This window comes from Apteryx mantelli, chromosome 32 (assembly GCF_036417845.1).
Source record: "Apteryx mantelli isolate bAptMan1 chromosome 32, bAptMan1.hap1, whole genome shotgun sequence".
Classification (NCBI taxonomy): domain Eukaryota; kingdom Metazoa; phylum Chordata; class Aves; order Apterygiformes; family Apterygidae; genus Apteryx; species Apteryx mantelli.
Genome location: NC_090009.1, coordinates 91 through 121,986, shown reverse-complemented (window position 1 = coordinate 121,986; position 121,896 = coordinate 91). Strand labels below are relative to the sequence as shown.

The 121,896-nt window shown below is 67.6% G+C and overlaps 11 protein-coding genes and 2 long non-coding RNA genes across 13 annotated transcripts; 3 read left to right on the top strand and 10 right to left on the bottom strand.

Moving 5' to 3' along the window:
• The first annotated feature begins 1,170 nt into the window (after positions 1 to 1,170).
• On the top strand, positions 1,171 to 14,141 carry GABBR1 (gamma-aminobutyric acid type B receptor subunit 1). Its single transcript, XM_067313888.1, has 20 exons — positions 1,171 to 1,227; positions 1,492 to 1,680; positions 3,886 to 4,046; positions 6,246 to 6,380; positions 7,532 to 7,702; positions 8,066 to 8,167; positions 8,569 to 8,634; positions 9,120 to 9,311; positions 9,433 to 9,675; positions 10,030 to 10,093; positions 10,783 to 10,860; positions 11,033 to 11,183; positions 11,668 to 11,800; positions 12,047 to 12,163; positions 12,267 to 12,374; positions 12,498 to 12,591; positions 12,805 to 12,932; positions 13,026 to 13,154; positions 13,460 to 13,603; positions 13,893 to 14,141. The coding sequence occupies exons 1-20, from the start codon at positions 1,206 to 1,208 to the stop codon at positions 14,139 to 14,141; spliced, it is 2,676 nt and encodes an 891-aa protein (XP_067169989.1). The 5' UTR covers positions 1,171 to 1,205.
• A 1,764-nt stretch (positions 14,142 to 15,905) lies between these two features.
• Positions 15,906 to 17,490, bottom strand: RNF225 (ring finger protein 225). Its single transcript, XM_067313844.1, has 2 exons — positions 17,311 to 17,490; positions 15,906 to 16,807 (listed from the first exon to the last, which is right to left on the bottom strand). The coding sequence occupies exon 2, from the start codon at positions 16,783 to 16,785 to the stop codon at positions 16,039 to 16,041; it is 747 nt and encodes a 248-aa protein (XP_067169945.1). The 5' UTR covers positions 16,786 to 16,807; positions 17,311 to 17,490; the 3' UTR covers positions 15,906 to 16,038.
• A 637-nt stretch (positions 17,491 to 18,127) lies between these two features.
• Positions 18,128 to 20,869, bottom strand: RPS5 (ribosomal protein S5). The gene is made up of 6 exons (XM_067313866.1): positions 20,865 to 20,869; positions 19,223 to 19,328; positions 18,875 to 19,084; positions 18,573 to 18,701; positions 18,375 to 18,473; positions 18,128 to 18,238 (listed from the first exon to the last, which is right to left on the bottom strand). Exons 2-6 carry the CDS (start codon positions 19,325 to 19,327, stop codon positions 18,170 to 18,172), a joined length of 612 nt encoding a protein of 203 aa, XP_067169967.1. The 5' UTR covers position 19,328; positions 20,865 to 20,869; the 3' UTR covers positions 18,128 to 18,169.
• A 3,110-nt stretch (positions 20,870 to 23,979) lies between these two features.
• LOC136994689 (zinc finger protein 850-like) lies at positions 23,980 to 47,921 on the bottom strand. Its single transcript, XM_067313622.1, has 9 exons — positions 47,840 to 47,921; positions 46,506 to 46,629; positions 44,685 to 46,162; positions 35,267 to 35,338; positions 33,704 to 33,890; positions 32,721 to 32,795; positions 32,339 to 32,581; positions 30,176 to 32,042; positions 23,980 to 25,277 (listed from the first exon to the last, which is right to left on the bottom strand). The coding sequence occupies exons 2-9, from the start codon at positions 46,591 to 46,593 to the stop codon at positions 24,329 to 24,331; spliced, it is 4,959 nt and encodes a 1,652-aa protein (XP_067169723.1). The 5' UTR covers positions 46,594 to 46,629; positions 47,840 to 47,921; the 3' UTR covers positions 23,980 to 24,328.
• Positions 37,222 to 39,778, bottom strand: LOC136994712 (endonuclease domain-containing 1 protein-like). The gene is made up of 2 exons (XM_067313765.1): positions 39,052 to 39,778; positions 37,222 to 38,790 (listed from the first exon to the last, which is right to left on the bottom strand). The coding sequence occupies exons 1-2, from the start codon at positions 39,337 to 39,339 to the stop codon at positions 37,483 to 37,485; spliced, it is 1,596 nt and encodes a 531-aa protein (XP_067169866.1). The 5' UTR covers positions 39,340 to 39,778; the 3' UTR covers positions 37,222 to 37,482.
• Positions 47,922 to 48,094: 173 nt separating the features above from the next.
• On the top strand, positions 48,095 to 85,112 carry LOC106494648 (zinc finger protein 721-like). The gene is made up of 7 exons (XM_067313887.1): positions 48,095 to 48,210; positions 49,119 to 49,228; positions 50,366 to 50,440; positions 51,295 to 53,194; positions 66,483 to 67,406; positions 79,713 to 80,394; positions 84,641 to 85,112. Exons 2-7 carry the CDS (start codon positions 49,195 to 49,197, stop codon positions 84,965 to 84,967), a joined length of 3,942 nt encoding a protein of 1,313 aa, XP_067169988.1. The 5' UTR covers positions 48,095 to 48,210; positions 49,119 to 49,194; the 3' UTR covers positions 84,968 to 85,112.
• On the bottom strand, positions 58,886 to 64,271 carry SH3BP5L (SH3 binding domain protein 5 like). The gene is made up of 7 exons (XM_067313782.1): positions 64,190 to 64,271; positions 62,806 to 63,418; positions 62,297 to 62,359; positions 61,923 to 62,051; positions 61,594 to 61,755; positions 61,309 to 61,482; positions 58,886 to 60,300 (listed from the first exon to the last, which is right to left on the bottom strand). The coding sequence occupies exons 2-7, from the start codon at positions 63,016 to 63,018 to the stop codon at positions 59,860 to 59,862; spliced, it is 1,182 nt and encodes a 393-aa protein (XP_067169883.1). The 5' UTR covers positions 63,019 to 63,418; positions 64,190 to 64,271; the 3' UTR covers positions 58,886 to 59,859.
• LOC106497307 (zinc finger protein 436-like) lies at positions 69,427 to 71,752 on the bottom strand. Its single transcript, XM_067313801.1, has one exon. It carries the CDS (start codon positions 70,994 to 70,996, stop codon positions 69,995 to 69,997), a length of 1,002 nt encoding a protein of 333 aa, XP_067169902.1. The 5' UTR covers positions 70,997 to 71,752; the 3' UTR covers positions 69,427 to 69,994.
• A 1,173-nt stretch (positions 85,113 to 86,285) lies between the features above and the next one.
• On the bottom strand, positions 86,286 to 94,276 carry LOC106494650 (zinc finger protein 271-like). Its single transcript, XM_067313893.1, has 3 exons — positions 94,022 to 94,276; positions 92,321 to 93,319; positions 86,286 to 88,869 (listed from the first exon to the last, which is right to left on the bottom strand). The coding sequence occupies exons 2-3, from the start codon at positions 93,278 to 93,280 to the stop codon at positions 87,943 to 87,945; spliced, it is 1,887 nt and encodes a 628-aa protein (XP_067169994.1). The 5' UTR covers positions 93,281 to 93,319; positions 94,022 to 94,276; the 3' UTR covers positions 86,286 to 87,942.
• Positions 94,277 to 98,538: 4,262 nt separating this feature from the next.
• On the bottom strand, positions 98,539 to 110,741 carry AGPAT1 (1-acylglycerol-3-phosphate O-acyltransferase 1). The gene is made up of 7 exons (XM_067313815.1): positions 110,675 to 110,741; positions 107,179 to 107,368; positions 104,736 to 104,869; positions 102,651 to 102,826; positions 101,284 to 101,379; positions 101,098 to 101,170; positions 98,539 to 98,819 (listed from the first exon to the last, which is right to left on the bottom strand). Exons 2-7 carry the CDS (start codon positions 107,361 to 107,363, stop codon positions 98,656 to 98,658), a joined length of 828 nt encoding a protein of 275 aa, XP_067169916.1. The 5' UTR covers positions 107,364 to 107,368; positions 110,675 to 110,741; the 3' UTR covers positions 98,539 to 98,655.
• Positions 110,742 to 111,538: 797 nt separating this feature from the next.
• LOC136994769 (uncharacterized) lies at positions 111,539 to 113,210 on the top strand. Its single transcript, XR_010886676.1, has 4 exons — positions 111,539 to 111,689; positions 112,201 to 112,219; positions 112,361 to 112,464; positions 113,156 to 113,210. It is a non-coding gene; the product is annotated as an uncharacterized lncRNA (long non-coding RNA).
• Positions 113,211 to 115,049: 1,839 nt separating this feature from the next.
• Positions 115,050 to 117,842, bottom strand: LOC106486630 (proline-rich protein 2-like). The gene is made up of 4 exons (XM_067313621.1): positions 117,812 to 117,842; positions 117,612 to 117,720; positions 117,413 to 117,497; positions 115,050 to 116,368 (listed from the first exon to the last, which is right to left on the bottom strand). Exons 3-4 carry the CDS (start codon positions 117,444 to 117,446, stop codon positions 115,050 to 115,052), a joined length of 1,353 nt encoding a protein of 450 aa, XP_067169722.1. The 5' UTR covers positions 117,447 to 117,497; positions 117,612 to 117,720; positions 117,812 to 117,842.
• Positions 117,843 to 117,854: 12 nt separating this feature from the next.
• Positions 117,855 to 120,873, bottom strand: LOC136994706 (uncharacterized). The gene is made up of 4 exons (XR_010886651.1): positions 120,705 to 120,873; positions 119,585 to 119,680; positions 118,833 to 118,920; positions 117,855 to 117,878 (listed from the first exon to the last, which is right to left on the bottom strand). It is a non-coding gene; the product is annotated as an uncharacterized lncRNA (long non-coding RNA).
• Positions 120,874 to 121,896: the final 1,023 nt, after the last annotated feature.

The following is a 121,896-nucleotide window of genomic DNA, read 5'->3' as shown; positions in this document are numbered from 1 at the left end:
CTGTCCACCCACCCATCTGTCTGTCCATCCAGCTGTCTACCCACCCACCCATCTGTCCATCCAGCCAGCAACTCGTTTTTCTTCCTGTCTATCCATCCACTCGCCTGTCTGTCCGCCCATCCACCCAACCACCCACGTATCTACCCACCTGTCTGTCCATCCATCTGCCTACACACCCGCCCACCCTCCTGCCTGTCTATCCATCCACCCATCTGTCTGTCCATCCATCCACCCACTCGCCTGTCTATCCATCTGTCCATCTATCCACCAACCTATAGCTCTCTCCATTTTTTTATCTGTCCATCCATCTATCCATCTATCTATTCACCCGTCCATGCCCGCACTCACCCGTCCATCCATCTGCCCGTCTATCCATCTGTTTATCCCTCCATCCACCCACCCACGCGGCTGCCCTCCCACCTCTCCATCTGTTCACCCAACACCGTCCCTGTCCCTTTATCCACCCACCTGCCCTTGCCGCGCTACCTGCCCCCCCCGTGTGTCCCCTCTGCACCAAGATCACCCTCAGGAGACCCCGACTCGGCCCGACACCGGCTCTGCAGCCACCCCATCGCCACGTCGGACGGGCTCAGCCGGAGCGGGAGGGCCCGGACGCCGGGATTCCTCCCCGGCCCAAGGTGCCCCCCCATGAGCCCGGTGCCGTTGCTGTCCTTGCAGATGCTGCCGCCGCCGCTGCTACTGCTGCTGCTGGGGCTGGTGCTGAGCGCGGAGCCCGGCCGGGCGGCCGTGCACGTTAACCTCACCGAAGGTAGGTGGGACGTGCGTCCCCCCTGCCCGTGGGGGACACACGTGTGCACACGCACAAGCTGTGCACGCCTGCACAAACAAGCGTGGAAAGATACCGTGCGCATGTGCCCCGATGCACCCCTGCACACACCTGCCCGTGGCACCCGCGCGCTTGCATCCCTCGCGGCCTCTCTTGCTCGAACCCCGAAGCCCCCCAAGACCCGCACGCTGCCGACCGCCCGGCACCCACCGTGCCCCCGCTCCCACCCTCCGCAGGCTGCGAAATCATCCACCCGCCGCGAGACGGGGGCATCCGCTACCGCGGCCTCACCCCGGAGGAGGTGCAGAGCGTCCGCTTCCTGCCCTTCGACTACGAGATCGAATACGTCTGCCGGCCGGACCGCGAGATTGTGGGGCCCAAGGTGCGCAAGTGCCAACGCAACGGCACATGGACCGCCATGGGCCACCCCAGCCGTTGCCGTGAGTGTCCGGGCGCCGGGTGTTCCCCCCCCAACACCACCACCACCACCACCACCACCCCGCTTCGCCAAGCTGGGGGGGGGCTCCATCCAGCCGCGAACGGATGCTGGGGAGAGGGCGGCTGGGGTGAGGAAGGCGATGCTCTGCCCTGGGCGGGAAGCTGGGTGCAGCTCCGTGTCCTCGGAGAGGAGGGACGCGGGGTGCTGGGCCACCCCTCGTGGGGGGGGGCAAGAGGTGACCCCCCACTCCGCGCACCCCCGGCAGTGCGGACCTGCCCCAAGATGCACCTGAGCCTGGAGAACGGGCAGGCGGTGGCCCGGGCCATGGAGCGGGTGCCCGTGGAGGGCACGTGGATGGAGTACAGCTGCAACGCCGGCTTCCACCTCGTGGGCAGCGCCCGCAGCAACTGCACCAAGCTGGGCCGCTGGAGCACCCCCAAACCCGTCTGCGAGCGTAAGCCGGGTGTTCCCCCCCCCCCCAAAACCCGGGGCAGGACGGGGTGCAGAGGGGAGCGAGGCGGCGTGGGGGCTCCGGCGGGCTGGAGGTGGGATGTGGGAGGGTGTTTCTGGGATTAGGGGTGTCTGGGGTCCCCATGGGGCATCTCTGGGGTTAGGGGTGTCTGGGGTCCCCATGGGGCATCTCTGGGGTTAGGGGTGTCTGAGGTCCCCATGGGGCATCTCTGGGGTTAGAGGTGTCTGGGTGGAGCGGGGTTCTACTCACCATGGGGCATCTCTGAGGTTTGGGGTCCCCATGGGATGTCTCTGGGGTCAGGGGTGTCTAAGGTCCCCATGGGGCATCTCTGGGGTTAGAGGTGTCTGGGTTGAGGGGGTTCTACTCACCATGGGGCATCTCTGAGGTTTGGGGTCCCCATGGGATGTCTCTGGGGTCAGGAGTGTCTAAGGTCCCCATGGGGCATCTCTGGGGTTAGGGGTGTCTGGAGTCCCCATGGGGCATCTCTGGGGTTAGAGGTGTCTGGGTGGAGCGGGGTCTACTCACCACGGGGCATCTCTGAGGTTTGGGGTCCCCATGGGATGTCTCTGGGGTCAGGGGTGTCTAAGGTCCCCATGGGGCATCTCTGGGGTTAGGGGTGTCTGGGGTCCCTGTGGGGCATCTCTGGGGCTAGGGGTGCCTGGGTTGAGGAGCTCTGCTCCCCATGGGGCATCTCTGGGGTTAGGGGTGTCTGGGCAACAGGACAGGTCCCATTGGGGGTCCCCCTGTGTGACTCAGTTTCCCCCACCTCCCCCCCTTTTCTCCCCCACCTCGGCAGTGCGTCGCCCTCTCTCAGGTGAGTGCCCCCGCCGTGGGCTGCCATCTCCCCCCTGCCCCACCTGCACCGAGCTGTGCCTGTTCTCAGCACGCCCAGCTCCGGGCAGGGCAGCTGGGGCACCCCGGGTCCTGCCCGGGCCTGTCACTGCCCTGGGGGGGTGCACAACCCTCGGATCCCCCCACCCCAGTCCCACACGGCTTTACAGCACCGGGTGCCCCCACTGTACCCTGCCCGTGCCGCTCCTTCCTCCAGCTGCACTTCGTCCTCCTGAGCATGCACCCTCCACCCAGCCCCTGCGCTCCTCCATCCATCCCGCCCTTCCCGCGTCTCTCCATCCACCCATCCTGCCAGCCCTCCACCCCTACACCCTGTCTGTCTGTCCATCCTCCTCTGCCTGTCCAGCTGTCCATCCATCCGTTCCCAGCACCCCTCTCTCTCTGTCCCATCCCCTCCACCTCTCCATCTCTATGCCCATCCATCCCTTTATCCCTTGCATCCATCCCATGCTCCATCCCTTCCCTCCTTCTGTTCACCCCTCTGTGCCACGGACCTCTGTCCATCCGTCTGGCCCTCACCTCCGTCCCCATGCCCCTCCACGTGCCATCCATCCGTCCTCGACCTTGATGGGGGGTCCCCCTTGGAGGGAGAGGGGATCCCCCTGCTCCCTGGAGGGACCCCATCCTGCTATCTGCCTGCTCCCCTTCTCCCCTCCCTCCTCCTTCCTCTCCCTCCCTCCATCTCCCCCCCACTCATCCTCCTGCCATCTCTTCAGCATCCTCCCCCCCGTCCTCCATCTGATCCCCAGCCCCCATCCGTCCCCATCCCTCCATCCCTGTTGTGCCTTCTTCCCTCCATCCTGCTCGCCATCTGCCCTCCACCCCCCTCGCTTCCCTCCAGCTCTCCCCTCTCCCCAGCGTGCAGTTCCTCCCCTCCTTCTATCCCTCCCCTTTCTGCATCCCTCCCTCCCCTCCTCATCCCTCCCTTCTCTGTATCCCTCCAGCCCTCCAGCCCCCTCCTTCCCTCCCTCCCTCCCTCCCTCCACCTGGCTCTCCATCCCTCCCTCGCTTTGCTCTCCATCCCTCCCTCCACCTGCTTCTCCATCCCTCCCTCCGCCCGGCTCTCCATCCCTCCCTCGCTTTGCTCTCCATCCCTCCCCCGGCTCATTGCCATTCCGGGTGCACCACCGCCAGCCTCGCTGCTGGCTCGGCGGCGGTGACATCAGCCGCCCTGCGCCCGCAGTCCCGGGCGCACCATGGCGAGGCTCGGCCGTGCCGCCCGCTTGCCCTGACCCGGCATGGCGCGTCCCGCCGCGTCCCCCGGGCCTCCCCGCGGGCCCCGCTGGCTCCTGGTGCTCAGCGCCTTGCTGGTGTCGCGCCCGCCGGCGGGCACAGGCAAGAAGGCCGTGCACGTCGGGGCGCTCTTCCCCATGAGCGGGGGCTGGCCCGGGGGCCAGGCCTGCCTGCCCGCCGTCCGCATGGCCCTCGAGGACATCAACAGCCGGAGGGACATCCTGCCCGACTACGAGCTGCGCCTCATCCACCACGACAGCAAAGTGAGCGCGGGGGGCCGGCATGGGGCAGGGGGTTCGGGGTTCGGGGCCGCGGGCATGGGCAGGGGGTGGCAGGGATGGGGCAGGGGTTTCGGGGCCACGGGCATGGGCAGGGGGTGGCAGGGATGGGGCAGGGGGTTCAGGACCATGGGCATGGGCAGGGGGTGGCAGGGATGGGGCAGGGGATTTGGGACCATGGGCATGGGCAGGGGGTGGCAGGGATGGGGCAGGATGCCTGGGGGCCACGGGCATGGGCAGGGGGTGGCAGGGATGGGGCAGGATGCCAGGGGGCCGCAGGCATGGGCAGGGGGTGGCAGGGATGGGGCAGGGGGTTCGGGGCCACGGACATGGGCAGGGGGGTGGGAGGGACAGGGAGGGTATATAGGGCAGGGCAAGGAGTGGGGTGGCAGGGATGGCGCAGGTATATAGGGCAGTGGGAATGGCAGGGATGGGGCAGGTATATAGGGCAGGGGTGCAGGATGGGATGCATGGATGGGGCAGGTATATGGCAGGGGCACAGGACGGGATGCACGGATGGGGCAGGTATATAGGGCAGCGGGTCCAGGGGGGATGGCAGAAACGGGGCAGGTATATAGGGCAGCGGGCCCAGGGCGAGGACAGGAGGCACCGAGGGTATTTAGGGCACAGGCAGGGGGCAGGGGACACGCCAGGCCGGAAGGAGGGACGAGGACACGGCCGCCCTGGGATGAAGCCGTCCCGTACGGGGCCGGGGCGCGAGGGAGAGGGGGGCAGGAGCACAGGCCCACAGGGAGCCGGCGTGGGGGGGGATGTGGGGCAAGGAGGGGGCTGGCAGGGCCTGCCGGGGCCGCGGGAGCCGGGCTGGTGACGCAGGGCCTGGCGGGGGGCACAGGTGACACAGGGCACCCCGCGGGAACGGGGTACCCCACAGCGCGCGGGCAGAGGGACCGGGCAGCCAGGAGGAGCCGGGACATGGGAAAGGGGTCGGGGTGCAGGAAGGGGGTCTGGGCCCTGAGGAAGGGGGGGGGATATGGGGAGGTTTTGCAGGGCATTGGGGCAGGACCCACGGGGACTTGGGGGCACAGCAGTTGGGTTGTGGGGGCCGTCGGGCAGGGATGCTCTGGGGCAGGGTTTGGGTGTCCCGGGGCAGCGGTGGGATGCCGGAGGACCCCAGGGATGAGTTGTGGGGTGTGGGAAGCATGGAGGAGTCTTGGGGTGAGCGGAAATGGGGTTGTGGGGGGCAGCAGGCATAGGCAGAGGTGCCGGGGGGGGCAGATGGAGGGCAGGAGCCGGGGGGACAGCGGGACATGGGGGGGGAGATGGGGTGCAGCAGAGAAGGGGCCGAGGGAGATGGGGGCAACACGGAGGCAGAGACTCCCGGAGGCCGGTGGGGAGGGAACACGTCCTGCACCCCGTCTGTCCGTCCTGCTCCCTCTTGCTCCTGCACCCCGTGTCAAATCCCCCCAAACGCTTGCCCTGCACCCCCATGTCTGCCCCCTATCCTGCTGTCTGTCCGGTGATCCCCATTTCATACCTTCATCTGTGCCCCCCGGTCTGTCCGTCCCATCATCCATGTCTGTCCATCCTGTACCCCATCCTGCACCCCCCCCCAATGCTCACCCTGCACCCCCATCTGTGGGTCCCCTACCCCACCTCTGTCTGTCCTGCACCCCCATCCCATCCCCCCGACCCCTCTGTCCCCCTCCCCGCTGTCCGTCTGTCCATCCCGTACCCTCCACCGCCCGCCCGTGCTTGGCCCCGCCGCCCCCGGGTCCCCCCTCCATCCCTCCCGCACCCCGGGGCTGGTGCTGCCTGGTTGCCACGGCAGCGGATGCTGCTGGGCCTGCCGCTGGGTTGCCATGGCGACGGTGCCTGGCTCCTTTTTTTGGGCCTTCATGCCCTGAATTATTCATAGGAGCCCGGAAGGAGCAGGGCATCTGGGCAGGCACCCCCCCGGGGCCAGGACATCTGCGTCCCCTGGGCTGATGGGCCAAGCAAAGCCATAGGAGGAGCCCGGACACCTGGGCCCCCTTGGGGACGGTGGGGTCTGGGGGGTCTGAGCGGGGGCAGCCCGGATGCCTGGGTTCTCCAGGGGTTCCAGGGGTTAGACCAGGAGGAGTCGGGCTGGGAGCATGGAGGTCTACCGTGGCTCCGGACCAGGGGAAGGGGGTGGACGGGGGTCCCAGGCAGCCGCTTGACCCTCGTTGCCCCCTTCTCCTGCAGTGTGACCCAGGCCAGGCCACCAAGTATCTCTACGAGCTGCTCTACAACGACCCCATCAAGATCATCCTCATGCCTGGCTGCAGCAGCGTCTCCACGCTGGTGGCCGAGGCTGCCCGCATGTGGAACCTCATCGTGGTGAGGAGCAACCCCTGGCAGGGACACGTGGTGGGATGAGGGTGGACGACCCACCTTGGCTCCTGCCTTCTGCCCCATCTCGCTGGGATTTACCCCGGGGCACAGCAAGTCAGGTGGAGACCAAAGCAGGGTAGAAGTTGGCACAGCTGAGCTTGGAGACCTGTTCTCTGCCGGGGTGTACCTTGCCGGGCCAGGGGTTGGTGTGAGCATGGGGTGTTGGGGTTGGGTTGTGTCTCTGTGGGAGCAGGGAGTGCGCTTTGGTGACAGCGGTAAGTTGTCACGGGGTGATAGGAGCTTGTTTAGGGTCTGGCAGTCGGTGGCAGTGACGCAGCAGTGTGTGCGGGTCTATCGGGGTGTATGTGAGGGGTGGTTGTTTCAGAGTGTAGCTGTTAGCGTGTGTTTGCTTCACAGTGAGGAAGTGGTTGGGTGTGCGTGCACATGTGTGCCATCACACACATATTCACAGAGACGAGATTAGATGTTTGGGGGAAAAGTACGGCTATTGCTGTGTGCATGGTTGTAGCTATGATTGTTGCTGGGGCTGTTGCTATTACTGCCACTGTTGCCCCGTTATAGCTATGTGCAAATATTGCTGGGCAGGCAGCTGTTGCTGTGTGTACAACTGTTGCTACGTGTGCGACTGTTGCTTTGAGGTCGTTGCCGCCTGTGTGGCTGTTGCCAGATGAACAGTTGTTGACATGTCCAGCTGTTGCTGGGCATGTAGATGTTTTATGCGTGCTGTTCTCGCCACGTGTGCGGTTGTTGCCACATGCCCGGTTATTGCTGACTCTCGTGTGGGCTTGTTGCCAGCGTGTTCGCAGCGATGCCCACACCTGTGCTGTTGTTGTGCTGTGATTCCCAACTTGTTTTGCTGTTGCCAGCTCAGCAGCAGTTGTCAGCACATGTACAGTTGTCAGTGGCGTGCATTGATACGCTCCTGTTGCAGCTGCTGATGGTTGTCGTGTGTCTGGCTGTCTGTGAGCTCGGGGGTAGACAAGGACGTCCCCAAAGCGAGAGTTTTCTGTCCTTTTTTTGCCCTCTGGTGTGAGGTGGTTGCTGCCCCTGTGTCAGGGCAGGAAGGTGCGTGCGGCTGTAGGGGGTGCAGGCGGCTGTTCGGCGCTCACAGCCCCTCTCTACCGCCTGCCTTGCAGCTGTCGTACGGCTCAAGCTCCCCAGCCCTCTCCAACCGCCAGCGCTTCCCCACCTTCTTCCGCACCCACCCCTCGGCCACCCTGCACAACCCCACGCGCGTCCAGCTCTTCAAGAAGTGGGGCTGGACCAAGATCGCCACCATCCAGCAGACCACGGAGGTCTTCACCTCGGTACGCACGCGCGCACTCCGCTCCCGACCCCGCTCAACCCCCTGCCCCTCGCCTCCGACCCCTTGCGGTCCTACAACCTCCGCCTGCCTCCCTGTGCCTCCCACCCCCTGCCTTGCCCCCTGCCCACAACCTCTCGCTCCCACCCAGCAGCCCCCGACCTGGAGCCAGCGATGTTCGGCTCCAGATTTAGTCCCCTCCTGCAGTATCGCCAACCCCTGGCAAACAACCCACCCCAGAGCCCCTTGCTTGGTGCCTCCAGCCCCTCCGTCCTCCCCGGACTCACTCTGCCCTCTCTTTCCCTCCTGCCCCCTCCGTCTGCCTGCTCACCCTCTGCCTGCTCCCCCTCCACCCGCCTCGCGCCAGACCCTCGACGACCTGGACCAGCGGGTGAAGGAAGCCGGCCTGGAGATCACCTTCCGCCAGAGTTTCTTCTCTGATCCTGCCGCGCCTGTTCGTAACCTCAAGGTGAGCCCACCTGGACTCAGGGCACGTCCCCATCCTGCAGTCCTCCCCCGTGGCACCCCCCCCAGCCATCGGGGTGCAGCTGCAGCCATGCCCTGCACCCCAAAGGGAGCACGGGTGGCCAGGGTTGGGAGCAGAAACGTCCCAGGACACCCAGAATCCAGGTCAAAGGTGGGGTTTGAACATGCATCTCCTCCGGCCAGGAAATGGGCCCGTGGAAAGAGCAGTGCCCTTGACCTGGCCATGCACGTGCAGCCCCCGAGTTCAAATTCTCCTCTGCTTTGGACTGTATCATCAGCCCTGCCGTGCAAACATAGGCAAAATGGTGCACAAGACGCCAGGTGGGGGTTGGCGCTCTGTGCACCAGGAGGAGTCGTGCCTCGGGGTGACCTGTCTCCCCGCAGCGCCAGGATGCCCGTATCATCGTGGGACTCTTCTACGAGACGGAGGCGCGTAAAGTCTTCTGTGAGGTGAGAGCAGAGGTGTGCGTGGTAGAAAGGGTGGGGGGGGGGGGCTGCAGGGCGGGCAGGTGGGCTGGCGTGAAGGAGGACGGGAGCACGAATGGATTGCAGCGAGGAAGGACGGATGGACAGAGGGATGGAAGTGGGGCAGGTGCGTGGGTGGGGAGATGGATGGTGGGATGGGCTGGTGGGTGAGATGCTGAGATGTACAGGTAAGTGGACAGAATGGAGTAAGGGAGGATGGGTGGGTAAAAGTATGGATAGATATATGGTAGGACAGTTAGATGGTGGGCAGGTGGGACAGCGTGAGGCGAAATGGGTGACTGGAGGCATGGGGTGAAGAGTGAAGGATGGATGGATGTCTGGCTGGATGGACAGGATGGGGAGAAGGGCAATAGATGAGTGAGGAGTGAATGAGGTGAAGGACGGGGAGAAGGAGGGCTGAAGTCTCACTCCGAGCCACCGCCTCAGCGCTGCATCTCGCCCTGCCACAGGTCTACAAGGAGAAGCTGTACGGAAAGAAGTACGTCTGGTTCCTCATCGGCTGGTACGCCGACAACTGGTTTCGCATCAAGGACCCGGCCATCAACTGCACCGAGGCAGAGATGGCAGAGGCCGTGGAGGGGCACGTCACCACGGAGATCGTCATGCTCAACCCCGAGAACACCCGCAGCATCTCCAACATGGTACAGGAAGGGTGAACGGCCCCATGGGGAGGTCGACAGGGCAGGAAGGGTCCCGGGGCTCCACTCCATCCCACCCGCCACGTGACCAACCTTCTCACCCTCCCCCCCCTCCCCTCCCCAGACATCCCAGGAGTTCATCGAGAAGCTGCAGAAGAGGCTGGGCAAGAACCCCGAGGAGACGGGAGGTTTCCAGGAGGCACCGCTGGCCTACGATGCCATCTGGGCCCTGGCCCTGGCCCTCAACAAGACCTCAGCGGAGCTGGTCAAAAAGGGTCTGCGCCTGGAAGACTTCAACTACAACAACAAGAACATCACCGACGAGATCTACCGGGCACTCAACTCCTCCGCCTTCGAGGGCGTCTCGGTGCGTTGCCTGGTCAGAGGACGTCTGGCCCCAGCGCACGTCTTGTCCGAGCACATCTGGCCCCTTTACACATCTGGCCCCAGAGCTCATGTGACCCCCTCAACACACACCCGAGCCTCTGCGCATCCCCCAGCCCCTGCTTGCCCCTGGTCGCACCATAGTACCTCTCACCGACAAGGTTTCCCACGTCCCCAGCTCCTCCGCCTTTGAGGGCATCCCCATGAACTGCTCCCAAAAAACTCCCGGGGAGGTGAAAACTGCCAAAATTTTGCCCCCTGACACCCCTCTGGGCACACGGTCCTGCTGCAGGCAGCACCACGGGGCCCTGACACCCATCTCCATCCCACCGCGTAGGGCCACGTCGTCTTCGACGCCAGCGGCTCCCGCATGGCCTGGACCCTCATTGAGCAGCTGCAAGGTGAGCGAGCACGGGCAGCGGCCGCAACGGGGTGACAGCATCACCGTGTTGCACGCGGCAACCACCACCGAGCATCCGGCAACACCCCTTCACACACAACAACTGCAGCAACCACAGCATGTGCCAACACCCTACCGCTGGTGTGAGTGAACACAACGCTTGCGACACAGGGTCACAACCACAGGCTGCTGACAGGGCAATATCACAGCAATGACACCCGGCAATACAGCACCACAACACCGCCCCAGCACACGCAACAACATGATGGGCACCACCACCCTTCCGCACTGCCAGTAACAACGCAGCCACCTTAAAGACAGCAGGGTCAAAGCCTCTCCAACAACCCTTGCTGCACACAACAGTCGCTCGCACAAGAACAACGCTCACCATCACATAACTGCATGCAACAAGCCCCGTTGCCTATAGAACAAAAATGCACAACAGGAACAGTCATACCCACGTGAGCACCCACAACCTATTTGCGTAGTCGTACGTCCCCAAGTGGTGCACGTCCCAGACGGTGCACGTGTACAGCCAAACAGCCTGGCTGCTGCACAACCACTCGTCTGTGTGACAGAGGGAGGTTGTGCAGGTGGGGGGTGTGCAGAAACACTGTAGGTTGGCGGGGGTGTTGCACAGGGGCTGTGCCTCCTTCCCTCCCGCCTGACCCATCCCCGCTCCCCGCACAGGCGGTGTCTACAAGAAGATCGGCTACTACGACAGCACCAAGGACAACCTGTCCTGGTACAACAACGACAAGTGGATTGGTGAGAGGGGCCGCGTGGGGGGCTCGGTGGTGCCTGGAGAGAGATGCTGGGGGGTTCCCGGTGCTTGTGGGGTCCCCCCCCGGGGCTGTGGGGAGCTCCTGCCATAGGGAAGGGTGGGGAAGGGCCCAGAACCCCCCCCTCCGTACCCCTAATCGCACCGTGGGCTCTGCAGGAGGTGCCCCGCCGGCCGACTACACCAAGGTCATCACCACCTTCCGGTTCCTCTCCCAGAAGCTCTTCATCTCCGTCTCGGTGCTGGCCTCGCTGGGCATCCTGCTGGCCATCATCTGCCTGGCCTTCAACATCTACAACGGGCACGTCCGGTGAGCAAACCCCTCTGCCCCGCCGCACCATCGTCCCCGGGTGTAGGGCGAGTGTTACGGCTTGTCCTCTTCATACCTGCCTATAGGCCAAAAACGCGACCGCAGAAGCAGAGCGAAGCAGCATATGGTTATCGATACCCACAAGAGTGGAAGGGATTATTTATTCTCACGTGCTACCTACGGAAGCAAAAAAAAACCCAACAAAGGTTGCTATTAATGGTTATCCTCGTTTCCCAAGCAGGAGCAGCCCATTCCGTAGGAGTTTCTGGTGCTATTAAGGGTCTAGCCGTAGCACGTGGTTTCCACCCTCCCTTTGCCAGGGCTTGTTATCTGTCAGTCCCATTTCTTCCCGAAGACAAACAGCAACGCTTCATAGTTCCCTTTAAATCAGCGTTTGTGCATTTATGCATAGATGTTACTGTCTTCTTTTTACTTCTTTCTCATCCTTTGAAGGAAAGGTGTTAACACATCGCTCCCCCTCCAGGTACATCCAGAATTCCCAGCCGTACCTGAACAACATGACGGCTGTGGGCTGCACGCTGGCGCTCGCCGCCGTCTTCCCCCTGGGCTTGGACGGGTACCACATCGGGCCGGGGCTCTTCCCTTTCGTCTGCCAGGTAAGGCCAGGCAGGGTGTAGGGATACAGCCGGACGAGGTACAGCTGAAGGGGACACAGCCAAAGCATACAGCCAAGGGATGGGGATGGGTACAGCCAGAAAGGGTGCAACCAAGGGGTACGTCCAGGTGATGGGTACACCTGGAGGAGGTACAGCCGGAGGGGGTACAGGCGGAGCCGTCCAGCCGGAGGACAGTAGCCTGGGGGTGCAACCAGCATTCCTCCACCCACCACGTGCCCTTTGCAGGCCCGGCTCTGGCTGCTCGGACTGGGGTTTAGCCTGGCGTACGGCAGCATGTTCACCAAGATCTGGTGGGTCCACACCGTGTTCACCAAGAAGGAGGAGAAGAAAGAGAAGCGGAAGGTGAGGGATGACCCCGTGGGGTATTTTCGGGGGGGGGGGGTTGGTTTGGGGGTGGTATGGGGCAGTGCTGACTCGGTGTCTCCCTGACCCCCTGCCTGCCCAGACCCTGGAGCCCTGGAAGCTGTACGCCACTGTGGGGCTGCTGGTGGGGCTGGACGTGGTCACGCTGTTCATCTGGCAAATCGTGGACCCTCTGCACCGCACCATCGAGGTGAGGCAGTGCTGGGGGGGGAAGCTCACGGCATCAGGGCACTGCTGGGGGGGGAAGCTCACAGCAAAGGCTGCTGCCCCCCAACCAGACACTCACACCCCATCTCCCATCCTGTCACCCCAGGAGTTCACCAAAGAGGAGCCCAAGACGGACACCGACGTCTCCATCCTGCCCCAGCTGGAGCACTGCAGCTCCACCAAGATGAACACCTGGCTTGGTGGGCATGGGAATCCTGGGGAAGGCAGGGATGGAAAGGGATGGGGGGGGGCTCCAACAGGTCTAGGGGTGCAGGCAGGACTTGGGGGGTGCAGGCAAGGCTGGGGGCTACACCTAGGGTTGGGGGGGCACGTTGCAAGGGGCCCAGAGGAGCCCATGGAAGTCCAACGGGGTCCCCTATCCCCTCTTTGACCACCGGTCTTCTTCCTTCCAGGGATATTTTACGGCTTCAAGGGGTTGCTGCTGCTGCTGGGCATCTTCCTGGCCTATGAGACCAAGAGCGTGTCCACGGAGAAGATCAACGACCACCGGGCCGTGGGCATGGCCATCTACAACGTGGCGGTACGGTGGGGCGGCCGGCTGGGGAAGGGGTGGCCGTACCCCCCCCCGTCCCACGTCCCGTATGATGACCCCGTAACTTCCCCGTTCCCGCAGGTCCTCTGCCTCATCACCGCGCCCGTCACCATGATCCTCAGCAGCCAGCAGGACGCGGCCTTCGCCTTCGCCTCGCTCGCCGTCGTCTTCTCCTCCTACATCACCTTGGTGGTCCTCTTCGTGCCCAAGGTGCCACGTGACCCGGTGGGGAAGGGGCTGGTGGGGACCGGGTGTTTCTCCGCCTGACAACCAGGGAGGGAACAGCTATCTGGGCAGCTGCCAACAGGTCCGCTGGTCTCTGACAGTCGGCAGAGGAAGGCTGGGTGGTTGCATCCTCCAGGTGGGATGTCAGGCTGTAGAAGTGCATTCTCCAGGTGTAGGGTCAGGGTGTTGGCTCTGACAGGCGGCAGAGCAAAGCCAGGCATGTGTATCCTCCGGGTGTTGGGCTGGGCAGGGGGGGGGGTCTCCGTTCTGACAGCCGGGGACGGTTGCAGATGCGACGCCTCATCACCCGGGGCGAGTGGCAGTCGGAGCAGCAGGACACCATGAAGACGGGCTCGTCCACCAACAACAACGAAGAGGAGAAGTCCCGGCTGCTGGAGAAGGAGAACCGAGAACTGGAGAAGATCATCGCTGAGGTGGGTGCGGGAAAACCCTGGGGCTGTGGGGTGGTGCCTGTACAGCTGGAAGAGGGGGGTCGAGACAGGCGGTGGGGTTGAGGTGTTGATGTCTGGGCAAAGTGCAGGTGTGCAAAGAGGGGTTGTCACCTCTGGGGCCCTGTGCCCGCCTCAACACCCCAACTGGGGCGGTGCAGGGGGGGGTCCCAGCTTGGCACACGACACCCACGGGAGGAGGAGGAAGAGGGGGGGGAAGATGCTGCACGGACAGGCGGACACCGGGCTCACCGCCCGCCTCTGTGCCCGGCAGAAGGAAGAGCGGGTGTCGGAGCTCCGGCAGCAGCTCCAGGACCGGCAGCAGCTGCGGTCGCGCCGGCGGTCGTCCAACCCCTCCCGCGAGGCCGACAACCACTTCGCCCCGGGGCTGGGGGCCGCACCGGCCCCGGCCCCCTTCTACCAGCCCAGCCTGCCCCTCGTGCGCTGCCTCGTCTCCGAGCAGGCCGACAAGCTGGGCCGCGGCAACTGCGACGGCAGCCGCGTCCACCTCCTCTACAAGTGACCCTGCCGCTGCCGCGGGGAGGGGCGGGGCTAAGCGCCGGGGGCGGGGCTAAGAGATGGAGGCGGGGCTAAGCAGGGTGTGGCCGGTGGGGGCAGGGCTAAGCAGGGAGGGCGGAGCCTCTTTCCTTAATTTTTTTTTTTTTTTTTTTTTAATTCTCCCTGTCTTGCCCTGAGCCCATGTCTCCGTCCACGGCTGTGCCTGGGAAACCCGGGCTCGGTGTGTGTCCTCCGCCTGTCACCCGCCTCCGCCTGTTGTCAAGCAGCAAACTATGGGGTGGAGAAAGGCTGTTCCATAAGCCAGTTGGGTGGTCAGAACGAGTGAAGACTGGTGGGCTGAGTTAACCAGGAAAGCCCCCAAATTCCTCTCCAGTCACCCGCATCCCCCCCTGCTCCGGCTGTAGCACAGTCAGACAGCCCAGCAAACACATTTCCCCCCCCCCAACAAAAAAAACCACCTCCCTGCTACATGCACACAACTTCCCTGCATCGCCCCGCGCTGTTGCGCACAGCCGGAGCTAGACTCCGGGTACACGCGGCCCGGGTGTAGCAGGTGGCCATGCTCAGTTAATCCCCTGTACAGTATTATTGTAGCCTAGGAGCGGGTCCGCCTGTTGATGCAGTTGATGTGGGGCCGCAGGGCCAGGCCCGGGGGTGCAGCCGGCTGTGTCGCGAGCGGCTGGCCGTGATGCCTGTAAGTTACTGTCAGGCTGTAGCGTACCACTGAGCCTAGTTGCTCGTAAGTTTAGTCAGACTTTAGTGCACAACTTTCTCTGGTTACTTGTACGTACAATCAAATCGTATTGCACAATGGGATCGGGTTACTGTAATGTACTGTCAGGCTGTAGCTCATGACTGGCTGGGGCCAGCTGTTGGTACAGCCAGGTCTGGTTCTTATGTATTGTCCGACTGTAGCTCACACCCATCTCCAGTGAGGCATGAGCACAGTCGGATGGTCAGTGGCTGGGTCTGGTTACCTGTATGTTTGATCAAGGTGTATGTACCGCTCCATTGGTCAGGTTACTGTCCTGTACGCACAGACTGTTGTATACGACAGGGTCTGGTTTCTCATATGTACAGTCGCACTTTAGTGAACAACCAGACTCTGGTTATTCTCAGTTGTCTGTCATCTTGTTTAGCCTGAAAAAAAAAAAAAATCAAGCGAGCAACCCCCACACCAGCCCCCACTGGGGTTGCTGCCCTTGCTCAGACCCCCAGCTACCCCCAAAACGCTGGATGGTTGTAGCCAGGTCACAACCTCCCTCCCCGGCATGTAAAAACTCCTTGGGTTGTGCTCAGCCCTGGGGTTTGGGGTAACAGCGAGCCCAAGAAAACAGTCTGGTTGTTTCTGGAGCAACACCCATCCCCATTTCTACAGCACCCCCAAAACCATGGAGGGTTATTGCAGTGCCTGGTACAAGCCCCACACCCCCAAAGCACACACAAACACCATCACAGCCCCAGGCTGGGCTGGCTCCCGCTGGTATCGGGGCCGGTTGTGATAGGGGCTGGGGAAGGTGACAGTTGTGCCAGGCACCACCGCAGGGCAAGGGATGGGGGGGGGAAGGGGAGGAAGAACCAGCCCACGTGGGTACAAGTAGAAGGAGGAAAATTGGGCACCCTCCCACCCCTAGCACGGGACCCAGGCGTCCTGGCACCGGCTTGGGGTGGGTGTTTCCCCTCATTCACACCCCAAAAGCCCATGAGGCGCACGGAGAAGGGGATCGCACTCATCGCGCTTGCAAAAGATGCACCGGGACGCGGTTGGCACGCAGAAAAATCAACCTGTTTAATATGGGGAGGGGGGACATTGGGGTGGTCTCCCCCTTCCCCCCAAAATCCTGGGACACCTCCCCACACAGCCACACGCTCAGAGTCCGTAATTGCCCGGAGGACACACATCAGGGCTGGAGGGGCGCCGGCCCCCGCAGTGCCACCACGACGCCGGAGAACCACCCTCCGCCGGCCGCCTCCGCGGCACGGGCGTCCCCTTCGGCCGGGGGGGTGACGGTGGCGTCGGGCTCGTCGTACAAGGGACCCCAGGGCTGCCCCTGGCAGGTGCCGTTGGCGGCGGGGACGCCGGCTCCGCACGCCGCGGGCAGGAGGAAGAAGAGGAAGACGCTGCAGAGCGCCAAGCCCCCCACGACCACCAGCGAGCAAGCCAGCGCCGCGGCTTTGCAGAGCGGCCGCCGGCGCAAGGGCCAGGGCCAGCCGCGGCGCCGCGGCGGGGAGGGGGGCTGGGGCTGCCCCACCTCCAGGCTGAGGGTCACCGTGGGCACCTGGTCCGGCTTGAGCGACGGCGCGGCGACGTAGAGCAGCCCCCGGGGGCGGCTGAAGCGGACGGAGCCGGGGGCGGCGGGGACGTCGGCGGGCAGCAGGGCCAGCAGGTCGGAGCGGGTGGGCAAGGCGGGGAGGCCGCGGCGGCGCGGCAGAGCCGTGGGCCGGCGGCACACGGGGCAGAGCAGGGTGGTGGCAGCAGCGGCGGCGACGCTGAGCCGGGCCAGGCACTCGAGGCAGAAGGTGTGCCCGCACGCCAGCGCCTTGGGCACCTTGAAGACGCGGTCGTAGCGTGTGAAGCAGATGATGCAGTCCAGCGCGGAGCCCTCGGACTCGCCGGCGAGGCTGTTCCCGGCCGCTGAGCACGTCATGGTGGCAGCGGCAGCGACGTCCCTAACAGGCAGAAAGAGCGGAAGGTATTTACCCAGTAGAGATAAGGGCAGCCCGGCGCGGGAGCGGACGGACCCGGCGTTGCCCCAGCCCCGCTCGGACACCTTTGCCCGAGAGCTGGTAGCACCCCGGGGTCAGCAGCGCCCCAAAAGCACCCACCCCGGGTCTCCCTTGCCGGCACGGGGCATCAAACCCACGCTGTGCTCCTCATCCCAATCCCAAGAGCCGCCCGCGTTTGCCGTAGTCCAACATCCCCTCGGCCCCGGGGTGCCCCCATGGTGCCAAAGAACCTCCCGTGCCCCCCCCCCCCTTGGGGTCCCCCGGAGACACCAACGCTTCCGCAAAACCTCCCAAGTCCAACCTTCAAGCCGTGCCAGCGCCCGCGGTGCTGCTCGCCCAAGCACGTCCCAAGCTTGGGCACCCCCAGCCTTGCCAACACCCCTCAATCCCCCTCCCCAAAAAAGCTCCTTTGCCCCCCGGGCCCTCTCATCCCCATCCGTACTCACCCAGATGCACTGGGGTTCAAGGGGGGAAGACGCAGGAGCCCGCTGAGGTCCCGCTCAGCTCGCTCCGGGCACCGCCAGTCCCGCCTGGAACTCGCGCCCTGGGGAGGACGCTCGCCGCCGTCACGCCCCCGGCACCGCGCTACGCCAGACCCGCTCCCGGCACCCCCCCAGGGGTAAAACCCTGGGCACAGACGCCCCACGCCGTGGCGGGCACCGCGCGGGAAGCCGGCGCTTATCCGTCCCGCAGGCACCAGCCTCCGCCAGCGCCGGAGCCCCAGATCCAACCCCCGGCCTTGGCTCCGCTCCGACTGGCCGGGGCCACCCGGGCGGCTGGAGGAACTGGTTCCCAGGGCAAAGCCCTCTCCCCCAGTCACCCGCAGGGAGGTGCCTCTGTTATATTTAACCGGGGCCTTTCTTCCTCCTCCGGCCCCTCCCCGGAGCCACTGGCAGCCCGGCTCCTTCCTCTTCTGGTCCCAGATCCCCACCGGCTCCAGGGGCAAAGGGAAAGAGGGAGCGCAGCAGGCACAGAACGGATCAGCTCAAGTCCCAACTTCCCCGTTCCCAGGCACGGGGAAGTTCTCCGTCCAGCGCCGGGACTGGGAATGAGGGCTGAGCTGGGGAATCCCCGTGCCGGGGGACAAAGCAGCAGCCTCCGCCTTCCCCCCAGCTCTGCCAGGCCTCAGCTACGCACGCGCCCAGGCCAGGGCATCCCCTGGATCCCCTCTTCCCACCTGGAGGCAGCACCAGGCCGGGATACAGGAGGAAAAGGCCCGCTCCCACGCTTTGACCAGCCTGAGGGCAGAGAGGGCACCAGAGAGAATAGAAATGAACTTTATTCGCGAGGCCGCAGCAGCGTCTTTTAGCGGTTGGACTTGGCCACGCGCTCCAGCTCGTCCTTCTTCTTGATGGCGTAAGAGTTGGAGGAGCCCTGGGGGGGGGGGGGCAAGATCAGAGCGGTGAGGCCGCGAGCGCCGGCACCAAGAGCCACCCGTGGAGCTGAGGGACCCCCAAAAAGAGGGCGCCAGCCCCATCCCTCGTCCCCTCCTCCCTTCCCGCCACCTCACCTTGGCAGCGTTGATGAGCTCGTCCGCCAGGCACTCGGCGATGGTCTTGATGTTGCGGAAAGCGGCTTCGCGGGCCCCGGTGCACAGCAGCCAGATGGCCTGGGGGAAGCGGGAGGCGTCAGGGCCAGGGGGGGGGACCCGGTGGGGAAACCCTCAAGTGGGGGCGCGCGGAGGGAGAGGAAAAAGCAGGGGACTCGCCTGGTTGACGCGGCGCAGCGGGGACACGTCCACGGCCTGTCTCCTGACGGTGCCGGCGCGGCCAATGCGGGTCGAGTCCTCGCGGGGTCCGCTGTTGATGATGGCGTTAACCAGGACTTGCAGGGGGTTCTGCCGAGGCGCAGGAGGGGGGGAGAAGTGAGCTGCGGGCACCCTGCGGCGGCCCCGCGTCACCTCGCGCCTAATCCAGGCCCCGTCACCCACCCGAAAACCACCCCCGTCGCCACGTCTCGACGCCCCTGGCCGCCCCGGCGCCCCGATTTCCCCGCGGCGCCGCCCCCCACCTCTCCGGTGAGCAGGTGGATGATCTCGAAGGCGTGCTTGACGATGCGCACGGTCATGAGCTTCTTGCCGTTGTTGCGGCCGTGCATCATCATGGAGTTGGTGAGGCGCTCCACGATGGGGCACTGCGCCTTGCGGAAGCGCTTGGCCGCGTAGCGCCCGGCGCTGTGGGGCAGGTACTTGGCGTACTTCTCCTTGACGGCGATGTAGTCCTGGCGGGGCACAGACGGTCAGCGACCCCCCCGCGCCACGCCGCCGTGAGACTCGGGAGCGCGCGGAGGGTGCCGAGCGGGGAACAGAGAGCACCCAGAGCCCTCGTTTAAACCTTTCTCCCCCGCCCAAAAAAATACCTGGAGGGAGATGTCATTGATCTGCACGTCGTCCGTGCTCCACTTGCCAAACAGTTTGATGTCAGGGGTCTCCGTGACGGCAGGCGCCGTCTCCCAGTCGGTCATTCTGCGGACGGAGAGATGGGACGAGGGTCAGGGGAAGCAACACCGAGTCTCCCGTTCTCCCTCCGAGCCAGGCCTGCTCCCCGCCAGCTCTCCTTGTCCAGGTGACCCTCGATACGGATCAGCCCCGCTGATTAAGAGGAAAGCGTGAGCACTTTTGGGTGGTCCCAGAGCCCGGCAGGGACGGAACTCTGCCCAGGCACCCCTAGATGCGTCCTACTGGGAAAATGCCTTTCCCCATGGAAAGTGGGGGGTTCTCTAGGAGCATTTCTCCCTCCAGGGCCACCCTGAACAGGGCAGGACAGGAGAGAGGCCCTTGCATGGGGCGCTGGGTGCTCTAGCCAACCGTGCGCGTCAGGAGCACAGGGCTGCACACACAAGGGGTATCTGTACACACACAGAGGACACGTCCAAGCTCCACACGGGTGTCCCTGCACTTTGGGGCTGTTGCTGGGGACGCAAAGCACACGCACACTGGATTCAGGGTGTTCACAAGCACAACAGGGAATTTTCCCAGGGCGTGTGTTTGTGTTTTCGTGCTGGGAGGCTGCTCCATCCCCTAAGCACAGGTGGTGTATGTTGGGCTGTACTTTATAGGGGGTGTACTCAGCCCTGTGTGTCACTGTGCACATAAAGGCAGTGTCACCAAGCTGTGCAGACAGCACGCACGGAGGAGCATCCCAAGAACAGGGCACGTGTACTGCAGTACACACACACAGAAGCACGTCCCAGGGTCTGCTATCTACGGGTGTATGTGTTAGGGTGTACACGGAAAGAGGGGTCTGTGCCGAGGTGTACAACAGCCCTACAAGGGTGTCTTCAGGCCCTTGTGTGCACCAGGGATGTGCCTGGCTGCAGAAGGGCTCTGCACTGGCTGGGGGCTGCCCCCTTCCTCGTAGGGGGGCTGCCCTACTGGGGGGGGGGGGGGGGGCAGAGTGAAGCCTACCCCCCTCTTTAACCCAGAGCTCCCCATCACCTCCCACTCAGGACACCCCCAAAGCAGCCCCCCCCAATTCCCCCTACCCCAGGAGGCCTCCAGGCCCCCTTAGACCCACAGAAAACCCCCCAGACCCCCAAGGCAGGAAGCTCTCAGCACCTCACAAACCCAAAACAAGGCATAGACATCACCACCCCCCTCCCCAGGGCCCACTGCCAACCTGAGGCCTCCCCAAATTTACTCAGAAAGCCCCCAACACCCCCCACAGCCTGAGGCCTCCCTAAATTTTACCTCAGGGAGCCCCTAACAACCCCCTAGAACTGAGAACATCCCAAATTTTACCTCAGAGAGCCCCCAAAAATCCCCCCAATCTGACACCTCCCCAAATTTTACCTCAGGAAGCTCCAACGCCCCCGCCCAAGCCTGAGGCCTCCAACTCCCCTCCAGGCCTGAGCCCCCCCCCACAAGCCTGAGGGCCCCCCCGAGCCCAGGACACCCCCAGGAGCCCTCCAGGCCCCTCCGCATCCTCCCCTTCCCCAAAATCCCCTCCTCAGCACCCCCCCTAAGGCCGGAGCTGCCCCCTGCGTCCCTCCCCGCGCTCACATGGCGGCGGCGGCTCCGGCGTCCGGCAAGGGAGCGAAAAAAAGGGCCGTTACGGGGTCTCCCGGGCTCTTATGCAGGGGCCGGCGCGCACTTCCGGCTGCGCATGCGCAGAGGGCCAGCGCGGCCCCGCGGTTCCGCCCGGCCCTTCCCCTTTCCCCCGCCCGCCGCACCGCCCGAGGGGAGAGGGACGCATGCGCATCTCGGACGCCCCGCCTCCTGGCGCCGGCTGCCGCCGCGCAGGCGCAGTGGGCGTCGGTGAAGCGCGCCCGGCCATCTCTGTTGAGGGCGGCTGCCCGAAGTTCGCCACGTGGGGAGGGGGGGGCGCGGAATGGCCGCCCCCTTTTGGGGGACCCCTTGGGGAGGGGGGGGCACCTGGGGCAAAGACACCCGTGGGGACATCGGGAGGGTCAGGGAGCCCTAAGGGTGGCCCCCTGGGAGGCAGGGACCCCTACAGGGGGACATGGGAGGGCAGGGACCTGCGTGGGGGGGGCCCTGGGGACACAAGGAGCCCTATGGGGGGGGGACACGGACCCCCCCCACACCATGGGGGGGAGGGAACCGTCTGGGGGACACCACTGGGGCCTGGCCGAGCTCTGTGCACCGGGACGGGACTTGGTGCGGGAGCTCGGTGCACCTTGCCAGGATGTGGCGCAAGAACTTGGTGCACCGGGATGGGATGCGGTGCAGGAGCTCGGTGCACTGGGATGGGACGCAGCGTGGGAGCTTGGTGCACCAGGATGGGACATAGCACGGGAGCTCGGCGCACCCTGCAGGGACGCGGCATGGGAGCTCGGTGCACCAGGATGGAATGCAGCAAAGGAGCTCGGTGCACCAGGACTGGATGTGGCACGGGAGCTGGGTGCACCAGGATGGGACGCAGCACAGGAGCTCGGTGCACCCTGTGGGGACATGGCACAAGAGCTCGGTGCACCCTGCTGGGACACGGTGCAGGAGCTTGGTGCACCAGGATGGGATGCAGCACAGGAGCTCGGTGCACCGGGACTGGACGCGGCATGGGAGCTGGGTGCACCGGGATGGGACGAAGTGCAGGAGCTCGGTGCACCAGGACTGGACGCGGCACGGGAGCTGGGTGCACCAGGATGGGACATAGCACGGGAGCTCGGTGCACCCTGCAGGGATGCAGCACAGGAGCTTGGTGCACCGGGATGGGATGCAGCACAGGAGCTGGGTGCGCCGGGACCCTCCTGTGCAGCCGTGCCGGGAGGCGGCGGGCGGGCAGGCGACTCGGGCTCCTGCCCCGGCGGGCGCCGCAGGGCCAGGGCCTCGGCGGCGGTGGCACCCGCGCCCAGCGCCCGCACTGTCCCCCGCGCTTCTGGGGGGGGGCTGCGGGGAGGGCAGGGGGTCAGAGCCCCGCGCCGGCCCCCCGGGGGTGGAGCGGGACGTGGGGGGCTGGGGGTGTCCGTGGGGCAGGATGTGGGGGGACTAGGGGGGGTCTATGGGGCAGGGAAAGGGGGGAGTAGGGGGTGTCCGTGGGGCAGGGAATGGGGGACTGGGGGTGTCCATGGGGCAGGACATGGGGGGCTGGGGGTGTCCACGGGGCAGGGAATGGGGGACTAGGGGGGTCTTTGGGGCAGGGAACAGGGCCTGGGTGGGTCTGTGGGGCAGGGCTGAGGTGTCTGTGGGTCAGGGACATGGGGGACTGGGGGTATCCATGGCACAGGGCTGGGGGTCTCCATGGGGCAGAGCTGGGACATCCATGGGGCAGGACCAGGGTCTCCATGGGGCAGGGCCTGGGGGGGGGGGGCTGCAGCTCACCCCACTCCCTCCTTATGCTCCGCCTGTCTCCCCGCTGCCGGCTGGGAGCCCGGGATACCCTGGGCCGGGGTCACCATCGTGCGCCTGTCCCTCGCCCCGGACGCCGGGGCCCCTCCTCATCCGCCTGCCTCCATCCGTCTCCCTCCCCACTCCGCTCCCCGGCGACAGTTCCCGGGACACCCGCATCCCCCAGCACAGCATCCCGCATCCCCAGCGCAGCATCCCGCATCCCCCGGTGCAGCATCCCCTGGCGCAGCATCCCGCATCCCTGGCGCAGCATCCCGCATCCCCGGCGCAGCATCCCATCCCGGGGACCACGGCACACGGCCGGGGAGGGACGGCCACCCCAGCAAGCGCTCCGGCGTGGAGCAGGACCAACACAACCGCTCCAGCAGTCGCATCCCGATTTACGGGATGAGCAGCATCTCCGGCAGGAGAGCAGCAGAGGGGCTCGGAGACGACCCGGCATGCCGAGGCGCCCGGATGGGGACCGCCGAGCCCCGCGCTCCCGCCCCGGCTTTCCCTAAGAAACTCCAGATTTGGGGCTGTGTCGTGCCCACGGCGGCGGTGGGACATGCCTGGATCCGGCGGAGCTGCGGCCCTCCGGAAGCGCCCCGGCGCAGCGGCGGAGCCTCCCCGCCGCTCTCCAGCAAGGAATTTATTGGCCGTTTTAACCAACGCGGTAAATCCCCGCCGCGGCCGCCGCTGCCCTCGCAGCCCCCCGGCCTCCGCCCCCCCCCCCCAAAAGACTTTGCAAACCGTGGGGGGGAGTTTTTTTGGCAAGAAAAGGAAAATAAAAGCCGTCGCGCTCGGCGGGCAGGAGGGGGCCGGTGCCGCGGCGTCCAGCGATGGGTTTGCAGCAGAGGCGCCTTTTTTTTTCCCCCTCAAGATGCTGAATTTCCCCCCCGGTGCAGGACTGGCAGGGGGGGACGTCACGGGGGATGCGTGTCCCACCCATGGGTGAGCCGGGTCCGTCTCCCGGAAGGAGACCGGTGTGGGATGCATGGCAACAGGCAGGCTCCGGATGGTCCCATCCAAGGCGACGCTGGTGCACGGCCCCTGTAGGCTCCGGTGGGTCCAATCCAGGGTGATGTTGGTGCACGGTGCAGGCTCCAACAGGTCCCATCCAGGTGATGCTGGTGCACGGCACAGTCTCCAGCAGATCCCATTCGGGGTGAAGTTGGTGCACGGCACAAGCTCCAGATGGTCCCATCCAGGTGATGCTGGTGCACAGTGCAAGCTCCAGCAGGTCCCATCCGGGGAGATGCTGGTGCACGGCACAAGCTCCAGATGGTCCCATCCAAAGCAACACTGGTGCATGGCATCAGGCAGACTCCGGTGGGTCCGATCCAGGGCGATGTTGGTGCACGGCGCAGGCTCCAGCAGGTCCCATCCGGGGTGATGCTGGTGCACGGCAGAGTCTCCAGCAGATCCCATTCAGGGTGAAGCTGGTGCATGGCACAATCTCCAGATGGTCCCATCCAGGTGATGCTGGTGCACAGCACAATCTCCAGATGGTCCCATCCAGGTGATGCTGATGCATGGCACAAGCTCCAGATGGTCCCATTCAGGGTGATGCTGGTGCACGGCACAAGCTCCAGCAGGTCCTATCCGGAGCGACGCTGGTGCACGGCACTGGCAGGCTCCAGTGGGTCCCATCCGGAGCGATGCTGGTGCACGGCACCGGCTCAAGGCTGGCAGTCCGGGTGCAGGCGCTGGTGCTTGGCGAGGGCGGCGCCGGTGCCGAAAGCTTTGCCGCAGCCCGGGCAGGGGTGGGGGACATCGGCGGCACCGGCGGCAGTGTGGCGGACGTGCCGGCGGCGGGCGAGCTCGGCTCCGTCGGCGCCGAGCGGGCAGCGGTGGGGCCGCTGGCCCGCGTGCCGCCGGCGGTGCTTAGCCAGGTGGGCGGCCTGGGCGAAAGCCTCGCCGCAGTCGCCGCAGCGGAAGGGCCGCTCGCCCGTGTGCGTGCGCCGGTGGCGCTCCAGGTGGGAGCTCCAGGCGAAGACCTTGCCGCAGGCGCCGCAGGCGAAGCGCCGGCGCTCGGGGCCCTGCCGGCACTCGGGGCAGCGGGCGGCCGGCGGCGGCGGCGGCGGCGGCGGAGGCGGCGGTGGCGGGCGCTGCCGGGGCCGGGCGGCGGCGGCGGCGTGGGTGCGCCGGTGGCGCGCGAGGTCGGAGCTGTCGCCGAAGGCGCGGGCGCAGAGCGGGCAGCGGAAGGGCCGCTCGCCGGTGTGCGTGCGCCGGTGCTTGGCGAGGTGGGCGCTCTGGGCGAAGGCCTCGCCGCAGTCGCCGCAGCGGAAGGGCCGCTCGCCGGTGTGCGTGCGCCGGTGGCGCTCCAGGTGGGAGCTCCAGGCGAAGCCCTTGCCGCAGGCGCCGCAGCGGTACGGCTTGGCGGCCAGGTGGCCGCGGCGGTGGGCGGCCAGGGCGGCGGGTTCGGCGAAGCGCTTGCCGCACTCGCCGCACTTGTGGGGCCGCTCGCCGCCGTGGGCCAGCTGGTGCTGGCGCAGGTGGGAGCTCTGGGTGAAGCGCTCGCCGCACTCGCCGCAGCCGAAGGGCCGCTCGCCCGTGTGCGTCCGCCGGTGCCGCTCCAGGTGGGAGCTCCAGGCGAAGCCCTTGCCGCAGTCCTGGCACTCGTAGGGTCTCCGCGCCGCCGCCGCCGCCGCCGCCGTCCCGCGCCGCCCCCGCCGCTTCGCCCCGGCCGGCGAGGAAGGCTCGTCCCGCTGCTCGGCTTCGAGCCGCTCGCCCGCTGCGGAGAGAACGGGCCATGCGTGCACCGAGCGCGACAGTGCTCAGCCTCCACGCGCCATCCAGCTCCAGGAAAACACCGGTGCCGGTTCAAGCTGGGGTGGGGGGGGGGGGGGGAAGAAGGGAAGCCCCCTCCCCGCCGGCGCACATCCTTACCGTCGCGAGCCGCATCCCGCTCAGCGTCGCTCCAGGGTGCCGGGGCGCTCGGCTGCTTCCCGCGCTCCGGCCGGGAGGTCGCGTCCGGCTTCAGCAGGGGGAATTCTGCAGCGAGGTGGGGGGAAAGGGCCGAGCGATACCCCCGGGCCGGGCGCCGGATCCGTGTCCCCCGCGTCCCCATTCCCGCATCCCGAAACGCGGCCCGGGAGGTTGGGGGGGACCTTACCCAGGGCCATGAGGGTGTCGTAGCTCTCCTGCATGACGTCCCGGTACAGGGCTTTCTGCTGCGGGTCCAGCAGGACGCAGGGCTCCATGGCGAGGGCCGGGGCCGGACGCTCCGGACGCTCCGGATGCCGGCAGGCAGCCTCCAGCCAAGGCGAGAAAGTGTTATTTCACCCCCCTCCCGGGAAAAGCCTCCCCTCTTGGAAAAGCCTGGCTGGAAGCGTTGCCCAGCGTCTTCCCCGTCACGAGTTGGCCGAGCCTCAGCCGGCCCCGGAGCAGGGATGCGGGGCTGGGACCTGCCAAGGGGGATCCAAAGGATGCCAGGATGCTCCGCTCAGCGGGCGAGCGATGGCTACGGGAGCTTCCCGGAGGTGTTCCCGACCCCGGAGCCGGCAGCCGGGGAAGGGGGGCACCCGCACGGCTCCCCCCCCGCCGCGGCTCGCTGCGGCCCCCCGTTCCCCCCGGCACGGCGGCGGCGGCGGCGGGGGGCTCTCGCCCTCGGAAGAGGAAACGGGGAGGAAGCGGCGCCTCCTCCCCGCCCACGGCCGCCTCCAATGGCCGCGGCCCGGCCCGGAGCTCCCCCCCGGCACATCCCGACCGGCCCCGAGCCTTCCCGCTGCCTCCACATGCCAGCCTGAGCAATGGGCGCACGGCAGCACCCCGGACGGGGGGCCCCCCCTCCCTGCCGGACGAGCCGTATCCGCGCATATCCCTTAGCCCCACCGGCTCCAAAAAAGCCGGGATATAAAGACACATCCCGGACGGATAGGGCGAGAAAGCAGACGCCTGCGCCGCGGGAAAAGAGGAAAATGTCCCTCGGAGAGGACAAAACTCCTGGGGGGAGTTAAAGGAAAGGGGCCTCCGGGTCCAAGGAGCCCCCGATCCTCCCGCTCCCAAATCCAGGGCTTGCTTTAACCCCGCCGTGGGCATCCGCGGAGCCAGCTGAGAACGTGCCCGCGGCTGAGTCGTGACAGCAGTGGAAACGCACAGCAGCAAGGGCCGGACACAGGAGGGAAGGAAACAACCACCGGGAAAAGAGCTGGGAAAAAGTTTTGGAAAACTTCCCCCCCACGCACACACAAGTGCAAAATTCCCTGATCCCTCTGTGAAAACAACCCACGCGGTTGCATGCGAGTTTTTCCTTACCCGCAATCGGAGCACTTTTCGCATTTTCTGCCCCAATCCAAAGGCCTTCGGGAGGCGGGAGACCCCAGTCCCGCGGGAGGAGCGGAGCCAGGACGCCTGGGCTCTCCGTAGGGCCCGGAAAGCCGAGGACCAGCACCCCGACCCCCCCCCCTTAGAGCAGGCAGCCAAAATAGACCTTTTTAGGAGGAAGAACGCGCTCTCCCGCAGAAGGCGGCCGAGGACACGCCGGGACGTCAGGCTCTCTTTTTATTAAATCAAAGGCGATTTCGAAATACAAAGTCACTTCAAACCAGAAATTATATATATATATAAAAAAAAAAAAAGAGGCAGAACATTTTCTTTTACAAAAAAAGCTGGAAACGGCCCATTTTCCACTTCCATAAACGAGGCGTCGGGGGTATCGCGCGCGCGGGAAGGGGGCGAAACGCGGCTAAAAAGCTCCGGTTTTATTTACAGTGATGCCAGCGGCCGGGCTCTGCACACAGGGGACGAAGGGCCGAGGGAAGAGGCTCAGAAAACAGCGGCACCCAGAAAAAACACGCCAGAGAGCCGACGCGGCGGTAAAAATACAGGAATATCAAAATTTCACTAGCTTCTTTTTTTCTTCTTTTTCTTTTTTCTTTCTTCTTTTTTTTTCCTACGACAACAGGTAAAAGGTCCCATTGGGGGGATTTTCCCCCCCACCGCGGGTGTTTTGGGCTAAAGCGTTTCCGCTTTTCCAGGGAAAAGTCTCGGGATGTGGGAGCTGCCCGTCAGGACAGAGATGCACCCGGAGGCGGACGGGAATCGGCCTCGTTTTCCCGGCGGATGAGAGGAGACACCGGGATTTGGGGAGGGCTTCGCGCCCGCCCCGCGGCACCAGGGGCCTGAGCGATCCCAGCCGGCTCTTCCGCCAGGGAATCCCGTCCATCAGGACAAAGCAGCCAGGGGAAAAAGGACAAAAAAAGCAAAAAAAGCCCCAAACCGACGCTCGCCGACGCGAGTTTTCCCCTGCGGCCACAGTCCGGATCCCTCGGATGCAGACTCAGCCATCGAGCGCCACCGGGGTGTTTTAAACAAGCTACCGGGGGGGGGGGGGGGGGGGGGACACAAATAACTTAAGACCCAAAATCAGCAGCTGCAGGGCGATGTCTCAGCTCCCCAAAGCCAAATCCGTGTCCGTAAGTTTTTTCTTCCGCAGCCTAAAAATGAGACCAACAGTTTTTGGGGTTTTTTTTTTAAGGACGAAAGATCTCCGGGTCGCAGCAGCCCGGGCAGCGGGCAAGAGCTTTCCCCGCTCGAGGGACATCCGCGCGTTAAAGCCGCAAACCCTTCTCGGCCCGGCGTTCCTGGGAGAAGGAATAAAACGTCACATTCTTCCAGGAAAAAAAATGAAAATAAAACACAAAACACACACAAACAAAGCAGCCTGGGAAGGGACAGGTGATTTCACATCATCTCCTCTTGCTTCTCCTCCGCGCCGCACGCCAACCGCCAGCGAAGCCCGAGCCTCCGGCCGGCGGCACAGCAAATCCCCCGGGACGTTTCCGGACGGGGTTAAATACTCGCTTCTGTATTTAGGCTCAGGTTTTGGGTTTGGTTTTTTTTTTCCTTTTTGAGTTTTTTTTTAAAAACTAGGCGACTACAAGTCCGATATCAAACGCCCTACTGGGACACACGGACGATAACCACAGTCTCGACTACGACACGGGCGGGAAAGGGTGGCTTCGCCCCCGGCTGAAGATCCAAGAATCCGAAGCTGCTCCAAGGAGGGTTTTTTTTTTTTTTTCCCCCGCGGAGCCGACAGGCACCATCGCGGAGGGTCAATGCATAGCAGAGACGTAGCTTATTCCGCTTAATCTTTGGAGGAAAAAATAGTATTAACCCTCCCTAGGTAGTTGGGAATAACCCCCCCCCCCCCCGGTGGTGAAAACCAGCCCCGAAACCCACTGCTGCCCAATCCGGGGGGGAATTTCTTTGGGTATCGGGGAGCGTCAGAGCCGGATCCAGCTTCGGCAGCTCCGCCGCTTTCCCGGACGAGGCGTTTCTCGCCTCAAGGAGCTACTGGGAAATAGATTAAAAGAAGGGAGGGGGGGGAAAAATATATATATATAGTATTTACAAAGTCTACAGCTACCACCAGGCTATTTACAGGGCTATAAAAATAAAAAAATTAAAAAAAATGGAAAACAAAAGCCTGGGAATGAGATATGCAACAGCAGTAAAAAAATTTAAAAAAAAAATCTTCCACTGATCCAAGTCACAGACAGGGACAAATCCCCTTCCGCTGCCCAAAATAACCCGGGAAATGGGAGTCCTGCGAGGCTGCTCCGTCCCAGGCCGGGGGAAAGAAAATCCCCCTTCCCGGCCTCGGTTTTAGCGGCTTGCGAGCGTCGTCCCCGCGGAGCCCTCGGAGATCCGGCAAATCGCCGGCCGCGCTTTAAAGAGCGGCGGGGAAGGGATGGGGAAACTCCCTTAGGAATAATAATAGTAATGAGGGTGGGATTGGAGTTGTCTTCCTCCTTCCCCCCCAAAATAAAAAATTGCAGGATCCGCACTCGACGCCTCCGTCGAGGAGCGTTTTGGGGCGGGAACGTGGGCGGCTGCGAAGCCGGGAGACGACGCCAGGAGGGGAAAATCATCCCACGCGGGCGTCGCGGGGAAGAGGACGGATGCAGGACAGGGGAGCAGCTCCGCAGCATCGCCAGCCCGGCTAAAAGGCGCGACGGGCTGCAACGAGGCGGCGGCCGTTTTGTTAAAAATACTTCTAAAAAAATTCCTTTTTTTTTAAAAAAAAAAAAAGGGGAGAGGGAGGATGGGGGGGGGGGAGCGTTTCCCAGCTCCCTCTTTTCCCAGATGCACCAGCGCGTTAAATAAAAGGCAGGAAGGGATAAAACCCCCCCCAGCCACAGGAACGGGGGGCTGCAGGGACAAACTCCGCTTGCAGCCGGGGGGAGGAAGAGGAGGAGGAGGAGGAGGAAGAGCGCGGGCGTCACGGCGGTGCCGGGAGAAGGGGGGGGAATTAATTGATGAGGGAGGAGGTGGGGGGTCCGGAGGGGGCGGCCGAGGGGAAGGAGGGGTGGGGGAAGGCGCGGGAGGGGAAGGAGAGGGCCCAGGGCAGCTCCAGCGGGGCGCTGGAGAGGGAGGCGATGGGCAGCGGCGAGGGCGACGCCGGGAAGGGCGGCAGCGAGGGCACGGCGGCGCCGAACGCGGCCCCCGAGAAGGCGGCCGAGGCCGGCGGCGGCGGCGGGTTGCCGGCTCCCGCGGCGCCCTTGGCCGGCGGCGAGGGCTTGTCGGCGCCGTGCGTGCGCTGGTGCCGGTTGAGGTGGGAGCTGCGGCTGAAGCACTTGCCGCACTCGGCGCACTTGTAGGGCTTCTCGCCCGTGTGCACCCGCTGGTGGATGGTGAGCTCGGAGCGCTGGATGAAGCTCTTGCCGCACTCGGAGCACTGGTAGGGCTTCTCGCCCAGGTGGGTGCGCTGGTGGGTGATGAGGTTGGAGCTGACGCTGAAGCACTTGCCGCACTCGCCGCAGCGGTAGGGCTTCTCGCCCGTGTGCATGCGCTGGTGGATGGTGAGGTCCGACTTCTGGATGAAGCTCTTGCCGCAGTCGCCGCAGGCGTAGGGCTTCTCGCCCGTGTGGATGCGCTGGTGCTTCACCAGCGCCGAGCGCTGCCCGAAGCCCTTGCCGCAGTCGCCGCACTTGTAGGGCTTCTCGGCCGGCGCCGCCGCTGCCGCCGCCTCCTTCCCGCCGCCCAGGCTCTTGCCGCAGTCCATGCACTGCTGGGCGCGGAGGCGCGGGTGCGCGGCGGCCGTCACCGCCGCCGCGGCGCCCAGGCTCTTGCCGCAGTCCGTGCACTTGCGGGGCTTGGCGCGGGGCGCCGGGGCGGCCGCGTAGCTCTTGCCGCAGTCGGCGCACTGCTGGAGCCGCTGGCCGGCGTGCACCCGCTGGTGCTTCACCAGGGCGCCGCTCTGGCTGAAGCAGCGGCCGCACTCGGAGCACTTGAAGAGCTTGCCGTGCTGGTGGGCGGCCAGGAAGCCCTTGAGGTGCTCGGGGCAGCGGTAGGAGGCCTGCTCGGCGGCGTGGATCTTCTGGTGGCGGTCGAGGTGGGAGCTGACGCTGAAGCTCTTGCCGCAGTCGGCGCAGGTGTAGGGCCGCTCGCCGGTGTGCACGCGCTGGTGGCGCTCCAGGTCGGAGCGCTGGATGAAGCTCTTGCCGCAGTCGCCGCACTGGAAGGGCCGCTCGCCGGTGTGGATGCGCTGGTGCTGCGTGAGGTTGGAGCTGCGGCTGAAGCTCTTGCCGCAGTCGCCGCAGCGGTAGGGCCGCTCGCCGCTGTGGGTCTTGCGGTGCTTGGAGAGCGAGGCCCGCTGGGCAAAGCACTTGCCGCACTCGGGACACTGGTGGGCAGCCGCCGCCGCCGTCGCCGCCTCCTCCTGCTGCTGCTGGAGCCGGGTGCGGGGCTGCGGCGCGGCGCCGTGGGGCCGCCGCGGGTCGCCGGCGCCGTGGGTGCGCTGGTGGCGGTCGAGGTGGGAGCTGACGCTGAAGCACTTGCCGCACTGGCCGCAGCGGTAGGGCCGCTCGCCCGTGTGCACGCGCTGGTGGCGCTCCAGGTCCGACTTCTGGATGAAGCTCTTGCCGCAGTCGCCGCAGCGGAAGGGCCGCTCGCCCGTGTGGATGCGCTGGTGCTGCGTGAGGTTGGAGCCGCGGCTGAAGCACTTGCCGCAGTCGCCGCAGCGGTAGGGCTTCTCGCCCGTGTGCACCCGCTGGTGCTTGGCCAGGATGGAGCGCTGGCGGAAGCAGCGCCCGCACTCGGCGCACTGGTGCGGCTTTTCCGGCGGCGGCGGCGAGCGGCCGCAGCCAAAGCCCTTCCCGCACTCGGTGCAGACGCCGGCGCCGGCGGAGCCCCGGGCCGGCGGCGGGGCCCCGGCGCCCTTCTTGGCGGCTCCGGCGCGCCGCGCGCCCTTGGCCGCCGGCCCGGGGCTCTTGCGCTGCGGAGCCGGCTGCCCCTCGGCCCGGCACTGGCTCCCGCTGGCCTTGCCCTGGTCGGGATCCTCCAGCGAAGGCGCCGGGGACTCGGCTTTCTCCGAACCCTCCCGGGCGGCCGCCTGCTCTTCCTCCTCCTCTTCCTCCTCCTCATTCCCGCTCGCCGCCCCGTCACCTGCAACACGGAGCGGGGCCGGGAGTCAGCCCGGCGCATGCCGAGGTCGCCCCGGGATCCTTCCCGGGATGATTTCCACGCGCCTAAACCCCATTTAAAAAATAGATTAAAAAAATCCAAGCGCATCCCCACGTTGGGGACGGAGCAGGTCACCGCGGGAAGATCAAACCCCCTGCTCAGCTGCCCCCCCCCAAAATCGGAAGCAGCCCCTAAACTGCCCCCCACCGTGTCCCAGCACGGCCGGTCCCCACCGGACCCCCGTCCCATCCCCGTCCCCTCCATCCCGTCCCCGTCACCTCCGTCCTTGGGGCTCCTGGGCGCTTTCTTGCGGCTCCGGCGCTTGCCCTCCTGGCTCTGCTCCCTCACCAGCTCCCGCAGCATCTTCTCCACCTGGGTGCGGCCGGCCGTCTGCAGGATGAGCCCCAGCTGCCGGCGGAGGTCGGGATTCATGCCGCCGTCGCCGGAGCCGGCCCCGGCGGAGCCCTGCGCCACCGCCGCCGGCGGCTCCAGCTGGCTCTGCTCGCAGTCCATGTCGACGCCTGCAAGAGCGGCGCAGCCTCTGGAGAGGGCTCCAGCCGCGGAGCACGAGCCACCGCCACCGCCGGAAAACACCCAACCCTAGAGCCCGGCGCGGTCACCGTCCCGCTCCGGAGGGACGGCCGCGTTCCGGAGACTCACCGGAGACCATTCCCCTCCTCCGGTGCGACTCGGCGAAGGCCGTTATGCGGGGCCAGCTGATGGCGATCTCCTCCGCTGGAGGGGACACGGAGAAGGGTCAGGCGCCCGTCGCCTCCTGACGGATCTCACCCCCCGTGAGCTCCTCAAGGTGCAGCCGGCGACGTAGCCCACCCGCGGGGTCACCGTGCTCGGAGCCCATTCCCAAAGCGGCCAAGAGACTGTCCCACACCCCCCGGAAACGAGCCCCAAACACGGGAGGGACAACGGCGTCCATCAACCCGGGAGACCCCCGGAGGAACCCAGCACCTCCGAGGTGGGATTTCGGCAGGGCCCCGCGCGGGGCTGGGGCTCGTCCTTAGAGGATTGAGGAATTTAGGGGTTTCCCACCGGCTCAGCAGGCTTCAACCTGCAGACATGGATTCGTTTTCCTGCCTGTCCCCCCCCCATCCCGGCTTCTCCAGGGGGGAATTCCCGGGGGGATGCTGGCAGGAGCCACCCCTCCTTCCCGCTCGGCAAGCGCGCGGCCCCGGGACCCAGCCGCGGAGCGCCGCGACCTGCCGAGGGGCCCCCAGGTTTCCCACCCGGCCGGGAATGCAGGTTTAATGAAAAGCAGCTGGGCCTGGAATCCGCTCCGAGGCTGTCTCGCCCCCCCCCCCGAGAGGGGCTCCGGCCCCGCTCGGCACCGCCGGATCCTCCCCGGCTCCGGGGCAAGGAGCCGCGCGTGGTGGCAAGCTCTCCACCATCGCTCCAGGCTGGGGAATGTCAACCGAGCCGGGGGTCCGTCCTGCCCCGTGCCGAGCCCAGAGCACGTTCCGGAGGAGAGGGAAAGGGCCGAGGGGAAATGTGGAGGAGCGCGGGAAGTGCAAGAAACAGGGAACGCAGGCGTCTGCGGCCCGGACCACATCCACCCCGAGGAGATGCAGCCCGTTAGCCCCCCTCGGCCATGCCGGAGCGGAGCCGGAGCCGACCCCGGCGATCCTCACCCAGGGAAATCACGTTCTCGTAGTTCTCCTGCATCGTGTCCCGGGGATGGGGGGGACGGGGGTCCCGGAGCGAAACGTCTCCCTCAGCCGGCAGCGCCGCCGCCTTCGGATGCTCGCCGGCCCCTGGAAGAGCCAGAGGCCCCCCCGGCGCCGTGAGCACCCCCAGGCACTCTCGCACCCCCACGGGCTGCGGGGAAGCGGAGGTGTCGGCATCAGACATTCGGAGCTATGTGCCCATGGCACCCGGAACTGGGTGCCCTGATCTCCGGGATACCCAGAGCTGGGTGCCCCAAGTGCCCGGAGCTGCATGTCCCATGCCTGGAGCAGGGTGCCCAGCTCCTCAGGGTGCCCGGAGCAGGGTGCACGGTTCCTCCAGGTGCCCGGAGCTGCACACACCATGCCTGGAGCTGGGTGCCCGGCTCCTCAGGGTGCACGGAGCTGCACACACCATGCCCAGAGCGGGATGCCCGGCTCCTCAGGGTGCACGGAGCTGCACACACCATGCCCAGAGCGGGATGCCCGGCTCCTCAGGGTGCACGGAGCTGCACGCCCCATGCCCAGAGCGGGATGCCCGGCTCCTCAGGGTGCACGGAGCTGCACGTCCCATGCCTGGAGCTGGGTGCCCGGCTCCTCAGGGTGCACGGAGCTGCACACACCATGCCCAGAGCAGGATGCCCGGCTCCTCAGGGTGCACGGAGCTGCACACACCATGCCCAGAGCGGGATCCCCAGCTCCTCAGGGTGCACGGAGCTGCACACACCATGCCCAGAGCAGGATGCCCGGCTCCTCAGGGTGCACGGAGCTGCACGCCCCATGCCCAGAGCGGGATGCCCGGCTCCTCAGGGTGCACGGAGCTGCACACCCCGTGCCCAGAGCAGGATGCCCGGCTCCTCAGGGTGCACGGAGCTGCACGCCCCGTGCCCAGAGCGGGATGCCCGGCTCCTCAGGGTGCACGGAGCTGCACACACCATGCCCAGAGCGGGATGCCCGGCTCCTCAGGGTGCACGGAGCTGCACACACCATGCCCAGAGCGGGATGCCCGGCTCCTCAGGGTGCCTGGAGCTGGGTGTCCGGCTCCTGGGGGTGCACGGAGCTGCACATACCATGCCTGGAGCCGGGTGTCCAGCTCCTGGGGTTGCACGGAGCTGCACGCCCCATGCTCGGAGCAGGACGCCCGGCTCCTCAGGGTGCACGGAGCTGGGTGCCTGGAGCTGCACGCCCCGTGCCTGGAGCGGGCTGCCCAGCTCCTGGGGGTGCACGGAGCTGCACACCCCGTGCCCGGAGCGGGGTGCCCGGCGCTGCACACCCCGTGCCCGGAGCGGGGTGCCCGGGACCGTGCATCCTGCTCTCCGGGGTGCCCAGAGGCTGCGTGCCCTGCTCTTTGGGGTGCCCAACCATTGCACACACACCCCCACACCCCCCCCCACACACAGACACATTCCCGGGACACACGAACCCCTCCCGCCCCCCGAGCCCCCCCGCAGGCTCCGGGGCGCCGGGAAGCCCCGGCAGCCCGGAGGGGGCGGCGGGGGCGGGGGGCGCGGGCCCCCCCCCCCCCGTTACCTGCGGGCTGCGGCGGGGCAGAGCCCGGGCGGGCGCGGGGGGGCCGGGGGGGGGGGCGGCGGCACCGGGGCGCTGCCCGCCGCGGGGCGCTCGGCGCTGGGCTCCCGGCCGCGCACCGGTCCCGGTGGAGGCGGCTCCCCGTGTGACCCGGATACAGTGAGCAGCGAGAGCCGCGGCCCTCCTCCTCCTCCTCCTCCTCCTCCCTCCCGCACCAGCCAGGGCCCTCTAGCGGCCCCCGCCTCCGGCCCGGCCCCCCCCCGGGACCCCCCGAGCCCCCCCCGCCGGCGGGCGGGCTCAACCCCCGTATTAGACACTGGAGAATCCCCCCCTCGCCGGCCGCGGGTCCGAGGGAGGCGGGTGAACGCTCCCCGCTTCCCCCCCCCACACACACCCGGGGGGCGGCTTTGCCCGCGGGGTCCCCCCCGGAGCCCGGGGACCCCCCCCCAGCGCTCCCACTCGCAGCATCCGGGTGCTCGGGGGGGGGGGGGGGGTCCCTGCCAGCCGCCACCCCCCCCTCCCTGCCATGGTGATGCCCAAGGGCAGGGCGGCCGCGGGGCCCCCCCGGGGCAGGAGCCACCAGGGACGCTTGCAAGGCGACCGAGGGACGGGCACAACCGCAGCGTTAGACACCAGAGACTCCACGCGGGATGAGACGACGCCGGCTCGGCGCATCCGACCCCGGCGCGGTGCGAACAGCAGGGCCCATCTCCAACACTCGCCCGGGGCCCTCTGCTTCGCCGGGCTCGAACTCCAGGCGGGCTGGTGCAGGACACCACGGCAAACCCAGCTTCGCAGCAGCCTTCCCTCGGGAACCTTTTCCCTCAAAACCCCCTTGATGGCAGGAGCGGAGCAGGGTGCCCCTGTTCCGCGCGGTGCAAAGGGAGCAAATCGCCCACCCCAGCGTGCGGCAGCAGACCACAACCACGGGAGCATTTCTGGGTGCGCAGGGAAGGATGAGCCGGAGAGACAGCGGAGCGACCGCCTGTGCCCGCTCACAGCTCCGGGAATCGCTCCGTGCCCACGCTCGCACGCGCGTCCCTGCTTTTGGACAGAAAGCGCCAGCTGAGAATTAATGAGCCCTCGGGCCGTGAATTATAACCGGATAATTGCGCGCGCTGCAGCGTGCGAGTCACCGCTGGATGTCTCCAGCATCGCGGGGAAACCCCAGACTCTCGGCGAAGTTTTACTTCCCAATTCACGGGGAAAAAAATGAGAGTAGCGGGAGCATTGGCAGGAGGCAAAGCAGCCGCCGCGGCGCAGCAGCTCCCCAAGGGCCCGCGGTACCTGAGCCGGACAAGCAGGGCAGCCGGGGATGGTCCGTGGTCCAGGGACATCTGTGGGGATGAGGCAGGAACGGGGGCAAGCTGGGAAGCCGGCCCAGGGTCCGGATCAGCGGGATCCATGGCTGGGGCTGAGCTGCAGAGTGGTGCTGCTCCAGCAGAGCTGGGGAAGGGGCTGATGGCCCCAGGCTGGGCTTAAATAGCGCCCGGGGCCATGGGCAGGGGTGGGTGGGGGTCCCAGGTGGGGCAGATCGGGGCCGTTAATGCCCGGACAGCATCAGCTCCTGCACGAGCTGCCTCTAACCACGTCACGCGACGGGGGCTCAGAGCAACGGGGCGTTATCCGGCGCGTGAAAATTCGGGTGGTCTTCGGCGTCTCGCAGTCGGGAGCGCTGGGGTGCGAGATGCCGTGACAGCCACGAGGACTGGCGGTGGGGCAAGGTTGCCCTGCGAGCGCCGTCCGGGATGCACCGGGGTGACGATGCCCTGGAAGAGCCCCTCCGCCAGCCCCCGCGCCCCAGAAGTCAGAGCCAGGGGTGGGTCTGGAAGCGGGAACGTCGCGGCTCCAGCCCCAGGCGCGTGCCCGGCCAAGGGGTCTTGCTTGGAGCAGCGATCTCCGTGGGGCTCTGCTCCCCCCGCGGTGCTAAAAGCAGACACGGAGCGGCTCTTGCCCAAAGCGCCGACTTTATTTGTGCACGCGGGAGTACAACCGGCGAAGCTCCGGCGGCGGCAACAGCCGCCGGTCTTAACCGCGCAAGCAGCTCTTCCCGGGGAGCGGCAAGGCGCCCCGCTTCCTCCTGCCGCCCGCGCGGAAGCTGCCGGCGCAAGGCCTCCGGAGAGCAGCGCTCCGGGCACATCCCGCGTCCCGGGAAAGCCTAAAGCTGGCGACGGCTGGCCCCCAGCCCGCGGCCGCGGACCCCGGGGACGGAGCCGAGCTCAGGGGTTGCAGTACTCCCACTTGCTCCAGGTGTTGCCCACGTAGCACCAGGAGTAGCTGTAGCCGTGGCTGCCGCAGAAGTGCTGCGGGGCGCAGCAGTAGCCCCAGTTGTTCTGGTCGTCCGTGTAGCACCAGAAGTAGCGCTTGCCGTAGAGGCCGCAGGGGAAGCCGGCCCGGCACGGCTGCCCCTGGATCGTCACGGCCGAGTAGAGCGGCGAGCAGGCGATGCGCTTGCCGTCGCCCCGGTCGCAGGTGAACTTCTCCTCGCCGTCCGCCGCGGCGCAGCGGCTGCTGCAGCACGGGACCCGGCTCTCGCCGCTCCGCTCGTCCGTGTAGCACCAGCGGTGCGAGGACTTGCCGTGGAAGTCGCAGGGCAGCCGGTCGCAGGACCAGCCCTCGGCCGCCGCCATGGAGCCGGGCAGGTGCTTCTGCTCCTGCAGGACGCACTCCTTGGCCCAGGTGCCGGCGGGGACGGCTGGGTCCCCCACGGTGTCGGCCCGCTGCAGCACGCAGGCCAGGGAGCCCTGGCGGTGCAGCTTGGTGAAGCGCTGGTGCCACCTTGCCATGCTGGAGAAGCTCAAGGTGACTGCCACGTCCAGCTTCTGGTCCTCCTCGGAGCTGTCTGGATCATCCAGGTCTTTCCACGCCTCTGCTGGAAAGGCGGAGAGAGAGGAGTCCAGGGCATTTGTCACCGCCGATAAAACGTCCTGGGTTTTGGGGCTCTGCGAGTTGCAGTCGTCTGCAAAGATCTCGATGGTCTCCAGCGTCTGGTGTATGGCCGCCAGCTTCTCCGCCAGCTTCTTCACCTGGAGGACTTGGATCTTGGAGCTCGCCTTGTTCTCCGCCAGGAAGGCCAGGGAGAACTTCTCCTCCGGCTTGGCGTTGTCGCAGCAAACGGCCGTCCAGACGTGCCGGGGCACCGTCACCTGGCCCAGCAGCCGCTCGCGGTCCCCTTCCCTGTCGTCGTCGGCGGGGATGGCGTCCGCGCCGGGGGTGGCCCCCGTCACCACGTAGGCGACGCCGCCGTCGCTCGCGGGGCAGCTCTGCCGCAGCTGGGCCCGCAGCACCCACTGCAGCGCCCGCCAGCGCCCGTGGGCGAAGCAGGGCTCCAGGGGCACGGCGTTGGTGAGGGCGAAGGTGGCCGTGCGGGAGGCGCCGCACTGGTGGGCGCCGGGGTTCAGCTGGCCCCGGACGAAGGCCGTGTCCTCGTAGTGCTCGTTCAGCGCCTGGCTGAGCTTCCCTTCGCCGCGGCACGGGCTGCACTCGCTCTCCATGGACATGTCCGGCGACAAGTCCGCGCTGACCAGCTGCGGGAAAGGCGGAGAGCCCCGGGCCGGTCAGCAACGCTCCGGTGGGGAGCGTTTTAGGGCATCCCCCCTCCTCTCTTTTAGGGCACGGCAGCAGCAAATTCCCACGCCTCCGGGGTCCCCATCCATCCCTGCATCACCGCTGCGGGAAAATCCCCCTTGCATCCTCCTCCCATCCTCGGGACACCCTCCTTCCCAGCTCCCCGTGCCGGAGACCCCCCATTCCCGGCACCCCCACCACGGGGGACGGACAGGACCCACCTGGGGCTCCACGAACCACTGGCTGCGGCGCTGCGCCTGCCCCGGGCACAGCTCGGCGCTCAGCGTGTAGGCGGACCAGTGCGGCACGAGGCGCCAGCGGTCGTAGAGGGTGGCGAAGAAGGGCTGGCCGCGGTGCTGCTGGCAGATCTTGGCGGCGGACGGCGAGCCCAGCCGCTTGGGCTCCAGCCCCCCGTAGAAGAAGCGGCGGCACTCGCCGAAGGAGCCCACCTTGGCCAGCGCCGGCGCCGCGCCGACGCAGAGGCAGCCCAGGAGCCAGAGCATCGCCATGGCGGGAGGCGAGACGAGGTGAGGAGCGCCGGCTCCCCGCCGGTATTTGTGGGCTCCGCGAGCCGGGGGCGGGCGCCCGGCCGGGAGGAGGCGAGCCGGGAAGCGGAGCCAAGACACGAGCCGGGGAGGGGGGGAATCTGGTCCGCTTCCCGGCCAGCCCGTGGCGGAGCTGCCGCTTTGGGGAAACGAGGCCAGCGGAGCTTTCCACGAGCTCCGACCTCGCAGACGCACGTGGCCAAAAAACCTCTGGCTGTCCCCACCCGGACACGGAGGTTAAAGCACATCCGAAGACCCTGGCATGCCCCGTTGGTGACCGGGATGCCGGAAAGTCCCGCTGCCGGGATCCCCCCTCTGCTTTGCCAGCTTGGCCAGGTCGGTGCAATGATTTTCCATCCGTTTAGACGAGCTTTTGGCAAAGACACGCAGCAGTTGAGCAAGCTCTGCACGCTGCCAGGCCCTGGGCATGGCAGGGTGTCGACGTGACCTGCTGCTCCAGGGAGAAAAGCCATGTTCTTATCTGCAGGGACCACCGTTTTCTCTGGAAAAAGAGTGATCCAGCTATTGCAAAAGACCATCCGACACTTAGGGAGGCCCCCAAGGAGCAGCAGCAAGCCAATATAGCTTTGAAGTTAGCCCTGCTTTGAGCAAGGGCTTGGACCAGAGCCCTCGAGAAGTCCCTCCACCCTTCTGCAATGAGGTCTGCAGAAACCCCTTTCCACAGCAAGAGGCTCCTGCTAGCGTCAGGTGTGCCGTGCCTCCACGGAACCATGTCCCCTTCGTTCCTGGTGCTTTCCCCACGTAGACGAAGCCGTCTCCGTCAGTGGGTGAAGCCGTCTCCATCAGTGGACGAAGCCGTCTCCATCAGTGGACGAAGCCATTCCCCCCAACCGCAGTCCCTTTCAGCCTAGGGTCACCCACGAAAGCCCAGGCTGTTGGTGTCTGGGCGTCTTGGCCAACGAAGACCAAAGTCCGGACATGGGGTCACCCTGACTTTGGGGCTCCAGCCAGTGCTTCGCCATGTGGAGCTGGCCTGGAGGTCAGGTGAGGGACAACCTCTATCAGGTTTCTCCTGCAACTCGGAAAGACAAGCCGTGAGCCTTTGAGTAATGAGGAAAAGCAATTTTTTGGCGGAAGTCCCAAGCCAAACAGCACCCACGGATGCGCAGGGAGAGCCAAGGGATAACGTGGAGAAGAACGAACACCACGCTGGGTCTGTCCCTCCAGATTTGGCCTTGATCCACTCACCCCATAGCAGCTTTGCCGGACCATGCCGTATGGCCAGGACCATGCCCGGGTCAATAAGCAGCAAGAAGAGGGGTCCGAAGACCATCCCTCCTTCCCCTTCCTCCGCTCTCCCCGAGGAACCACGTGAGATGGAAGAATTTTTTCAAAGATGCAAAAGTCAGTTCTTTTGAATCATAATTTCAAACCAGTTCCAAAGCCAGGAAGATAATAATAAGAGAGGATTTTCAAAAGAAAACATGACAGATTATAGAATTTCCAGAGAACTTCAGAACAAGTGATTTTTTTTTCCTAGGGGAAAATCTGATTTCTTGTTGAAAAATGAAATGCCAGATTTATGGTTTTTTTTAATTCCACAAAAAAATGGACAAACAGGACAATTAACACAGGAAAACATGCCTGAAAGTTAGTAGCAAACATAGGTGCATTCAGCATTTCATCCCTCTTTCTCTTGGAAGGATGGAAATCGCTGAAGGAAACGGGTGCTGAGCCACAAACTCAGATGAAACAGGTCAATAAATTCCCTTACAAAAGGGTACACTGAAAAATCGCCAGAAGGTCTGAACTTTCTTCAAGGAACATGTCGAGCTCTGTTCGTCCCGGGTCCAACCAGACACATGTTGTGACCAACCTGCTATTGCTGGAGGACGTTCTGGAGGTGCAGAGGCTCTGGGAAGCCCAGCTGCTGGAGGAGAAAACTCTGCTCCTTCCTAAGACATCGGAGAGGTGTTTTGGGCATCTCTGAAGGCCCAAAGGCCAACGGAGGAGGCAAGAGCAGAGGGTGCATCAGCAGCCCCCATGGCGAGGACACAGCGACGTGGGTCCCGGCAGCCTTGGCTTCCCTTGATTCCTACCCCTGTCCCCCAAAGCCCTCTCCTTGCGGTGACCTGCTGCTGGATATAGAAAAGCCAGCCCAGCACAAGGACGCGGCCAGGCAGGACAACCGCGCGGTGGGAACCACGCGGTCATGCTCGGGGCTCTGCGACTCCCCTGGTGCCGAGGGAGCGCTCGGCTTCCTAGCCGCAAAAGCATCTGCCATTTCGGAGATAACCACGCGGGCCGAGCAGCCGCGGCAAGCAGCCCCGCGTTCCACCTCCTAGGAGCCCAGGACTGGAGGCCAAAAGCCCTGGCAGCTGTTCCGATGATCCCGCCAAAAAAATGAGGAGTTTACCTTCCAGCCCGAAGACGCAGAACTCCCCCGAGCTTTTCGCGAGTGACTCACGGTCCCCCCTCGCGAGCCCCACTCCACCCTTCCAAGCGGCGTCTAGATATCAGCGCTGCAGCAACGCTCGGGCTCCTCTTCCACGCCGAAGTTCCCGGGAAGAGGCGTAAGAGAAGGAAATGCCAAAGCAGTTGCAAAACAAGCCTCCCCAGGGCTGGCTCAACCCAGAACGACCCGTGGCTGGATCGTGTGGTTACGCAGCCAAGCAAGAGCGGAGCGCCAGGCTTTCACGCTCGCGGCCAAAGTCAGTGTCAGAAAGTCAAGGATTCTTTCAACATTCAGTGCTTCTTGACCCCGGGAGAATATCCTCCCAGGAGAATAAGCCTCACTTTTTGGAATGCGCCAAGGAGCAAGGCACAGGTGACGAAGGGTCGGAAATAGGTGTCGTTCAAACTCCTGAGCCGCTTGCGTTTTCCTAGGGTACAACTGCCCGCGGCCAACGCCACGGGATGTGAACCGCTTGCAGGAGAACACTGCAAGTTCAGGACACAGATATGAGTTCAGATAATCGAACCGAACTGATGGAGCTGCTGCTTTTATCCCTTTGAGTTAATAAGTGTGATTACCGGGAAAGGGCAGCTGAGCGAGCTGTGCCACCCAGAATAACTAGACCTCAAAAGAGCTCTGCTTCCAGCTGAGCCCGTGCCAGTGTTCCCTGGCTGCAGCGGACATGGAGCTCCACAGCAGATGCTCCACCGATGCGCCGGGGAAGCCGGTCTGACTTAAAAGCAGCCATAAAAGCTCACGCAGCCCCAAGAGCCGGTCGCTGCCGGTCCGAGCGTCCCGGGACCCGCGCGAGCTGGGCGCGGATGTTGCTAGAGCACGCCAGCATCCGTCGCCCCAGAGCCAAGCCCAAACCCGCGTTTCACCCCGAATAACCCAGGACGCCGCTCCGACCTCCGCTCCTGCGCGCGACGGGAGCCGGGATCCGCAGCGGGAGGCGAGCCTGCCTTTCAGAGAGACGTGGAGCACACCAGGAGGCTTTTCGCTAGGCTATTTTATTCACAATACAAACACGGTTCCTGCTTATCGTGAACAGAGATGGATCAGGCAGCCAGGGCAGCACGGGAGCCGCCGCCTCTCCGAAAACCCCAGCTCGACCAGCCGAGAGATCGGGCTCACGAACCGAGCCCCACGCGCACAGAGGCTCCTCGCCACCGGGAGCCGGAAAGGAGACCCGCGGGAAACCGGGAACAGTCGGGAAGAGCCCCCGACCCGCGCTGCGCTCCCGCCTCCGAGCTGTGGCACGACGGAGGCCATCGCTGCGTGGTGCGGCCGTGGGAACGCCCACCTTTCCCTAGCTCGGCTCGAGGATTTTTTCCAGTCTTGGGTCCCCATCTCCATCGCTGGTGGGTTTCTGCTGCAAGCCAGGAGACCGTTCAGCACGGATGCGGCTCACCAGCAAGGAACGCCACGGGGTCTATCCGGGCTGGTCTTCCCGCACAACCCGGCCGCAGCGGTCAACCTGCACCACCTGGAAATGGGAATCCCACCCCAAAACCACGCTCCCCATCCCCGCAGCACATCCCAGGCTCGGACGCGTTGACCAAAGCCGAGTGCCTAAATCCCCAGCTGGGCTCCCACCGAATAAATAGAATAAATAGATTAAATAAAGCGCTCGCTTCACGTTCTCTTGGGTCCGAGCCCAGCAGGTCGGGACCGGCAGCTTTGCCGAGGCGAGACGCCCCGGCTCGTTCCTTAAAAACGAAGCCACGAGAGCCGGGTCGCACGCGCCGAATGACAGGGAATGTTGCCGTGTCGCACAGCAATGCCTGCGCCGGCTCCGCCGTTTCGGAGGTCTCGCACCTCGGCTGCGGGGAATCACCGAGCCGGAAAGCTAACGCAGGGCTGGTCCCTTTTCCCGATTTAGACACGGCTTAAAACGACTAAGGTTTCACCTGGTACGCGTGGGGGGGAAAAAAAGGAAAAAAATCGGTTCACACCTGCCAAGAATTTGCCAAAAACGGGTCTCCGCCATACGTTCCCGCCCCGATCGGGTGCAGCTCCCAGAGGAGCAAATCTCCTCTCCTGGCTGATCCCCCCGGCACAGAGCGGGCCGAGAGCAGCGGCCTTGCCCTTTCCCTCCCGGCTCAAGGACGAGCCCTGCTTGCAGCCTCCAGGATTTCCTTGCCGCCGTCGCACTCATCCCACCACGCTGCTCCTCTCCGAGCGCCTCCATCCCGGGAGAAGCAGCGCAGAGTCGCGGGAAAGGGGGCAACATGTCATCCCCATCCCGGCTCCTCCCGCCACCATCTCCCCCATCCGCCTGATCCTCCGACACGCCAACCTCCATCACGTACCAACCCTCTCTCACGGACGCCAACTGCAGCCTTCGGCTCCCCTTTCGGGACCTTTTCCCACCATTCCCAAACGCTCCCTCAACCTTCCCACGCTTCCCCGGGCGCTCGGCACCGCCACTTCCCATAGCCGCGAGGCTGCCGGGGGGGATTTCTTCCTGGCTGCCGCGAGGACGAGCAGGAGAGGAGCTTCCTGGCGAGCGCTGCCGGGATCGCCTGACTTCCCGGGGCAGGATTACGTCCGTTTTTTTTCCCGCCGGGGCGAAAAACCGCGATAACGTTCCTACCGCACGCTGAGCCGCCAGCTCCATCCCCATCCCCATCCCGCTCTCCTCACCTAGCTAACCTACCTTCCTAATCTACCCTCTAAAACTACGTCCTCGGGGCCGGATCTGAAGCCCGCGAGGGCCGACGCAGGCTCGGGATCTACGCTGCGCCCATCTCCGCGGCGTCGGGGCGCCTTCCCTCCCCACGGCTGCGCCCGGGCGCGGGGCAGCAGCGAGCCCGGGGCTGCTGGCTCCCGGCGCGGAGAGCAGGTCAACCCCGCTCCAGCCCCGCCGGCTTCCCTCCGCCCGGCTCCGTTAATAGGGCGCGAGCTCATCCGGCGGCTCCTCCAGCGGCTTCTCCTCGCTGTGGCTCCGGAGGTGGCGGTAGAGGTGGGAGCTGACGCTGAAGCGGCGGCCGCACTGCGGGCAGGGGAAGGGCTTCTCGCCCGTGTGCGTGCGCCGGTGCTTGGCCAGAGCGGAGCCGTCGGCGAACGCCTTGCCGCAGTCGGGGCAGGCGTGCCGGGGGCCGTCGCCGGCGTGGGCGCGCTGGTGCTTGTGGAAATGCAGGGTGCTGTTGAAGCTCTTGCCGCAGTCGGCGCACACGTGGGGCTGCCCGCCGGCGTGGGTGCGCTGGTGCCGGTAGAGGTGGGAGGTCCGGCCGAAGCGCTTGCCGCAGTCCCCGCACTGGTAGGGCCGCTCGCCGGTGTGGATGCGCTGGTGGCGTTCCCAGTGGGAGCTCCAGGAGAAGCTCTTGCCGCAGTCGCCGCAGCGGTAGGGCTTCTCGCCGCCCTGGCCGCCGTGCAGGTTGCGCCGGTGCCGGGCGTACTGGGCGCGGGCGCCGAAGCTCTTGCCGCACTCCTCGCAGCGGAAGGGGCCGTCGCCCAGGTGCAGGCGCTGGTGCTTGACCAGGGCCGGCCCGTCGCTGAAGCCCTTGCCGCACAGGGTGCACTTGTAGGGCCGCTGGCCGGTGTGGGTGCGCTGGTGGCGGTCGAAGTGCAGGGTGCTGTTGAAGCTGCGGCCGCAGTAGGTGCAGATGTAGGAGCGCCCGCCGGCGTGGGTGCGCTGGTGCCGGTAGAGGTGGGAGCTGCGGCTGAAGCACTTGCCGCACTCGGGGCACTTGTAGGGCTTCTCGCCGGTGTGGATGCGCTGGTGGCGGTCGAAGTGGGAGCTCCAGGAGAAGCTCTTGCCGCAGTGGCCGCACTGGAAGGGCAGGCGGCCCGTGTGCAGCCGCTGGTGGGTCACCAGCTCCGTGTTGCGGCGGAAGCTCTTGCCGCACTCGTCGCACTTGTAGGGCAGCCCCCGCGGGTGGGCGGCCCGCTCGGCGGCGGCGGCGGCGGGGGGCGCAGGGGGGCCGGCCCGCTCGGCGGCGTGGGCCCGCTGGTGCCGGTAGAGGTTGGAGCTGACGTTGAAGCTCTTGCCGCAGTGGAGGCAGAGGAAGGGCTTCTCGCCCGTGTGCGTGCGCCGGTGCTTGCTGAAGTGGGAGCTGCAGCTGAAGGTCTTGCCGCACTCGCCGCACTCGTAGCTCTTCTGCAGCACGATGATGCTCTTGAAGTTGGGGAAGGCGGCGGCGGCGCCGTGGCCGCCCTTGCCGCCCCGCCGCGGCTGCCTGCCCGGCGAGTCGATCTGCTGCACCACCGTCCAGCGCAGGCTCTCGCACGCCGGGCTCTGCTCGCCCGGCGCCGCCGGGGAGGCCCCCTCGGCGTGGCCCAGCAGGGCGGTCGCGTCCAGCTCCACGATCTCGGGGCCGTCCGCGTCCGGAGCCTCTTCCTCATGGTCGCTCGGCGTCCCGTCGCCTGCTGGGGCAGCGGGGAAGAGAGGGGGAAGAATCCAGCCGGGCGTCGCTGCCACGGTTGCCCGCACCCAACCCACGGCACAGGGAAGAAACCGGCTCCTCGGCTCCATCCCCTCCGAGCCAGGCTCAGGTGGAGCCCCCAACTTCACCCAAAACTCCCCAAGCCTCACTGCAAGTCCTTGGAGCAGGGACCAAGGACATGGGCTCTTCCCTGTCCTCCTTTGGGGTGGGATCAGGCTGGAACATGGGACCTGGATGCTCGGGGGGGGGTCCCAGGTCCAGGTCTCCAGCTCCTTCCAAGGTCTGGAGTCGGGCAAGATCCCCCCCAACCCTCCTCAACCACTTACTCAGGGTCACCAGGGTGTCGTAGTCCTCCTGCACGTCGCCCTCGTACAGCGCCTTCTGGTCCCGCTCCACCGCGCCCCAGGGGTCCATGGCCCGCTCCCTCGCCTCGCCCAACGCGGCGGGTCCCTGCAAGGCCAACGGCGCCCCGGTCACCCCCTCGGGTCCCCCAAGAAGCGGCCCAGGGGGTGATGGCAGGAGCCAGCACAGGACACGACAGGGGTCCTGAGGCCCCGACGCCCCATGGGTGATGCTGGGGGCCAGCGTGGGATGGCAGAGGTGCCGCAGGGCCCCCAATGCGTGGCAGATGCTTGCCGGGTGACTCGTCCTTGGGGCGCAGCAGGTCCTGCTGCCAGCACCGGTGGGGGACATCGAGGCCAGCATGGGACAGGGAAGGCACTTTGGGGCTGGAGACACCCCAGACCCACTGCAGGATGGAGGAGACACCCCAAGCCCTGACCCCCAGCAGGTCCCACCACACCGTCAGGCATCCCGAGCCCCAACACCCACCAGGTCCCACCACCCCGTTGGGTGCCCCAGGGTCAGTACGGGATGGAGGAGACACCCCAAGGCCAGACCCTCGCCAGGTCCCACCACCTCATTGGGCACCCCGAGCTCCAGCACCCACCAGGTCCCACCACCCCATCAGGCACCCCAAGCCCCAACACCCACCGGGTCCCACCACCCCGTCAGGTGCCCCGGGGTCAGTACGGGATGGAGGAGACACCCCGAGACCAGACCCTCTCCAGGTCCCACCGCCCCGTGGGCCACCCAAAGGTCGATATAGGATGAAGGAGACACCCCAAGCTCCAACACCCACCAGGTCCCACCACCCCGTCGGGTGCCCCAGGGTCAGTACGGGATGGAGGAGATACCCCGAGACCAAACCCTCTCCAGGTCCCACCACCTCATTGGGCACCCCAAGCCCCAACACCCACCAGGTCCCACCACCCCATCAGGCACCCCGAGCTCCAACACCCACCGGGTCCCACCACCCCGTCGGGCACCCCGAGCCCTGCTGGGTCCCGCTGCCCCCGTCGAGCACCCAGGGGCCGGTGCGGGATAGCGGGGGACACCCCGAGCCCCGACACCCACCAGATCCCACCACCCCATCACGCACCTCAAGCTCCAACACCCACCAGGTCCCACCACCCCGTCGGGCGCCCTGAGCCCTGCTGGGTCCCGCTGCCCCCGTCGAGCGCCCGGGGGGCCGGTGCGGGATTTGGGGGGGGGGGGGACACCCCGATCCGCGACCCCCGCCCCGGGCAGCGGCGCCGCACAAAGCCGGGCGGCGGCGCCCCGACGGCGGCGGCAGCGGCGGCCCCGACGGCGCCGTTACCTGCGGCCGGTCGGGCACAAAGGAGGAGGCGGCGGCGGCGGCGGGCGGCCCGCGGTGCCCGCTCGGCGGCTGGCGGCGCGGCCCCCCCCTTCCTGTCCCCGTCCCCCCCCCCTCCCCGCCGCGGCCCCGGCTGCTCCATCCCCTTCCTGTGTCCCTCGCTTACCGAGCCGGCTGGCAACAAACCGGGGCGGCCGCAGCCTTCGCCAGCGCGCTCCTTCCCCCCCTCCCTCCCCTCCGCTCCGCTCCCCTCTGGGGCGGCTTGCGTGGGTTTGTCTTTTTCTCCCCTTTCCCCTCCTTTCTCCCCTTCCCTCCATCCCCCCCCACCCTTTTCCCTCTTTTCCCAGGGCAGCCGCCAGCGCCGGAAGCGCCAGGTAATGGAGCGGCGGCAGGGCCGGAGCGGCGGGCAGTGCCCCGGCTCCCCCCGCGGATCGGGTCGGGTCGGGGGGAGCCGCCGTCGCCCCCCCCCCCGGTATCGCCGCGCCCTGGCCCGGATCCCCCCCGCGCCGCTTCCCCGCGCATCCCCATCCCCATCCCTTGCTCCGGGCACTCGCCTCCGCCGTCTCTAGCTTTGCACCCTGCCTCGGGCTCCGTCGCGTTTTGATCCCCCCCCCTCCACCCCGCCCCCGGTTTGCACCCTGCGTTCAGCTCGGTTGTGTTTCCCTTCGCCCCCCCCGCACATCGCTCCATGCATCCAGCTCGGTTGCATTCCCATTTCCCCCCTCCCCGCACATCGCTCCATGCATCCAGCTCGGTTGCATTCCCATTTCCCCCCCCCTGCACATCGCTCCATGCATCCAGCTCAGTTGCATTCCCATTTCCCCCCCCCTGCACATCGCTCCATGCATCCAGCTCGCTTGCATTCCCATTTCCCCCACACACACATCTCTCCATGCATCCAGCTTGGTTGCATTCCCATTTCCCTCCTTCCACATCACTCCTTGCATCCAGCTCGGTTGTGTTTTCCTTTTCTCTCCGCAGATTTGCTCCATGCACTTGGCACTGCTGTATTTTAACCCCCCCCCCCCCAGTCCTGCACCCGTGTTTTCACCCTCCCCAGCCCCTGCTCCCTGTAGTCACCTCAGTGTTTTAATTGCCACCACTCATCTGCCCCGTGTCAGCCGGAGCTGGGGGAAGCGTCTGGTGGGTTGTCACTCGTGGGGTAGATGCCCGGAGGCTCTTTGGAGTGGAATCACCCCAAAATGCCTTGCGGAGGGGGGAGATCTCCCACCCGGGCAGCACTGTCCGGCTCCCCACGACCGGCGGCCGCTTGCTTTTCCAGGGCCGGAGACCCTCAGAGGCCGCTGCGAACTCGCCTGCGGGCCGGCACACGCGCGAATCTGGATTCCCGGGACGAGATGCAGGAGAACTACGAGAACGTGATCTCGCTGGGTAAGGCCGCGCCGTTCCGGGGGGGTTCACCCCCGTTTGAGCTCATTATTCGGGGGGGAAACGTAAAAAGCTTCGCCCCAGGGCACGCGGCCACCAACGCTCGCATTGCAGGCGGCTGCACACGCAAGCCGCGGGGCTCGTAATTATCCCCTAATTACAGTTTTCCTTTTTTTAAAACAATTCATTTGGTACTTACTGTGCCGCGGACCTCTCGCCGCTGCTCCAGGCTTGTTCCAGGCAGGCCAGAGCATCCCGCTCGCCTTCGGCAAACGTTCCTGCCTGCGCTGAGTTCAAGCGCTCGGGTCACCGCTTCAGCCTCGAGGAAAACGCTTCTTGCGGTTTTGCACAGCTCAACCTTTTCCTCCGGTTTTGGTGGCAAACGCTGCTCCCATGGAGCTGGGAAAGGAGCTGATGGCCCCGGGCTGGGCTTAAATAGCACCCGGGGCCCTGGGCAGGGGGGTCCCAGGTGGGGCCGATCGGCACCGTTAACACCCCTTCGCGCCCTGCAGCTGGGAGGCCTCGAGCTTGCAAACGCCTAAGCAAATCAGAAGTTTTATGGAGGCAAATTGCCCCGGGAAGATCTTCCCTGGGACGGAGCCGTGCACGTGCTCCTCTCCCGAAGGATCGGGGGCTCCTTTCCGTAGCGGGAGCTTCCTTCTTGTTTTGTCTTTAAAAAAGCAGCCGCTTCCTAGTTTCTCCGTGTCGGCAGCACGGCGTTGCCCGTCCCTCGCGCCTCCGCCGCTCCTGAATGTTCCTCCTGCTCTCCCCATCGTGCTATTTTCCTTACCTCCCACACCGACCAGGCTGGATTCCCTTTCTCCGGTTAATTAAATCGTCGCGTCCCTCTGGGTTTCGCTGCAATTTGGCGTTCGTGGCGGCCGCTCGTGGTAGCCGCGACGGTTTCGCAGCGAGAAGGCAGGTCGTTGCCGTTTCCGCCTTCGGGCTGCTGCGGCTTCTCCCGTCTCCCGCAACCTCCGGGCTCCCTTCGCCGGAGCGGCCGCGACGGTGCGCTCGGGATTTTCGGGCAGCGGGCCCGGCCCGCCGTTATCCGTCGCTGGGGACCCCGCGGATGCGGGTTTTTGGGGAGCGGGGGGGCGAGAGCTCTGACCGCCGTCTGTCCGCCCGTGTCCCCCGCAGCCGAGGAGATCGCCATCAGCTGGCCGCGGATCACCGCCTTCGCCGAGTCGCACCGGAGGAGAGGGCTGGTGTCCGGTGAGTGCCGGCCCGCACGGGAACGGGCTCGGATGCGCCGGTCCCCTCGCTCTCGCCCGGGCGGTGCGCCGGGTCGCGGGGCCGAACCCACTGCGAACCCTCCGCGAGCGCCGGTTGGAGTCGGGTGCCGGCACGGGAGGCGCTCCGGGCCCTGCCGCATCCCTAAGAGGCGGCTCGGGCTGTCCGGGAGCAGCGCCAAGGGTTGGGATGGGGACGGGGATGGAGACGGTGATGGGGATGGGATGGGGATGGGGATAGGATGGGATGGGGATGAGGATGGGAATGGGACAGGGACGGGAATAGGGATGGGGATGGAATGGGGACAGGGACAGGGATGGGATAGGGATGGAATGGGGACAGGGACAGGGATGGAGACGAGGACACGGATGGGATGGGGATGGGGGTGGAGACAGGGATGCAGACAGGGATGGCGATGGCGATGGGAACAGGAACAGGGATGGGGATGGGGACAGGGACAGGGATGGAGACAGGGACATGGATGGGATGGGATGGGATGGGGATGCGGATGGGGATGGGGACGGGGATGCAGACGGGGATGGAGACGGCGATGGGGACAGGAACAGGGATGGAAATAGGGATGGGGATGGGGATGGGGACAGGGACAGGGATGGGGACAGAGATGGGGATGGGGACGGGGATGCAGATGGGGATGGCGAAGGCACTGGGAACAGAGACAGGGATGGAGATGGGGATGGGGATAGGGATAGCGATGGCAATGGAGACAGGGATGGGGACAGGGATGGGAATGGGGCCGGGAGAGCAGCCGGAGCGCCCCGGGCACGGCGGAGCCTTCAGCACGGGGAACCGGCAACGAAACCCCGTCGCTCCCGCAGATGACGGGCTGCTGAGCGAGACGGAGGAGGAGGACCCGGCGCAGGGCGACCTGGAGAAGGTGGAGGCGCAGGGGCCGGCGGCGGCGGCAGCACCGGGCAAGACCAAGGCGACGTCGGCGGCGTCGGCATCGGCATCGCCCAGCGCCGAGGGCGCCAAAGCCGGCGACGGCTCTGGCAAGCCGGAGGGGCCGCCGAGGAAGCCGGCGGGCAAGCGTCAGGGCAAGTCGGCGCCGCGCGGCTTCAAGAAGTTCCCGCCGCGGGGTTTGCTGGGCCACGGCCGGTGCCACGACTGCGGCAAGAGCCTGGGCTTCGGCTCGGCCTTCAACAAGCGCCTGCGGGGCGCCGAGAAGCCCTACAAGTGCGGCGAGTGCGGCAAGTGCTTCCGGCTGAGCTCCACGCTCATCACCCACCAGCGGCGGCACGCCGGCGACAAGCCCTACAAGTGCGCCGACTGCGGCAAGAGCTTCAGCGTGGGCTCGGCCTTCATCCAGCACCAGCGGGTGCACGCCGGCGGCGTCAAGCCCTGCCAGTGCAACGTCTGCGGCAAGAGCTTCCCGGCCAGCGCCAGCCTGGTGAAGCACCAGAAGCTGCACCTGGAGGAGAAGCCCTACAAGTGCGACGAGTGCGGCAAGGGCTTCAACTGGAACTCGCACCTGGAGCGCCACCGCCGCATCCACACCGGCGAGAAGCCCTACACCTGCCCCGAGTGCGGCAAGAGCTTCAGCTGGAGCTCCCACCTGGACCGCCACCGGCGCACCCACCTGCCGCCCGGCGCCGCCTGCAAGTGCGCCGAGTGCGGCCGCTGCCCGGCCCCCCGCGCCGCCGCCGCCACCAAAGCCGCCCGCGGCGCCGAGAAGCCCTTCCCGTGCGCCGAGTGCGGCAAGGGCTTCAGCAAAAGCGCCGCCCTGGCCAAGCACCAGCGGGCCCACGGCGGCGAGAAGCCGCACAAGTGCGACGAGTGCGGCAAGAGCTTCGGCCTCAGCGCCTCCCTGCTGCAGCACCAGCGGAGCCACGCGGCCGGCAAGCCCTACCAGTGCGGCGAGTGCGGCAAGAGCTTCGCCTGGAGCTCCCACCTGGACCGCCACCGGCGCATCCACATGGGCGAGAAGCCCTTCCGCTGCGAGGACTGCGGCAAGAGCTTCTCGCAGAGCTCCCACCTGGAGCGGCACCAGCGGGTGCACGCCGGCGCCGAGCAGCCCTGCCAGTGCACGGACTGCGGCAAGAGCTTCCTGGCGAGCAGCAAGCGCCGGCGGCTCCTGGCCGGCGAGCGGCCCGGCAAGTGCACCGACTGCGGCAAGAGCTTCCTCTGGGGCTCCCGCGCCCGCCCGGCGCCGGAGAGGACCCACAAGTGCTCCGAGTGCGGCAAGAGCTTCACGTCGCGGGCGGAGAACGTGAAGCACCAGGGCACGCAGACGGGCGAGAAGCCCTACACCTGCCCCGAGTGCGGCAAGAGCTTCGGGCAGAACTCGGCGCTGGTGAAGCACCGGCGCATGCACACCGGCGAGAAGCCCTACAAGTGCGGCGACTGCGGCAAGAGCTTCAGCGTCCGCTCCAACCTCATCAAGCACCAGCGCACCCACCTGGGCGAGAAGCCCTACAAGTGCCCCGACTGCGGCAAGGGCTTCATCCAGAAGTCGGACCTCACCAAGCACCGCCGCATGCACACGGGCGAGAAGCCCTACAAGTGCAACGTCTGCGGCAAGTGCTTCAGCGTCAGCTCCAACCTCATCAAGCACCAGCGCATCCACCTGGGCGAGAAGCCCTACCAGTGCTCCGAGTGCGGCAAGAGCTTCATCCAGCGCTCCGAGCTCACCATCCACCAGCGGGTGCACACGGGCGAGAAGCCCTACAAGTGCGCCGAGTGCGGCAAGTGCTTCAGCCGCAGCTCCCACCTCAACCGGCACCAGCGCACGCACGGCGCCGACAAGCCCTCGCCGCCGGCCAAGGGCGCCGCGGGAGCCGGCAACCCGCCGCCGCCGCCGCCGGCCTCGGCCGCCTTCTCGGGGGCCGCGTTCGGCGCCGCCGTGCCCTCGCTGCCGCCCTTCCCGGCGTCGCCCTCGCCGCTGCCCATCGCCTCCCTCTCCAGCGCCCCGCTGGAGCTGCCCTGGGCCCTCTCCTTCCCCTCCCGCGCCTTCCCCCACCCCTCCTTCCCCTCGGCCGCCCCCTCCGGACCCCCCACCTCCTCCCTCATCAATTAGGGCCCCGGCGGGGTCCCAGCTCCCTTTCCCCCCCCCTCCCGCCCCGATCCGGCTCTCTCCCTGCTTCCCGCACTCCGGGCGGCCGCTGCAACGCCGACGGCTCGCAGCAGCTGCCGCCTCCAGCGGGGCCCTTCATCTCCGACCCGTCCCCTCCTCTTCCTCCCCCCCAGCCCCAGCTCGCATCCCCAGCCCGGCTCGCCGGCTCCGGCGCTGCATCCCACCCCGGCACACCGCCACGGGGAAGCTCGCAGCAGCATGGCTTCATCCAGACCAGCCAATTTACTGTTCCCAGCCCAGCACCGCCGGAGCACCTGGAGCACCCGGAGAGCAGGCGGAGCACCCAGAGAGCCACTGCTTCTGGAGCACCCGGAAAGCTGCTGGAGCACCCAGAGAACTGATACCACTGGAGCACCTGGAGAACCACTGGGGCACCCAGAGAGCTGATGCTGCTGGAGCACCCAGAAAGCTGCTGGAGCACCTGGAGAACTGATACCACTGGAGCACCTGGAGCACCTGGAGAGCTGCCGGAGCACCTGGAGAGCCACTGGGGCAACCGGAGAGCTGATGCTGCTGGAGAACCTGGAGAGCAGCCAGAGCACCCAGAGAGCTGATGCTGCCGGAGCACCTGGAGAACTGACACCACCAGAGCACCTGGAGCACCCGGAGAGCCACCGGAGCACCCAGAGAACTGATACCACTGGAGCAGCTGGAGCACCCGGAGAGCAGCCAGAGCATCTGGAGAGCAGCCGGAGCACCAGGAGAACTGACACCACCAGAGCCGCCGGAGCACCCGGAGAGGCGCCGGCAGCGGGGTCGCACGGAGCCCGGGCGCAGCGGCCCCCCCGCAAACGCGGCTCCCTCCCGTTTGGCTTTTCTGCCCGAGCTCGTCTTGTTCTAAGTTATTATCCCGAAACGGGAGCTGGTCGGGGACGGGGGGTTTTTTTTTTTCCCCTCTTTTCTTTTCTTTTGGAAAGAAAAAAAAGCCGCTGGCAAAACCACGCGATTCGGTGAAGTGATTCTGCGTGCGCTTAGCGGAGGCTTTGGGGTGGTTTCGTGTTTTTTTTCACAGACTCAGCAAAAACTCGTGAGTTTGCAGTGGGGATTTTTTCTTTAATGATCTTTTTTTTTTCCCCCCCTTCATTTTTTCTGTTCTCTTTCGCTCTGTCTCTTCTCCCGCTTTCGGCTCGAGGCATCGGGTGCTGCGCCGGGCGGCTCCCGCCGCGTTCCCGGCCCCTCGCTCCGGAGCCGAACCACGCGCGTTCGATCCTTGGGCTCCGGATCGCAGACCCGGCGGCTCGGAGGAGCATCGAGGGAGCTAGGTCTTTCCTGGGGAAAAATAAATGAAGAAAAAAAAAAACGGAAAAAAAAACAAAAAAAAAAACACAAAAAAAGTGAGAAACAGAAAGGGTTAAATGCAAAGTGTGAGAACACAAAAGCATTGGGAGAAACGCAAAAGAAGAAGATTAAGGTTTGACGACCACTTTTTTTTTTTTTCCCTAAAGAAGCTAAAACACAAGAAAGCGAGACTTTTTTTTTTTAAAACTAAGTAGGGAACTTGAAACATGTAGAATCGGGAAGGGTTTAAAGCAGAAGCGAGATATGAAAAAGGTGCCGAAACGTTAAAGTAAGGACTCGCTGGGCTTAAAAAAAAAAGGGAGAAACGAGGAGTTTAAGACGTCGGTGAGAGGAACGGCCGGTGCTGCAGGTACGAAGCGAAGGGAAAAATAGAGATTATGGAAAAAAAGGAAGGAGATGAAAAATAAGGCAAGAAAAAGAAAGCAAAGGAAAGACGTATGAAACGGAAACGGATTCACGATAAACCGGAGAAAGGGATGAAAAATAATAAGCGGAATAAAGTGGCAGAGCCTGTTCGAGGGCACGGTCAAACCCCCAACAGGCAGAGCCACGAGCCGGCGCCCGGACGAGGCGGGAAGGACGTCGGGGAAAACGGGAAAAGCCGGCGCCCGGGAAGCGCCGCTCGGAACGCGGGAGCCGCCGGACACCGGGATTCGCGCCGCCGCAGCCCGCGGGGGCCCCTTCGCGCCCCCCCCGCGCCGGCCGGTTTCCACCGCCGCATCCGTGGGGAATCGCTCCCGGGACGACTGGATGTAAAAAAAAAAAAGAAACAAAAAAATGAATTAAAGGCCTTGCCGGAGCGTAAGGAATTGGCTTTGGAAAGTCACTCGAGGGCTGGAAAACTTGGCGATGCAGTTGCTGGAGGAGAGCGGAGCCTGCACGGATCGCACTGCGGATAGCACCGGGGATCGCACCATGGATCGCACTGCGGATTGCACTGTGGATAGCACCAGGGATCACACCATGGATCGCACTGCGGATAGCACCAGGGATCACACCATGGATCGCGCTGTGGATTGCACCGTGGATCACACCAGGGATCGCACCACGGATTGCACTGCGGATCACACCAGGGATTGCACCGTGGATTGCACTGCAGATTGCACCGTGGATCGCACTGCAGATTGCACCGTGGATCGCACTGCAGATTGCACCGTGGATTGCACCACGGATCGCGCCGCAGATTGCACCGCGGATCGCACCGCCGAGAGGGATTTCTCCCGCTCCGCGCGGCGCCGGGCAGAGGGTGCAAAGCCGGGCGCCGTCCCCGCGTCCCCCGGATCCGCGCGAGTGACGCTAAACACGCGACGCGGGCAGCAAAGCCGCCGCGTCACCGGGGCCGTTCCCCTCCTTCCGCGGTGGGAAATCCCGGCGCGCATCCCGGCTTTGCCTTGCCGGCGGCGGCTGCACCGGCTCCGTGTACGCGCGGCCGAGGGAAGAACCCGCTTCCGAACCGTGACGGCGCCCGCGGCCGCTCGCCGATGGGGAGCCTTAAAAAAAAAACATCCCAAATCGTTCGCGTTCCTGCCTGGATTTTGGCCAGGCCAAAGCGGGGAATGGCTTTTTCTGGACGTCGGAACGCTCTCCCACCTTCGGATCGTCCCGGGACCGGCGCGTTAGCCCGATCGCCGCCGCCGCCACTGCCGCGTTCCAGCTGACTGAGCGATTTGGGCCAAATTAGCCCCAAACCGAGGGCGGGAGCGGGGGGCCGGGAGCAGGCAGCTCCGAGGCCGCCGGCGTCCCATGGATCAGACACTCGCCCCGGAAAAATCCAGGCGGGACGTCGTAAGGGCAGGGGAAGGGGGAGGAAGAGGAGGGCCGGGCACAGATGAAGGCGGTGGCAGGGGGGGGAGATGCCATCCGGCTGCTCCGCATGGGACCGAGGACACGGATGGCGCCAGCGCAGCTCCGTGCCGGAGCCCGGCACCCTCCGGAAGCGCAGCCGGGCCGCGGAGCCCGGTGCAAGGGAGAAACACGCAAGGCATCGCGTCCTGCCCTGCGAAAAGCGGCGGGTCGGAGCGGCGCCGTTCGGGCAGCGGCTACCGAATTTAACGGAGATTCCTGTATTTTCCGGTCCGCGGGCGTCTCCCGGCTCGGCGGTGCCCCTGCGCTTCCCTGCTGCCGGCATCCTTTATTTTGGATTCTCTTTCTTTCGATGAGTAGTAATAAATTAGAAGTCTAGTTACCCCGACGGCGCCGCGTCCGCGCTCCTTCCCCGGGAAAAAAAACGGGCTTTTAGCGGCGTGGGAAGAGGAGGTTTCTGTATTTTTATGGTTTTTTCCCTTTTTTCCTTTTCCTACCCGCGAGGCTTTGCACCGTGCCGGGATGGACCGTGCCAGGCCCTGCGAGGTCCCGCTGGTTCCAGGGTCTCCAGCGGGATGATTTTATCCTCCCAATCGGTAAAGCTACGTTAGTGGGGGGGGGGGGGAAGTCAAAAAACTTAAAAAAAAACCCCAAAACAGCCCAGTTTGGACCGTTACTGCCCCAAAACGCCCTCCGGGGTAGCTCTGCCCCACGTCCGCAGGGTCCCAGCCCCTTCCCAGCGTTTCCACCCGGGAAGAAGGTGCCGGAAGCGCCGGGGGACGACGGCTTTATTTCTGGATCAAAACCAAACTTACGTGGTCTTAACCGCGTCGCTGCTCGGAGCAGCGGCAACTCCCAAATTTTTGCAGGAAAAGGGCTCGTTTGCAGCCGGATGGACTCCGGGGAGCGGGAAGGGGCTCGTTCCGGCGGCACAGCGGGAAAAACCGGCTTCAAACAGGCCCGTTGCCACCACGCCGGGGGGGGGGGGGGGGGAAGCGGCACGCAGCCGAAACCGGAGCCGCCGGCGACGCGAAAGCATTTCAGGAATGCCGGAGCGTTTTCCACGAGGGCTCTCGGCCTCCCGGCCCCTCTTTTGCAGCTGATCCCTTGCAAACCCATCCGGGGGCTGGATGCTGCTGGATTTCGGGTTTACCCCAACTTTGGGGGATTTCCCTTGGGAATTTTGCCCTTCCCTCTTCCCCCTTAAATAAAAACGCCGCCGGATGAGCCCCCTAAATTCCCTTTTCTCAGTAACTCGGACCTGTCCCCAACATGCCGGCTGCTGGCGGCGGTTCCCGGTTCCCACGATATTCACCCCGAGTCCGGGATCCACGAAGACTCCGGCTCCCGTGCTCCAGCCCACACCCTCGGCTGCCAGGGATAACCCGGATCCCGCGCAATATCCATTCGAATTTGAGCCCGGGAACGGAGCGGCGGCTCGGGGCCACGTGGTTGCAAAAATCCAGCCTTTTCCCAGGTTGGCAATTCCCGGGGGAAGGGCCAGTGCTGCGGGAAGCCGAGCGGAGCTGCCGCCTCCGGAGCCGGGAGCACCGGGGCCCTTCGCCTCGCTCCCGGTGCCAAACCCGCGAGCACGGAGCCACCGCGGGGCTTTTACGACCCTTAAATCCCCGCTGCCGCTGCACCCGCCGCCCTTTTCCAATCCACTTCCCAGGCCGCCAGCACCGGGATTGCTCCGGCTGAACCCCGCCGCCCCTCCGCTGGCTCCCGCCTGCGTTTCCCCCCCTCGCCGCCTCCTCCGAGGCCGGGCAGAGCCAGGGATCCCTCGCGCACGGACCGGGATGCTCGTGCAAAGTCACCCCCCCCCGGCACCGGCGCGCTCCCCCCGCAACGCCCCCGTTTTCCTCCCGTTTCTCCCCAGGATCGGCTTAGGAAGCGCCGAGCGGGACCCGAGGATCGCGAGCGGCTCCCCCGGGCGCGGAGCGGGGATGCCGTGCCGGAGGTGCGGCAAAAGGGCAAAAAACCCGTGTGCGGAAAACACACCGACGGCCTCCGGCTCCGCAGGCTCCGTGCCATCCTTGCCGTCCGCACTCGCGGAAGCCCAAATCCAGGGCGCCAGCTCTCGTCCCTCTCCGCTTCCCCCAGGACGAGCGGGTTTTCCCCGGGGTTTGCCGCAGGGAGCCGGCGTTGCCGGGATGCCCGTGCAGGGGCGGAGGGAAACGGCGCGGTTTCGGGAAGAGAGGCGGAAGCAGGCAGCGCTCCATGGGAAGACGGAGAAGGGGAAAGAAAAACCAACTTTACTCTCGCTAAAAGGCGCAGGGAGCCGCCGGCTCCGGGGCTGCCTCGAACCGCGCGGTTCTCATCGCAGCCGCAGCGCGGCCGAAGCCCGCGGCGCCGGCGTCGGCACGGCACGGACACATTCCCGGCCCCGCCGCCGCCTCCCGCTCCGGCCCGCTAGTGCAAATGAGCTTCCCCGCGATTCATCCGTCACCGGGAAAGCAGGGAAAAGGGAGGGGAGGGGGGAAAAGAGGATGGAAAATAAACCGAACGTAACCTCCAAAGTTCAAGGGGAAAAGGAGGAGGGTGAAGGCGGTTCTGACGCTCTTCCCTCCCCTTCCCAAAACGCCGGCAGCGCCGACCACCCTCCCTGGCAGAGACGCGGGGGCGTAAGCACCGGAATTGCAGGGCAGGGGGAGCGGAGAGGCCCGTGGCTCCCCCCACCCAAAATCGCACCCCCGTCCTTCGCGGTGTGCCGGACAGCCCTGCAAAGGGGGTGGGGGGGAGGCCTGGCCCCAGGCACCTTATCCCCAATTCGGGCAGAGGGGCGCGGGGCCCTCGCGGAAAGGGGGAGGACGCCGCCGGCTCCGGAGCGCAGCTTTGCCGGCGACTCGCTTCCGCTTCTTCCGCCTGAAGCCGCCGCGGAGGAAGGAAGGGGAGCCACCGTCGCAGCTCCACGGGAGCCGGGATCCGGGGAAGCCGGCGGTTGTGAGAGCGACTCCCCTACGGAGCGCCCAGCTCCGGCGAGCCGCCGAATCCGGAGGGGCGAAGCAGCGAACCCTGCCGATTCCGGCCCCTCCGGGGCTTCACCTCCGCGAAGAGGCGGCCGGAGACGCGCTGCGCGGAGCCGCCATCCTCTCTCCTCTCCCCGAGCTTCGCTCCCGGATGCCGCAGCGCCGCCGTTCCCGCCGTCCGGGCTCCCCGAGGGAAGGGACGGGAGCGAGAGAGAGGCGCGGAGGAGAGCGGAGCGGGGCTAGAGGCTGACGCTGCGGTGGTGCTTGAAGTGGCCCTGGGCGCCGCGGCGCTGCTCCCGCTCCTCCATCTCGTCGCTGTTGAGGCTGGTGGCGTCCGAGAGCCCCAGCAAATGCTCCACCGAGTCGAACTTCTGCAGGTCGGAGGCGATGGTCTGCAGGCTGAGCACCGAGAGCGTGTCGGCCGGCGGGCACTCGGCTCCCAGGCGGCCGCCGCCGCCGCGGCTTCCTCCCGCCGGTGCCTCCACGCCGCCGCCGCCGCCGCCGCCGTACTGGGGGGCGGCCTCGGCCCCCACCGGCGAGGCCCGGCGCACGATGAGGCGCTGCAGGCGCCGCGCGTGGATCTGCTCGCTGATCTGCTCCAGGTTGCGCAGCGCCACCGAGTAGCGCGTCTTGGCCTGCGACACCCGCCGCTCCAGCGCCGTCACCTTGCCCTTGTGCTCCTGCGGAGGGAGGAGAGGCGGCGGGGGGGGGGAGAGACGCGGCCTCCGCCGTCCCGGCCTCCCCGAGCCCCCTTCCCAAATGGGAGAGGAGCCGCGTCCGCCCCCCAGCCGTCTCCTTTGCTCTCCCCACGCTCCTTCCCGAACGGGAGAGGGGCTGCGTCCCCCCCAAGCCGTCTCCTTTGCTCTCTCCCCACGCTCCTTCCCAAACGGGAGAGGGGCTGCGTCCCACCCCAGCCGTCTCCTTTGCTCTCTCCGTACTCCTTCCTGAACAGGAGAGGGGCTGCGTCCCACCCCCAGCCGTCTCCTTTGCTCTCCCCATGCTCCTTCCCGAATGGAAGAGGGGCCGCATCCCACCCCAGCCGTCTCCTTTGCTCTCCCCACGCTCCTTCCCGAATGGAAGAGGAGCCGCATCCCACCCCAGCCGTCTCCTTTGCTCTCCCCACGCTCCTTCCCGAATGGAAGAGGGGCCGCATCCCACCCCAGCCGTCTCCTTTGCTCTCCCCATGCTCCTTCCCGAATGGGAGAGGAGCCGCATCCCCCCCCAGCTGTCTCCTTTGCTCTCCCCACGCTCCTTCCCGAATGGAAGAGGGGCCACATCCCACCCCAGCCGTCTCCTTTGCTCTCCCCATGCTCCTTCCCGAATGGGAGAGGAGCCGCATCCCCCCCCAGCTGTCTCCTTTGCTCTCCCCACGCTCCTTCCCGAACGGGAGAGGGGCCGCGTCCCACCCCAGCCGTCTCCTTTGCTCTCCCTGTGCTCCTTCCTGAACGGGAGAGGGGCTGCGTCCCCCCCCAGCCGTCTCCTTTGCTCTCCCCATGCTCCTTCCCAAATGGAAGAGGGGCCGCGTCCCACCCCAGCCGTCTCCTTTGCTCTCCCCACGCTCCTTCCCGAACGGGAGAGGGGCCGCGTCCCACCCCAGCCGTCTCCTTTGCTCTCCCCACCGCCGAACGCCGGCAGAAAACCGGGATCCTCCGCGCCCAGCGATCCCGGCGGGGTCCCCTTCCTCTCACCTCGAGGATCTGGTTGAACTGCGCCTTGAGCTCAAAGTAAGGCTTGCTCTTCACGATGACGCGCTTGAGGGACTTCTGCAGCGCCTGCACTTTGGCCTCGGCCTGCTGGCACAGCTGGGTGACGCGCTGGTGCTCCCGCTCGCTCCGCAGCCGCTCCTCTTCCGCCTCGTTCACCTGGCCAACGGAGCGGGGTGGGACGGGACGAAAGCCGCGGAGGCCTCAGCGCTCGGCCCCCCCTGCTCCGGCACGGCACGGCACGGAGCGGCGCGCTCCGTCGGGACTCACTTTGCAGGTGGCGTGATTGAGCATCTCCTGCCAGGTGGGATCCAGGCGGTTCTTGTCGGCCATGACGCCCTGCTCGGCCACGAAGACCATCTCGCGGGCCGCGTTGTGCATGCTGACGGCCCGCTCGTAGCGCAGCGCCGCCTTCTGCGTCTCCTGCTGGGCCTGCGCCGGGGGGACGGCGGCGGCGGCGTTACGGAGCGGCAAGAGCCCGCGGGCGCCGAGCCCCTTCCCTCTCCCAGGCCGCGGAAGGGAGGGAGGGAGCCCGGCGTCCTGGCACCTATTCCGCTCCGCCCCAGGGCCGCCGGCCGCGGAGCGGGACGCGCCGGTACCTCCTTGGCCAAGCGCCGAGCTTCGTAGTAAGGCCGAGCCTTCTCGATGCAGTTGCCCAGCTGGGAGCCCTGAGCGTTGAGCTTCCGGGCGGATTCGGAGAGGATCCGGCGGTACGTGGTGCGGGCTTCCTGCCGGAGGGGGAGCAGAGGCCGCGGTCAGCGCCAGCCGCGGGCCGCGGCAGCCCCCTCCTCGGCCTTCGGCGCTCGGGTTTCGCCTCCCAACCCGCGCTCCGGCCCTGCCGAGCGCCAAAAATCGGCGGCGGAGCAGCTCGAAGGCGACCGCCAAGGAACGGGACTGATCCACGCAGTCCGGCACGGCGCCCGCCTCGGAGGTGCCCGGAGGGGAAAGGGGAAGAAGCCGCCCTCGCGCTCACATCCAGCTGCAGCTCCACGCGGTTGATCTCCTCGTTGGCCTGGTTGAGATGCTCCAGCTCCTCCTGGAGAAGGGAAAAGCCGAGCACGGGGTGAGCGGAGAGACTCCCCCCGGGAAGCGCAGCCCCAAAATCCCCCCCCCAAACCTCCGCTCCCGACACCGTCTCCGACTCGCCGCAGCCACCACGCTGCCGGCCCGACCGGGCGCCGAGGTATTCCCTGCTCCTCATCCGCTTCCACCCGCCTTTCCCCAAAAACGCTGGGTTTCTTCTCCCCCAGGTCACACCCGGCATTCCAGTTCCCCGGTTCGGCAGAAAACCGGCCTCGGGAAGCGACAGGCGAGGAGCGGGTTTTCATCCCGGCTTTAGGAAGGGTCGGCTCCGCCAGAACAACGGATCCCAGGGAAGTTTCATTTCCCAGCGCTGGCCTGAACGGGCAAACGGCCGCACGCGGATAACTCCGAAACGGGAAGGAGCTGGAGCCCCGCTACGGACGAGCACGCGCAGCTCACCTGTATCCTGGGGTCCAGCTCCTCCTCTTCCTCTTCCACTCCTTCCTCGCTTTTCGGGGGGGGCCCGGAGTCCTCGCCGTCGCAGGCGCTCTCGGAGACCGCCGCGCCCGGCTCGTGCCCGTCATCTGCGGGCGCCCGCAGCTGCCCAGGAGGCGTCTGCCGCCCGTCGCCCGCGCTCGCGCCCAAAATCAGCCGCTGCTCCGAGTCTCCCATGGCGGGATCCCCCCCCGCCGCCGCCGCCGCCTCCTCCTCGGCCGGCCGGGGCTGCGGCGGGTCCCCCTCGGGCGGCGCGCAGACCTCACGGGGGCGCGAGCATCCTAACCGGGGGGGCGCCCGTTCACCACGGGCCCCCGGCCGCGGCGCCGGGCGACGCCGGAAGAGCCATCGGCGAAAGGGAGACTCACCCCCGACCCCGCGCGCCGGCCGAGCGGCGACGGAAGCGCCCGGAGGCCCGGCGGGATCCGCGGAAGCGGCGGCGACCTTATTTCATGGCGCGGCCCGGTCCGGCCCGGGGGTGGAGGGGAAGCGCCGGCTGCGGGAAGCCTCCACCCCCGGCAGAGGCTCGCGGGGACGCGGGATCCGGCTCGATCGGCGGCAACGGCAGGACGGGGGGCTGGAAAACAACCGGCAAGAAGCAAAGCGGGTTGGACGAGCGAGTGGACGCCAGCGCTCCGAGGGGGGGAGGCGGAAGCGTCCCGGATCCCGCCCGTGCCGGCTGCCCTGACACCCCCCCCAATGCACCCCCAACCCAATGTGCCCCCTGCCCATAACCCCCTAAAGGACCCCCCCAAATCGCAACCCTCACCCATACACCCCTCCGTGTGCCCCCCACCCATTCCCCATCCCTATATCCCTCCCATGGATCCCCCAGCCCCCCACTGCCCCCCACTGCACCCCCCAACCCAGCCCCCCCGACCCTCCCCTACCCCCCAGCCATGGCCCCCCCAATGCACCCCCAACCCAGCCCCCCCGACTCCCCCACTGCCCCCCACCCATGGCCCCCCCAATGCACCCCTAACCCAGCCCCCCCGACCACCCCACTGCCCCCCACCCATGGCCCCCCAATGCGCCCCCAACCCAGCCCCCCCGACTCCCCCACTGCCCCCCACCCATGGCCCCCCAATGCGCCCCCAACCCAGCCCCCCCGACCCTTCACTGCCCCCCACCCATGGCCCCCCCAATGCACCCCCAACCCAGCCCCCCCACCCCCCCATGCCCCCCCCATACCCGCTGCCCCCCACCCACGATGGGCCCCCCCCACCCTCTGCCCCCTCCAAGCCCCCCCCTCAACAGCAGCACCCCCTCCCCGCCCCAGCGCCCCCCCCCGACACCCGCCGTCCCCCCCCCCGGGACCGACCGAGGCGGCGCCGCGGCCTCTGTTTACCTCCAGCTCCGCCAAAGCGGCTCGGCGGCAGCCAGCCCCCCCCCCCCGCTCCCGCCCGGCCCGTCCTCCCCGCGGCAGGGCCGCCGGAACCGGAAACAGCGCTCCGCCGCCTTCCCCTCCCCTCTCCCGCCGTACGGAATGGCGGCCCCCAGCGCCACGCCGCCTTCCCGCCCGCTCTGCCGCGCCCCGGCAGCCCCCATCCTGGCTCTAAAACTCTAAATTATCGTCTTTGAGTATCTGCGTCCCGCTCTGTCCCGATCTTCCCGCACGAAGGGGAGAAATGGAGGAGGCTCTTCCCCTACTGGGCGCCGCCATCTTGTCTTACGGCTCTGGCCCAGCGCCCTCAAGATGGCGGGGCGCCGCGGACTGTTCCACGCCCTGCCCGGGGGAGGGGGGGGGTGGGCGAAACCATTATGTGTTTTAAACTCTATGAAAGCGCGCGGATACCAGCAATAAATCCCCCCCCCCCCCCAATCAGTGTGTGTCCATATGTTGAAAAACAGCCAGCGGGAGGATCGCCCGCTACAGGCGGCCCGTGTTGGGTGGCCCCAGAGTTGTCTCTCGGGCCAGCGAAGGGGATTTGATTGAATTTACGGCCTTTAATTCAACGTGGATTTAGAGGGTTTTGTCGAGGGGGGGGCAGCCGGGCCCTTTGCATGCAGGCATGTGGTGCATATGCACACACACACACACACACACACACGCACACACCTATGTGGTGCATGCACAAACACACCCATTGCACGTACCCATGTGGGGCACACACACCCCTTGCACACACCTACGTGGTGCATGCACACTCGCACACATTGCACACACCGGTGTAGTGCATGCACACACACACATTGTACACACCTATGTGGTGCATGCACAAGCACACCCATTGCACGTACCCATGTGGGGCACATGCACCCCTTGCACACACCTACATGGTGCATGCACACTCGCACACATTGCACACACCGGTGTAGTGCATGCACACACACACACACACACACACACACACAATTTGCACACACCCGTGCAGAGCATGCACGCACACCCGGCCACGTTTGCAAGCTCGCACACACGCAGCTGCACCCCCCCTCCCCCTTGGGGCGTGCACACGCACCGTTTGCACACGTTTGCACACTCACACTCACACTCAGGCCCCGGCCGGCCGGTCGCTAGAGGGCCCTGGCCGCTGCAGCGGCACCGGAGCCGCCGGCTGCTCCCTCCCCTGCTCGCCGCAGCCGGGGTTGAGCTTCCTGGGTCAGCGCGGCGGGGGAGCCCCGGAGCCGCCGGTCCCGGAGCCCCCCGGAGCCGCCCGGAGCCTCCGGTCCCGGTTCTGCAACGCCCCGGAGCGACCGATCCCGGAGCGACCCAGAGCCACCTGGAGCCGCCGGTCCCGGAGCCCCCCGGAGCCGCCCGGAGCCGCCGGTCCCGGTTCTGCAGTGACCCGAAGCGACCGGTCCCGCAGAGACCTGGAGCCGCCGGTCCCGGTTCTGCAGCGCCCCGGAGCCGCCGGTCCCGGTTCTGCAGTGACCCGGAGCCGCCGGTCCCGGTTCTGCAGCAATCAGGAGTCGCCCGTCCCGGTGCCGGTTCTGCAGCGCCCGGTGCCGGTGCCGGTGCCGGACCCCCGGCGCAGCCCCCCCCCCCCCAGCCCGGCTCTGCCCCGCAGGTAACTGAGGGGTTTTTAGTTCGGTCCCTTTTCCCCACCGATTCGCCCCGGTTCCGCATCGCCCCGGGGTTTCCCACGCTCCCCCCCCCCCCGGCAGCGCCGCGGGAAAAGGGGGCCGCGACCCCCGGCACCGGGGAGATCCGCGTCCCTCCGGGGCAGCAACGGAGGGTGCGGAGAGGCGGATGCGCCGCGTCCTTCCCCTTGTCTTCTCCCGGAGCAGGTTTCACCCCGTTCCCGGCTCTGATGTGACCCGCTGGATGGAGCCGGGGAGGGAACCGCCGGCCCCCCGCAGCCGGGACCTGGAGGAGAACGTGTTCCCGGGAATCGGCTGCACGGGTGAGCCGGAGCGGGGCGAGATTCCCGGAGCGCGGAGAGATTCCCGGAGCCCGGCGAGCGATCCGGCACCGGGGCTCCCGCGGCGGCTCCGCTCCTCTCCTGCACGGATTCTCCTCTCTCCGCAGGGACGGCGCGGGACGATCCCGCTCCGGGCGACCCGGCGCGAGTTGGAAGCGCCGCCGACAGCACCCGGAGCGCCGAGCCGCGGGGCCGGGATCCGCCGGCGCCGGTGGCCGCCCGCCCCTACGCCTGCTCCGAGTGCGGGAAGCGCTTCGGCAGCGCCTCGGCGCTGCTGGTGCACCGGCGCGTGCACACGGGCGAGAAGCCCTACAAGTGCCCCGAGTGCGGCGGCGCCTTCAACCAGAGCTCGGCGCTCGCCGCCCACCGGCGCGTCCACACCGGCGAGAAGCCCTACGGCTGCGCCGAGTGCGGCAAGCGCTTCGGCCACGGCTCCACGCTGGCCAAGCACCGGCGCGTGCACACGGGCGAGAAGCCCTACGCCTGCGCCGAGTGCGGCAAGCGCTTCAGCATCCGCTCCACCCGCGCCCGCCACCAGAAGACCCACACGGGCGAGCGGCCCTACGTCTGCGCCCAGTGCGGCAAGGGCTTCAGCGACAGCTCCTACTTCGTGCAGCACCAGCGGGCGCACGGCGGCCACGCGCCCTATGCCTGCGGCGACTGCGGCAAGAGCTTCGTCTGGAGCTCGGCGCTGGCCCGCCACCGGCGCACGCACACCGGCGAGAAGCCCTACGGCTGCGGCGAGTGCGGCAAGCGCTTCAGCGAGAACTCCACGCTGCTGCGCCACCGGCGCATCCACACCGGCGAGAAGCACTACAAGTGCACGCAGTGCGGCAAGAGCTTCAACGACAGCTCGTCCCTCATGCGGCACCAGCGGGTGCACACGGGCGAGCGGCCCTACCAGTGCCCGCAGTGCGCCAAGAGCTTCGTGGACAGCTCCACCCTCGTGTGCCACCAGCGCACGCACACCGGCGAGCGGCCCTACGCCTGCCCCGACTGCGGCAAGAGCTTCACCGAGAGCTCCACGCTCATCACCCACCACCGGGTGCACACGGGCGAGAAGCCCTACACCTGCCCCGAGTGCGGCAAGAGCTTCAGCCAGAGCTCCAACCTGGTGACCCACCAGCGCATCCACACGGGCGAGCGGCCCTACGCCTGCGCCCGGTGCGGCAAGAGCTTCTACCGCAGCTCGGACCTCATCCGGCACCACCGCACCCACGCGGGCGACGAGCGCGACGGGTGCCCGGCCTGAAGGGGCGGCTCTCGGGAAGGTCCGCGTTGGCCGTGGTGGCCATCAGCCCCCATCTTCTGCTCCAGCTTCCCACCCGCTCCTCCGCGCCCCCGATCCCACCCGGGAAGACGGCTGAGGTCCATCCCTGCCGGGTCCCACCTGGAGCAGGAGCTGCCCGCCGCCACCGGCGCTCTCCGGGGGGGGGGGGAAACGCTCGGAGAAGATGCTCGGAGTTGGGGAGCCAGGTTGGGAATCGCTGCGTTTGCAGCCGGTGGCGTCCGGGAAAGCCGCCGCAGGATCCCGACGGACTCGGGTGGTTTTTCAATTCTTAACTGGGAACCGGAGCCGGCTCGGGAGTCGCTTGGCCCCTTCGATCCCCCCACACACACCCAACCCGGCCTTTCTCCTGCGCCAGGATCTTAGATGTTCTCGGCGTTTCCCGAAACGCGGCCAAAAGCCTCCGTCGGCGCGACGCCGCCTCCAAGGAGGGACGGAGGGGAACCGTGGAGGGGCACGGAGCTCGGCGGGATAACCGGGACTCACCGGAACGGTGCACGGGGGGAGGGGGGGAAGGAAGGAGAAGGCTGGGCCGTAGGTTTTAATAAATATTCTGCAAAAAGCCCCCGGACGGCTTCCGCTACGGATCCTCCGGGGCCGTCGGGGCGCAGAAGCGCTTCGCTCGCGTTTCCGTCCAAATCGGCGCGTTGCAGCCTGCAGCCCGCGGGATTCGGGGGGGCTTTTTAAGGGGCCCCTTGGAGGTGAGCGGGAAGGAGGATTCCTGGGAAACGCCCGCCGCGCTCCGCGCCGGAGCCTCCGTGGGACCGGGAACCCCCAAAGGCTGAACAACGGCGGTGGCGTCGCCCTCCCTGCTGGGTTTAGAAATGGCGGTTTTGGGGTCTCACCCCCAGGAATGGGGGCGCGGGCATGAGGCAAATCCTAAAAGTGCTGGTAAAATCCCGGCTGTCGGCCGGAAGACATCCCCATGTGGGAATTCCCATGGGATACCTCGGTGCAGGCACCGCCAGCAGTCGCATCCCGCCCCTGGGCGACTTGCTTCCATCCCCGGCTCATCCCGCCCGATCCCGGCTCGGCCCGGAGGCAGCAAAGCAAAGGAGCTGCCGGAGCCGACGCCGATCCCTGGGAGCAACCTGGGAGGGAAAAGGCAGGGATTTTCCGGGGCTGCTCGAGCTCCTCTCCCACCTCCGTCCCCTCCGCGCCCACCTGCACCTGAGGCTGCTCATCCCGTTGCGGAGCTGATTCCCGTTTCCCCTTTCAACGGCCGACTTTGTGTCCCGGTGGGGGCAGCTCATGGTGCTTAAAGGGATGTTTTGGGGGCAAATGCAGCTAAACTGCAATTTTGGGGTTTTTTTTTTTCCCCGCTAAGTTTTCCTGCCCGGTTTTGTGTGCTGCTTCCTCTCGCTTCCCGCCAAGGGCAATTAGGAGGGATGGGATGAACCTGCCCCAACCTCGGCCTGAGGCTTTCGAGCCCTATCCCGGATGCTGGGCGATGGTGTCCCGCACTCCCCATTCCCGATGGGAATGAGATGGGCCGTTCCCGCACCCTGGGGCTTGGGCAGGGGCGGCTGCTGGGGAAGGCTCCAAACCCAGCGGAGAAAAACCCCCCTTCGGACCCAAAACGTCATTCCCGAAGGCAGCACGGGAGCGATTTTCTTCCGGGCTTTGCTCTTCCTTCACTCCCTGTGGATGAGGGTGAGGTTTCTCCATAGGGGCAGCATCCTGCTCACCCGGCTCCCCGTGTCCTTCCCACACCCGGGATTTGCCACCTTTCCTCCCCCCCCATCCCGCACCCGGCTCCTTGCAGCGCAGCCGGAAAAACCAGCTCGGCCCTGGAGGTTCCCGAGCGCAGCGTGGTGGAAAACGAGCGGGGTTTAGTCCAGCCGAGGAAAAGGCCGGATTCCCGCTTATTATCAGCACGGAGCAGGGGGGGGAAAAGAAACGGGATGCATTATGCAGCCGGGCTGGAAAGCCAGCTCTGTCCCGCGGGAACCTCGCCCGAAGGACGCCCCCAAATTTATTAATCGGAGCAGAAGCCAGGGATGAACAGGGCAGGGATTGCAGCTGGAAAATAACCCGGAGACGAGTGAGGACTCAACCCCCAGCGCCACCGGCTGTGGGGGGTTCGCGGGAAGCGGCACCGCTGCCGGCCCTTAACGTGCCCCACCGTGGTTTATTAGTCCGGAAAAGGTGGGAAAACGGCTGCTACGCGGCCGGCGCCGGTCGCGGGAGACGGCGGAAAGCAGCCGCGAGGAGGGTTCTGCCGCCGGAGCAGCGGCTCGGACACAGTCTGGGCGAGGAAGCCGATTCCCGGCGCCGCCGCGGCCCCTTTGCCGTGCGGAACCGGCCCGTTTCCCGCAGATGGGAACCAGCGGGCAGAGCCGGCGCAAGGTTTTGCAGCCTCCAAAGGGTCCGTTCTCCACCTCCTGCTCTTCCAGAGGAAGGTCCGCCAAGCCCGGACGACCTGGTTGCAGCCAGACGGATGATGCCACCCGCATCCCATCCGGGCGCAGCCGGGGAAGCGCGAGCGGCACGGCGCGCGGCTCTACCCCACGTGCGTTCTCCGGTGCGTGATGAAGTTGGAGCAGCGGACGAAGCTCTTGCCGCAGTCGGGGCACTCGTAGGGCTTCCCCTCCCGGTGGGTCCTTTGGTGCTTGATCAAGGCGGAGCTGACGGTGAAGCTCCGGCCGCACTCGGGGCACTCGTAGGGCTTCTCGCCCGTGTGGATGCGCTGGTGGGTCATCAGGTTGGAGCTGCGGTTGAAGCTCTTGCCGCAGTCGGGACACCGGTAGGGCCTCTCGCCCGTGTGGGTCCTCTGGTGCCTGATGAGGTCCGAGCTGTTCCTGAACCACTTGTTGCAGTCGAGGCAGCGGTAGGGCTTCTCGCCGGTGTGGACGCGCTGGTGGATGATGAGGCTGGAGCTCTGGCTGAAGGTCTTCTCGCACTCGGGGCACTTGTAGGGCCGCTCGCCGGTGTGGATCTTCTGGTGGCGGATGAGGTAGGAGCTGACGCTGAAGCTCTTGCCGCACTCGGGGCACTTGTAGGGCCGCTCGCCGGTGTGGGTGCGCTGGTGGGAGGTGAGGTTGGAGCTCTGGTTGAAGCCCTTGCCGCAGTCGGGGCACTGGTAGGGCTTCTCGCCGGTGTGGAGCCGCTGGTGGGTGATGAGGGTGGAGCTGTCGCTGAAGCTCTTGCCGCACTGGGCGCACTTGTAGGGCTTCTCGCCGGTGTGCAGCCGCTGGTGGGTGATGAGGTGGGAGCTGCGGCTGAAGCTCTTGCCGCACTCGAGGCACTTGTAGGGCTTCTGGCCGGCGTGGAGTCGCTGGTGCACCGCCAGGTTGGAGCTGCGGCTGAAGCTCCTGCCGCACTCGGGGCAGACGGCGGCCCGCTCCTCGCCCGCCGCCCGCTGCCGCCGCGGCGCCTCCGGGCTCCGCGGGCACCCGGCCTCGGCCGCGTGGCTCCTCGGCTTCCCCTCGGCCCCTTTGGTGCGCCCGGCCGCCGGCCCGCGCCCGGCCCGCCGCGGCTCCTCCTGGTTGCTCTCCATCCCCATCTCATCGCCCGCCGGGGCGGAGGCAACGGGGGCGACGGGACTCACGTCCGAACCGGAGGGCAGTGGCGGCACGCGAGTCTCCCCCCGGGATTTTCCTCCGGTGCGTGCGGAAACGGGAGAAGGGAGGGCGACGGGCTGCCTGCGCCGCTGCTCACCTGCGCAGGTATCTCGGCATCTTCCCGTCGCGGAGCCACGGGAAACGGGGGCACCGGAGCCGCGGGAACCAGGCGCCCTGGCTCCCCCTCCCCATCCAGCCAGGAGATCCCACCACGCTCAGGAAGGGGAAACCCTGCCCGGGGAGAGAAGCGAGCCGGAAGGGAGCTCCTCCGGCGATGAGGCCCCCGGAATGTGGAAGCAGCCCCCCCGGGTGCCCTGGCTCCGGAAGAACGGGAATGGCAGGACCCGGAGACAGCACGGGGAGAGGGCCTGTTTCCCAACCTCCCTCCCCACCAGCCGCCCTCCAACCCGCGTCCCCCTCCGGGGAAACTGAGGCAGGGAGCAGCGGCCGGTGCCCGGGGACCCCCCAAAACCCCCCCGTTACCTGCAGGCAGCGGCGGCAGGGGCAGAGCCCGGGCTGGGGGGAGGCTCCAGCCCGGCCCGAGCGCTGCGGGACCGGGATTGGGACCGGGATCAGGACCGGGACCGGGTGCTCCCCACTCCGGGGTGATGCGGGATCGGGATCGGACGCTCCAGAGTGGGGATCGAGGCCGGGATCGGGGCCGGAACCGCGCGCTCCGGGCCGGGATCAGGAGTGGGAGCGGGAGCGGGACCGGGCGCTCTGGAGCGTGGATCGGGATCGGGGTCGAGACCGGGATCGGGAGCTCCGGAGCGGGGATCGGGACCGGGATCGGGACCGGGAGCTCCGGAGCGTGGATCGGGGTCGAGACCGGGACCGGGAGCTCCGGAGCGGGGATCGCGACCAGGATCGGGACCGGGACCGGGCGCTCCGGAGCGGGTATCGGGATCGGGGCGGGGATCGCGACCGGGATCGGGACCGGGATCGGGCGCTCCGGAGCGAGGATCGTAGCCTGGATCGGTGCCGCTCCCGGGGCGGCTGCGGGCGCTGCGGGCTGCGGGAGCGATGCGGAGCCGGGACCGGACGCTCCGCGCTGCCCGGGGCGGCTGCGGGCGCTGCGGGCTGCGGGTCCGGGGCTCTCGCCGCTGCTCGCTGCGGGGCTCCGGGCTCACAAAGGAGGCGGCGGCGGCGGCGGCAGCGGCGGCAGCGGCGGGGCCTGACCCAGGAAGCCCAACCCCCGGTGCCGCCGCCGCCGCCGCCTCCGCCGCCGGCAGCCGCAGCCCCGCTCCGCTCCGCTCCGCTGCCCCCGGCTGCCAAAACAGGGCGGTCCGGCCCCGAGCGCTGAATTTCACGCTCCTTAACCGGGGGCTGCGCCGCGTTTCTCTGCTCCGCCGCTGACACGGTGGCAAACGGAGAAAGAACCAAGCTTCGCCGTGAGAATCGTTCTAAAAATCGTTTGCAAGGAGGGGTGAGGCGGCTTGTCCGGCATCGCCGCCCCGGGCGGCACCCGAAAGCCCCGGCGCTCGTGCGAGGTCCCCGGCACCGGGCCTGTCCTCCGCCATCAGCACCGTCTCCATGCTGGGAAGAGCATCCTCCTCCTCCTGCAGCCTTCATCCCCTCTCCTCCGCCGGCACCCAGAGCGCCCGGGCTCCGCTCCGGAGCAGGGGTCCCGGGCGAGGGCATGGCTCTGCCGCCACGTGCTCGAGTTCGTGGCGGAGGAGAGCAGAAAAGTCTCCGAGCCAGCGCTGCGGGGCTCCGGGTGCACCCCGCTCTGGGGGGGGCCGGGACCAGGAGATCCCAGTTTTGGGGTGCTCTGGGGTGCTGGGACTGGGTGCTCCCCACTCCAGGGTGCTCCAGGGTGCCAGGATGAGGAGTTCCTGGCTCCAGGGCACATGGGGAAGCTGGACCAGGAGCGGGAGCTCCCGGCTCTGGGATGCTCCGGGGTGCCAGGACCAGGATTTCCTTGCTTTGGGGTGCTCCAGGGTGCCAGGAGCAGGAGCTCCCAGCTCTGGGGTGCTGGGACCAGGAGCTCCTGGATCCGGGGCACGTGGGGAAGAAGGACTGGAACCGGGAGCTCCCAGTTCTGGGGTGCTCCAGGGTGCTGCAACTGGGAGCTCCCTGCTCTAGGATGCTCCGGGGTGCCAGGACCAGGATTTCCCAGCTCTAAGACTCTCCGGAGTGCCAGGCCCGGGCGCTCCCTGCTCCCCGCTGCCGGAGCGGCTCGGCAGCCGCTGCCCCCTTCCTGCGCCTCCCTCCCGGCCGCAATGCCGCTGCTTTGCTCCAACCCCTTCCTGTGCCGCTCCGAGCCCGCTCGCCGGGCTGCAGCGCCGCTGCTCCCGGTGCAGCCGCCGCCGCTCCCAGTGCAGCTGTTGCCGCCTGCCCTGGCTCGAGGTGCTGCAAGGTGAGTGTCGCCACGGGCGTTTTTGCTGCCGAACTTGGTGGCTGCGGGTTTTGGGGTGGTTTGGGGTTTTTTGGGGGTTTTTTTTTTTGGTCTGGTCCTCTGCGGTTTTGCACCACTTTCCAAATTCCGCACGGCGCTCGGAGTGGCGGCGAAGGAGGGGAAACCTGCGTCACCCCCCAGCCGACCCGCTGGCGAGGGCCACACGGGTTTTCCCCTTCCCTGCCGGCTTTCGGGGGGAAGAAACCCGGAGCTTCGTCCTCATCCACGGAGCTGCCACAGCTCCCGAGTCGGAGCGCCATCGGGCTTCGGCTCGTGCCGGTGGCAAATGTCCAAGGCGGCCGCCGTCCCGGGCTGGCTCGTGTCTCCGTGCCGGGCGGCAGCTGATTCGGGGTGGAAAAATCCAGAAGCAGGAGCCTAAAACCCTGCAGCTTCCAGCAGAACCCCGAAACGTCAAACCCATGGAAAGGCCAACCGGGGCGTCCACGCGCCGCGGCCGGTCTGGACTTTCCTCTTTGTCTCGGGCAAAACCGGCGTGTTTTGGCTCAAGAGGCCTCGGTTTGCCGCGCGACGCGAGGCGGCAGCTCCCCGCGGCGGGAACCTCTGGGCCCCTTAAAGTTAAAAGCAGTATTGGGCGACGCCTGCGGCTCGGCCGATGCCGCTGCATCGTGCGAATCGGGGTGAACGGGGGGGAAAACCGGAGCGGGGGCGCGCGTAGGGCGCGATCCTTGCAGGGAGGGTGTTTCCCGCCCGGATTCCGCCCGTTTCCTTACGTTGCACAACACGCTCCCACCGTCTCCCCTCCCCGCTCGCCTTTCCCTTCGCCAGGACCTTCCCGCCCGGCGCAATCCCCGGATGGAGCGAGGGGAAGAGCAGTGGGTCGGCAGCGCCCTGGAAGGTGAGCGGAGGAGGGCGGCCATCCGCCGGCACGTTTCCCGCCCCGTGGTGCCCTCGGCTCGGCCGAGCTGGAGCTTTCCCACACCGCCGGGACCGGGATGCACCGCCAGGGGCTCCCCGGCTCAGTCGCTCTTGCCCATTTGCTCCCTTTCTGCCCTGGGCGAGTGGCGGCTCCCGTTGCCTCCCGACGGCTCCCGTTGCTTCCCAGTGGCTCCCAGCTCCCGTTGCCTCCCATTGCCTCCTGGCAACTCCCAACTTCCATTGCCTCCCAGCAGCTCCCAGCTCCCATTGCCTCCTGTTGCTTCCCAGTGGATCCCAGCTCCTGGTGGCTCCCGTTGCCTCCCGGCAGCCCCTGACTCCCGTTGCCTCCCGGCAGATGACGGAGCGGGCCCGGCGGAGGAAGCGGATGCTCCCGACGACGCCGGCACCCTCGAGCCGCGGTGCCACGCGTGCGACTCCTGCGGGAAGAGCTTCCGGCTGCACTCGCAGCTGCTGACACACCGGCGGGGCCACGGGGGCTCCCGGCCCTTCGCCTGCCCCGAGCGCGGCCGCCGCTTCGCCCGGCACTCCGACGCCGGCACCCGCTGGCGCCTGCGGCACGGCAAAGTGCTCTGAGATTCCATCCTGTCCCCCCCATTTCATTCCCCCTGGATCCAGTGCAGCCACGGTGCAGCCGGGCTCGGAGCCGCCCCCGCAGCCGGCAGCACGTGGGGCTGGGGATGGCTCTGCCGGCGTGGGGGGCTCCGGCTGCCTGGAGGGGAGTTCCCTTGTATTTCCCTTTATTTCCTTTATTTTTCCTTTTTTTCTTTCCTTTTTTCCTTTTATTTGCTTTTTTCCTCCTCTTTCCTCTTTTCTTTCCCCTCTTTCTTTTCTTTCCCCTCTTTTCTTTCCCCTCTTTCTTTTCTTTCCCCTCTTTTCTTTCTTCCCCCTCTCCTTTCCTTCCTTTTTTCTTTTTTTTCCACTTCATTCCCCGGATATCAGGGGCTGAGCTTCCTGGGTCAGGCGCTGCCGCCGCTGCTGCAGCCATACGGGAGCTGGGGCGGAGCTGGTCCCGCAGCCGGAGCGGGGGGAGAGCCCGGCCCCCATCCCGGCCCCCATCCTGATCCCCATCCCCATCCCAGTTCCGATCCCGGTCCTGGTCCTGGTCCCAATCCTGGTTCTGGTCCCAAATCTGGTCCTGATCCCAATCCCAATCCCAGTCCCGATCCCAGTCTGGGCCCTGATCCCAGTCCTGGTCCCAATCCTGGTCCCAATCCCAATCCTGGTCCCCATCCCAATCCCAATCCTGGTCCCGGTCCTGGTCCCAGCATCCCATGAGTAACCCGGGGGGGTCCCGGAGCAGCCCCGGGGGCAGCAAAGGCACCTTTTTTTCCACTGCCCGGTTTGGCCTTTCCACATCCTTTCCCCTTCCCACTGCGGATTCCCGAGCAGCTGCCGGGAGCTGGGCCACTCCGGCTGCCCTCTTCCCACCGCGTCCTGCTCACGGCTCCCCCCTGCCCTTCCCTGATGGGGGAAAGAGGCCGGGAACAGCCACCAGTGGCCCCCTCGCTCCCGGCACTTCCCAGCTGCACGTCCGTTCCAGTCCAGAGGGATCCGGATTCACTCCGGGTTTCCGAGGAAGAGGAGGTTTCCCTCATCCCCTGGCCCAGGTGAGAGGTTCTCGTGCCGGGCTCCCCCTCGCCCGGCCGCGCTGAGGCCAGACGCCGGCCCTTCCCGCGGAGCAGGATCCGTCCCTCCGCGGGGGAAAGGCTGCGGGAGGCAGGCCGGGCTCCGCCAGGTCCGATCCTGGCTCCGAACTCATCCCAGCAGGCGACGGGGTGGCAAACGGCACGGCTGAGAGCTGCCGGGATGGTCCCGAGCACCTGGAACCATCCCGGGAGGCACCGGAGGGAGCAGAAGGTGCCTTTCCACCTGCTCCCGAGCCGGGAAAAGTCAGCAAAGAGGCACCTGGAGATCTGAGAGCCGCCTCCATCCCCACGGAGGAGAGTGGCCAGGACGCCGGGGCCCCGCGTGCCGAGCCCCCAGGGCAACCTGCTCCGGGTGGCCCTGGGTGGAGTAGTGGGGTCGGATGAGAGGGTCTCCAGACGCCTCCTCAACCCTTCGGAGCACCAGGAGGATCCTGCCTCAACCGTTCTACAACGCCGGGGTCTTTTCCAAGCCTCGGCCGTAGCTCTCCCGACTTTTAGAAAGACCGAGCAGCGCGTCCCTACCTTGCTGATCCCTACTCGCAAGAGGAGCAATGGGGACAGTGCCTAAAATGGGAATTTCACAGGATTAGGGTTGGGTTGGGTTGGGTTGGGTTGGGTTTTTGTTGGTTTTCCTAGTTAGAATAATATATTAAACGTTATTACGGACCCGAGTTCCTCAGATCTTTCCGTGGGCACCGGAAGAGCTCACAACCCATGGAGACGTTACCTCGAGCCCGAACCAGGTTTGGTTTGGTGCAAGACCTGGGTTCGGGGTGTTAGCGACGCCCCGGTTTCCCCGTTGAAGCATTAAGCCGTTCGTTTGCTTAACGGACCCTTTAGCTGCTGGTCCCGTCGTTGCCTCTTTCCCAGAGACCCCCCCCTGCAGGCTCCATCCTTGGAGCTTCCTTGGACCAGGCCGGACAAAGCTCCGCGCGAGCCGGTCCGACCGCACAGCTGCCCGTGCCTCCCACCAAGGTGCATCTCACCTCCGAGGGACGTCCTGCCTCCCAGCTTACCTCCGAGGTGCATCCCACCTCCGAGGGGCATCCCGCCTCCCAGCTTACCTCCGAGGTTCCTCCAACCTCTGAGGGGCATCCCAGCTCCATGCCTGCCTCCAAAGAGCCTCCCACCTCCCAGCCGCGTCCCACCTCCCAACCCACCTCCAAGGGACATCCCAGCTCCAAGCCCACCTCCGAGGAGCATCCCACCCCCAAGGCACCCTCCGAGGAGCATCCCAGCTCCATGGAGCATCCTACCTCCAAGCCCACCTCCAAGGGACATCCCAGCTCCAAGCCCACCTCCAAGGAGCATCCTACCTCCCAGTCCACCGCTGAGGAGCATCCCAGCTCCAAGGAGCATCTCACCACCCCCGAGCCCCCCCTCCAAGGAGCATCCCAGCTCCGAGGAGCATCTCACCACCCCCAAGTCCCCCCTCCAAGGAGCATCCCAGCTCCGAGGAGCATCCCAGCTCCAAGCTCCCCTCCAAGGAGCATCCCAGCTCCAAGGAGCATCCCACCCCCGCGTCCCCCCCTCCCCTCGCCGCGAAGCCTCCGCACCGCAGCCGGCGCCGCCGCGGGGGATTCGCCGGCGGCAGGAGGGAGGCGCCGGGCGCCGGGCACCGCCGCACTAGAGAGCCCCGGCCGGGAGCAGCGGGAAGGGAGGGAAGGGAGGGAAGAAGGGAGGGAAGGGAGGGAAGAAGGCTGCTGCTCGCCTCCGCTTCCCTGCCCGCCTGCCTCCCCGCCGGTCATCGTTTGGGGAGGCTGAACTTCCTGGGTCACCAGCGGCTCTTGCATCCGGGAGCCCCGGGGCTGAGCAGCCGCCGCGGCCTCGGAGCCGCCGGGAAGAGGGAAGCGCCCGGCCCCGGTCCCGGTGCTGCATCACACCGGAGCCGCCGGGAAGCGGGGAGCGCCCGGCCCCGGTCCCGGTGCTGCATCACACCGGAGCCGCCGGGAAGCGGGGAGCGCCCGGCCCCGGTCCCGGTGCTGCATCACACCGGAGCCGCCGGGAAGCGGGGAGCGCCCGGCCCCGGTCCCGGTGCTGCATCACCCCGCAGCGGGGAGCGTCTGCTCCCGGAGCGCCCCGATCCCGGCTCCGATCCCGGCTCCGGTCCCGCAGCGCCCCGATCCCGGTCCCGTCTCCGGCCCCGCATCACCTCGCAGCGCCCTGATCCCGGTCCCGATCCCGGTCCCGCAGCGCCTCCCCGGGGCCGCAGCGCTTGGGCCGGGCTGGAGCCTCCCGCCAGCCCGGGCTCTGCCCCCGCCGCCGCCGCCGCCCGCAGGTAACGGGGGGGGGGGGGGGTTGGGGGGGGGATGTCGATAACCTCCCCCCCTGCAGCTCCCGCCACTGCCCCCCTCCCCGTCGGGGCTCGGGAGATGCTCCGGCGCATCCGGAGCCGCCAGCCTGCCGCAGCCCGGGTGGGGGGCACCGGCCACTGGACCCCCCCCGTTTGCACCGGGAGGGGATGCGGGGTGGCACCGAAGCGGGTTTCCCCCCCCCCCCCCTTGCAGGTGCCGGTGAGCTTCGACGGGAGGCGGCCGGCCGGAGCGGGGCCCGGCGGCAGCGGCAGCGGCATCGGCATCATGCAGGAGAACTACGAGTCTCTGATCCTGCTGGGTGAGGATTTGGCTCCCTTTCCCGCTCCTTCACCCCGGGATCCGGCGGGTTTTGAGGCACCAAGACCCCCCCCCATGCACGCGGCCCAGGGCAGAGCCGAGCCGACACTCCGGCTTCCCGGGGTCCGTCGCCGCCCCAGGAAACGCGCCCAGGCTCGGCCGCTCCGTCGGCTGCAGAAAATCGCTCTTTGGGCGGTAGAAAACACAATTTCTACGATTTTTTCTTTTTTCCCCCCAAGGCGTTTCATGCAGATATAGTTTAAAAATGGCATTAAGAGGCCGCGTTCCCGCCCGGGCGGTGGGAAATGCCGGGAATAAGGGCAGCTGCTGGGCGGCTGCACCGAGTTTGCTCAAACGCCCTTTCTCGCTCGCTCCCTTTCCTCTCCTGTTTACCTGAGCTCCGCCTTGAGCCGGGAAGCGCGGCCGGATTCAAGACCGTGGCACTCATTCATATATATTAAAAACATATATGTGTGTATATATATGCATTTCATGCACCTATAGCAAGCGCGGTGTCTCCCGTTCCCTTTCTTCGGAGCAGACTTTCCAATCCCGAAGCCCAACGTGATCTCCCGGCTGGAGCTGGAGGAGGAGCTGGGGGTGCCGGATCCCAACGACTCCAAGGAGTGGGAGATCCTGAGAGTGGCACCTGCAGGTGAGGCCTCCCCGGTGCCAGAGCTTCCCCCTTTCCCGGCCGCTTGGAGCAGCTCCTTGCTCTCCGGTGCCGGGAAGTGACTCCCGTCGGCGTTTCCTCTCCGTCCACTCTGGCAGATGACGGGACGGGCAGCGAGGAGGAGGAGGAGGAGGAGGCGCCGGAGCGGGAGGGACCCGAGGTCGTGGAGCTGGACCTGATACTGTCGGGAAGAGCCGAGGGGAGCGTCTCGCGGAGCCCGGAGCTGGCGGAAGCCTGCGAGAGCCAGCGCGGCCCCGGCTGGGAGCCGCGGAGCCACGCGGACGAGCGGCCGCCCAAACCGGCGCTCGCCGGCGGCGGCGGCTCGGAGGACCCGCGCGGCGCCCGGGGGGGTCGGCGCAGCCGGCGGGGGGAAGCGCCCAAAACCTGCGGCCAGTGCGACAAGAGCTTCTCGCGGCGCTCGGAGCTGCTCGTCCACCAGCGGCTGCACACGGGCGAGAAGCCCTACAAGTGCCTCGACTGCGGCAAGAGCTTCACGCGCAGCTCCAACCGCAACGCCCACCAGCGCATCCACACCGGCGACAAGCCCTACGCCTGCCCCGACTGCGGCAAGAGCTTCAGCCAGAGCTCGGACCTGGTGAAGCACCAGCGGCTGCACGGCGGCGAGCGGCCCTACAAGTGCGCCAAGTGCGGCAAGAGCTTCAGCTGGAGCTCGGACCTCATCGTGCACCAGCGCATCCACACGGGCGAGCGGCCCTACAAGTGCCCGCAGTGCGGCAAGAGCTTCAACCGCAGCTCCAACCTCAACACGCACCAGCGCACCCACCTGGGCGAGCGGCCCTACAAGTGCGCCGAGTGCGGCAAGAGCTTCAGCTACAGCTCGGCCTTCATCAAGCACCAGCGGACCCACACGGGCGAGAAGCCCTACCAGTGCTCCGGCTGCGGCAAGAGCTTCTTCGAGAGCTCGGCCCTCATCCGCCACCAGCGCATCCACACCGGCGAGACGCCCTACCCGTGCCCCCACTGCGGCAAGAGCTTCAAGCAGAGCTCGTCCCTCATCACCCACCTGCGCATCCACACCGGCGAGAAGCCCTACAAGTGCGGCGACTGCGGCAAGAGCTTCATCGTCAGCTCGGCCCTCATCCGGCACCAGCGCGTGCACCTGGGCTAGCGCGGCCCGGGCCCCGGCGCCCTCCGTCCCCGGGGAAAGCGGGACTCGGACGCTTGGAAAAAGCTCGCTCCGGCCGCAACGGGGAAGCTCGCTCCGCAGCCCGCGCCGTCTCCCGCCCTGCCGCCGGGCGGAGGAGGCGGCGCGAAGCCCCCCGGCAGCGTGGGAAACTCGGCCGCCTCCTCCCTCCCGCGCCCCCGGAGCGAGGAACGGGGCCGGCGGGAGCGCGGATCCCAAAGCGCTCGCCGTGCCCCGGCAGCCGGCGTCTCCCCCCCCACCAAAACGGGCCGACGCTCTCGGCGTCCTGCTGGAGTGCGGACGGACTGGAGCGGCCCCGACCTCTCCTCTGGCCCCGGAGAGCCGGAAGAGCCAGGCCCCTTCCCAGCAGAGTGCTCCGGGAAGCACTGGCACATTGCTCCCCCCTTCCCATGGGAGCCTGGCGGGACCCAATTCCTCCTCCTCCTCTTCCTCCTCCTCCTCCTCCTCCGGTGGCGCGTGCTGGGACGCAGCGCCCGCCCTGTCCGTGCTGTGCTTGTCCGAGCGTGTCCGTGTCGTGGCCCGGCCCCGGCAGTAGCCGTGGGACGGACGGGACTGAGCATTTTCACTGCGGTTTGGGGGGGTTTCACGTTTCGTTTTGTTTTTCCATGTGGTTCAGGGACGGGGAAAACAACCCGGAGCGCCGCTGCGGAGCCAAAGCACGCGGCTTGCGGCGCGGCTTTTCCTGCATGAGCACGAAGGATCCCGTAGCCGGAGAGCCGGGGAACGCGTGGGGCGCTCCGGAGGGTGCCGGCTCCGGCCGGGTGCCTCCGCTCCCTTCCCGGAATAGCGAAGCGGCGTCCGCCGGTGCCGGACCTCGGCAGCGCTTTTGCCCCTGAAAAGTCTCAGATTTGGGTGCCGGCTCGTTCCCGCCGGAACCTCGCGACTCCCCGTGGCATTAAAGAGGGATTCGTGCTGCCTCCCCCGTCTCCCTCTTCTGCCCTCCAATATTTACGGAAAAGCCGCTCCGGCTGGACGCTACCGGGTCCCGCTCGGGAGGGACGTGCCGGAATGCGGGAGCGACTTATGGCCGCGGGGATCGGAGCCACTGCGTGACTCCTCCGGCCCGGATGCAGCGACGGAGCGGGGAGGAAGTTTGGGGGGGGGGGGGTCCCTGCAGCACCGGGGGGGGGGGGGGGGGCCGGCGCCCCGTCCCCTCGCTTTGCCGCCGCCGCCGCCGATGCGCTCGAGGCCCCGGGAGCGGAGGGAGAGCGGCGCTTCCCGCCTTCGCTCCGGCGGGAGCGGCAGGAGCCGGAGCGTCGGCAAAAGGGGTCGGAAAAGGGGGTCGGCAAAGGGGCGGTTTCCCCCCGCCGGGTTTTTTTTGGTTTTTTTTCCCCCCGGTGGCGGCGGGAGGACGGATGGGAGCGGGGGGGGGATGCGGGGGGACGCGGGGGGGGCCCGGGGAAGGGGAGGGGGCTCGGAGGCGCCTCGCTGCCGCCGCCGCCGCCGCCGCCGGGATCGCGGGGGTTGAACTTCCTGGGTCAGGCCCCGCCGTCGCCGCCGCCGCCGCCTCCATTGTCCGTCCCGGAGCCCCCGAGCCCGCAGCGGCCGCCACGACCAGCGGCGGCGACCGGCGACAGCCCGCGACCGGCGACCGCCCGCGACCGGCGCCGCCGCGCGCCCCGGAGCGCCGCGGAGCGGGGAGGCACCGGACCCGGCACCGGACCCGAACCCCGCACCGGAGCGGGAGGCGCCGGAGCGAGTCCGGAGTCGGGACCGGAGCGGGGAGAGACCGGACCGAGACCGGAGCCGGAGCGGGGAGAGACCGGGACCGGAGCGGGGAGAGACCGGACCCGGCACCGGACCCGAACCCCGCACCGGAGCGGGAGGCTCCGGAGCGAGTCCGGAGTCGGGACCGGAGCGGGCAGAGACCGGACCCAGCCCGAGCCCGGAGCCGGGACCGGAGCCGGGAGGGACCGGACCGAGACCGGAGCCGGAGCGGGCAGAGACCGGACCCGGCACCGGACCCGGAGCCAGGAGGGACCGGACCCAGCCCAGAGTCGGGACCGGAGCGGGGAGAGACCGGACTGAGTCCGGAGCCGGAGCCGGAGCGGGGAGAGACCGGACCCGGCACCAGACCCGAACCCGGCACCGGAGCGGGAGGCATCGGACCGAGTCCGGAGCCGGAGCGGGCAGAGACCGGGACCGGAGCAGGGAGAGACCGGACCGAGACCGGAGCCGGAGCGGGGAGAGATCGGGACCGGAGCGGGCAGAGACCGGACCCAGCTCGGAGTCGGGACCGGAGCGGGAGGCGCCGGACTGAGTCCGGAGCCGGAGCAGGGAGAGACCGGACCCGGCACCGCACCCGGAGCGGGGAGGGACCAGACCGAACCCGGGACCGGAGCAGGAAGGGACCAAGACCAAGTCCGGAGCAGGGAGAGACCGAGACCGGACCCGGATCCGGAGCAGGGAGAGACCGAGACCGAGTCCGGAGTGGGGAGAGCCCGGTTCCAGCACTGAAGCAGGGAGAGACCGAAACGATCCGGATCCCAGACCCGGAGCAGGGAGAGACCGACACCGGCACCGCAGTGGGGAGACACCGAGCCTGATCCCGATCCCGGTCCCGGTCCCGGGGTGGAAAAAGACCGAACCCGATCCCAGACCCGGAACGGGGAGAGACCAAGTCCAGTGCCGGTCCCAGACCCGCAGCGGGGAAAGACCAAGCCCAATCCTGGTCTCAGAGCACCCGGCAACAGTCCCGGAGTGGGAAACGTCTGGTCCCGGCATCAATCCCGGACCCAGAGCGCCCCAGTCCCGGCCCTGATCCCTGCCCCAAACCCAGCCCCAATCCGCACCCCAATCCCGGTCCCGGTCGCAGCCCCGGAGCTCCCGGTCACAGCCCCGCTCCTGGTCCCGGAGCACCTCGATCCCAGTCCCCATCCCGGCGCCGGTGCCGCCCACAGGTAACGGGGTCCCAGGGCAGCGGCAGCGCTCGGCGGGTGGGTTTTTCCCCCAAAACGGGGCCGGCAAGGAGGCGATGGGGCGCCTGGAACAGCCGAGGCTCCGGAAACCCACGGTTTGGCCCAAAGCGCCGCCCTTCCCCGCGGGACGGAGCAGCCGGGCGCCTGGGCGCTTCGGCCGGCCGCGGAATTAAGGGGTGACCTCGAGGGTTGGTGTTAACGGGAAGCAGCCGGAAGCAAAACGGGGGCGAGAAAGGGAGCAGCCAGCAGCTCCCAGCTCCCGAAGCCGCCTGCGAAAGCAGCCACTGGCTCACAGAGAGCTGGAGAGAGGTCGGAGCCATGAATCCATGAATCCATCGTGGCCGGCTCCCGCGGAGGCTACAGCCCGCCGCGATGCATCCGGTCAACTAAAACTGGCTGGATTTGAGAACTTTATCACTTTTTTTCCTTAAATTCAGCCTTTATCGGATCTCAAATCTCTGCTCCGGGGGTTAATTAAAGCGCTTGCTGCAAGTGCTGTTCGGAGGCTCCGGAGCGCCCGGATGCCGGGTCTCCCGGTGCCGTGTCCCGCTGCCAAGCTCAGCGGCGGCGTCTCCCCTTGTTCCCGCAGGCGGCCGGACCTGGGAGCGGTGACGGAGCGAAGCGGCGGTGCCGGGATGTCGCCGAAACGCGGCAGAGGAGCGGTGGCGGCGGCGCCGTGCCCGGAGCAGGGCAAAGCGCCGAGGAGCCGGGCCGAGGCACCGGAGCAGCAGCAGCAGCAGCAGGACGTCGGCGCGGAGAAGAGCGGCTGCCGGGGCCGCGGCGGGCGGAAGCGCAAGGACACGGCGGTGCGGCAGCGGGCGGCGGCGGCGGCGGCGGGGGCGGCGGCGGGGGGAGCGGCGGCGGGCGAGAAGCCCAACATCTGCGTCGAGTGCGGCAAGAGCTTCACGCGCAGCGCCGAGCTGGCGTCGCACCGGCGCAGCCACGGCGGCCCGCCGCCCCGCGGCTGCCGCGACTGCGGCAAGAGCCTCCTCCCCGGCCCCGGCTCCGGCTCCGGCTCCGGCTCCCGGCCCCGCGCCAAGGACTCGGCCCCCCGCCCCGCCGCCCAGCCCGCCAAGTGCATCGACTGCGGCAAGAGCTTCGCCCGCGGCGCCCGGCGCCCCGGCAGCCCCGCGGGGACGCGGCGGCGGCGTGGGAGCCCCGCGGCCGGCGCCGCCGGGAAGAAGGCAGCGGCATCGGCGGCGTCGGCGGCCACGGAGCTGCCCAACACGTGCGCCGAGTGCTGGCAGAGCTTCAGCCAGAACTCGGACCTGGTCAAGCACATGCGCATCCACACGGGCGAGAAGCCCTACGAGTGCCCCCACTGCGGCAAGTGCTTCAACGTCAGCTCCAACCTCATCCGCCACCGGCGCATCCACACCGGCGAGAAGCCCTACGCCTGCGGCGACTGCGGCAAGAGCTTCACCGACAAGTCCACCCTCACGCAGCACCGGCGCATCCACACCGGCGAGAAGCCCTACGAGTGCGTCTACTGCGGCAAGAGCTTCAGCCGCAGCTCGCACCACAAGCGCCACCAGCGCACCCACGCCGGGCAGAACCCCGTGGCCTTCCTGCCCCTCTGGCCCTACCCGACCCAAGCCTGCTAGACGCGCCGGGGCCAGCAGCTCCCGCCGGGGCCGCCGGGCCCGTAGAGGGGTTTTTAGGACGGGTCGTGGTAGGAAAGAGCCGCCGGGGTGGTAGCTGGGGGCCTTCGGGGTGGGGGAGCGCCGGCGGCTGTAGCGACGGGGTAGGTAGGACGCGGTGTTGGGGTAGGTAGCGGCGGGCGGGCGGGCGGGCGGGCGCGCGGCTGTAGAAGGAAATAACAAGACGTGTTGCAAGCGTCCCGGTGCCGTTTCTTCGCGCCGGTCGCCCTCCGCGCGGTGGAGATGCCCCCGCACCTCGGCCGTTCTCACGTTCTCACGGTCGTTCTCCGTGTCCCAGGCCGGGCCCGGGCCGGCGCTGCCCGGGGCTCGGCGCAAGCCCGGCTTGGGCAGCGGCAGCCGCAGAGTCCAGCGGCAGCCGAAATCCCATCTCCGTCCCCGTTCCTGTCCCCAGCCCCGGCCCTGTCCCCAGCCCCAGCCCCGGCCCCGGCCACGTCCATGTCCATGTCCATGTCCATGTCCACGTCCATGTCCACGTCCCCCTTGGGCTCGCACCGGGTTCAGACCGCTGCCCTTCGCTGCAGATGGGCGTCAAGGGAGGAAGGGGAAGGGGAAGAACAAGAAGAACAGGAAGAAGAAGCGGAAGAAGAGGAAGAAGAAGAAGAGGGAGAAGGGGAAGACAAGAAGAGAAGAGGAAGATGAGAAGAGGAAGACAAGAAGACAAGATGAGAAGAGGAAGGGAAGAAGAAGAGAAGAGAAGAGGAGAAGAAGAGAAGAGGAAGAAGAGAAGGAGAAGAGAAGAAGAGAAAGAAGAGAAAAGAAGAGGAGAAGAGAAGAAGAGAAGAGGAAGAAGAGAAGAGGGAGAAGAAGAGAAGGAGCAGAAGATGAAAAGAAGAAAAGAGGAAGAAAAAGAAGAAGGGAAGGGAGGAGATGAGAGATGAGATGAGAGAAAGGAAGAGAAAGAGAGAAAGGGAAGAGAGGCTGGAAGGAAGGAAGGAAAGCGGAAGAGGGAAAGAGAAGGAAAGAGAGAAAGGAAGGAAGAGAAAGAGAAAGAAAAGAAGGAAGTGAAGAAAAAAGAACTGAGAAGAGAAAAAGGAAAAAAGAGGAAAGAGGGAAGAGAGGAAAGGGAAAAGGAAAAAGGGAAGGAAAAGGAGGAAGAAGAGAAAAGAAAAGAGAAAGCAGGACGAGGCGAGAGCAGGGTGGAGCGGAGCGGAAAGGCAAAGCCCGGCGGCCTCAGCTCATTCCCGCCGCCCCGCGGAGCCGAATCCCGGGTCCGGCCCGTCGGTCTCCCTGCGAAAAATCCCCCCCAAAAAGACAAAGGAAAAAGAAAAAAACAATATTTTATTAGGGTTTTTTTTTTTTTCACAGTGGGGAAACGTATATATTCTTTTAACCCTTGTACGAACCAAATCCCGCGGGCTGAGCCAAGGCAAACGGAGCCCAGGCGGCGCCGGGAGCCCCCGGACGAGGCTCCGTGTGCCGGGTTATTCGGGCGGACGCGTCCCGACCTCGATTTCAGCGGCTGCCCCCAGGCAGCGCCATCAGCAACCATCATTTAACATTAATAATAAACATTTCGGGTGCTCTCTGGGCGGGATCCACACGGATACGGGGCCGGAGCCCGGCCGGGTGGCAGGAGCCGCTTCCCACGTGCCGGCGCCGCGGAGCGAAATCGGGTCAGAAACGGGCAGAAAAGGGGGTGGGGGGAGGAAAAAAAGATAGAAAACGCACGTGGGAATTATTTCCCTAAGCCCCTTCCCCGGTTTTGCAGTCGAATGGTTTGAGGAAATGCCCTGATTTGCCGAAAGCCGGATGTTCAAGATTCCTGGTTTTTTTTCCTGATATGGAGACGGAGAATCAAAGACTGGGAAATGGGATGGGGCAGAAAGGGGGCAAAGTGGCCCCAAATTCACCCGCCCGGCTCCCGGCAGCAGCGGCATGGGCCGAACACCACGAGCCGGCGGAAAGGCCAAGGATGCGCCCGGAGTTTTGCTGGAAATTTCCGGATTCTGCACTTGGCCCCTCCTGAGCTTTCTGGTAGGAAAAGAATCAGGGCTGAAAACAACCCATTTCCCATCAAAACTACACGGCAGTTGCGTCCTCAGGCCGGCTGCCGGGCGTTCCCGGTGCCCATCCGCCATCCGCCTCCGGAAGCGGGGCTGGGACGAGCCGTGAAAGCCGAACGCTGCTGCCGCTGCTTCGGGAGCATCTTCCAAAGCTGGAGCAGTGAAAGCAAAAGTCCCGGAGCAAGAAATCCCTCTCGGAAGTGTTTCCGCAGGCTCCCGGCAGGGGAGGGGACGGACAGACGCCGCGGCTCAGAATTGCCGATGAAGCACTGGCAACGTCGGCTCTCTCCGTAAACCACCCCGAGCGCTTCCGAGGGAAGCACGTTCACAGAAAAATCGGGAAAAAAACGAGAAAAAAAAATCCTCCCCCTGCCCCATCGTGCCCCGCTGCAGCAGCGAGGGGACACGGACACCCAAAGACCCGGCTTGGCACCGCAGCAGCTCCCAAGAATGGCCAGGAATGGCTGGGAACAGCCAGGAACATCCAGGAACGTCCAGAGATGTCCAGGAACGTTCAGGAATGTCTAGGAATGTCCCAGAACGTCCAGGAACATCCAGGAACATCCAGGAACATCCGTGAATGTCCAGGAACATCTGGGAGCACCCAGGAATGTTCAGAAACATCTAGGGATGTCCAGGAACATCTAGGAGCACCCAGGAATGTCCAGAAACATCTAGGGATGTCCAGGAACATCCAGGAACGCCATTCCCACAGGGACCCCATGCAGGTGGCTCTGGCAGCAGCAACCGATCCCACCCCAGGGTTTCATCCCAGAGGACCTTCACCTCCAAAGATGGGGGGCTGTTGGTCCGGAGAAGCCGGAGGCACCGAGCGCCCGGGCGGGAGCGTCCGGAGGACACCAGCGGCGAGTCGGGGCGATGCCGGGCGAGACCTTCTCCTGCTCCGGGCAGCGGCTAGAAGCCGGGAGCCGGGTAGGGCCAGAGGGGCAGGAAGGCGTCGGGGTTGTCCCCGGCGTGGGTCCGCTCGTGGCGCTTGTGGTGGGAGCTGCGGCTGAAGCTCTTGCCGCAGACGCCGCAGGCGTAGGGCTTCTCGCCGGTGTGGATGCGCCGGTGCTGCGTGAGGGTGGACTTGTCGGTGAAGCTCTTGCCGCAGTCGCCGCAGGCGTAGGGCTTCTCGCCGGTGTGGATGCGCTGGTGGCGCGTGAGGTTGGAGCTGACGGAGAAGCGCTTGCCGCAGTGGGGGCACTTGAAGGGCTTCTCGCCCGTGTGGATGCGCATGTGCTTGACCAGGTCCGAGTTCTGGCTGAAGCTCTGCCAGCACTCGGCGCACGTGTTGGGCAGCTCCGCGGCCGCCACCGATGCCGCCGTTGCCGCCACCGCCGGCGCCTTCCTCCGGCCCTTGGCCTCCTTGGGCTTGGGCGGCGGCGGCTCGGCGGGGCGGTGGGCGCACTTGCCGCGGCCCTTGGCCGGCGGGTTGCGGAGGTGGCGCTTGCGGTGGGAGCTGCGGCTGAAGCTCTTGCCGCAGTCGGCGCACTTGTAGGGCTTCTCGCCGGTGTGGGTGCGCTGGTGCTGCGTGAGGGTGGACTTGTCGGTGAAGCTCTTGCCGCAGATGGGGCACTTGTAGGGCTTCTCGCCCGTGTGGATGCGCTGGTGGCGCACGAAGTTGGAGCTGACGCGGAAGCTCTTGCCGCAGTAGCTGCACTCGTAGGGCGTCTCGCCGGTGTGGATGCGCTGGTGGGTGATGAGCGTGGAGCTCTGCCGGAAGCTCTTGCCGCAGTCGGTGCAGACGAAGGGCTTGTCGCCGGTGTGGATGCGCTGGTGGTTCACCAGGTCGGAGCTGTGCAGGAAGCTCTTGCCGCACTCGGAGCAGAGGTTGGGCCGGTCGCCCTTGGCCGGCGCCTGGTCCACGCCGGTGGCCTCCTCCTCCTCTTCCTCCTCCTCCTCTTCCTCCTCCTCGGGAGGGCTCCGCTTGGGCCTTTCCGACTTGCGCTTGTTCTTCGGAGGCTTCTTCTTCTCCAGGCTCTTGCCCACGGCGCCCTTGGACTTCTTGGGGGACATGGTGGACGCCCGTTCGCTCCCGCGTCCAGGAAAAGGGTCACCGGGTGGGAACGCTCACGGCTCCAGCATCTGGGGGGGAGACAGAGGGGGGGCATCAGCGCTGCCCCACCGCACGTGCAGATGGGGGTCCACCAGCCCCATCCTGCCCTCCTCCTCCTCCTCCTCCTCCTCCCAGCCCCGGTGGCTCCTGGGCCATCATCCTGACACCCTCGGGGCCAGGGCCACCGAGTGCCACTGCCATGTGGCCGGTGCCCCCTGCTCCGGCCGGAGCCCAGCGTTCCCAGCCCAGAGCCCCATGTCCCGCTCGGATTTTTGGGGCAAACCGCCAAGGAGACGTCACTCCTGGCAAATGAAACCACGCCGGTGGGACACCACGGGGGGGGGACAGCTGGTTCCCGCGCCCCGGTCGGACACAGGGGAGGCCAGGAGGTGTCCGAGCCCCCCAACCAAACCCTCGGAGCGGGGGGGTCGCACCGGGCTCGGACTCACCCTCAGCGACGGGCGGCAACGGGGCAGACACGGTCCCGGCTGGGGGAGCGACCCACGGACACGGGGGACACACGGACGCGGGACGGGATCTGCGTGGGGCTGGGGCTGAGAGGGGCTGCGGGACCCCCCCCCCCTCGGGGGGGTCCAGCCCAGCCCGGGCGCTCCGGTCCCGGGGAGGCGCTGCGGGACCGGCACCGGCACCGGGATCAGAGCCGGCACCGGGCGCTCCGGAGCCGGGATCGGAGCCGGGACCGGGTGCTCCAGAGACGGGATCGGAGCCGGGATCGGAGCCGGGATCGGGAGCTCTGGAGTCGGGCTCGGAGCTGGGATCGGAGCCGGGACCAGAAGCTCCGGGGCCGGGATCGGAGCCAGGATCAGAGCCGGGATCGGAGCCGGGATCGGAGCTGGGACCGGGCGCTCCGGAGCCGGGATCAGAGCCGGGATCGGAGCCGGGATGTAGCTCTCCGGAGCCGGGATCGGGACCAGCAGCGGGAGCGGGGCGCTCCCAGCTCCGGGGCGGGATCGGGGGCTCCGGGACCGGCAGCGGCGGCTCCCGGCGGCTCCCGGCGGCTCCCGGCTCCCGGCTCCCGGCCGACAATGGAGGCTGCTGACCCAGGAAGCTCAACGGCGATATCCTGCACGGAGCGAGGCAGGGCGAGCGCAGCCGGCGCTCCCCGCGCTCCAGCCAGGGCCCTCTAGCGACAGCAGCCCCGGCGGCGCTCGGCGGCCCGGCCCGGCCCGGCCCGGTGAGGATGCGCCCGCCCCGCCATCCCGCCGGATAGCGGGACACCGGTGTCTCCATCCCGCCGGGTAGCGGGACACCGGCGTCTCCATCCCGCCGGATAGCGGGGCACCGGCGTCTCCATCCCGCCGGGTAGCGGGACACCGGTGTCTCCATCCCGCCGGGTAGCGGGACACCGGCGTCTCCATCCCGCCAGGTAGCGGGGTGTCTGCATCTTCATCCCGCGAGATAACAGGACACCTGCATCTTCATCCTGCCGGATAAGAAGGTCTCCACCTCTTCATCCTGCCGGATGATGGGGCACCAGCGTCTTCATCCCACCAGATAACGGGACACCGGTGTCTTCATCTTGCTGGATGACGGGACACCAGCGTCTTCATCCCACTGGAAGATGGGACACCAGTGTCTTCACCTTGCTGGGTGTCAGGACGCCAGGGTCTTCATCCCACCAGATGACAGGACACCAGCATCTTCACCTTGCTGGATGACGGGACACCAGCGTCTTCATCCCACTGGAAGATGGGACACCAGTGTCTTCACCTTGCTGGGTGTCAGGACACCAGGGTCTTCATCCCACCAGATGACAGGACACCAGCATCTTCACCTTGCTGGATGACGGGACACCAGCATCTTCGTCTCACTGGATGACGGAGCACCATCATCTTCGTCCCGCTGCATGACAGGACACAGGCGTCTTCGTCTCACTAGATGACAGGACACCGGAGTCTTCCTCTTGCTGGGTGACGGGACACCAACATCTTCATCTTGCTGGATGACCAGGCACTGGCATCTTCATCCTCCTGGATGACGGGACATCGGCATCTTCACCTTGTGCCGAGGGAAAGCTCAGGCCTCCATGGAAAGAGGAGCGAGGAGGAGGATGGTGGGCAGAGGGGACAAAGCGGGGAGGCCGGAGCAGCTCCCGACGTGCCGCTGCCGTGGCACGAGCTGCCCCGCTCCCACCTGCCTCAGGCCGCTTTAGAGACGCTGCAGTTGGCGGGTGGGAGCACGAAATGACCCGCTGCCGGTGCCGACCCACGTTAGCGTGACGAGGAAGGGCCGGAGGAGCTGCATCCGCCTCCGTCGCCCCCGTTCCCCAGCCACGTTCCCGCGCCACATTCCCGTGCCACGTTCCCACGCCACATTCCCGCGCCATGTTCCCATGCCACCTTCCCACACCACATTCCCGTGACACATGGGCATCCATCCAGGCAGCTGCAAGTAACGCACGTGGGACACCGGCATGTCCCGATTTCCTTTTTTCCCATTATTACTTTATTTACCTAGGACGCGCCTAGACGCGACGGTGAGAGGTGCTATAAAAACCCTACGAGAGAGAGAGAGAGAAAGACAGAAACACGGGTGGGGGGGGTTGTAACTCGCCGGCGGCTTCGCTAGCGAGCGCCGCTCGGGGCTCGGCAGCTCTGCGCAGCCGTCGCGCGGGATCGGGATGAGCTACGGATACCCGCCGCCGGGATCTAGATGAACTGTGAACCTGGGGGGAAACTACTGCGTCTCGGCGCGCGGAGTCTGGCGGCTCCTCCGCAGCCTCCCGGCGCCGGGTGAGCCGGGTAAGCCAGAGCCGGCGGAAGGGAACGCTATCCCGGACGCTATCCTGGACACTATCCCGGACGCTATCCTACATAAATAACAGCAGCGCCGTGCGGGACCCTCCCGGGCTTCCCGGGGCTCCCACCGGGCGCGGGAAGCGGCTGGTTCTCGCGCTTCCCGCGGGGTTTCGGGACCAGGCGGGAGAGTCACTCGCTCGCTGGGCGGCTCCGAAGATGAGTCCGAAACCCGGCTCCTGCCGGACGAAGGGCTCCGCTCACAGGAAACGAGGGCGGAAGAGGGCGGCCTCGCAGCGCATCCCACTTTCCCGCGGGAAGGGAGGGAGGGCGGGCGGTTTTCCCCATGGCACCGTCTCTCACTGTTCGGGCCGGCGGGTTTCCCGCGCGAGGGGGGGGAAAAGGGGGTCGCGGCGGCGTCCGCCGGCCCGGCAGCGCGTCCCGCGGCTCAGTACGGAGCGAAGGCCAGGAGCGGGATCTGGCCCTTGTGGATCTTCTCGTGGCGCTTGTGGTGGGAGCTGTGGCTGAAGCCCTTGCCGCAGACGCCGCAGACGTAGGGCTTCTCGCCGGTGTGGATGCGCCGGTGCTGCGTGAGGGTGGACTTGTCGGTGAAGCTCTTGCCGCAGTCGCCGCAGGCGTAGGGCTTCTCGCCGGTGTGGATGCGCCGGTGGCGGAAGAGGTTGGAGCTGACGGAGAAGCGCTTGCCGCAGTCGGGGCAGGCGAAGGGCTTCTCGCCCGTGTGGATGCGCATGTGCTTGACGAGGTCGGCGTTCTGGCCGAAGCTCTGCCAGCACTCGGGGCAGGTGCTGAGCGCCTCGGCCTTGCGGCGGGCCGGGGGCCGGGGGGCGCCGGGGGGCTCGCGCGTCGGCACCCCGCAGCGGCCCAGCCGCCGTCCCGCCGGCCGCAGGTGCTTCTTCTTGTGCGAGCTGCGGCTGAAGCTCTTGCCGCAGTCGCCGCACTGGTAGGGCTTCTCGCCGGTGTGGACGCGCCGGTGCTGCGTGAGGTTGGACTTGTCGCTGAAGCTCTTGCCGCAGTCGGGGCAGGCGTAGGGCTTCTCGCCGGTGTGGATGCGCCGGTGGCGGCTGAGGCTGGAGCTGACGCCGAAGCGCTTGCCGCACTGGGGACACTCGTAGGGCCGCTCGGCGCGGTGGCTGCGCCGGTGGCTGGCCAGGCTGGAGCTCTGCGTGAAGCTCTTGCCGCACTCGACGCAGATGTTGGGGCTCTCGGGCGGTTGGGCGCCCTGGTGCACCACCACCAGCCCCTTGCGCTTCCGGATGCCCCGCAGCGCCCGCGGCGTCGCCGGCAGCGCCACCGGCAGCGCCACCGGCACCGGCCCCGGCCCCGGCGGCGGCTCCGGCTCTGGGGCCCCCTCGCGCCCCCGCGGGCTCCCGCCTGCCGCCTCCGGCCCCCTGCGCCGCCTCCCCTTGCCGGGGGCCATCGCCGGCAGCCGGGAGCCTCACGCCCGGCCCATCACCGCCTGGAAAAGAAGGGAAGGAGGGAAGGAGGTGGAAAGGGGGAGGAAAGGAGGAAAGAAAAAAGGAAAGTAAAAAGGAAAGAAGAAGGAAAGAAGGAGGAAAAAAGGAGGAAAAAAGGAAGGAAAGAAGGAAAGGAGAAGGAAAGAAAAAAGGAAAGAAGGAAGAAAGAAGGAAGAAGGAAGGAAAGGAGGAGAAAAGAAGGAGGAAAGAAGAAGAAGGAAGGAAGACGGAGGAAAGAAGGAGGAAAGAAGAAGTAAAGAAGGAGGAAAGAGGGAAAGAAGGAAGGAAAAGAAGGAGGAAGGAGGGAAAGGAGGACACAAAAGCGCCCGGCCCCACGTCCCCCTCCACGGTCGTTCTGCCCCGTCGTGGGGGGAAACAGGGACCCTCTCGCAGGCTGGTGGCACCCAACCGCCCCCCCCCCCCGGGGCACCCAAATCAGCTCCCCCCCCCGGGACACCCAAACGCCCTGGGGCACCCAAACCCCTCCTGGGACACCCAAACCCCCCCCAGGGCACCCAACAACCCCCCAGGGTACCAACCTCCCTCCCGGGCACCCAAACCAGCCCCCCCAGGGCACCCAAACCCCTCCTGGGACACCCAACCCCTCCCCAGGGCACCCAAATCAGCCCCCCTCGGGGCACCCAAAACCCTCGGGGCACCCAAACTCCCCCCCCCCCCCAGGGCACCCAAATCAGCCCCGGTACCTGCGGCGGGGGGAGGAGAGGGGCCGCCCCGGGGCGGGGGCGGGGGGGGGCTCCGGCCCCGGGGAGGCGCTGCGGGACCGGCACCGGCACCGGGATCGGGGCCGGGATCGGGGCCAGGACCGGGACCGGGATCGGGATCGGGATCGGGGCCGGGATCGCGGGCTCCCTCTCTCCCTCCCGGCCGCCGCCGCCGCCGCCGCCGCCGCTGCCCAGCGCGGCCCCCGGCTCACAATGGAGGCGGCGGCGGGGCCTGACCCAGGAAGCCCAACCCCCGCCCGGCCCCCCCGCCCCGGCCCGGCCCGGCCCCCCCCGGGCCGCCCCGACCCCCCCCCGGGCCGGTCCAACCCCCCCCGGGCCGGGCCGGTCCCCCCCCGGGCCGCGCCCCCCCCCCCGGACCGCGCCCCCCCCCCCCCGCCGCCGCCGCCGCCAGCCCGGGGGGGGGGTTTCAGCCCCCGCGTTTATCCGTCCCCCCCCCCCCCCCCCCCCCCGGGCCCGGAGCCAGGGCGAAGAGGCGGCAAAACGGGGCCGTTTGGGCCCTTCCCGGCGGTTTCTGCTTTTCACCCCGGGCGTCGCTGGAAGGGCGGCAGCGTTGCCGGGCCCAGAGCCGGAGCCCGGAGTCCCGTGGAATGGGATGGGATAGGACATGGCGGGACGGGATGGGACAGAATGGATGGGATGGGATGAACAGGATGTGGCGGAATGAGACGGGACAGACAGGACAGGATGGGACAAGATGGACAGGATGAGATGGGACAGATGGGATGGGATGGGAAGGGACGGGAGAGGACGGACGGGATGGGATGGGATGGATGGGATGGGATGAACAGGATGTGGTGGAACGAGACGGGACAGATGGGACAGGACAGGATGAGATGGATGGGATGAGATGGGACAAGATGGGACAGGATGGGATGGGATGGGACAGATGGGATGGGACAGGATGGGACGGGACAGGATGGGACAGATGGGATGGGATGGGACGGGATGGGGCAGCACTTTCCCTTGCGCAGGCAGCACCCGAATTAGGCTGAAAATTAAAAAAAATAAAAAGGGGGGTGGTGAAAACAGAGCCGGGAAGTTCGGCACCTCGGCAGCTCGGCGCGATGCCGCCACGACGCCGCCCCGGGCTGGCGAAGCAGCCGCGAGAAATGCCGGGGCCTTTTGCCCCAGAACGGACGTTTCGGTCCTGTTTTTCCGGCCGAGGTCGGGGCCGAGCCTGAGCCGGGCTCCAATGCCGGCTCTCCGCGGAAGCTGCGACAGCTCGGTGCCGGGGTAAAGGGCACCGTTTCCCCCCAAAACGCCCGAGCCAGGGGAGCCTCTGCCCTAAATGCCGCTTATTGACCCTCTCTTGTGGGTTTGGGCTTCGCCCGGCGCTTTGGGAGCCGGGATTTTCCCGGCCGGAGCGGTGTGATGCTGCAGCTCCTCTGGGGAAAAGCACCGCGGCCGCCTCCTGGCCCTGAATCCCGCGTCCTGACCCCAAATCCCACGTCCTGAACCCCGAATCCCATGTCCTGGCCCTGAATCCCGCATCCTGAACCCCAAATCCCGCATCCTGACCCCCAAATCCCATGTCCTGACCCTGAATCCCTGTCCTGACCCCGACACACTGTATCACCGGGGGATACAATGTATCAGGGCGGCTCAGGGATACAATGTATCAAGGGGGCGGGAACGGGGCGTCTATAGGGGACCCGGAGCAGCTCCATAGGGGACACAGGGCATCTCGGGGGGGGACAGGGCATCTATAGGGGACCCGGAGCATCTCTGGGTGGGACACGGAGCATCTCCAGTGGTCAGAGAGCATCTTTGAGGGACACGTCGGACCTCCAGAGGGGACACGGAGCATCTCCAGGGGACCCGGAGCACCTCCGAGGGACACGCTGGACCTCCAGAGGGGACACGGAGCATCTCCAGGGGACCTGGAGCACCTCCGGGGGACACGTCAGACCTCCCGAGGGGACACGGAGCATCTCCAGGGGACCCGGAGCACCTCCGAGGGACACGCTGGACCTCCAGAGGGGACACGGAGCATCTCCAGGGGACCCGGAGCACCTCCGAGGGACACGCTGGACCTCCAGAGGGGACACGGAGCATCTCCAGGGGACCCGGAGCACCTCCGAGGGACACGCTGGACCTCCCGAGGGGACACGGAGCATCTCCAGGGGACCTGGAGCACGTCCGGGGGACACGTCAGACCTCCGGAGGGGACGCGGAGCATCTCCAGGGGACTCGGAGCACCTCCGGGGGACACGCCGGACCTCCAGAGGGGACACAGAGCATCTCCAGGGGACCTGGAGCACCTCCGGGGGACACGTTGGACCTCCGGAGGGGACATGGAGCATCTCCAGGGGACCTGGAGCACCTCTGGGGAACACATCAGACCTCCGGAGGGGACATGGAGCATCTCCAGGGGACCCGGAGCACCTCCGAGGGACACGTCGGACCTCCGGAGGGGACACGGAGCATCTCCAGGGGACCCGGAGCACCTCCGGGGGACACGTCAGACCTCCCGAGGGGACATGGAGCATCTCCAGGGGACCTGGAGCACCTCCGAGGGACACGCTGGACCTCCAGAGGGGACACGGAGCATCTCCAGGGGACCCGGAGCACCTCCGAGGGACACGCTGGACCTCCGGAGGGGACACGGAGCATCTCCAGGGGACCCGGAGCACCTCCGGGGGACACGCTGGACCTCCCGAGGGGACACGGAGCATCTATAGGGGACCTGGAGCACCTCCGGGGGACGCGTCGGACCTCCGGAGGGGACACGGAGCATCTCCAGGGGACCCGGAGCAGCTCCGAGGGACACGTCGGACCTCCGGAGGGGACACGGAGCATCTCCAGGGGACCCGGAGCACCTCCGGGGGATGCGTCGGACCCCGGACGCCTGGGTCCCCTCCCGTCTCCCCCCTCGTCTCCAGGACGTGACGTCATCCCCGCCGCCGGTGACATCATGACGCCGTGGGGCCGGCCGCGCTCGGGGGGGTTTATTAAAAGCAGGGAGAGCCCGGGGGGGGGGGAGGGGGGAAGGGGGGGGTCAGGAGGGAAATTTGGCAAAATCCGGCCCCCCCCCCACAAATAAATACGCACCGTTGCCCCTCCCCCAAGGGGGCGTGGTCTGCTCTAACAGCCGATTGGCACCCCCAAAACCTGCCCCACGGCGCAGCCCCACGGCGCCCCCCACCCCCAAACTGCGTCGGCCATCTTGGTGGGGGGACGTCGTCCGCTGAGTTCCCCCCCCCCCCGGCGCGGGCAATGGGTCGGGCCGTGGGTCCCCCCCGCTGTGGGGTCTGGAGTGGGTCAGTCCGTGGGTCTCCCCCCCACCATGGGGGTCTGGAGTGGGTCAATTAGTGGGTCCCTCCATGGGGGTCTGGAGTGGGTCAGTCCGTGGGTCTCCCCCCCACCATGGGGGTCTGGAGTGGGTCAGTCCGTGGGTCCTCCCCCATGGGGGTCTGGAGTGGATCAATCCATGGGTTACCCCCCCGCCGTGGGGTCTGGAGTGGGTCAGTCCATGGGTCTCCCCCCCATGGGGGTCTGGAGCGGGTCAATCCGTGGGTCTCCCCCCCATGGGGGTCTGGAGTGGGTCAATCCGTGGGTCCCTCCATGGGGGGCTGGAGTGGGTCAGTCCGTGGGTCCCTGTGGAGCGGGTTGGTCCATGGGTCCCCCCGTGGGGTCTGGAGTGGGTCTGTCCGTGGGTCCGTCCGTGGGTCCCCCCCATAGGGGGCTGGAGCAGGTCGGTCGTGGATTGTCTCCCCCCCCCCCCCCCGCTGTGGGGTCCGCCGTGGGTCGCTCCGTGGTGCCTCTCCCCCCCGCGGGGGGCCAGAATGGTTCAGTCTGCAGCCCCAGGACCCCCCCCCCCAAGATGGGGGGCACAATGGGTCGGTCCATGGTTCCCCCCATGGGGGTCTGTGGTGGGTCGGTCCGTGCTTCCCCATGGCCATGCTGTGGGTCGGTCCATGCCCCTCTTTGGGGTCCCGCCGTGGGTCAGTCCATGCTCCCCCATGGCCGCGCCGTGGGTCGGTCCGTGCTCCCCATGGGGTCTTGCCATGGGTCAGTCCATGCTCCCCATGGGGGTCCTGCTGCGGGTCAATCTGCGCTCCCCCATGGCCGTGCCGTGGGTCAGTCCGTGCCCCCCACGGGGTCTTGCTGTGGGTCAGTCCATGCCCACCACAGGATCTCGCCGTGGGTCAATCCATTCCCCCTGCACGGTCTCGCTGTGGGTCGCTCCGTGCCCTCCACAGGGTCTCGCTGTGGGTCAGTCCATGCCCCCCGTGGGGTCTCGCTGTGGGTCGCTCCGTGCCCCCCACAGGGTCTTGCCGTGGTTCAGTCTGTGCCCCCCACGGGGTCTTGCTGTGGGTCAGTCCGTGCCCCCCACAGGATCTCGCCGTGGGTCGCTCCGTGCCCCCCGCGGGATCTTGCCGTGGGTCAGTCCGTGCCCCCCGTGGGATCTCGCCGTGGGTCGCTCCACACTCCCCCCACGGGGGGGGGTTTCGCCGTGGGTCAGTCCGTGCCCCCCGTGGGGGTCTCGCCGTGGGTCGCTCCACACTCCCCCCACGGGGGGTCTCGCCATGGCGCGCCCCACGGCAGCGGCGGCGGCGTGGGGGGGGCGGGCGGCCGTGGGGCAGCCGTGGGGGTCACTGGGGGCGGCGGGGGGGCGGCGCCGTGGGGCGCAGCTCGGCCGAGAGGGCCTCGAAGGCGTCGAGCATGGCGCCGCGCACCCGCTCCGTCAGCGCCGGCACGTCGCCCGCCGCCAGCCCCCGCGTCGCCACCGGCGGCAGCACCTCGATCACGCACTGCCCTGCGCGGGGGCGCACCCGGGGCGGGGGGTCGGCGGCTGCCCCACGGCTGCCCCACGGCGCTGCCCCACGGCCTCCCCACGGCGCTGCCCCACGGAGCCGCCCCGGGGCGCCAGGCCCAGCCGGGAGCCTCCCCGCAGTGGGATCCCCCCGCCACGAACTGCGCGGACCCTCCCCCTCCGTGTGCCCCACAGATCCCTCCTGTGCCCCACAGACTCCCCATCTGCCCCACAGATCCCGCATGTGCCCCATAGACCCCCCATCTGCCCCACAGATCCCCCCTGTGCCCCATAAACCTTCCATGTGCCCCCCTATGTGCCCTACAGACCCCCATGGGCCCCATAGATCTCCCATGTGCTCCCTATGTGCCCCATAGACCCCCCCATGTGCCCCCCAGATCCCCCACATCTGCCCCACAGATCCCGCATGTGCCCCACAGACCCTCCATCTGCCCCACAGATCCCCCCCTGTGCCCCATAAACCTTCCATGTGCCCCCCTATGTGCCCTACAGACCCCCATGGGCCCCATAGATCTCCCACATGTTCCCTATGTGCCCCATAGACCGCCCACATCTGACCCACGGATCCTCCCTGTGCCCCACAGATCCCCCACGTCTGCCCCACAGATCCCCCATGTGCCCCACAGATCCCCCATGTGCCCCCTCTGTGCCCCCCAGATCTCCCATGTGCCCTCCAGAACCCCCCCATCTGCCCCACAGATCCCCCCTGTGCCCCACAGATCCCCCCCATGTGCCCCACAGATCCCCCATGTGCCCCACAGATCCCCCATGTGCCCCCTCTGTGCCCCACAGATCTCCCATGTGCCCCCCAGAACCCCCCCATCTGCCCCACAGATCCCCTGTGTGCCCCACAGATCCCCACATGCCCCACAGATATCCCATGTGCCCTCTCTGTGCCCCACAGACCCCCCATGTGCCCCACAGACCCCCCCCATGTGCCCCACAGATCCCCCCTGTGCCCCACAGATCCCCCACATCTGCCCCACAGATGCCCCATGCGCCCCACAGCCCCATCTGCCCCACAGATCCCCCATGTGCCCCATAGATCTCCCATGTGCCCCCTATGTGTCCCATAGACCCCCCACATCTGACCCATGGATCCCCCCTGTGCCCCCCAGACGCCCCCCATGTGCCCCACAGATCCCCCATCTGCCCCCCAGATCCCCCATGTGCCCCATAGATCCCCCATGTGCCCCCTCTGTGCCCCACAGATCTCCCATGTGCCCCCCAGAACCCCCCCATCTGCCCCACAGATCCCCTGTGTGCCCCACAGATCCCCCCCATGTGCCCCACAGATCCCCCATGTGCCCCATAGATCCCCCATGTGCCCCCTCTGTGCCCCCCAGATCTCCCATGTGCCCTCCAGAACCCCCCCATCTGCCCCACAGATCCCCCGTGTGCCCCACAGACCCCCCATGTGCCCCACAGATATCCCATGTGCCCCCTATGTACCCCATCGACCCCCCATCTGCCCCCCAGACCCCCCATCTGCCCCACAGATCCCCCATCTGCCCCCCAGACCCCCCATGTGCCTCACAGACCCCCCATGTGCCTCACAGATCCCCCATTTGCCCCATAAACCTTCCATGTGCCCCCCTATGTGCCCCACAGACCCCCCATGTGCCCCACAGACCCCCCATCTGCCCCACAGATCCCCCCCATGTGCCCCACAGACCTCCCATCTGCCCCACAGATCCCCCACGTGCTCCCCAGACCCCCCCATGTGCCCCACAGATCCCCCATGTGCCCCCTCTGTGCCCCACAGACCCCACATGTGCCCCACCCAGACCTCCCCATGGGCCCCATAAATCTCCCACATGCCCCCTATGTGCCCCATAAACCCCCCACATCTGACCCACAGACCCCCACGGGCCCCCCATCTGCCCCACAGATCCCCCATGTGCCCCACAGATCCCCCATGTGCCCCCCAGACCCTCCACATCTGCCCCACAGATCCCCCATGTGCCCCACAGATCCCCCACGTGCTCCCCAGACCCCCCACGGGCCCCACAGACTCCCCTATGTGCCCCCTATGAGCCCCCCAGACCCCCACGTGCTCCCCAGACCTCCCCATGTGCCCCATAGACCCTCCCCATGCACCCCCCAGATCCCCCACGCGCCCCCCAGATCCCCCCCGCAGACACAGAGACCTCCCGCGCGCCCCACAGACCCCACCACGGGGTGGTGCCCCCCCCATGTGCCCCACAGACCCCCCCCACGTGCCCCCCCAGCCCCCCACGCGCCCCCCACGCGCCCTCACCGGCCGTGAACCTCCGCTCCCGCTTGCTGTAGAAGTGGTGGTAGGACGAGATGACGATGGGCACGACGGGCACCTGGCGGGGGGGGGGGGGGAGACGGGTTGGGGGGTGAGCGGGGCCCTGCCCGCGCCCCACGGCGAGCCCCTCACCCCCGCGCCCCACGGCGAGCCCCCCACACCCCCCGGTACCTGGGCCTGCACGGCGAGGTGGAAGGCGCCTCGCTTGAAGGGCAGCATGGAGCCGCTGTGGTTGCGGGTGCCCTCGGGGAAGACCCACACGCGGATCTGTGGGGAGAGAGCGGCGGGGGGGCCGCCCCACGGCGAGGCCGGTGAGGCCGGGGCCGCCCCACGGCCAGGCTGGGCCGCCCCACGGCGAAGCTGAGCTGCCCTACAGTGAGGTTGGCTCAGCCAGGGCTGCCCCACGGCAAGGCTGGTGAGGCCGGGGCTGCCCCACGGCGAGGCTGGGCTGCCCCACAGCGAGGCTGAGCCGCCCCACGGTGAAGCTGGGCCACCCCACGGCGAGGCCGGCTCAGCCGGGGCCACCCCACGGCGAGGCTGGGCTGCCCCACGGCGAGGCCAGTGAGGCCAGGGCCGCCCCACAGTGAAGCTGGGCCACCCCACGGTGAGGCCAGTGAGGCCAGGGCCACCCCACGGCGAGGCTGGGCTGCCCCACAGTGAAGCTGAGCTGCCCCACAGTGAGGCTGGCTCAGCTGGGGCCACCCCACGGTGAGACTGGCTCAGCCAGGGCTGCCCCACGGCAAGGCCGGTGAGGCCGAGGCCACCCCACGGTGAAGCTGGGCTGCCCCACGGTGAGGCCAGGGCCACCCCACGGCGAAGCTGAGCTGCCCCACGGCGAGGCCGGCTCAGCCGGGGCCGCCCCACGGCAAGGCTGGGTTACCCTACGGCGAAGCTGAGCTGCCCCACAGCAAGGCCGGTTCAGCCAGGGCCATCCCATGGTGACATGGGGCTGCCCCACAGTGAAGTCAGCGAGACAGGCACCACCCCACGGCGAGGCCATACGCAGCCGGGGCTGCCCCACGGCGAGGCTGGAGCAGGCAGGGCCGCCCCACGGCGAGACAGGGTCAGCGCGGGCTGCCCCACGGTGAGATGGGGCTGCCCCATGGTGACACCTGGTCAACCACAACCACCCCGTAGCGAGCGGAGACCGCCCCACAGCGATATAGGGCTGCCCCACGGTGAAAGGGGGGCCAAGCAGGGCCACCCCACAGCAAGACGGGGCTGCCCCACGGCGACACCCGGTCAACCACAACCACCCCATAGCGAGTGGAAACCACCCCACAGCGAGACAGGGCTGCCCCACGGTGAAAGGGGGGCCAAGCAGGGCCACCCCACAGCGAGATGGGGCTGCCCCACAGCGACACCTGGTCAACCGCAACCACCCCATAGCGAGTGGAAACCACCCCACAGCGAGACGGGGCTGCCCCACGGCAACACCCGGTCAACCGCCACCACGCCGCCGCGAGACGGAGCCCCACAGCAGCCAGCCCCACGGCGTCCCCCCCAACCCCCCAACCCCGGCGCCGGGCCCCACTCACGTCCTGGCTGAGCATGGTGTGGGCGGCCTCGGCCATGACGCTGATGGCGTCGTCGGTCTTCTTGCGGTTGATGAAGATGATGCCGCCGAGCCAGCACGCCAGCCCCACGGCGCCCATGTAGAGCAGCTCCCGCTTGGCGATGGGCACGCAGCGGTCGGGCAGCACCTCCATCATGCCTGCGCCCGGCGGCGATGGCGGCGGCCCCCTCAGCGCCGAGCCGGGGGGCGCCGGGGGGCAGGGGGGGCTGCGGGGGGGCTCTGGGGGCACCATGGGGCAGGAGGGGTTGCGGGGTGGCTGTGGGGCAGGAGGGGCTGCAGGGGGCTGCGGGGTGGCCGTGGGGCAGGACAGGCTGCGGGGTGGTTGTGGGGCGGCCATGGGGCAGGAGGGGCTGCGGGGGGGCTGCGGGGGCGCCGGGGGGCAGGAGGGGCTGCGGGGGGGCTGCGGGGGGGGCCGTGGGGCAGGAGGGGCTGCAGGGGGGCTCTGGGGTGGCCGTGGGGCAGGAGGGGCTGCGGGGGGCTGCGGGGGGGCCGTGGGGCAGGAGGGGCTGCGGGGGGGCTCTGGGGTGGCCGTGGGGCAGGGGGGGCTGCAGGGGGCTGCGGGGGCGCCGGGGGGCAGGAGGGGCTGCGGGGGGCTGCGGGGGGGCCGTGGGGCAGGAGGGGCTGCGGGGGGGCTGCGGGGGGCGCCAGGGGGCAGGAGGGGCTGCGGGGGGCTGCGGGGGGGCCGCGGGGCAGGAGGGGCTGCGGGGGGGCTGCGGGGGGCGCCGGGGGGCAGGAGGGGCTGCGGGGGGGCTCTGGGGGCACCGTGGGGCAGGAGGGGTTGCGGGGTGGCTGTGGGGCAGGAGGGGCTGCGGGGGGGCTCTGGGGGCACCGTGGGGCAGGAGGGGTTGCGGGGTGGCTGTGGGGCAGGAGGGGCTGCGGGGGGGCTCTGGGGTGGCCGTGGGGCAGGAGGGGCTGTGGGGGGGCTCTGGGGTGGCCGTGGGGCAGGGTAGGCTGTGGGGGGGTTGCGGGGGGGCTGTGGGGCAGGACAGGCTGCGGGGTGGTTGTGGGGCGGCCATGGGGCAGGAGGGGCTGCAGGGGGGCTGCGGGGTGGCCGTGGGGCAGGAGGGGCTGTGGGGGGGCTGCGGGGTGGCCATGGGGCAGGACGGGCTGTGGGGGGGCTGCGGGGTGGCCGTGGGGCAGGAGGGGCTGCGGGGGGGCTGTGGGGTGGCCGTGGGGCAGGAGGGGCTGCAGGGGGGCTCTGGGGCAGGAGGGGCTGCGGGGGGGCTGTGGGGCAGCCATGGGGCAGGAGGGACTGCAGGGGGGCTGTGGGGCGGCCGTGGGGCAGGAGGGGCTGCGGTGGAGCTGTGGGGTGGCCGTGGGGCAGGAGGGGCTGCGGGGGGGGCTGTGGGGTGGCCGTGGGGCAGGACAGGCTGCGGGGGGGGCCGTGGGGCAGGAAGAGCTTTGGGGGGGCTGTGGGGGGGCCGTGGGGCAGGAGGGGCTGCAGGGGGGCTGTGGGGCAGCCATGGGGCAGGAGGAGCTTTGGGGGGGCTGTGGGGGGGCCGTGGGGCAGGAGGGGCTTTGGGGTGACCATGGGGCAGGAAGGGCTGTAGGGCGGCCGTGGGGTAGGATGGGCTGCAGGGCGGCTGTGGGGTGGCCGTGGGGCAGGAGGGGCTGCAGGGGGGGCTCTGGGGCAGGAGGGGCTGCGGGGTGGCCGTGGGGCAGGATAGGCTGTAGAGGGGCTATGGGGCAGCCATTGGGCGGCCGTGGGGCAGCGCCGTGGGGCAGCCGTACCCAGGAGGTCGAGGGAGCTCTGGTGGCCGGTGACGGGGGGGACACGGGCGGACGGGGCAGGGCCGGGGGGTGACGCCGCGGGGTGACGCCGGGGGGCAGCGCCGTGGGGCAGCGCCGTGGGGCAGCGCCGTGGGGCAGCCGTGGGGCGGCCGTACCGAGGAGGTCGAGGGAGCTCTGGCGGTCGCTGACGACGCCGGGGGGGACACGGGGGGACGGGGCAGGGCCGGGGGGTGACGCCGCGGGGTGACGCCGGGGGGCGGCGCCGTGGGGCAGCGCCGTGGGGCAGCGCTATGGGGCAGCCGTGGGGCGGCCGTACCGAGGAGGTCGAGGGAGCTCTGGTGGTTGCTGACGACGACGTAGGGGCGCCGGGGCGGGAAGTGGTGGGCGCCGCGCACCGCCATGCGGATGCCGTACAGGTGCTTCACGTGCTGCATCAGGCTGCGGATGATCCTGCCGGACGCCGCTCCGTCACCCGCCGGGACACCCGCGGGGACACCCACGGGGACACCCACGGGGACCCACGGCTCGGCCCCGCGTCCCCGTGTCCCCCCGGATCCCCAGGGTCCCCCGTTTCCCCAATACGCCGTGTCCTCGTCCCCGCGTCCCCCCAGGTCCCTCCGTGTCCCCCCAATGTCCCCCCGTGTCCCCCCCCAGCCCCCCAGGGTCCCCCGTGTCCCCAAGACCCCGCGTCCCTGTCCCCGCGTCCCCCCGGGTCCCCAGGGCCCCCCGTGTCCCCAAGACCCCGTGTCCTCGTCCCCGCGTCCCTCTGTGTCCCCCCAATGTCCCTCCGAGTCCCCAAGGTCCTCCATGTCCCCAAGACCTCATGTCCTCTTCCCCACATTTCCCCCGGATCCCCAGGGTCCCCCATGTCCCCAAGACCCCGTGTCCTCTTCCCCGCGTCCCCCCCGGATCCCCAGGGTCCCCCATGTCCCCAAGACCCCGTGTCCTCGTCCCCGCGTCCCTCTGTGTCCCCCCAATGTCCCCCCGAGTCCCCAAGGTTCTCCATGTCCCCAGTACCCCATGTCCTCTTCCCCGTGTCCCCAGGGTCCCCCATGTCCCCAGTACCCCACGTCCTCGTCCCCACGTCCCCCCAGGTCCCTCTGTGTCCCCACCAGATCACCAGCGTCCCCAATATCCCTCATGTCCCCGTCCCCGCGTCCCACCGGATCCCCAGGCTCCCCCATGTCCCCCGTGTCCCCAAGACCCCGTGTCCTTGTCCCCGCGTCCCCCCAGGTCCCTCTGTGTCCCCCCCAGATCACCAGCATCCCCAATACCCCTCATGTCCCCGTCCCCGGGTCCTGCCGGATCCCCAGGCTCCCCCATGTCCCCCATGTCTCCAAGACCCTGTGTCCCTGTCCCCGTGTCCCCCTGGATCCCCAGGGTCCCCCATGTCCCCAAGACCCCGTGTCCTCATCCCCGCATCCCCCCACATCCCCCATGTCCCCAAGACCCCACGTCCCTGTCCCCGCATCCCCCCGGGTCCCCAGGGTCCCCCGTGTCCCCAAGACCCTGTATCCTCGTCTCCACGTCCCCCCCAGGTCCCCAGGGTCCCCCATGTCCCCAAGACCCCGTGTCCCCGTCCCCAAATCCCCCTGGGTCCCTCCATATCCCCAATGTCCCCCCCAGCCCCCCAAGGGTCCCCCATGTCCCCAAGACCCCGTGTCCTCGTCCCCAGGTCCCTCCGTGTCCCCCCAGTGTCCCCCTCAGCCCCCCAGGGTCCTCCATGTCCCCAATATCCCGTGTCCTCGTCCCCATGTCCCCCCGGGTCCCCAGGGTCCCCCATGTCCCCAAGACCCCGTGTCCTCGACCCCGCGTCCCTCTGTGTCCCCCAATGTCCCCCCGAGTCCTCAAGGTCCTCCATGTTCCCAGTACCCCGTGTCCTCTTCCCCGCGTCCCCAGGGTCCCCCATGTCCCCAATACCCCATGTCCCTGTCCCCGTGTCCCCCTGGGTCCCTCCATGTCCCTCGTGTCCCCCCCAGCCCCCCCAGGGTCCCCCTGTATCCCCAATACAGCTTGTGTCCCCGTCCCCACGTCCTCCCGTGTCCCCCCAGGTCCCCCATGTCCCCAATACCCTGTGTCCCCGTCCCCACGTCCCCCTGCGTCCCCAGGGTCCCCCATGTCCCCAGTACCCCACGTCCTCGTCCCTGCGTCCCCCCGGGTCCCCAGGGTCCCCCATGTCCCCAAGACCCCGTGTCCTCGTCCCTGCATCCCCCCGGGTCCCCCGTGTCCCCAAGACCCCGTGTCCTCGTCCCCGCATCCTCCCGGGTCCCCAGGGTCCCCCGTGTCCCCAAGACCCCGTGTCCTCGTCCCCGGGTCCCTCCGTGTCCCTCCAATGTCCCCCCATGTCCCCCCCAGGCCCCAGGGTCCCCCATGTCCCCAGTACCCCATGTCCCCGTTCCCGTATCCCCCCGGGTCCCTCCGCGTCCCCCCCAGATCACCGGCGTCCCCAATATCTTTCATGTCCCCGTTCCCGCGTCCTCCTGGGTCCCTCCATGTCCCCAATATCCCCCGTGTCCCCCCCAGCCCCCCAGGGTCCCCGTGTGTCCCCAATACCCCCTGTGTCCCCGTCCCCACATCCCCCCCGGGTCCCTCCGTGTCCCCAGTGTCCTCCCATGTCCCCATCCCCAAGTCTCCCAACGTCCCCTTGTATCTCCAGTATCCCTGACATCCCCCCAATGTCCCCACAGCCCCGTGTCCCCTTGCATCCCCGTGTCCCCCCACGTCCCCAATGTCCCCGATGTCCCCATGTCCCCCCGCACTTCATGTTCTCGACGTTGCGGCCGCGCAGGGCGCACAGCGGGATGGCCACCACGGCGAGCAGCAGGATCCAGCCGTTGTAGAAGCCCATCTTGCAGAAGTAGCGGAAGGAGCCGCTGCACTCGTACAGCAGCGGCAGCAGCACCAGCGCCAGCGCCAGCGCCGCCTGCCCCACCGTCACCTCCATGGCGCCTGCGGGAGCCCGCGTCACCGCCCGCCCCCAAGCCCCCCGCCGCCGCCCCCACAAATCCCTCAGTGCCACCCAAAATCCCAGCCTCCATCCCCAAAACCTGCCACCGCCACCCAAAACCTGCCACCGCCACCCCAAAACCCCCCGCCGCCACCCCAAAAATCCCTCAGTGACACCCAAAATCCCAGCCTCCATCCCCAAAACCTGCCACCGCCACCCCAAAACCCCCCGCCGCCACCCCAAAAATCCCTCAGTGACACCCAAAATCCCAGCCTCCATCCCCAAAACCTGCCACCGCCACCCAAAACCTGCCACCGCCACCCCAAAACCTGCCACTGCCACCCCAAAACCCCCCGCCACCGCCCCAAAATCCCCCACCGCCACCCAAAAATCCCTCAGTGCCACCCAAAATCCCAGCCTCCATCCCCAAAACCTGCCACTGCCACCCTAAAAGCTGCCACCGCCACCCAAAACTTGCCACCGCCACCCCAAAATCCCCCGCCGCCACCCAAAACCTGCCATGGTCCCCCAAATCCCCCACCACCACCCCAAAATCCCTCACGGCCACCCAAAATCCTGGCCTCCATCCCCAAAACTTGCCACCGCCACCCCAAAATCCTCTGCTGCTGCTCCAAAACCCCCCACAGCCACCCAAAACCTGCCACTGCCACCCCAAACACCCCACCGCCACCCACAAATCCCCCACCGCCACCCAAAAACCACCACGGCCACCCAAAATCCCAGCCTCCGTCCCCAAAACCTGCCACTGACACCCCAAAATCCCCCCGCTGCCCCCAACCCCCCCCCACGGCCCCCAAAATACCCCACCGCCACCCCAAAAATCCCCCGCTGCCACCCCAAAACCTGCCACTACCCCCAAAACCCACCACCCAAAACCTGCCACGGTCCCCAAAATCCCCCACCACCACCCCAAAATCCCCCACCGCCACCCCAAAACACCCCACGGCCACCCCAGTTCCCTGCCTTCATCCCCAAAACCCGCCACCGTCACCCAAAATCCCCTGCCAGGCCCAAAACCCCTGCCTCCATCCCCCAAACCCATCACCACCACCCCAAAACCCCCCGCAGCCACCCCAGTTCCCTGCCTCCATCCCCAAAACCCCCCACGGCCACCCAAAATCCCAGGCTTTGTCCCCCAAAACTCCCACCGCCACCCCAAACCCCCCTGCGACCCCCAACTCCCCCCCACGGCCACCCCAATTCCCTGCCTCTATCCCCAAAACCCGCCACCGCTGACCCAAACCCCCCCACGGCTCCCAAAGCACCGCTGGGACCCCAAATCCCCTCCAGGTCCCCCCAAACCCCTGTCGTGACCCCAAAATCCACCACTAGGGCCCAGGGATCCCCCCACCGGGAGCCCAAAACCCCTCGCTGAGACCCCAAAACGCCCCGCCGGGACCCGAACATCTCGGCAGGGCCCCAAACCCCAGGCCGAGACCCCCCAACCCCCCAGCAGGACCCTAAAACCCCCTTCTCGAACCCAAAACGCCCTGCTGGGAGCCGGGAATCCCCCGGCAGGATCCCGAAACCCATCGTGACCCCAAAATCCCGCACCGGGACCCCCAGGAAAACCCTCCAGGATTAAAACATCCCGTCAGAACCCCAAAATCCTTCTCGGGACCCCAAAATCCCCCGCCCGGTCCCCAAACCCCCTCGCTGAGACCCCAAACCCCTCGCTGAGACCCCACAAATCCCCCTCAAGACCCCCCAAATCCCCCCCAAGACCCCCAAATCCCTCTTTGGGACCCCAAAATCCCCCCCCCCAGGGCCTCCGAACGGCCCCCGGCACCCGCAGGGATCCCCGGACGCCTGGGTCCCCTCGCCGCGGGCCAGGCCCCCGGCAGGGCGCTGCCACGTGGGGCGCTCGTGCGAGGGGCTCGTGCCAGGGGCTCGTGCAAGAGACTTGTGTGAGGGGCTCGTGCGAGACGCCCGTGCAAAGCGCTCGTGCGAGACGCCTGTGTGAGACACCCATGCAAGGCGCTCGTGCGAGAAGCTCATGCGAGAAACCTGTGCAAGGCGCTTGTGTGAGACACCTGTGCAAGGCGCTTGTGCAAGGGGCTCGTACAAGAGGCTCGTGCAAGGCGCTTGTGCAAGACGCTTGTGCGAGACGTCTGTGCAAGGTGCTTGTGCAAAGTACCCGTGCAAGAGGCTCGTGCAAGGCGCTCGAGTGAGAAGCCCATGCAAAGCGCTCGTGCAAGGGGCTCATACGAGGCACACGTGCAAGGCGCTTGCGCAAGATGGCTGCGCAAGGGGCTCATGCAAGGCACCTGCGCAAGGCGCTCGTGCGAGGGGCTTGTTTGAGGCGCTCGTGCGAGGGGCTTGTGCAAGACACCTGTGCAAGGCACTCGTGTGAGAAACCTGCGCAAGGTGCTCGTGCGAGACACATGTGCAAGGTGCTCGTGCGAGACACCTATGCAAGGCGCTTGTGCAAGGTGCTCATGCAAGAGACTTGTGCGAGGGGCTCGTGCGAGACGCCCATGCAAAGAGTTTGTGCAAGACACCTGCGCAAGACTCTCTTGCGAGATGTCCGTGCAAGGCGCTTGTGCAAGACACCCGTGCAAGGGGCTCGTGCGAGACGCCCACGCAAGGCGCTCGTGCAAGGTGCTTGTGTGAGACACCTGCGCAAGGCGCTCGTGCAAGGCGCCCGTGCGAGCGGCTCGTTCGAGGGGCTTGTGCAAGACACCTGCGCAAGGCGCTTGCGCGAGACGCTCGTGCGAGATGCTCGTGCGAGGCGCCCCGAGGTGCCAGCGGGGCCTGCCGGGACACGGCGGGCGCGGGCGGCTGCCGGCTCGGGCGGGGACCAGGACGCCTGGGCCCCCCGGGCGGCGACACGCGCGGGACACGCGCGTGGGGGCGTGTGCGGGTCACGCGTGGGGCTACGTGTGGGGCTACGTGTGGGGCGTGTGCAGGTCACGTGTGGGTCACGCGTGGGGCTACGTGTGGGGCGTGTGTGGGGCACGTTCAGGGCACATGTGGGGCCCAGACCCTCCCCCCAGCCCCTATTTACCCCCATTAACCCCCTATTACCCCCGTTATTACCCCGTTACCCCCATTATTACCCCCCCGTACCCCTTACCCCATTAACCCCCCCATTACCCCCATTAAACCCCTATTATCCCCATTAACCCCCTATTACCACCATTATTACGCCGTTACCCCCATTATTACCCCCATTAACCTCCCCGTTACCCCCGTTATTCCCCCGTTAACCGCCCCGGGGGGCCATAACCCCCCCCCCTCCCGTTATCCCCCGCCCCGGCGCTCCCCCGCCCCCGGCGGGCGGTGACCTGCGGCGCTGCCGGTGGCGGCGGCGGCTGCGGCGGGGGCTACGGGCCGCGGGCCGGGCCGGGCCGGGCCATGCCGGGCCGGGCGGGGCGGCGGCGGCGGCGGCGGCGCGGGGCCCTTCCGGCGGCGGCGGCGGCGGCGGCGGCGGCAGCGGAAGCGGCTGCGCTGACGGCAGCTGAGGCCGCCAATCGGCGGCGCCGCCGCCCGCCCCGGGTCCCGCCCCCTGCCCGCCCCGCGCGGTTCCCATGGCAACGCGGCCCGGGGGGGCGGCAGCGGGAGCGACAGACACGGCGCGTCGCCCGGGAAACCCCGCCGCCATCTTGTGTCCCCCCTCTCCCGCCCCTCCCCCCCCGCTCCCCGGTTGGGCTCCCCCGGAGGGAACCGGGCGCCACAAGCGGAAAAGGCGGGAGGAAGCCCGCGCGCTGATTGGGTGGCGCGGCTGCCCGTCAAGCGCGGCCCGGCCAGTCAACGACGTCGGCGCTCAGGTTGGCAGGGGCGTGGCTCCCGCAGCGGCCCGCCCCCTGGAGATCCCGACATCCTGGCCAATCACCTGCAGGGACTTGTGAGTGACGGCGCTCTGCACCAGTAGAAAGTGGCTACACAGCCCGCGTTCTGCAGGGGTGGGCTCTCCTGGCCACTAACCAATAGAAGATCAGAAAATTTGATTGGCGGCCAGGGCACACAATAGCAAAGCGCCTCAATGGGAACGCCTTCTAGGCGGGCAGGACCCCACGCCCCGCAGCCAATGGAGAGGGTGGGGCGCCGGGATTGACAGCCGCGCCGGCCAAGCCGCGCCGGGAGGTGGTGACTGGCGGGCGCGGCGCCCAATGAGGCGCTGCGAGGGGCGGGCGCAGGCGGAACCCCGCCGTCGGAGGCGGAAGATGGCGGCCGGCACGGGTCCGGGGGTCCCGGACGGCGGCCCGAGGCGCCAAACCGCGACCGCAGCGCCTTCGAGTGCAACATCTGCCTGGAGCCGGCGCGCGATGCCGTGATTGGCTTCTGCGGGCACCTGTACTGGTGAGGGGGCGGGGCGGCCGCGGGGCGGGGCCGAAGGAGCGCGCGGGGCGGGGCTATGGGGCTGGCTATGGGGCTGGTATGGGGTGGGGCTATAGGGTTGGCTATGGGGCGGGGCTATGGGGCTGGCTATGGGGCTGGTATGGGTGGGGCTATGGGGTTGGCTATGGGGCGGGGCTATGGGCAGGGCTATGGGGCCGGCTATGGGGTTGGCTATGAGGCTGGCTATGGGGCGGGGCTATGAGGCAGGCCTATAGGGGCCAGCTATGGGGCAAGGTTATGGGGTGGGCTATGGGGTTGGCTATGGGGCTGCTACGGTGGGGGGCTATGGGGCTGCTATGGGGCAGGCTGTGCGCATGGGTATGGGAATCTATGGGGCAGGGCTATTGAGAGAACTGTGGGGCAGGCTACACACATGGCTATGGAGCACGGCTATGGGGCAAAGCTATGGGGCTGGCTATGGGGCTGCTATAGGGCAGCCTGGGGGTGCTCATGCTTGGTCCCTCCCATGCAGCTGGCCCTGCCTCCACCAGGTGAGTCCCCCCCCACACCCGCCCCTGCCCCACGGTGCCGTGGGGCAGGGATCCCCCCACACCATAGGGCAGGGATTGCTCCGATCTGTGGGGCAGGCCCTGCACCCGTGCCGTGGGGCAGGCCTGACCCCTGCCCCGCAGTGGCTGGCGACGCGGCCCCACTGCCCCGCGTGTGGGGCCAGCATCAGCCGGGACAAGGTGGTGCCCCTGTACGGCCGGGGCAGCAGCGAGCGCCGCGACCCACGGTGAGCCGGGCGGGGGGCCGCTACGGGGCGGGTGTGGGGCTGGGGGCGGTGCTGTGGGCTGCCGTGGGCTGGGGGTGGTGCTGTGGGGCTGGGGTGGGGGGCCCATGGGTATGGGATGGGGGTATGTGGGGCAGGGCGCAGTGCGGGGGGGTATGGGGCACTATAGGGGCAGGAGGGGGTGCTATGGGGCAGAGCCATGGGGTGCTATGGGGGTGGGAGCATGGGGTGCTATGGGGCAGAGCTATGGGTGCTATGGGGGTGGGAGCATGGGGTGCTATGGGGCAGAGCCATGGGGTGCTATGGGGGTGGGAGCATGGGGTGCTATGGGGCAGAGCTATGGGTGCTATGGGGGTGGGAGCATGGGGTGCTATGGGGCAGAGCTATGGGGTGCTATGGGGGTGGGAGCATGGGGTGCTATGGGGGTGGGAGCAGGGGGTGCTATGGGGCAGAGCCATGGGGTGCTATGGGGGGCAGGAGTGGGGCAGGGTGAGCTATGGGGCAGGGCGCTATGGGGAGCAGTGGGGGTGGAGGGTACGAGGTGCTATGGGCTGGTGCATGGGGCAGGTGCTATGGGGCAGCGCCGTGGGGCCGGGCAGTGGGGCGGGTGCTATGGGGTGCCGTGGGGCGGGTGCTGTGGGGCAGCGCCGTGGGGCAGCGCCGTGGGGCCGCCCCTCACCCCGTCTCCCCGCAGGCTGCAGACGCCCCCCCGCCGCGGGGGCAGCGCCCGGAGCCCCAGAGCCATGGGGTGAGTGAGCGCCCCGGCCCCACGGCCGCCCCACGGCGCCTGCCCCACGGCGCCTGCCCCACGGACACCCGCCCCACGGCGCCCGGCCCCACAGACCCCGGCCCCACAGAGCCCTGCGCCACAGCGGCGCCTGCCCCACGGACACCTGCCCCACGGCTGCCCCACAGGGCCCAGCCCCACGGCTGCCCCACGGATGCGACGTGGCCCCCTGCCCACGGACCCTGGCCCCACGGCCGCCCCCCGGCTGCCCCCCAGCTCCCCCCGGCCCCCCCCGGTGACCCCCGTTTGCCCCCCAGGCGCCCCCCCCGCGCCGGGGGCAGTTTCCAGGTGGCCTTCGGCATCGGGCTCTGCCCTTCGCCTTCCTCAGCGCCCAGCCCCCGGCCCCCCCCGGCACAGGTAGGTGCCCCCGACGCCCCCCCAAACGCCCCGGAACGCTGCAAAACTCCCCGGAATGCCCCAAAATGCCCCAAACGCCTCAGGGAGGGGCCCCAACTCCCCCCCCGGGACCCCAAGTACCCTGGGGACCCCCAGCCCCCCCAGGGACCCACAACCCCCCCCCAGGACCCCAAATACCCCCCCAGGGAACTACAACTCCCCCCAGGGGCCCCAAACACCCCCCAGGGACCCCAAATCCCCCTGGGGACCCCAAACGCCCCCCCCGGACCCCAAATACCCCCCAGGGACCCACAACCCCCCCCCAGGGCCCCAAATATCCCCTGGGGACCCCAAATACCCCCCAGGCACCCACAACCCTCCCCCAGGACCCCAAATACCCCCCGGGACCCCCAGCCCCCCCCAGGGACCCTAAATACCCCCCCAGGACCCCTAATACCCCCCAGGGACCCTAAATACCCACCCAGGACCCCAAATATCCCCTGGGGACCCCAAATACCCCCCCAGGGACCCTCAACCCCCACCAGGACCCCAAATACCCCCCCAAATACCCCCAGGGACCCCAAATATCCCTTGGGGACCCCAAATACCCCCCCAGGGGACCCCAAACAACCCCGGATCTCCCCACACCCTGGGGGGGGGGGATGGTCCTGGGACCCCCCCCCCAGCTCACGGAGGGGTTTTGGGGTTCCCCCCCCCCCCCCGCAGCAGGGGACGCCGGGGCCCCCCCGCCCTCGGGCTGGCCGGACTCGCTCTTCCTCCTCGTCGCCGCTTCTTCTTCCTCTGGCTGCTCAGCGTGTGACCCCCCCCACACACCGGGGATGGGGGGGGGGGGGGGGCCGGGACCCCCCCCCATGGGGGTCAGGGGGCTGGGGGGGGGGCTCCAGGACCCCCCCAAAGGGTTTGGGGTCCCTCCATGGGGGTCAGGGGGGCTCCAGGACCCCCCAAGGGGGGGTTTGGGGTCCCCCCATGGGGCCTGGGGGGGGGGCTGTGGGACTCCCCCCGTTGCCCCCCTCCCTCCCCGCTGTCATTAAAGCTGCTGCCCCCCCCCCGGGCTTGTTTTTGGGGTGTTTTGAAGGGGTTTTGGGGTGTTTAAAGGGGTTTTGGGGTGTTTGAAGGGGTTTTGGGGTGTTTGAAGGGGTTTGGGGGTGTTTAAAGGGGTTTTGGGGGGTCCCGAAGTATCGCACCGATGGGGGGGGGTTATTTATAGGGGGAAAATTCCCCCCCCCGATGCTTATTGGGTGGGGAGGGCCCTTAAAAGGCAACGCCAGCACAGGGTGGGGCCCACAGGGAGGGGCCCGGACGCCTGGGCCCCCTCCCGCCCCCCCCCCACGGGCGCCACGCTGTTGTTTTTCTCTTTTTTTCTCTTTTTTTTATTCACCCGGGTATAAACAGCCCCGGGGGGGGTATTTACAAGGGGGCCGGGGGCAGTGGTGGCTCCGCCCTCTCATATATCATTAAGTGCCACCCTTATAAGGAAGGGGGCGGGGCTCCCAGGGCTAAGTGCTTGTGTGGGAGGGCGGGGCAGGCCTGGAGTGGGTGTGGCCTTGCAGAGGGGGGTGGGGCCCGGCCTGACTCCGCCCACACACACCCAAGGCAGGGGCTTGCCCTGGTGGGTGGGGCCTGTTGTCAAGGGGTGGGGCTTGCTCCAGAGTGGGTGGGGCTTTTTTCCAAGGGGGGGTGGGCTTGCTCTGAATGGGCGTGGCTTGTTCCCAGGGGGGTGGGGCTGCAGACCTGAGGGGTGGGGCTTGTTCCCAGGGGGTGGGGCTTTGCTCCCAGGGGGCAGGGCTAGCACTGCAGTGGGTGGAGCTTCCTGCTGATGGGCGGGCTTGTTCCAGGGCATGGTGCTTGCTCCACAGTGGGGTGGGGCTTCCTTCTGGTGGGTGTGACTTGTTCCCAGGGGGTGGGCTTCCTCTGGTGGGCATGTCTTGCTCCACAGTGGGCGTGGCTTCCTCCCGATGGGCGGGGCTTGTTCTGCAGGGTGTGTGGCTTCCTTCTGGTTGGTGGGGCTTGTTCCACCATGGGCGTGGCTCCCTCCTGATGGGCGTGGCTTGCTCCACAGCAGGTGGGGCTTCCTTCTGGTGGGCGTGGCTTGTTCTACAATGGGCGTGTCTTCCTCCTGATGGGCGGGGCTTGCTCCGCAGTGGGGTGGGGCTTCCTTCTGGTGGGTGTGGCTTGTTCCCAGTGGGTGGGGCTTCCTTCTGATGGGCGGGCTTGTTCTGCAGGGGTGTGTGGCTTCCTTCTGGTGGGTGTGGCTTGTTCCACGATGGGCGTGTCTTCCTCCTGATGGGTGTGTCTTCCTCCACAGTGGGCGTGTCTTCCTCCTGATGGGCAGGGCTTGCTCCACAGTGGGGTGGGGCTTTCTTCTGGTGGGTGTGGCTTGTTCCCAGGGGGTGGGGCTTCCTTCTGATGGGCGTGGCCTGTTCCACAGCGGGTGTGCCTTCCTCCTGATGGGCGTGTCTCCCTCCACAGGGGGCAGTCCCAGCTGCAGGGTGGGCGGAGCTAGCCCTAGCCCCGCCCCCGTCCCTGGGCGTGGGCAGTGGCGGCGGCAGCGGCGAGGTAGAGGGTGCGGGGGGCGGCGGGGGCCGCGCCGGGGCGGCTCGGGCGCCTGGCTGCGGTTGCCGGCGGCGGCGGCGGCGGGGGGGGGCCGGCGGCGCAGCGAGGGCGGCACCGTGGAGCTCTTGATGTGGATGACGCGCGTGGCCACCACCTCGCAGTCCACCTGCATCATGGCCTCGTAGCCGCCCGCCCGCCCCGACAGGCTCTCTGCGGGGGGGGGGGGTCAGCGGGGCCGCGCCGACCCCCCCGCGCTCCTATGGGGTCGCCTGGGTGATCGGGACCCCCCCAAGGTGATCAGGACCCCCCCTGGGAACCCTCCCTGCGCTCCTACGGGGTCCCCTGGGGTGATCAGGACCCCCCTAAGGTGGATGGGACCCCCCAGGAACCCCCCCCGCGCTCCTATGGGGTCACCTGGGGTGATCGGGACCCCCCTAAGGTGGATGGGACCCCCCAGGAACCCCCCCCGCGCTCCTACGGGGTCCCCTGGGGTGATCGGGACCCCCCTAAGGTGGATGGGACCCCCCAGGAACCCCCCCCGCGCTCCTATGGGGTCGCCTGGGGTGATCAGGACCCCCCCAAGGTGATCGGGACCCCCCCCAGGAACCCCCCTAATAGAAATGGGGTCCCCCAGGGTGATCGGGACCCCCCAAGGTGATCGGGACCCCCCCCAGGAACCCCCCCCCCGGGCTCCTACAGGGTGCCCTGGGGTGATCGGGACCCCCCCAGGGTGATGGGACCCCCCCAGGAACCCCCCTAATAGAAATGGGGTCCCCCAGGGTGACTGAGACCCCCCCAGGGTGATTGGGACCCCCCCCAGCGACCTGCCCCATAGATATGGGGTCCCCCAGGGACACGTGGGACCCCCCCCCGGGGTGATTGAGACCCCCCAGGAACCCCCCCCCAAAAAAAATGGGGTCCCTTGGGGTGATCGGACCCCCCCAAGGTGGTTGGGACCCCCCCCAGGGACCCCTCTTAATAGAAATGGGGTCCCCTGGGGTGATTGGGATCCCCCCAGGGTGAATGAGACCCCCCCCAGGGTGATCGGGACCCCCCCAGGGACCTGCCCCATAGATACGGGGCCCCCCGGGGACACGTGGGACCCCCCCAAAGGGCGACTGGACCCTGCCGGGATCCCCCCCCCCCCCATAGTTCTGGGATCCCATAGGGACACAGCGACCCCCCCCCAGGGGTGAAGTGACCCCCCCCGGCGCTATGGGGGGGGGGGTCCCGGGGGGGGGGTTCCCCGCTCACCGTTGAGCGCCGCCGCCGGCATCACCAGCGACATCTTGGGCCGCGACGTCTTGTTGTGGCTGATGGCCGGGAGCAGCAGGTGGTCCTGGGGGGGGGGGGGGACACACGAGGAAAGGGGGGGTGTCAAGGTGTTTGGGGGGGTCCAGGACGTCGCGGGGGGGGGGGGAACGGCGGAGCCCCCCCCCCCCCGGCCCCTTACCCGGCGGAAGGAGACGACGTAGAAGGTGTCCTCGCGGCGGTCGATGGCGTCGAGGAAGTCGGGCTCGGGGCGCTCGGGCCGGTAGAGCTGCAGCTGCCCCGGGGGGGCCCTGGGGGGCACGTATTTTTGGGTGGGGGGGGGGGTCAGCGGGGGGGGGTCCCGCGGGGGGTTTTGGGGGGTCGCGGACGGGCGTCACTCACCTGGCGGGGTGGGGGGGGGCCGCCGGGACCAGGCGGGGGAGGCGGGAGCCTTGCGGGGGGGCGACGGCTGCGAAGGACCCCGGGGTGTGGGGGTTGGGGGGGGGGTCAGAGGGGGGCTGGAGCCCCCCCAGGGCCCCCCCAGTCCCCTAGGACCCCCCCAGACCCCCCCCAGACCCCTGGGACCCCCCCAGGGACCCCCCAGACCCCATGGGGCCCCCCAGGAACCCCTAGGACCCCCCCGGATCCTTGGGGACCCTCCAGGGACCCCTAAGACCCCCCCAGACCCCATGGAGACCCCCAGGAACCCCTAGGACCCCCCCAGACCCTTGGGGACTCTCCAGGGACCCCTAGGACCCCCCCCAGGGAGCCCCAGACCCCCCCCAGACCCCGGAGACCCTCCAGGGACCCCTAAGACCCCCCCAGACCCCATGGGGCCCCCCAGGAACCCCTAGGACCCCCCCCCCAGGGAGCCCCAGACACTCACTGGGACCCCCCAGACCCCCAGGACCCCCCCCAGGGTCTCCCTGGACTTCTGGGACCCACCCTGGACCCCAAAAAAACCCCATGGGGCCCCCCCAGACCCCTCCAGGGACACCCCCAAACCTCAGGACCCCCCCCCAGATCCCAAAGACCCATATGGGGCCCCCTAGACCCCCAGAGCCCCCTCCCAGACCCCCCAAAACCCCATGGTGCCCCCCCAGACACCTCCAGGCCCCCCCCTAAACCCCCAGGACCCCCCCCCAGACCCCCCAAAACCCCATGGGGCCCCCCCCACCCCCCCCAAGGACCCCCAAACCTCAGGAAACCCCCCCCAGACCCCAAGGAGCCCCATGGTGCCCCCCCAGACCCCTCCAGGGACACCCCTAGACCCCCAGGACCCCCCCAGACCCCCCAAAACCCCATGGGGCCCCCCCAGACACCTCCAGGCCCCCCCAGACCCCAAGGAGCCCCATGATGCCCCCCCAGACCCCTCCAGGCCCCCCCCAAACCTCAGGAACCCCCCAGACCCCCCCGGCCCCACCTGGCGCCCGGGGGGTCGGGGGGGGGCCCCCGGTTTCCGTCGGTCACTCTGGTGGCGCCGGACCCAGCCGCTGAGCTCGTCCGCCAGCCTGGGGGGGGGGGGGGTCAGGGGTCAGGGGTCACGGGGTCAAGGGGGGGGGAACCGATGGGGGCAATAGGGGCGACCCGGGGGCCCTGCTCCCGCCACCCCCCTGCGTCACCTCCGTCCCCGTGTCCCCCCATCGTGTTCCCCCGTGACCCCCCCCACGTCCCCATGTCCCCCCCCATGTCCTGTGTCCCCCCCACTCCGTGTCCCATATCTCATCCTCTCCCCATGTCCCCCCCCGTGTCCCCATGTCCCCCCCACGTCCCCCATATCCCCCCCATGTCCTGTGTCCCCCCCGTGTCCCATATCTCCATCCTCTCCCCATGTCCCCCCCGTGTCCCCATGTCCCCCCCACGTCCCCCATATCCCTCCCATGTCCTGTGTCCCCCCCTGTGTCCCATATCTCCATCCTCTCCCCGTGTCCCCCCCGTGTCCCCCCCCACGTTCCCGTGTCCCACTGTCCCCATCCCCCCATGTCCCCATGTCCCCCCCCACGTCCCCCATATCCCCCCCATGTCCTGTGTCCCCCCCCATGTCCCTATGTCCCCCCCGTGTCCCATATCTCCATCCTCATCCCCGTGTCCCCCCCCCCCCCGTGTCCATGTCTCCATCCTCGTCCCCGTGTCCCCATGTCCCCCCGTGTCCCCCCCCCCCCCGCCCGCGGTCACCGCAGGGACTCGGTGCGGTTGAAGCGGCGGCAGTCGGACGCCAGGAAAAGCTTGTCCAGGTCGCGCAGCGCCAGGGCCGCCACCGCCGAGCCGTTCCTGGGGGGGGGGGGACGGGGACCAGGGGGGGCATAAGGGTCGGGGGGGGTCTGAGCAGGGTCGGGGGGTCCCAGGGGGCTCTATGGGGGGGTCTAAGTGGGGTTGGGGGGGCCCATAGGGGTTGGGGGGGTCTGAACAGGGTTAAGGGGGTCCCGGGGGGGCTCAGGGGGGTCTAAGTGGGGTTGGGGGGGGCACATAGGGGTCAGGGGGGTCCCGGGGGGGGGCTCAAGGGGGTCTAAGTGGGGTTGGGGGGCCCATAAGGGTCGGGGGGGTTGAACAGGGTTAAGGGGGTCCCAGGGGAGCTCTATGGGGGGGGGTCTAACTGGGGTTGGGGGGGTCCATAGGGCTCAGGGGGGTCCCGGGGGGGCTCAGAAAGGTCTAAGCGGGGTTGAGGGGGGCACATAGGGGTCAAGGGGGTCCCGGGGGGTGACTCAGGGGGGTCTAACTGGGGTTGGGGGGGCCCTAGGGGTCGGGGGGGGTCCCCGGGGGGCTCAGGGGGGTCTAAGTTGGGGTTGGGGGGGGCACATAGGGGTCAGGGGAGTCCTGGGGGGGCTCAGGGGGGTCTAACTGGGGTCAGGGGGTCCCGGGGGGCTCAGAAGGGTCTAACTGGGGTTGGGGGGGTCCATAGGGCTCAGGGGGGTCCCGGGGGGGCTCAGGGGGGTCCCAGAGGGGGCTCAGGGGGGTCTAAGTGGGGTTGGGGGGGCACATAGGGGTCGGGGGGTCCCAGGGGGGCTCGGGGGGGTCTAGCTAGGGGTGGGGGGGGCCCATAGGGTTCAGGGGGGCTCAGGGGGGTCTAACTGGGGTCAAGGGGGTCTGAGCAGAGCTAAGGGGTCCTGGGGGGGCTCGGGGGGGTCTAAGTGGGGTTGGGGGGGGCCCATAGGGGTCAGGGGGGTCTGAGCAGGGCCAAGGGGGTCCCAGGGGGACTCTATGGGGGGGTCAATGGGGTCTGCCCGGGATCGGGAGGGTCCTGGGGGGGCCCCATGGGGGTCAATGGGTTCTGCCCGGGGTCGGGGGCTCCACGTACCTGAAGGGGGGGCCGGGCAGCGGGGCGGGGGGTCCCCACGGCCCCCGTTCCCGGGGTTCGTCCTCGGGGGGTCCCTGGGCCACCCCCAGAGGTGCCGCCGTGCCCGGGGGGGCGGGGGGGGCTGCTCCCGCCGGGGGGGTCCCGGCTCCGGCTCCGGCGGCGGCTGCTCCGGGGGCTGCGGGAGACGGCGGCGGGTCGGGATTTTTGGGGGTGGGGGGGGGCTCAGGGCTGCAGCCCCCTCCCCTGCTCCCAGACCCCCCCCCAGCTCCCAGACCCCCCCCCCTGCTCCCAGACCCCCCCCCGGCGCCGGGACCCACCTGAGGGGCCCGAAGTTGAAGGCGACGAAGAGGAGGAGGGCGGCGAGGCAGACGAGCTTGCGGTGCCCCGGGCCCAGGCGCAGCTCCGTGTTCTGGGGGGGGGACGGAACATTTGCCCCCCCGTAATGGTGCATCCCACGGACCCCCCCCCCAACAGCGCACCCCAATCAACCCCCCCCCAATAATAATTAACTCTATTTAGCGTCCCGTAATGGTGCATCTCATTAATTCTCCCCAAAACGGTGTCCTCTGTTAACCTGCCCGCAGTGGTACATCCCATGGACCCCCCCCCATAACGGGTCTCCCCCTTCCCCCCCCCCCCAAAATAGCACGTTATAGGCCACCTCTTATAACGGTATATTCCATTCCCCCCCCCCCAAAATGGTACCTCTCACCCCCCCATGACCTGCAATGGTCTCTCCCGTTGCCATGGTGACAGACTCCCCCCCCCCCTCCCCCAGCAATGGATCGTCCCAGGGCCCCGGGGTGGGATGGACCATTGCGGCCAATGGGGGGGGGGGATGCACCACTACGGGATGGGGGGGAAGACCCTATGGAGCAAACCATTGTGTTATGGGGGGGTGCTGGAACAAAGCATTATGGGATGGGGGGAACCTTACTTATGGCAAGTACCATTATGGTGTGGGGGGGGGGATGGGCCATACCATTATGGGAAAAGGGGGGAACAAACCCTATGGATCATACCACCGTGCTGGGGGGGGGGGAATGGGGACAAACCATTATGGAAAAAAGAGGGGGGAATAATCCTATAGATTACACCGCCATGTTACAGGGATGGAATAAAGCATTATAGGACGAAACAGGACAAGAATATGGACTGTACCACTGAGCTAAGAGGGGGCTGGGACACACTC

Bases quoted from the DNA above. Each gene is read 5' to 3' on its own strand.
- GABBR1 (XM_067313888.1), top strand. From the start codon at position 1,206: ATGGGCCACCCCAGCCGTTGCC. The intron at 6,381-7,531 runs GTGAGGAGCAAC...CCTGCCTTGCAG, and splicing joins GCATGTGGAACCTCATCGTG to CTGTCGTACGGCTCAAGCTC. The intron at 10,861-11,032 runs GTGAGAGGGGCC...TGGGCTCTGCAG, and splicing joins CAACAACGACAAGTGGATTG to GAGGTGCCCCGCCGGCCGAC.
- RNF225 (XM_067313844.1), bottom strand. From the start codon at position 16,785: ATGACGTGCTCAGCGGCCGGGAACAGCCTCGCCGGCGAGTCCGAGGGC.
- RPS5 (XM_067313866.1), bottom strand. From the start codon at position 19,327: ATGACCGACTGGGAGACGGCGCCTGCCGTCACGGAGACCCCTGACATC. The intron at 19,085-19,222 runs GTATTTTTTTGG...GTGCCCCGCCAG, and splicing joins TCAATGACATCTCCCTCCAG to GACTACATCGCCGTCAAGGA. The intron at 18,702-18,874 runs GTGGGGGGCGGC...GCGCCTCGGCAG, and splicing joins TCCACCTGCTCACCGGAGAG to AACCCCCTGCAAGTCCTGGT.
- LOC136994712 (XM_067313765.1), bottom strand. From the start codon at position 39,339: ATGGCGATGCTCTGGCTCCTGGGCTGCCTCTGCGTCGGCGCGGCGCCG. The intron at 38,791-39,051 runs GTGGGTCCTGTC...CCTTTCCCGCAG, and splicing joins AGTGGTTCGTGGAGCCCCAG to CTGGTCAGCGCGGACTTGTC.
- LOC136994689 (XM_067313622.1), bottom strand. From the start codon at position 46,593: ATGGACCCCTGGGGCGCGGTGGAGCGGGACCAGAAGGCGCTGTACGAG. The intron at 35,339-44,684 runs TAACGGAGCCGG...CGCGGCGGGCAG, and splicing joins CGGATGAGCTCGCGCCCTAT to CGCCCCGGTGCCGCCGCCCC. The intron at 32,796-33,703 runs GTGAGGATCGCC...TGTCCCCTCCAG, and splicing joins CGAGAACGTGATTTCCCTGG to CGGAGGAGATCGCCATCAGC.
- LOC106494648 (XM_067313887.1), top strand. From the start codon at position 49,195: ATGCAGGAGAACTACGAGAACGTGATCTCGCTGG. The intron at 50,441-51,294 runs GTGAGTGCCGGC...TCGCTCCCGCAG, and splicing joins GAGGAGAGGGCTGGTGTCCG to ATGACGGGCTGCTGAGCGAG. The intron at 67,407-79,712 runs GCACCACCGCAC...GGAGCTGCTCGT, and splicing joins CGCAGCTCGGACCTCATCCG to CCACCAGCGGCTGCACACGG.
- SH3BP5L (XM_067313782.1), bottom strand. From the start codon at position 63,018: ATGGGAGACTCGGAGCAGCGGCTGATTTTGGGCGCGAGCGCGGGCGAC. The intron at 61,483-61,593 runs GTGAGTCCCGAC...TCCGTTGGCCAG, and splicing joins TCAATCACGCCACCTGCAAA to GTGAACGAGGCGGAAGAGGA. The intron at 60,301-61,308 runs GTGAGAGGAAGG...CTCCCTCCGCAG, and splicing joins AGTTCAACCAGATCCTCGAG to GAGCACAAGGGCAAGGTGAC.
- LOC106497307 (XM_067313801.1), bottom strand. From the start codon at position 70,996: ATGGGGATGGAGAGCAACCAGGAGGAGCCGCGGCGGGCCGGGCGCGGG.
- LOC106494650 (XM_067313893.1), bottom strand. From the start codon at position 93,280: ATGGCCCCCGGCAAGGGGAGGCGGCGCAGGGGGCCGGAGGCGGCAGGC. The intron at 88,870-92,320 runs ATCCCGCTCCTG...GCCAAGGGCGAC, and splicing joins AGAAGATCCACAAGGGCCAG to CGGCCCAACCTCTGCTCCGA.
- AGPAT1 (XM_067313815.1), bottom strand. From the start codon at position 107,363: ATGGAGGTGACGGTGGGGCAGGCGGCGCTGGCGCTGGCGCTGGTGCTG. The intron at 104,870-107,178 runs GTGCGGGGGGAC...GGCGTCCGGCAG, and splicing joins CGCAACGTCGAGAACATGAA to GATCATCCGCAGCCTGATGC. The intron at 102,827-104,735 runs GTACGGCCGCCC...CGCCGGGCGCAG, and splicing joins GAGCTCCCTCGACCTCCTCG to GCATGATGGAGGTGCTGCCC.
- LOC106486630 (XM_067313621.1), bottom strand. From the start codon at position 117,446: ATGTCGCTGGTGATGCCGGCGGCGGCGCTCAACG. The intron at 116,369-117,412 runs GTGAGCGGGGAA...CCCCCCCCGCAG, and splicing joins GCCGGCGGCGGCGCTCAACG to AGAGCCTGTCGGGGCGGGCG.